The 121,896-nt window shown below is 43.1% G+C and overlaps 2 protein-coding genes and 2 pseudogenes across 6 annotated transcripts; all 4 read right to left on the reverse strand.

Moving 5' to 3' along the window:
- Positions 1-63,307: 63,307 nt before the first annotated feature.
- BCL2L10 (BCL2 like 10) lies at positions 63,308-74,486 on the reverse strand (the record flags this gene model as incomplete). Its single annotated transcript, XM_082385919.1, has 3 exons — positions 63,308-66,321; positions 72,203-72,709; positions 74,354-74,486. 3 exons carry the CDS (start codon positions 74,484-74,486, stop codon positions 66,263-66,265), a joined length of 699 nt encoding a protein of 232 aa, XP_082242045.1. The 3' UTR covers positions 63,308-66,262.
- LOC309625899 (T-complex protein 1 subunit delta pseudogene) lies at positions 66,554-68,315 on the reverse strand (annotated as a pseudogene). The gene has a single exon. The product of its transcript is annotated as a T-complex protein 1 subunit delta pseudogene (transcript).
- Positions 68,310-71,489, reverse strand: LOC309626896 (T-complex protein 1 subunit delta pseudogene; annotated as a pseudogene). Its single transcript has 2 exons — positions 71,463-71,489; positions 68,310-68,945 (listed from the first exon to the last, which is right to left on the reverse strand). The product of its transcript is annotated as a T-complex protein 1 subunit delta pseudogene (transcript).
- A 4,983-nt stretch (positions 74,487-79,469) lies between the features above and the next one.
- On the reverse strand, positions 79,470-121,294 carry GNB5 (G protein subunit beta 5). Of its 3 annotated transcripts, none has more exons than XM_082388174.1 (11): positions 121,053-121,294; positions 107,730-107,866; positions 104,196-104,237; positions 102,091-102,167; positions 95,966-96,098; positions 89,544-89,687; positions 87,671-87,762; positions 84,397-84,445; positions 82,809-82,905; positions 81,330-81,496; positions 79,470-80,123 (listed from the first exon to the last, which is right to left on the reverse strand). In XM_082388174.1, the coding sequence occupies exons 1-11, from the start codon at positions 121,162-121,164 to the stop codon at positions 80,112-80,114; spliced, it is 1,062 nt and encodes a 353-aa protein (XP_082244300.1). In that variant the 5' UTR covers positions 121,165-121,294; the 3' UTR covers positions 79,470-80,111. The 3 variants fall into 3 exon arrangements, with proteins under 3 accessions (XP_082244300.1, XP_082244302.1, XP_082244301.1); XM_082388176.1 differs by lacking the exon at positions 121,053-121,294 and adding an exon at positions 120,550-120,843; XM_082388175.1 differs by lacking the exon at positions 89,544-89,687.
- Between the last annotated feature and the right edge of the window lie 602 nt (positions 121,295-121,896).

The following is a 121,896-nucleotide window of genomic DNA, read 5'->3' on the forward strand; positions in this document are numbered from 1 at the left end:
TTAGGTGATTTTGGGGGTCTCTGGAATTCTACCTTAGGTGAGGTGATGGTGGGGGCTCAGAAAAATCCTTGTGGATGTGACTGTGGCACCCTGGAAACTCTAGCTTAGGTGATTCGGGGGGCCCAGGAGTCTCTATGTTCGGTGCTTTCGGTCTCAGGCAAGTCTAGCTTTGGTGATTGTGGAAGCAAAGGTAGTAGCTTATGTGCTTGTGGGGGCCCAGGAAAGTCTACCTTAAGTGATTTTGATGGCCTGGGAACTTCTACCATAAGTGATTGTGGGCCGAGAAGTCTCTCCCTTAGGTAATTGTGGGTCCCAAAAGTATTAGTTAGGTGACTGTGGGCCCAGGAAAGACGGCTTTAGGTGAGTGTGGGGCTCCAGGGTGTGGTACCTTAGGTGAGTGTAGTCCAAGCAAACTATACCATAATTGATGGTGGGGACCCAGGAAACTCCACCTTAGGTGATTTTGAGGGTCCAGATAAAACCTAACTTAAGTGATGCTTAACTTCTTTGATTGTGGGGGCCCAGGAACTCTCGGCTGGCGGGGGCACCAGGAAATTCTAGTTTAGGTGATTGTGGGTACTCCGGAAAATCTATTTGAGTTCATTGTGGGGGTCCCAAAGTTCTACCTTAGAATTGATGGTAGGGAGTGCAGAACATTCTGCCGTAGGGGATTGTGGGAGCCCAGGAAAGTCTAAAGTAGGTGATTGTGGCCCAAACTTTACCGAGGTGGACGTGGTGGGCCAGAACGTCTAGCTTAGGTGCCTGTGAGCCTAGGAATGTCTAACTGAAAGGAATCTCTAGCTAGGCAATTGGGCCAGGTAACTACCACAGGTGATAGTGAGGGCCCAGGAAACTCTCCCTTAGGTGTTGCGGGCCCGGAAAACTCTACCTCGGGTGGAAGTGATCCCAGGAAACTACCTTAGGTGATTGTGGGCTCCGGAGACTCTTACCTTAGGTGATTTTGGTGGGACTAGGACTATTTACCTTCAGTGAGTGTGGGCCGAAGAAACTCTAGTTCCGGTGATCGGTGGTTGTGGACCAAGGAAATTCTACCTTGGGTGATCGTTTGGCCAAAGGTAATTGTACCTTAGGTGACTGTGGGGACCCTGGAAAATCTACTGTGATTGTGGTGCCCAGGAAGCTCTAGTGTACGTGACTATGTGGGCCCTAAAATCTCGACCATAGGTGATCATGGTGGTTTGGGTAACTCTAACTTAGGTTATTTTGGTGGCCCAGGAACCCTTTCTGAGTCGCTTGAGGGGCACAGGGAATTTACCTTAGTTGATTGGGGGGGTGTACCAAGAAAGGTCTAACTTAGGTGATTGTAGGGCCAGAAAACTCTAGCTCAGGTGATTGTTGGTGCCCAAGAAACTCTACCCTATGGGAGTGCGGAGGGCCAGGAAATTCTGTGTTAAGTGATTGTGGGGGACCAGGATAGTCTCCCTTAAGTAATTCTGTGGGGTTGAAAGCTTATTACGTTAGGTGATTGTGACCTCAGGAAAAGCTAGCTATGGTGATGGTGGGGGCCCAGGAAACTCTACCTAGGTGATGTGGGTGCCTGGAAGTTCTGTGCAAGCAATGGTGGGGGCCTAATCAAATCTACCTTTAAGGCATTATGAGGCCCTGGAAACTCGACCTAGGTGTTGGGGCGTTCAGGAAACTATACCTTACGTGATGACGGTAGCTGAGGCAATTCGGTGTAGGTGACTGTGGGTGCACAAGGGAAGTCGAGCTGCGTTGATTATGGGGCCAGGATACTCCACCTTAGGTGATGGCGGGGGCTTGGAAAACTCTACCTGAGGTGTTGTGGGCTTCAGAAGTTCTCTAGTGGGTGAACATGGCCTAAAGTCTACCTGAGGTGATTGTGGGGTTTCAGGAAACCCAGCCTTAGGGGATTGTGTGGTCCCAAGGAACTCTACATTAGGTAATGGTGGGAGCACAGGAAACTCTAACTTAGGTGATCTGGGGAGTCAGAAGCTCGATCTGAGGTCACTGAGGGGAGCCGGGAAATAATACCTTAGGTGATTGTCGGAGCCCAGGAAACTAGTATGTGTTTTTGGGGGGCCAGGAAACTCTCCAGTAGGTGATTTTTCGAGACCCCTATCTCTAACTTAGGGGATTTTGGAGGCCCAGGAAACAAATCCTAGGTGATTGTGGGTGCCCGAGAAACTATACCTTAGGTAATTATGAGGGGGCCTGGACATTCTACCGTATGTGTTTGTAGAGGCTCAGGAAATGATCTTAGTTGATTTGGGGGGCCTAGGAGCCTCCAGTTTAGATGATTGTGGGGTCGCAGAACACTCGGCCTTAGGGGATTTGGGGACCCATGAAATGCTGGCTTAGGTGATTGTGGGGGCCTAGAAACCTCTAGCTTAGGTGATCGTGGGGCCAGTACACTCTACCTTAGGCGAATGTTGGGTCCCGGGATGCTCTGGCTTCGGTGATTGTAGGGCGTCAGGAATCTCCCCTCAGGTGATTATGGGGTCCCAGAAAACTCTAGGTGAGTTGTTTGTGAAGGTCCATGAAACTACCTTAGGTGATTACGGGGGCCAGGGAACGCTAGCTTGCATGAGTGTGGGTGCCCAAGGAACTATACCTTACTGCTTCTAGGGGCAGAGGGAACTAGCTTAGGTGATTGTGAGGCCAGGATCCACTATGTCAGTGATTGTGGTTGCCCCGTAAACTCTACCTTAGGTGGTTGTGGGGTCCCAGGAAACTGTACGTTAGTTGATTGTGGGCCAGGGACCTCTGCCTATTAGTTGACTGTGGGGCCCCAGGAAACTAGACCTTAGGTGATTGAGGTGGCCCAGGAAACTGGACTGTAGGTGACTGTGAGAGCCAAGAAACTTGACCTTACTTGACTGTGGGGGCCCAGATTATTGAACCTTAGGTATTTTGGGACCTGAGGTGTTCTAGCTCAGGTGATCCCAGGGGACTTGGGAAAGTCCATGTTAGGGGATTGTGAGGGCTCAGGAAACTGTACCTTAGGTGTTTGTGGGGAGCCATGCATATGGACCTTAGGTGACTGTGTGAGGCCAGGACGTCCGCCTCAGTTAATTTTGAGGGGGCCAGGAAAATCTACCATAGGTGATTACGGGGGCCCAGCAATCTCTACCTTATGTGGATGTGGAGTACAGGAAGTTCACCCTTAGTTAATCACCTCATCCTGAAGTGACTGAGGGAGCCACGATAATCTACGATAGTCGGTCGTGCGGGGCCTGGATTGTCTACCTTAGTTGACGAGGACCCCCAGGAAACTTGCCTTAGGTGATTGTGGGGCATTAGGGAACTCCCCCTTAGGAGACTGTAAGGCCCTATGAATATCAACCTTACGTGATGGGTCCCAACTCACCTGGAAAGTCAGCCTTAGGTGATCTTGGGGGGTGGTGGTGGTGAGGTTAGGAATCTCTACCTTTGGTGATTGTGTGGGCCCAGAACACTCAACCTTAGGTGACGGTGGGGGGCCAGAATGGTTTACCTTAGTTGACTGGCTCATGGAGGGGCTAGGAACTTCTACCCTGTTGTTTGTGAGGACACTAGCTTAAGTGATTGTGGGGGTCCATGAAATCACCCTTAGAAGATAGTGGGGGCCTGGGAAAATCTACCTTATTTGATGATGGGGGCCTAGGAAACTATACCTTAGGTGATTGTGGGCACCTGGGAGATTCAACCTTAAGTGATTGTGGGACCCATAAAGTCAACCTGAGGTGGCAGTGGGGTCCCAGGAGACTCTTCCATGGTGGTTGTGGAGACGCTGAAAATTGGACCTTAGGTGATTGTGGGAATCCAGGAATCTCTACTGAGGAGATTGTTGGCCAGAGAAAGTCTATCTTATGTGTTTGTGGGGTCCCCCAAAACTTGACCTCAGGTGATTATGAGCCTGGGAAACTCTACCTTAGGAGACGATGGTGGACCAAGAACCTCGGCACTAGGAGATTGTGGAGGCCCAGGAAACTCCTTCTTGGTGACTGTGGGGACCCTGGAAGCTCGAGCTCTGGAGCTCGTGGAGCTCGTGGAGGTGCTGGAAACTTGACTTCGGTGATAGTGGGGCCCCCAGAGACTCGACCTTAGGTGATTGTAGGGGAATATATATCTATCTTAGGTTATTGTGGCAGGACAGGAAACTTGACCTTAGTTGATTGTGGGGCCAAAGGACAGGAAAATTCTGCCAAAGGTGATACTGGGATCCATGAATTTTGACCTTAGACATTGTTGGGGCCCAGGACACTCGAACTGAGATGATTGGGGGGACCGGGAGGGTGTAACATAATTGATTTTGGGAGGGCATCAAGTTCTACCTTAGTCGACTTTGGGGACCCAGGAGACTCTAGGTGATTGGGAGCCCAGAAAACTCTTAAGTTATTGTGGGGGCCCAAGAAACACTAGCTCAGGTGATTGTGCTTCTTAGCTTGCCCTGTCTTCATGCATTGTGGGGTGCCTTGAAATTCTTCCCTATGGGATTGTGGGGGCGAAAACCAATTATGTAGGTGATTGTAAACCCAAGAACACCCATCTTAGGTGATTGTGGCCTCTTGAAACTCTGCCTTATGTGACTGTGTGGGCCCAGGAAGGCTACCTTAGATGATTGTTACAAGAAATTCTACCCAGGAAAGGCTATACTAGTGGTCCCAAACTGTCCGTTATGTGATTGTAGTGGGCCATAAATCTCTTCCTTAGGTGATTGTATCCCTAGGATACCCTACCTTAGGTGATTTGGGGTTCTTAAACACTTGAGCTGAGCAGAGTGTGGACACCCAGTAAAATATCTTAGGTTATTGTGGGCCCAGGAAATTCGAGCTCAGGTGATTATAGGAGCAGGACATTCTGCCTTAATTCCCCGTGGGGGCCATGGAAGTATAAGAGTGATTTTGTGCCCTAGGAAATCTTACTTTACGTTATTTAGGAGGCCCAGAAACCTAGCTTATGTGATTCTTGGGGGCTCGTGATACCCTACGTTAGGTGATTTTGGGGGTCTCTGGAATTCTACCTTAGGTGAGGTGATGGTGGGGGCTCAGAAATATCCTTGTGGATGTGACTGTGGCACCCTGGAAACTCTAGCTTAGGTGATTCGGGGGGCCCAGGAGTCTCTATGTTCGGTGCTTTCGGTCTCAGGCAAGTCTAGCTTTGGTGATTGTGGAAGCAAAGGTAGTAGCTTATGTGCTTGTGGGGGCCCAGGAAAGTCTACCTTAAGTGATTTTGATGGCCTGGGAACTTCTACCATAAGTGATTGTGGGCCGAGAAGTCTCTCCCTTAGGTAATTGTGGGTCCCAAAAGTATTAGTTAGGTGACTGTGGGCCCAGGAAAGACGGCTTTAGGTGAGTGTGGGGCTCCCGGGTGTGGTACCTTAGGTGAGTGTAGTCCAAGCAAACTATACCATAATTGATGGTGGGGACCCAGGAAACTCCACCTTAGGTGATTTTGAGGGTCCAGATAAAACCTAACTTAAGTGATGCTTAACTTCTTTGATTGTGGGGGCCCAGGAACTCTCGGCTGGCGGGGGCACCAGGAAATTCTAGTTTAGGTGATTGTGGGTACTCCGGAAAATCTATTTGAGTTCATTGTGGGGGTCCCAAAGTTCTACCTTAGAATTGATGGTAGGGAGTGCAGAACATTCTGCCGTAGGGGATTGTGGGAGCCCAGGAAAGTCTAAAGTAGGTGATTGTGGCCCAAACTTTACCGAGGTGGACGTGGTGGGCCAGAACGTCTAGCTTAGGTGCCTGTGAGCCTAGGAATGTCTAACTGAAAGGAATCTCTAGCTAGGCAATTGGGCCAGGTAACTACCACAGGTGATAGTGAGGGCCCAGGAAACTCTCCCTTAGGTGTTGCGGGCCCGGAAAACTCTACCTCGGGTGGAAGTGATCCCAGGAAACTACCTTAGGTGATTGTGGGCTCCGGAGACTCTTACCTTAGGTGATTTTGGTGGGACTAGGACTATTTACCTTCAGTGAGTGTGGGCCGAAGAAACTCTAGTTCCGGTGATCGGTGGTTGTGGACCAAGGAAATTCTACCTTGGGTGATCGTTTGGCCAAAGGTAATTGTACCTTAGGTGACTGTGGGGACCCTGGAAAATCTACTGTGATTGTGGTGCCCAGGAAGCTCTAGTGTACGTGACTATGTGGGCCCTAAAATCTCGACCATAGGTGATCATGGTGGTTTGGGTAACTCTAACTTAGGTTATTTTGGTGGCCCAGGAACCCTTTCTGAGTCGCTTGAGGGGCACAGGGAATTTACCTTAGTTGATTGGGGGGGTGTACCAAGAAAGGTCTAACTTAGGTGATTGTAGGGCCAGAAAACTCTAGCTCAGGTGATTGTTGGTGCCCAAGAAACTCTACCCTATGGGAGTGCGGAGGGCCAGGAAATTCTGTGTTAAGTGATTGTGGGGGACCAGGATAGTCTCCCTTAAGTAATTCTGTGGGGTTGAAAGCTTATTACGTTAGGTGATTGTGACCTCAGGAAAAGCTAGCTATGGTGATGGTGGGGGCCCAGGAAACTCTACCTAGGTGATGTGGGTGCCTGGAAGTTCTGTGCAAGCAATGGTGGGGGCCTAATCAAATCTACCTTTAAGGCATTATGAGGCCCTGGAAACTCGACCTAGGTGTTGGGGCGTTCAGGAAACTATACCTTACGTGATGACGGTAGCTGAGGCAATTCGGTGTAGGTGACTGTGGGTGCACAAGGGAAGTCGAGCTGCGTTGATTATGGGGCCAGGATACTCCACCTTAGGTGATGGCGGGGGCTTGGAAAACTCTACCTGAGGTGTTGTGGGCTTCAGAAGTTCTCTAGTGGGTGAACATGGCCTAAAGTCTACCTGAGGTGATTGTGGGGTTTCAGGAAACCCAGCCTTAGGGGATTGTGTGGTCCCAAGGAACTCTACATTAGGTAATGGTGGGAGCACAGGAAACTCTAACTTAGGTGATCTGGGGAGTCAGAAGCTCGATCTGAGGTCACTGAGGGGAGCCGGGAAATAATACCTTAGGTGATTGTCGGAGCCCAGGAAACTAGTATGTGTTTTTGGGGGGCCAGGAAACTCTCCAGTAGGTGATTTTTCGAGACCCCTATCTCTAACTTAGGGGATTTTGGAGGCCCAGGAAACAAATCCTAGGTGATTGTGGGTGCCCGAGAAACTATACCTTAGGTAATTATGAGGGGGCCTGGACATTCTACCGTATGTGTTTGTAGAGGCTCAGGAAATGATCTTAGTTGATTTGGGGGGCCTAGGAGCCTCCAGTTTAGATGATTGTGGGGTCGCAGAACACTCGGCCTTAGGGGATTTGGGGACCCATGAAATGCTGGCTTAGGTGATTGTGGGGGCCTAGAAACCTCTAGCTTAGGTGATCGTGGGGCCAGTACACTCTACCTTAGGCGAATGTTGGGTCCCGGGATGCTCTGGCTTCGGTGATTGTAGGGCGTCAGGAATCTCCCCTCAGGTGATTATGGGGTCCCAGAAAACTCTAGGTGAGTTGTTTGTGAAGGTCCATGAAACTACCTTAGGTGATTACGGGGGCCAGGGAACGCTAGCTTGCATGAGTGTGGGTGCCCAAGGAACTATACCTTACTGCTTCTAGGGGCAGAGGGAACTAGCTTAGGTGATTGTGAGGCCAGGATCCACTATGTCAGTGATTGTGGTTGCCCCGTAAACTCTACCTTAGGTGGTTGTGGGGTCCCAGGAAACTGTACGTTAGTTGATTGTGGGCCAGGGACCTCTGCCTATTAGTTGACTGTGGGGCCCCAGGAAACTAGACCTTAGGTGATTGAGGTGGCCCAGGAAACTGGACTGTAGGTGACCGTGAGAGCCAAGAAACTTGACCTTACTTGACTGTGGGGGCCCAGATTATTGAACCTTAGGTATTTTGGGACCTGAGGTGTTCTAGCTCAGGTGATCCCAGGGGACTTGGGAAAGTCCATGTTAGGGGATTGTGAGGGCTCAGGAAACTGTACCTTAGGTGTTTGTGGGGAGCCATGCATATGGACCTTAGGTGACTGTGTGAGGCCAGGACGTCCGCCTCAGTTAATTTTGAGGGGGCCAGGAAAATCTACCATAGGTGATTACGGGGGCCCAGCAATCTCTACCTTATGTGGATGTGGAGTACAGGAAGTTCACCCTTAGTTAATCACCTCATCCTGAAGTGACTGAGGGAGCCACGATAATCTACGATAGTCGGTCGTGCGGGGCCTGGATTGTCTACCTTAGTTGACGAGGACCCCCAGGAAACTTGCCTTAGGTGATTGTGGGGCATTAGGGAACTCCCCCTTAGGAGACTGTAAGGCCCTATGAATATCAACCTTACGTGATGGGTCCCAACTCACCTGGAAAGTCAGCCTTAGGTGATCTTGGGGGGTGGTGGTGGTGAGGTTAGGAATCTCTACCTTTGGTGATTGTGTGGGCCCAGAACACTCAACCTTAGGTGACGGTGGGGGGCCAGAATGGTTTACCTTAGTTGACTGGCTCATGGAGGGGCTAGGAACTTCTACCCTGTTGTTTGTGAGGACACTAGCTTAAGTGATTGTGGGGGTCCATGAAATCACCCTTAGAAGATAGTGGGGGCCTGGGAAAATCTACCTTATTTGATGATGGGGGCCTAGGAAACTATACCTTAGGTGATTGTGGGCACCTGGGAGATTCAACCTTAAGTGATTGTGGGACCCATAAAGTCAACCTGAGGTGGCAGTGGGGTCCCAGGAGACTCTTCCATGGTGGTTGTGGAGACGCTGAAAATTGGACCTTAGGTGATTGTGGGAATCCAGGAATCTCTACTGAGGAGATTGTTGGCCAGAGAAAGTCTATCTTATGTGTTTGTGGGGTCCCCCAAAACTTGACCTCAGGTGATTATGAGCCTGGGAAACTCTACCTTAGGAGACGATGGTGGACCAAGAACCTCGGCACTAGGAGATTGTGGAGGCCCAGGAAACTCCTTCTTGGTGACTGTGGGGACCCTGGAAGCTCGAGCTCTGGAGCTCGTGGAGCTCGTGGAGGTGCTGGAAACTTGACTTCGGTGATAGTGGGGCCCCCAGAGACTCGACCTTAGGTGATTGTAGGGGAATATATATCTATCTTAGGTTATTGTGGCAGGACAGGAAACTTGACCTTAGTTGATTGTGGGGCCAAAGGACAGGAAAATTCTGCCAAAGGTGATACTGGGATCCATGAATTTTGACCTTAGACATTGTTGGGGCCCAGGACACTCGAACTGAGATGATTGGGGGGACCGGGAGGGTGTAACATAATTGATTTTGGGAGGGCATCAAGTTCTACCTTAGTCGACTTTGGGGACCCAGGAGACTCTAGGTGATTGGGAGCCCAGAAAACTCTTAAGTTATTGTGGGGGCCCAAGAAACACTAGCTCAGGTGATTGTGCTTCTTAGCTTGCCCTGTCTTCATGCATTGTGGGGTGCCTTGAAATTCTTCCCTATGGGATTGTGGGGGCGAAAACCAATTATGTAGGTGATTGTAAACCCAAGAACACCCATCTTAGGTGATTGTGGCCTCTTGAAACTCTGCCTTATGTGACTGTGTGGGCCCAGGAAGGCTACCTTAGATGATTGTTACAAGAAATTCTACCCAGGAAAGGCTATACTAGTGGTCCCAAACTGTCCGTTATGTGATTGTAGTGGGCCATAAATCTCTTCCTTAGGTGATTGTATCCCTAGGATACCCTACCTTAGGTGATTTGGGGTTCTTAAACACTTGAGCTGAGCAGAGTGTGGACACCCAGTAAAATATCTTAGGTTATTGTGGGCCCAGGAAATTCGAGCTCAGGTGATTATAGGAGCAGGACATTCTGCCTTAATTCCCCGTGGGGGCCATGGAAGTATAAGAGTGATTTTGTGCCCTAGGAAATCTTACTTTACGTTATTTAGGAGGCCCAGAAACCTAGCTTATGTGATTCTTGGGGGCTCGTGATACCCTACGTTAGGTGATTTTGGGGGTCTCTGGCATTCTACCTTAGGTGAGGTGATGGTGGGGGCTCAGAAAAATCCTTGTGGATGTGACTGTGGCACCCTGGAAACTCTAGCTTAGGTGATTCGGGGGGCCCAGGAGTCTCTATGTTCGGTGCTTTCGGTCTCAGGCAAGTCTAGCTTTGGTGATTGTGGAAGCAAAGGTAGTAGCTTATGTGCTTGTGGGGGCCCAGGAAAGTCTACCTTAAGTGATTTTGATGGCCTGGGAACTTCTACCATAAGTGATTGTGGGCCGAGAAGTCTCTCCCTTAGGTAATTGTGGGTCCCAAAAGTATTAGTTAGGTGACTGTGGGCCCAGGAAAGACGGCTTTAGGTGAGTGTGGGGCTCCCGGGTGTGGTACCTTAGGTGAGTGTAGTCCAAGCAAACTATACCATAATTGATGGTGGGGACCCAGGAAACTTCACCTTAGGTGATTTTGAGCATCAAGATAAAATGTAAGTTAAGTGATGCTGTGTCCCAGGAACTCTCCCTTGGCGGGGGTTGGGGGGGGGCGTGGGGGAGCAGGGAACTCTGCCTTAGGTGATTGTGGTTTTAGGAAACTTGCTTAGGGGAACGTGTGTCCCAATGCAGTCTGTCAGAATTAATTTGATTCTTCCTTATTTGATTTTTGTGGTCAAAAACTATTACTTTAAAAAGAAAAAACAAACGATTAGTTTAGGTGATGTAATCCCAGGAGATTTATTTCACATGATTGTGGCCTCATGCAACACTACCTTAGGTGACTGGGCAACCCTTAAAACATCGGCTTCGGTGTTTCTAGGGCCCCAGGGGACTCTCCTTTGGTGAATGTTGGGGGCCCATGAAACTGTACCTCAGATGTTTATGGGGGTGGATAAGAACTCTAAATTAGGTGATTGTGGAGGCCTGGGACACTCTGGCTTTGGGGATTGTGGGTGGACAGGAAATTCTACCTTAGTTGCTGGTTGGGGGATAGGGAAACTCTAGCTTAGGTGATACAGGAGGCTAGGAAATTCTAAGTTGATTGAGGGGCCAGGAAAGTCTACCTTAGATAATCGTGGGAGCCCAGGAAATTCTACCTTAGAAGATTGTGGAGATGCTGTAAACTGTAACTTAGGTGATTGTGGGGACCCAATAAACTGTAACTTATGTGATTGTAGGGACCCAGGAAACTCTAGCTTGGGTGATTGAAGGGGGGGGGCAGTGAATCGTCCTTATGAGACTGTGGGGGACCTAAAATTATTACTTTAAGCTATTGTGGGCCAAGGAAATCTATATTTGGTGATTGTGGACCCAGGAAATTCACCTTTAGGTGATTGTGGGCCTCAGGAAACTCTGCTTTAGGTAGTTATTGCTGCCCAGGCAATACTACCTTTAGGTAACTGTTGGGTACCAGAAAACTTGGTTAGGTGACTGTAGGTGCCCAGAACTCTACCTCATTTCATTGTAGGGCCCAGGAAACTCTACCTTAGTAAATTTGGGGCCCTAGGAGACTCTACTTCAGGTGACTGAGGGGCCCATGGAACTGTACCTTATGTGATTTTTGATGCCTACGAAACTCTACCTTAGGATATTTTGGGGATCCAGCAAATTCTGTGTTAGGGGATTGTGGGAATTGAAGAAACTCTACCTTTGGTAGCTGTGGGAGCCTGGAAGTTTTTCCTTATGTGATTCTGGGGGGCCCAAAATTATTACTTTAGGTGACATGAGCCCAGGAAAATCTACCTAAGGTTATTGTTGGGTAAACTCTAGCTTAGGTCATTGTGGGGGTCCTGGAGACTCTAGCTCAGGTGATGGTGGAAGGCTGGAAACTCTTCCTTAGGTGATTGTGGGGGGCCAGGAAGCCTACCTTAAAATATTTTGGGAGCCCAAGAAACTTTATGTAAGGGGATTATGAGGGCTTAGGAAACTCTTACTTCATTGATTTTAAGTCCCAGGAACTCTACCATAGGTGATTGTGGGGGCACTTGAAACTTACAGAAGTTGGGGGCCCAGGAAACTCTAGCTTCTGTGAATGTTGGGGGCCCGTGAAACTCTACCTTAGGTAATTTGGGGGGACCGTGGAAACTCTAGCTTAGTGACTATGGATGCCCAGGAAACTAGCTTAGACGATTGTGTGGGCCCAGGAAAATCTACTTTATGTGATTGTGGGAGCCAGTAAACTCTAGTTTATGTGATTTTGGGGGCCCAGGAAACTACCTTAGGGAAATGTGGTATCTCAGCAAAATCTAATTTAGGTGATTGTGGAAGACCAAGAAACCTATCTTAGGTGTTAGTGGGGTTCCAGCAAACTCTTTCTTAGGTGATTGTGAGTTCTCAGGAATCTCTACCTCAGTTATTTGCAGGTTCCCAGAAAACTGTCATTTCATCATGGGGGCCAAGAAACTATACTGAATTTAGGGCCCAAGGAAGTTCTACTTTAGGTGACTTAGGGGGCCAAGGACTGTACACTTTGTGGGTTTTGAGGCCTGGGAAACTCTACTTATGGTTGTTTTGGGGCCCAGGAAACTGTTAGGTGATTGTGGGGGGGAGAGTGTCAAAGAAACTCTACCTTAGGTGATTGTGGGGGACCAGGAAAATCTTCCTTATGTGATTCTCAGGAGCCCAAATCACCTACTACTTTAGGTCATGTGAGCCCAGGAAGTTTACCTAAGGTGACTGTGGAGGCCCTAGAAATTACCTTAGTGGATTGTGAAGGCCAAGGAAACGCCACCCTACATGACTGTGGGTCCAGGAAACTATCTTAGTTCATTGTGGGGGCCAAGGAACTCTATCTTAGGTTATGGTAGGTGCCCAGGACACACTACAATACGTGACTGTGGCCCAAGCTCTACTTTAGGTGATTTTGGGGGCCTGGAAACTATATCTTAATGATTTTAGGTCCCCAGAAAATTCCATCTTAAGGTTTTCTGTGGCCAGGAAAGTCCACCTTAGGTGATTTGGGGGGCCTAGTAAACTAATTCTACCTTAGATGATTGTGGGGGCCCAGGAAACTCTATCTTAGGTGAATTTGGGGGGTCCAGGAAAATAAAGCTTAGGTGATTTGGGGTCTAAGAAACTCTAGCTCAGGTGATTGTGGGGTCCCAGGAAGCTTAGATGACTGTTTTGGCCCAGGAAATCATCAAGCTTAGGTAATCACGGCGTGGCAGGAAATTCATCCTTAAATGGTTGTGGGGAAATTCTACCTTAGTAACTGTTGGTGCCTAGGAAAATATATCTTAGGTGATCAATTGTAAGGGGTCTTAAGAACTGTATGTTAGGTGATTTGGGTCTAGGAAACTACCATAGTTCATTGTGGGGGATAGGAATCTAACCCTTAGTGATTTGGGGTCCCAGGAAAATCTACCTTAGGTGATACTGGGGGCCCTGGAAACTCTATAGTAGATGACTTTTGGGGCATAGGAAACTTTACCTTATGAGAGTGAGGGTGAAGAAAATCTACATTAGGTTAGTGTCAGGGCGGGGCAGGAAATTTTTCCATATGTGATTCTGAGGGACTAAAAACTTACTTTAGATGAATTTGTTTCCAGGAAAATCTACCTTAGTGATTGTGGGGGCCCAGGAAACTCTACCTAACGTGACTGGAGGGCCAGAACACTCTATATGGTAATTGTGCGGGCCCAGGAAATCTGGCTTATTGTGAGGGGACTAGGAAATTCCACCTTAGTGATTGTAGGGGGCTCATGAAATTCCACTCTAGGTTATTGTGGGGGTCCACAAACTACCTTTTGGTGATGTTGAACTAAAATAGACTGTCAGTTATTTCTTCAGCAAAAGAATAGGTTTATTCGGAATCTGCAGAAAATTAAAATTCAGGGTGTGCAACTATGTGGAGCTACTTGCATGTCCCCACACAGCAAGGCAAGGCAAACTCTTACAGAGGAGAAAAGCAAGTTGGGAGGACTAGAGTAAACAGAGTCCATGGCTTTTCATTGGCTGAGTCCTTGCCAGGAAAGAAGTCTGTCTTCTTCCTGTTGGGCTCTGTTATCATCACAGGACATGAGAGTTCCCCCTTCTGGTTTCCTGACTCTATCTGAGGTTTCTCTATTTTTTTCAGTGTTGATGGAGTCAGGATACTCTCCACCTTAGGTGATGTGAGAGCCCAGTAAACTGTAGTTAAGATGATTGTGTGGGCCCAGGAAAGTCAAAGTTAGGAGAGTGCGGGGCCCCAGGAAATTCCTTCTTGGTGAATGAAGGGGCTCTGGAAACTCCACCTTAGGAGATTGTGGGGGCCAGGAAACTCTACCTTATGTCAGCCTTAGGTTTTTTGGAGGGTGGGGTTGAGAAAAGCAACCACGCAAGGGGTCCAGTTAGCCTGCCTACACATCTAGGCTCCCAGGTGTATTGTGACCTCAGCTCTGCTGCTTCGCTGGCTTCAGTTCTCACTTGGTGGCTCCCTTGCCAGAACTCTAATTTCAAGAAACTGTAATTGTGCTTTTATCCACTGGAGAATAAGCTAGAGTCAGATGTTTGGGGGTTTGAAACTGGCCCTCGTGCTTCACTCCTTATTTAATGCCCAGCCAACTTCCAGGCCCTACTCCCTCTTTTTTTTTTTTTTAAGAATCTTCTTTCTTTCTTTCTTTTTGGCTGCATTGGGTCTTCATTGCTGCGTGCGGGCTTTCTCTAGTTGCGGTGAGTGGAGGCTACTCTTCGTTGCGGAGCACAGGCTTCTCATTGCGGTGGCTTCTCTTGTTGTGGTGCACAGGCTTAGTTGCTCTGCGGCATGTGGGATCTTCCCAGGCCAGGTCTGGAACCCGGGTCCCTTGCATTGGCAGGCAGATTCTTAACCACTGGGCCACCAGAGAAGCCCACTACTCCCTCTTTTGATGTCTTTGCTGCTTCTGATCTTGGCATTATTCCATAGTTTTGTTTTTTATTTTTTTCTGCAGTTTTCATTTTATTTTATATTTAGGTATTGGAAAATACATAATGAAATCAGTGGTCTTAATGATGTACATATATTTATTTATTTTTTAATGTTTATTTACTTATTTATTTTCTTATTAGTCATCCATTTTATACACATCAGTGTATACATGTCAATCCCAGTCTCCCAATTCATCACACCATCCCCCCACCCCACCCCTCCCACTGCTTTCCCCCCTTGGTGTCCATACATTTGTTCTCTACATCTGTGTCTCAATTTCTGCTCTGCAAACCAGTTCATCTGTACCATTTTCTAGGTTCCACATATATGCGTTAATATACGATATTTGTTTTTCTGACTTACTTCACTCTGTATGACAGTATCTAGATCCATCCACGTCACTACAAATGACCAAATTTTGTTCTTTTTCATGGATGAGTAATATTCCATTGTATATATGTACCACAACTTCTTTAGCCATTCGTCTGTCAATGGGCATTTAGGTTGCTTCCATGACCTGGCTATTGTAAATAGTGCTGCAATGAACATTCGGGTGCATGTGTCTTTTTGAATTACGGTTTTCTCTGGGTATATGCCCAGTAGTGGGATTGCTGGGTCATATGGTAATTCTATTTTTAGTTTTTTAAGGAACCTCCATGCTGTTCTCCATAGTGGCTGTATCAATTTACATTCCCACCAACAGTGCAAGAGGGTTCCCTTTTCTCCACACCCTCTCCAGCATTTGTTGTTTGTAGATTTTCTGATGATTCCCATTCTAACAGGAGTGAGGTGATACCTCATTGTAGTTTTGATTTGCATTTCTCTAATAATTAGTGATGTTGAGCATCTTTTCATGTGCTTCGTGGCCGTCTGTATGTCTTCTTTGGAGAAATGTCTATTTAGGTCTTCTGCCCATTTTTGGATTGGGGTGTTTGTTTCTTTAATATTGAGCTGAATGAGCTGTTTATATATTTTGGAGATTAATCCTTTGTCCGTTGATTCCTTTGCAAATATTTTCTCCCATTCTGAGGGTTGTCTTTTCGTCTTGTTTATGGTTTCCTTTGCTGTGCAAAAGCTTTGAAGTTTCATTAGGTCCCATTTGTTTATTTTTGTTTTTATTTCCATTACTCTAGGAGGTGGATCAAAAAAGATCTTGCTGTGATTTATGTCAAAGAGTGTTCTTCCTATGTTTTCCTCTAAGAGTTTTATAGTGTCCAGTCTGTTTGTATTCCTTTTATTTCTTTTTCTTCTCTGATTGCCGTGGCTAGGACTTCCAAAACTATGTTGAATAATAGTGGTGAGAGTGGACATCCTTGTCTAGTTCCTGATCTTAGAGGAAATGCTTTCAGTTTTTCAACATTGAGAATGATGTTTGCTGTGGGTTTGTCATATATGGTCTTTATTATGTTGAGGTAGGTTCCCTCTATGCCCATTTTCTGGAGAGTTTTTATCAGAAATGGGTGTTGAATTTTGTCAAAAGCTTTTTCTGCATCTATTGAAATGATCATATGGTTTTTATTCTTCAATTTGTTAATATGGTGTATCACATTGATTGATTTGTATACATTGAAGAATCCTTGCATCCCTGGGATAAATCCCACTTGATCATGGTGTATGATCCTTTTAATGTGTTGTTGGATTCTGTTTGCTAGTATTTTGTTGAGGATTTTTGCATCTATATTCATCAGTGGTATTGGTCTGTAATTTTCTTTCTTTGTAGTATCTTTGCTTTTGGTATCAGGGTGATGGTGGTCTCATAGAATGAGTTTGGGAGTGTTCCTTCCTCTGCAATTTTTTGGAAGAGTTTGAGAAGAATGGCTGTTAGCTCTTCTCTAAATGTTTGATAAAATTCACCTGTGAAGCCATCTGGTCCTGGACTTTTGTTTGTTGGAAGATTTTTCATCACAGTTTCAATTTCATTACTTGTGATTGGTCTGTTCATATTTTCTATTTCTTCCTGGTTCAGTCTTGGAAGGTTATACCTTTCTAAGAATTTGTCCATTTCTTCCAGGTTGTCCATTTTATTGGCATAGAGTTGCTTGTAGTAGTCTCTTAGCATGCTTTGTATTTCTGCTGTGTCTGTTGTAACGTCTCCTTTTTCATTTCTAATTTTATTGATTTGAGTCCTCTCCCTCTTTTTCTTGATGAGTCTGGCTAATGGTTTATCAATTTTGTTTATCTTCTCAAAGAACCAGCTTTTAGTTTTTTTGATCTTTGCTATTATTTTCTTTGTTTCTGTTTCATTTATTTCTGCTCTGATCTTTATGATTTCTTTCCTTCTGCTAACTTTGGGTTTTGTTTGTTCTTCTTTCTCTAGTTCCTTTAGGTGTAAGTTTAGATTGTTTACTTGAGATTTTTCTTGTTTCTTGAGGTAGGCTTGTATAGCTATAAACTTCTCTCTTAGAATTGCTTTTGCTGCATCCCATATGTTTTGGATCGTCGTGTTTTCATTGTCATTTGTCTCTAGGTATTTTTTGATTTCTTCTTTGATTTATTCAGTGATCTGTTGGTTATTTAGTAATGTGTTGTTTAGCCTCCATGTGTTTGTGTTTTTTACGTTTTTTTCCCTGTAATTGATTCCTAATCTCATAGCATTGTGGTCAGAAAAGATGCTTGATATGATTTCAGTTTTCTTAAATTTACTGAGTCTTCATTTGTGACCCAAGATGTGATCCATCCTGGAGAATGTTCCGTGCACACTTGAGAAGAAAGTGTAATCTGCTGTTTTCGGATGGAATGTCCTATAAATATCAATTAAATCTATCTGGTCTATTGTGTCATTTAAAGCTTCTTTTTCCTTATTTTCATTTTGGATGATCTGTCCATTGGTGTAAGTGAGGTGTTAAAGTCCCCCAGTATTATTGTGTTACTGTCAATTTCCTCTTTTATACCTGTTAGCAGTTGCCTTATGTATTGAGGTGCTCCTATGTTGGGTACATAAATATTTATAATTGTTATATCTTCTTCTTGGATTGATCCCTTGATCATTATGTAGTGTCCTTCTTTGTCTCTTGTAACATTCTTTATTTTAAAGTCTATTTTATCTGATATGAGTATTGCTACTCCAGCTTTCTTTTGATTTCCATTTGCATGGAATATCTTTTTCCATCCCCTCACTTTCAGTCTGTATGTGTCCCTAGGTCTGAAGTGGGTCTCTTGTAGACAGCATATATATGGGTGTTGTTTTTGTATCCATTCAGCAAGCCTGTGTCTTTTGGTTGGAGCATTTAGTCCATTCACGTTTAAGGTAATTATAGATATGTATGTCCCTATGACCATTTTCTTAATTGTTTTTCATTTGTTTTTGTAGATCCTTTTCTTCTCTTGTGTTTCCCACTTAGAGAAGTTCCTTTAGCATTTGTTGTAGAGCTGGTTTGGTGGTGCTGAATTCTCTTAGCTTTTGCTTGTCTGTAAAGCTTTTGATTTCTCTATCAAATCTAAATGAGATCCTTGCCAGGTAGAGTAATCTTGGTTATAGGTTCTTCCCTTTCATCACTTTAAGTATATCATGCCCCTCCCTTCTGGCTTGTAGAGTTTCTGCTGAGAAATCAGCTGTTAACCTTATGGGATTTCCCTTGTATGTTATCTGTCATTTTTCCCTTGTTGCTTTCAATAATTTTTCTTTGTCTTTAATTTTTGCCAATTTGATTACTATGTGTCTTGGCGTGAGTCTATTTCCATTTTGTAGATAAGTTCATTTGTGTCGTATTTGAGATTCCACATATAAGTGATATCACATGGTATTTCTCTTTCTGACTTACTTCACTTAGTATGATAATCTCTAGGTCCACCCTTGTTGCTGCAAATGACATTTTTTTTTATGGCTGAGTAATATTCCATTGTTTCTATGTACTACATCTTCTTTATCCATTCCTCTGTCAGTGGATATTTAGGTTGCTTCCATGTCTTCGCTATTATAAATAGTGCTGCAATGAACACAGGGTTGCATGTATCTTTTTGAATTAGAGTTTCCTTTGGACATATGCCGAGGAGTGAGATTGCAGGATCATATGGCAAGTCTATTTTTAGTTTTCTCGGGAACCTGCATACTGTTCTCCATAGTGGCTTTACCAATTTACTTTCACACCAACAGTGTAGGAGGGTTCCCTTTCTCCACATCTTCTCCAGCATTTGCTGTTTGTAGACTTTTTAATGATGGCCATTCTGACTGGTATGAGGTGATATCTCATTGTAGAAGAACAACTGATTTTAGACAAATCCTCTCACCCCTGAACCCAAAATCCTTCTACTCCCTGCTTCTCTGACTACTGGGCAGAACTGTATGCTAATCAACTTGTCTTTTAGGTTTTCAATCTCTGGAGAACTAAATATTATTTACTTCTCACCCTAAAAACACAATTTTTTTTGTTTTTATCATTTTTGTGTGGCCTATTTTTACAGTTTTTCTGTGGGAAATTAGCAGTAACAAAAATGTAAGAAGTCTCTGTACTGTTGTCCCAAATAAATAAAAGGCAGATAGCATGTAACAGCTTCCCAGAACAAATCCAGTCACTACAAGAAAAGGAGAAAGGAGTTTTGTGGGATGGTCAGAGAAAGAATGATAAATTATAAGAACACCCAATTTTCCCTAATAGGGCAAAACCAGGAAGATCATCCCCCAAGGTATACCTTACATGGTTCAGTGATTCCCAGAGCTCTATCAAAGCAAATCAGGGAAGTGGAACATGATATTTAGAGATGTGAAGTCACTTGGCCAAAGCTGATGAGTGGTAAGAACAATATTTTTTAGGTAACATTTAGTTAGTACTTGTTATGTGGCAGGCTCTAAGTACCTTATATGTTTCATGTAATTCAATCTTCAAAACAACCTTATGTTGTAAATCTATTAATAGGTATTTTTCTGTACTAATGAGGTAACAGATGTTACAAAAGGCTAAATAATTTGTCCAATGTCATTCAATTAAAAAGTGGCAGAGCTGAGATTAGACCAGGCAGGGTCAGGGGGCCAGCCAGTCGTCTTAGTTTGCTTTTCAGCATGTCATTGTGCTAATGGCTGTGGGGGAAACTTTCTGAGTGATAACCAGGTGGATGCAGTATTGTGGCTAGGATAGAGGTCTTGGAAGTCATATGACCTTGGTTCAAGAACTGGCCCCTTACCTATAATGTGTCTTTGGGCAAGTCACTCAACCTCTCAAAGTCTGTTTCCTCAAATGAGTACAAAGCATAGAGTGAATAATGAATAAATGTTAATTAACTAGTATAAATGGCTGTGAAAGCAGGCAGGAGTGAATATACAGAGAGGAGAGCTTAGATAAAGGTAAAGAAGAGGAAACATCATACTATACTTTGAATAATTTTTAAATTCCCAATTAGCCCTGAAAAAGTTGAGAAAAATTCCCAATTGATAATGCAAAGTTTCAAATCAGAAAGCAGAAGTTCAGGGATAAGACAGAAGGTAGGGACAACAGCAGTTTCTCTTTCTGGCTCAGAATTCTTTCACTTCTACAGTGACTACCACATTGGGCCTTGAAATGGACCACGCATTAACACTGAGTCTTCAGAACTAGAATGTCCAGTGACCTGGCATTCAGATTGCTTTGGATATAAAGATAAATTCCTGAACCTGGAAACGATGAAGTTTTGATTCTGTACCAGTTACTTCAGATGCTTCCTTTGTATTTTTTAATGGTGGCCAAGCAAAGTGACTTGCCTTCCTTCTCCTGCGAAGAAAGAAGGATTATCTTAAGGATCCCATTCTGGATAAGTAGTGCTCAGCTCCTGCTATCACACACTTTCTCCTCCTGAAACCTCCAACGCCTTCTCTTCCATCCTTACTCCGGATGAGGATCTTGCTTCTTATTTCACTGAGACAATGGAAGCATCTGAATAGAACCACCACATGCTCTCTCCACTACATCTCCCCCATGCTGTGCATCTGTGTGCACACTCGGCCTTCTCTCCTCTAACCAGGGAGACCACTCTGCATCTTTGTAAGGTCACTCCTCCATCTGGGCATAAGGGCCCATCTCCTCTTGTTCCTGCATCTCATTCCTTCCAACTCTTGGACCAGTCCCATCAGTATACACACATGCTGTTATTTTTCCCTTAAAAAAATTCTCTTTTCTATTGGAAAAAGATAAACACAGATGAGTTATGACATTAAGGCACTATTGTTAATACTGTCAATGTGATTATAATTTTTAAGTTCTCATCTAAAAACAATATATACTAAAGTTATCAGAGGTGAAACAATGATTCTTTAAAATACTCCAATCAGAAAGTTGTAGATGAAACAAGATTGTCAAAATATCAATAGCTATTGAAACTGGGAAACGAGTACATGTATCAATAGGTCCATTGTACTTTTCCCTCTGTTCTTGTGTATGCTTGAAAATATACATGGAAAAGTTTAAAAAAATCATCTTAATTCCACTTTCTCTCCAGCTATTACATTCTTTGCTTCCCTTTATGGTGATACTCCTTGAACTAGTATATTCACTGACTCGGATTTTTTTTCCTCCTATTCTCTCTTGAACCTCTCCTTTATTCAGGCTTTTTTTTTCCCTTACCATTTCAGCAAACTTGCTTAAGACCACTAATGACCTCCACATTGTTAAATCCAGTGGTCATTTCTCAGTCTTCATCCTACATGACCCATCAAGCATGATCTGACAGCTGATCTCTCCTTCCTCCTTGAAATACTTTCTCCACCTGACTTCCAGGACTGCAGCCTGTGGGGGACTTGCAGTTGTCAACAGTACTGATATTATTCTTTTAGCTCATTAACTCCAATGAGTAAAAATTGTTTCTGAATAGATTTGATTTCCATCTGGTGTTAATTACATACAAGGAAAGGATGTGCTCAAGGGCACAATGCAATGTTGGCAGCTGGTCACAAGAGTGAGGCTGGGAGTGAGGGCAGTATCATGGTGGCATGAGTTGTTCCTTTTTTCTCTCCCCTTCAACCTACAACTATTAGACATCTGTAACAAGAAAGTGCCTCTGCACACACACCAAGACAGCCAAGAGATGCATCCACCTGTGCATCTGAAAGTGGGTGGGTTGGATCTTGGAGAAGACCACAGAGCCAAGGGAGTTGCAGTGGTGGTGGCAACAGTCTCTCTGGCAGAGGGGGCGGAAAGTGAAAGGGGTGACAGTCTGCCTGGCAATGTGGGTGGCAGCTGGAGGGCCCTATTGTTCTTTAGCAACACCTGAGTCCTGAAGAGAGACCTCTGTAACCAGGAGGATGGAAAGGAAAGAAGGCAGCCAAAGACAACCGAAGGTATGGGTTTCCTGCCATCTGTCCTGGAATTCCATCAAGAAGTCCCCCTACGCACTGCTGGAACTCCCCCAGTGGAAGATCCCCCTACCAGGCCATGGGCATACCCAAAGCTCCAAGTGCTTATTATATACCCCCCCATCCCCCAGTCTGTCACCAGCCTTTGTTCTTTTTTTAACACCAGCTTTTTTATGCACATGCTCCCAACTTCGCTCCAGTAAGTCAAAAACTTGTGCTATATTGCCACCTTCTGGAAAGCAAAAGAAAAGCTTCTTATTGCCAACCTGTTTATTAGAATCAAAGCAAACAAAGCCTTACCTAAGTAAGAAAGGTATTTGTTATTTCAAATGAAAATGTGCAGAGGCACATTTCATCAAACAAACACTATGAAAAAATCGTCGTAGTATGGCAAAAGTAAAAATAAAATGAGTTTTTCAGCAACTGAACCCAAAGACACAGAATACTGTGATCTACCTTATAAAGAATTCAAAAGAGTTGTCATGAAGAAATTCAACGAACTTTCAGTGAACTGAGGAATGAAATTAATGAACAGAAGGAATACTTTAGCAAGAGAATGACATTCTATTCTAAAGAACCAAACAGAAATTCTGGACCTGAGGAACTCACTCAGGAAATGAGATGAAGGCTGCATTAAAAACATTGGAAATAGAGCAGATCGCATGGAAGAGACAATTAGCAAGCCAGAGGATAGGACTTTGGAAATGATTCAGGTGAGGGAAGCAGTCAAGATGGTGGAGTTAAAAAACCCTGAGCTCACCTCCTCTCACAGGCATACCAAAATCATAGCTATCTGCAGAACAACCATCAGTGAAAAAGAAGAACCGACCAAAAAAGGTCTTCTATAACTAAAGATATAAAGAAGGAACCACAACAGTTAGGAGGCGGCAGAGTCGCAATATAGTCAAGTCCCCTACATATGGGTTGGCAACCCACAAATGGGAGAATAATTACAATTTTTTTTTAATATCTTCGAGTACAGTTGCTTTACAATGGTGTTAGTTTCTGCTGTATAACAAAGTGAATCAGCTATATGTGTACATATATCCTCATATCTCCTCCCTCTTGCATCTCCCTCCCACCCTTCCTATCCCACCCCTCTAGGTGGTCACAAACCACCGAGCTAAGGGCGAATAATTACAATTGCAGAGGTTCTCCCAAAGGAGTGAGAGGTCCGAGCTCCATGTTGGACTCTCTAGCCCAGGGGTTCTACACCAAGAAGATGAGCACCTAGAGCATGTGGGTTTGAAGGGCAGCAGTGCTTACTTTCAGGAGTCCCAGAGTCTGTAGGAAATAGAGACTTCACTCTTAAAGGATGTGCACAAAATATCACACACTCCAGGACCCAGGGAGAAGCAGTAATTTGATAGGAGCCTGCTGATCTTGGAAAGTCTCCTTGAGGCAAGAAACAACTGCAGCTCATCCTGGAAACATAGACACTGATGGTAGCCATCTTTGGGAGCTCCTTCTACCATGTGGACACTGGTGCTGGCAAGTGCCATTTTGGAATCCTCCCTCTAGCTTATTGGCCCCAGGACTCAGCAACTAACTGGGTGTGACCATAGTCCCACCCACCAGTGGACAGGCTGCCTTAAGACCCTCTGAGCCCACAGCTGCCTCTGGACGCAGCCCTGTCCATGAGAGGGCCCAGGACCCAGCCCCACATGCCAGTGTGCAGGCAGTAGCTGAGGCACCCCAGGACCCTCCAGCCAAAGACCCCAGGACCCACTCTCACCCACTAGGGCGCAGACACCAGCTGCAAGAAAACTGTAGCCCTGCAGCTTGCAGACCCAAGAGGCCAGACTTTGCCCAGGGACCAGCTGGGCCCTGGCCACCAGCAGGCCAAGACAAGCTTCAAAACACCCCAGGTCCCACAGCCAACTGTGTCAGGAACTGGCCCCACTCACCAGCTATCTGACCCCAGTTCTGGGACCTGCAACCAGACCCCAAGACCCACCTCTATCAGCCAGGAGGCTGGCACTAGCCCCAGGACCCAGCTTCATATAGCAGTGGGTGGACAACAGCCCTGGGGTCTCCTGGACCCTGACTCTGCCCACCAGTAACCCTGCATTAGCCTAGAGAACCTGTGGGGTTCCACAGTCAGCCGCCTCATGACCCAGTCCTGCCAGCTGGCAGCCTCCACAAAAGGTAGGACCTGGCAACCAACCAGGCTAGGGGCCAACCAAGCCTACCAGACTGACCACACAGTCAGCCTACCAAGACAGAAAGCCCCACACAGCTCTCTAGGAACCCCTAGCACATATAGCTCTGGTGGCAAGAGGGGAGTGCACTGCTCAGATGCATAGGACGTCTCTTACGAAAGGCCACTTCTCCTAGGCTAGGAAGTGTAAAGAACAAATTAGGCAAAATGAGGCAACAGATGAATATGTTGCGAACAAAGGAACAAGATAAAACCCCAGGAGAACTAAGTGAAGTAGAGATAGGCAATTTACCCAAGAAAGAGTTCAGGGTCATGACTGTAAAGATGATCAAAGAACTTGGGAGAAGAATGGATGCACAGAGAGAGAGATGTTTCTAACAAAGAGCATATACAAAGAAAAACCAAACAAACAGATGAAGAATACAATAACTGAAATGAAAAACACACTAGAAGAAATCAACAGTAGACCAAATGATACAAAGGAATGGATCAGTGAGCTGGAAGACAGGTGGAAATCACTGAAACTGAACAGAATAAAGAATGAAAAGATATGAAGATGGTTTGAGCCCTCTGGGACAACTTAAGTGCACTAATATTCGCATTATAGGGGGTCCAGAAGGAGAAGAGAAAGAGACTGAGCACATACTTAAAGACATAATGGCTGGAAACTTCCCTAATTTGGGAAAGGAAATAGATATCCAAGTCCACGAAGCTCAGAGAGTATCTCATACAGGATTAACCCAAAGAGGAACACAGCAAGATCTTTAATATTCTCTCTTTTTAATTACAATGGCAAAAATTAAAGGCAGCAAGGGAGAAGCAGCAAGTTACACACAAGGGCACTCCCATAAGGCTATCAGCTAACTCTTCAGCAGAAACTCTGAAGGCCAGAAGGGAGTGACATATAATATATTTAAAGTAGTGAGAGAGAAAAACCTAAAACAAGAATAATCTACCCAGCAAGGCCCTTGTTCAGATTTGTTGGAGAGATCAAAAGCTTTAATGACAAGCAAAAGCTAAAGGAGTTCAGGATGACCGAAGCAGCTTTACACAAAATGTTAAAGGAACCTCTAAGTGAAAAAGAAAAGACCACAACAAGAAAACATGAAAATTACAAATGGAAAAAGCTCACTGGTAAAGGCAAACATATAGTAAACGTAGGAAATCATTCACTCATAAAGCTAGTAGGAAGGTTAAAAGATAAAAGTAGTAAAATAATCTATATCCACATTAAGCAGTTAAGGGAAAGACAAAACAATCAGATGTAAAATATTATATCAAAAACAGTAATGGTGAGGGGAGGAGAGTACAAATGCAGGGTTGTTAAATGCATGTGAAATTAAGAAATCAGCAACTTAAAACAGTCATTCATATCTATCTATCTATCTGCTAGCTAGCTGTATGTGAACCTCATTGTAACCATAAATCAAAAATATACATATACATATACATCCAATTTTTAATTGGGAAGATGGCAGAAGAATAAGACACAGAGATCACCTTCCTTCCCACAGATACATTAGAAATACATCTACATGTGGAACTGCTCCTACAAAACACCCACTGAACGCTGGCAGAAGACGTCAGACCTCCCAAAAGGCAAGAAACTCCCCACGTACTTGGGTAGGGCAAAAGAAAAAAGAAATAACAGAGACAAAAGAATAGGGACGGGACCTGCACCAGTGGGAGGGAGCTGTGAAGGAGGAAAGGTTTCCACACACTAGGAAGCCCCTTCGTGGGTGGAGACTGCAGATGGCAGAGGGGGGAAGCTTTGGAGCCACGGAGGAGAACACAGCCACAGGGGTGCTGAGGGCAAAGCGGAGAGATTCCCGCACGGAGGATCGGTACTGAGTAGCACTCACCGGCCCGAGAGGCTTGTCTGCTCACCCGCCGGGGCGGGCGGGGCTGGGAGCTGAGGCTCGGGCTTTGGTCGGATCGCAGGGAGAGGACTGGGGTTGGCTGCGTGAACACAGCCTGAAGGGTTAGCGCACCACAGCTAGCCGGGAGGGAGTCCGGGAAAAAGTCTGGACCTGCTGAAGAGGCAAGAGACTTTTCCTTGCCTCTTTGTTTCGCAGCGAGCAAGGAGAGGGGATTCAGAGCACCGCCTAAACGAGTTCCAGAGACGGGCGCGAGCCGCGGCTATCAGCACGGACCCCAGAAACGGGCATGAGATGCTAAGGCTGCTGCTGCCGCCACCAAGGAGCCTGTGTGCGAGCACAGGTCACTCTCCACACCGCCCCTCCCGGGAGCCTGTGCAGCCCGCCAGGGCCAGGCTCCTGTGATCTGGGGACAACTTCCCTGGGAGAACGCACGGCGCGCCTCAGGCTGGTGCAACGTCACGCTGGCCTCTGCCGCCGCAGGCTCACCTCGCATCCGTACCCTTCCCTCCCCCCAGCCTGAGTGAGCCAGAGCCCCCGAAAGAAGCTGCTCCTTTAACCCCATCCTGTGTGAGCAAAAAACAGACACCCTCAGGAGACCTACACGCAGAGGCAGGTCCAAATCCAAAGCTGAACCCTGGGAGCTGTATGAACAAAGAAGAGAAAGGGAAATTTCTCCCAGCAGCCTCAGAAGCAGCGGATTAAAGCTCCACAGACAACTTGATGTACCTGCATCTGTTGAATACCCGAATAGACAACAAATCATCCCAAATTCAGGAGGTGGACTTTAGGAGCAGGATATATTAATTCTTTCTCTTTTCCTTTTTTTGTGAGTGTATATGTGTATGCTTCTGGGTGAGATTTTGTCTGTATAGCTCTGCTTTCACCATTTGAGCTAGGGTTCGGTCCATCCGTTTTTTTTGTTTTTTTTTTTTAAATTTTTTTCTTAACAGAAGTTTTCTTAATAATTTTTTCCTTATTTTCTATTTTTAAAAATTAAAAAAATTTTATTTTAAAAAATTAAAAAATTTTTTCTTAAATTTTTTTCTATTTTTCTTATTTTTTATTATAAAAAATTAATATATTTAAAAAAATAAAACAAAATATTTTTTCTTAATAAATTTTTTTATTTTTTATTATAATACCTTTATTTTATTTTATTATATCCTCTTTCTTTCTTTCTTTCTATTTTTTCTCCCTTTTATCCTGAGCCGTGTGGATGAAAGGCTCTTGGTGCTCCAGCCAGGCATCAGGGCTGTGCCTCTGAGGTGGGAGAGCCAACTTCAGGACACTGGTCCACAAGAGAACTCCCAGCTCCACGTAATAACAAACGGCGAAAATCTCTCAGAGATCTCCATCTCAACATCAAGACCCAGCTTCACTCAACGACCAGCAAGCTACAGAGCTGGACACCCTATGCCAAACAACTAGCAAGACAGGAACACAGCCCCATCCATTAGCAGAGAGGCTGCCTAAAAACATAATAAGGCCACAGACACCCCAAAACACACCACCAGATGTGGACGTGCCCACCAGAAAGACAAGATCCAACCTCATCCACCAGAACACAGGCACTAGTCCCCTCCACCAGGAAGCCTACACAACCCACTGAACCAACCTTAGCCACTGGGGACAGATACCAAAAACAACGGGAACTACGAACCTGCAGCCTGTGAAAAGGAGACCCCAAACACAGTAAGATAAGCAAAATGAGACGACAGAAAAACACACAGCAGATGAAGGAGCAGGGTCAAAACACACCAGACCTAACAATTGAAGAGGAAATAGGCAGTCTACCTGAAAAAGAATTCAGAATAATGATAGTAAGGATGATCCAAAATCTTGGAAATAGAATAGACAAAATGCAAGAAACATTTAACAAGGACGTAGAAGAACTAAAGAGGAACCAAGCAATGATGAAAAACACAATAAATGAAATTAAAAATACTCTAGATGGGATCAATAGCAGCATAACTGAGGCAGAAGAAAGGATAAGTGACCTGAAAGATAGAATGGTGGAAATAACTACTGCAGAGCAGAATAAAGAAAAAAGAATGAAAAGAACTGAGGACAGTCTCAGAGGCCTCTGGGAAAACATTAAATGCACCAACATTCGAATTATAGGGGTCCCAGAAGAAGAAGAGAAAAAGAAAGGGACTGAGAAAATATTTGAAGAGATTATAGTTGAAAACTTCCCCAATATGGGAAAGGAAATAGTTAATCAAGTCCAGGAAGCACAGAGAGTCCCATACAGGATAAATCCAAGGAGAAACATGCCAAGACACATATTAATCAAACGATCAAAAATTAAATATAAAAAGAAATATTAAAAGCAGCAAGGGAAAAACAACAAATAACACACAAGGGAATCCCCATAAGGTTAACAGCTGAGCTTTCAGCAGAAACTCTGCAAGCCAGAAGGGGGTGGCAGGATATACTTAAAGTGATGAAGGAGAAAAATCTACAACCAAGATTACTCTACCCAGCAAGGATCTCATTCAGATTTGATGGAGAAAGTAAAACCTTTACAGACAAGCAAAAGCTGAGAGTTCAGCACCACCAAACCAGCTTTACAAGAAATGCTAAAGGAACTTCTCTAGGCAAGAAACACAAGAGAAGGAAAACACCTACAATAAAAAACCCAAAACATTTAAGAAAATGGGAATACGAACATACATATCGATAATTACCTTAAATGTAAATGGATTAAATGCTCCCACCAAAAGACATAGATTGGCTGAATGGATACAAAAACAAGACCCATATATATGCTGTCTACAAGAGACCCACTTCAGACCTAGGGACACCTACAGACTGAAAGTGAGGGGATGGAAAAAGATATTCCATGCAAATGGAAATCAAAAGAAAGCTGGAGCAGCAATTCTCATATCAGACAAAATAGACTTTAAAATAAAGACTATTACAAGAGACAAGGAAGGACACTACATAATGATCAAGGGATCAATCCAAGAAGAAGATATAACAGTTATAAATATATATGTACCCAACATAGGAGCACCTCAATACATAAGGCAACTGCTAACAGCTATAAAAGAGGAAATCGACAGTAACACAGTTAAGAGTGGGGGACTTTAACACCCCACTTTCACCAATGGACAGATCATCCAAAATGAAAATAAATAAGGAAACACAAGTTTTAAATGATACATTAAACAAGATGGACTTAATTGATATTTATAGGACATTCCACCCCAAAACAACAGAATACACATTTTTCTCAAGTGCTCATGGAACATTCTCCAGGATAGATCGTATCTTGGGTCACATATCAAGCCTTGGTAAATTTAAGAAAATTGAAATCGTATCAAGTATCTTTTCCGACCACAACGCTATGAGACTAGATATCAATTACAGGAAAAGATCTGTAAAAAATACAAACACATGGAGGCTACACAATACACTACTTAATAAGGAAGTGATCACTGAAGAAATCAAAGGGGAAATCAAAAAATACCTAGAAACAAATGACAATGGAGACACGACGACCCAAAACCTATGGGATGCAGCAAAACCAGTTCTAAGAGGGAACTTTATAGCAATACAAGCCTACATCAAGAAACAGGAAACATCTCGAATAAACAACCTAACCTTGCACCTAAAGCAATTAGAGAAAGAAGAACAAAAAAACCCCAAAGCTAGCAGAAGGAAAGAAGTCATAAAGATCAGATCAGAAATAAATGAAAAAGAAATGAAGGAAACTATAGCAAAGATCAATAAAACTAAAAGCTGGTTCTTTGAGAAGATAAACAAAATTGATAAACCATTAGCCAGACTCATCAAGAGAAAAAGGGAGAAGACTCAAATCAACAGAATTAGAAATGATAAAGGAGAAGTAACCACTGACACTGCAGAAATACAAACGATCATGAGAGATTACTACAAGCAACTCTATGCCAATAAAATGGACAACTTGGAAGAAATGGACAGATTCTTAGAAATGCACAACCTACCGAGACTGAACCAGGAAGAAATAGAAAATATGAACAGACCAATCACAAGCACTGAAATTGAAACTGTGATTAAAAATTTTCCAACAAACAAAAGCCCAGGACCAGATGGCTTCACAGGCGAATTCCATCAAACATTTAGAGAAGAGCTAACACCTATCCTTCTCAAACTCTTCCAAAATATTGCAGAGGGAGGAACACTCCCCAACTCATTCTACGAGGCCACCATCACCCTGATACCAAAACCAGACAAAGATGTCACAAAGAAAGAAAACTACAGGCCAATATCACTGATGAACATAGATGCAAAAATCCTCAACAAAATACTAGCAAACACAATCCAACAGCACATTAAAAGAATCATACACCATGATCAAGTGGGGTTTATCCCAGGAATGCAAGGATTCTTCAATATACGCAAATCAATCAACGTGATACATCATATTAACAAACTGAAGGAGAAAAACCATATGATCATCTCAATAGATGCAGAGAAAGCTTTTGACAAAATTCAACACCCATTTATGATAAAAGCCCTGCAGAAAGTAGGCATAGGATGTAATGCAATCTGTATCAAAATACCAAGGGCATTTATCATAGAACTAAAACAAAAAAAATTTTAGTTTTTAAAATTTTTATTTATTTAATTTATTTATTTGGCTGCGCTGGGTCTTAGTTGTGGCACACAGGATCTTTAGTTGCAGCATGCAGGCTCTTTTAGTTGCAGCATGCAGGATCTAGTTCCCTGACCAGGGATTGAACCCAGGCCCCCTGCATTGGGAGTGCAGAGTCTTAACCACTGGACCACCAGGGAAGTCCAAAAAATTTTTAAATTTGTATGGAAACACAAAAGACCTCAAATAGACAAAACAACCTTAAAAAAGAAGAGAGCTGAAGGAATCAGGCTCCCTGACTTCAGACTATACTACAAAGCTACAGACATCAAAACAGCATGGTACCAGCATAAAAACAGAAACCTCCATCAATCAAATAGAGAGCCCCCAAATAAACCCACACACTTATGGTCAACTAATCCTGAACAAAGGAGGCAAGAATATACAATGGGAAAAAGACAGTCTCTTCAGCAAATGGTGTTGGGAAAATTGGACAGCTGCATGTAAATTCATGAAGTTAGAACACACTCTCTCACCATATACAAAAATAAACTCAAAATGCCTGAAAGACTTAAGGACATGACAGACACTGTAAAACTCCTAGAAGAGATCATAGGCAAAACATTCTCTAACATAAGTCATACCAATGTTTTCTTAGGTCAGTCTCCCAAGGCAATAAAAACAAAAATACACAAATGGGACCTGATCAAACTTACAAGCTTTTGCACAGCAAATGAAACCATAAAAAATAAACGAAAAGACAACCTACAGAACGGGAGAAAATATTTGCCACCGATGCGACCAACAAGGGCTTAATTTCCAAAATATACAAACAGCTCATACAACTCAACAACAGACAAACAAATAACCCAATCGAAAAATGGGCGGAAGACCTAAAGAGACATTTCCCCAAAGAAGAAACACAGATGGTCAATAGGCACATGAAAAGATGCTCAACATTGCTAATTACTAGAGAAATGCAAACCAAAGTACAATAAGGTACCACCTCACACTGGTCAGAATGGCCATCATGAAAGAATCTACAAATAACAAATGCTGGAGAGGTTGTGGAGAAAAGGGAACCCTCCTACACTGTTGGTGGGAATGTAAGTTGGTGCAGCCACTGTGAAAAACAGTGTGGAGGTCCCTCAAAACTAAAAATAGGGACTTCCCTGGTGGCGCAGTGGTTAAGAATCCACCTGCCAATGCAGGAGACACGGGTTCAAGCCCTGGTCTGGGAAGATCCCACATGCCGCAAAGCAACTAAGCCTGTGTCCACAACAACTGAGCCTGCGCTCTAGAGCCCACGTGCCACAACTACTGAAGCCTGCGCACCACAATGAAGAGTAGCCCCTGCTCGCCGCAACTAGAGAAAGCCTGCACACAGCAACGAAGACCCAATGCAGCCAAAAATAAATAAATTAATTAATTAATTAAAAAAAAACTAAAAATAGAATTACCATATGATCCAGCAATCTCACTCCTGGGCATATATCCAGATGAAACTCTAATCCAAAAAGATACATGCACCCCTATGTTCACAGCAGCACAATTCACAATAGCCAAGACATGGAAACAACCTTAATGTCCATCAATAGATGAATGGATAAAGACAACGTAGTACATATAAACAATGGAGTACTACTCAGCCATAAAAAGAATGAAATAATGCCATTTGTAGCAACACAGATGAACCTAGAGATTATCATACTAAATTAAGTAAGTCAGAAAGAAAGACAAATACCATATAATATCACTTACATGTGGAATCAAAAATAGGACATGAACCTATCTATGAAACAGAAACAGAATCGTGGACATAAAGAACAGGCTGGTGGTTGCCAAGAAGGAGTGGGGGTGAGAGAGGGATGGATTGGGAGTTTGGGATTAGCAGATGCCAACTGGTATATACAGAAAGGATAAACAACAAGGTGCTACTGTATAGGACAGGGAACTATATTCAGTATCCTATGATAATCCATAATGGAAAAGAATATGAAAAAGTGTGTGTCTGTGTATATAACATGTGTGTGTGTATATATATATATATATAGTGTGTGTGTGTGTGTGTGTGTATATATATATATAACTGAGTCAATTTGCTATACAGCAGTAATTAACACAAAACTGGAAATCAACTATACTTTGACTAAAAATAAATAAATAAATACAGAGACAGTTTCAAGAAAATGAAAATAAAAGATATGGAAGCAACCGAAGCATCCATCAATAGATGAATAAAGATGTATATGTATATACACACAATGGAGTAGTATTCCACCATAAAAAAGAATGAAATCTTGCCCTTTGCAACAACGTGAATGGACCTAGAGGGTATTATGATAAGTGAAATAAGCCAGAAAGAGAAAGGCAAACATTGTATGATTTCACTTGTATGTGAAATCTGTAAAAACAAAACAAATCAACAAATATAATCAAACAAAACAGTTATAGATATGGAGAACAAACAGGTGTTCACTGCATGGGAGGGGGAGGAAAGAAATAGGTGAGGGATATCAAGAGGTACAAACTTCCAGCTGCAAAATAAATGAGTCACAGGTATGAAATGTACAGTGTAGGGAATACAGTCAATCTCTATGTAATACCTATGTATGGTGACATATTGTAATTATTGTGGTGATCATTTTGAAATGTATAGAGATACTAAATCACTATGTTGTGGAACATGAACTAACACAGTGTTGTAGGTCAATTATACTTCAAAAACAAACTCATAGAAAAAGAGGTCAGATTTGTGTTTACCAGTTGCAGGAGATGGAGGAGGGGGAATTAGATGAAGGCAGTCAAAAGGTACAGAGTTCCAGTTATAAGATCAATAAGTACTAGGGATGTAATGTACAACATGATAAATATAATTAACGCTGCTCTATGATATATATGAACTTTGTAAGAGTAAAACCTAAGATTCTAATCACAAGAAAAGTTTTTTTCTACTTTTAAGTTTGTATCTATGTGAGATGATGGATGTTAACTAAACTTACTGTGATAGTCATTTTATTATATATATGTAAGTCAAATCATTATGCTATATACCTTAAACTTATAGTGCCTTATGTAAATTATATCTCAATAAAACAAAGATAGAAAAAATTTGGAAATAATAGCCCAGAACTTCCTAAACCTGGAGAAGAAACTGGATACACATGTCCACAACACTAAGAGAACACCTTATCTTAATGCAAAGAGACCCTATAAGATATATTATAGTAAAAGTGTCAAAAGTCAATGACAAAGAATTTTAAATGCAATCGGGGGAAAAAAGACAGTAATCTACCAACAAACAAACAAACAAACACACACCCATTAGGCTCTCAACAGATTTCTCAACAGAAACTCTACAGGCCAGGAGAGAGGGCAATGGCATATTCAAATACTGAAAGATAAAAATTGCCAGCCAGGAATACTCTATCTGGCAAAGTTATCCTTCAGACATGATGAAACCAAGGCTTTCCCAGACAAAAGCTAAAGCAGTTTCACCACCGCTAGACCTGCCTTAAAGAAATATTGAAAGGAGCTTTTCAAGATGAAACAAAAAACTGAAAGTACAAAAAACTCTGATTAAAGTGATAAGTAGAAAGCTGTAACTCTAGTTTAAAATACTAAATAATTATAGCAGATATGTCAGGACAAGAACACTGAAAATAACTATAGTTACTATAATTTGGAAATAAATTCACAGCATAAACAGATAAACTGTAATGCCAAAACTATAATAGGGGAGGCATAAAAGAATGAAACCTTTATAAGCCAATTAAGATAAAATAGTCCTTCAATACTAAAAATCTACGGTAATCAAAACAGTGTGGTATTGGCATAAAAACAGACATATGGATCAATGGAACAGAACAGACAGCCCAGAAATAAACCCACACACATATGGTCAATTAATCTTCAACCAAAGAGGCAAGAATATACAAGGGGAAAAAGTCAGTCTCTTCAGCAAGTGGTGTTGGGAAAATTGGGCAGCTGCATGTAAATTCATGAAGTTAGAACACACTCTCTCACCATATACAAAAATAAACTCAAAATGCCTGAAAGACTTAAGGACATGACAGACACTGTAAAACTCCTAGAAGAGATCATAGGCAAAACATTCTCTAACATAAGTCATACCAATGTTTTCTTAGGTCAGTCTCCCAAGGCAATAAAAACAAAAATACACAAATGGGACCTGATCAAACTTACAAGCTTTTGCACAGCAAATGAAACCATAAAAAATAAACGAAAAGACAACCTACAGAACGGGAGAAAATATTTGCCACCGATGCGACCAACAAGGGCTTAATTTCCAAAATATACAAACAGCTTGTACAACTCAACAACAGACAAACAAATAACCCAATCGAAAAATGGGCAGAAGACCTAAAGAGACATTTCCCCAAAGAAGAAATACAGATGGCCAATAGGCACATGAAAAGATGTTCAACATCATTAATTACTAGAGAAATGCAAACCAAAGTAAAACAAAGTACCACCTCACACTGGTCAGAATGGTCATCATGAAAAAATCTAAAAAGAACAAATGCTGGAGAGGTTGTGGAGAAAAGGGAACCCTCCTACACTGTTGGTGGGAATGTAAGTTGGTGCAGCCACTGTGGAAAACAGTACGGAGGTCCCTCAGAAAACTAAAAATAGAATTACCATGTGATCCAGCAATCTCTCTCCTGGGCATATATCCAGACAAAACTCTAATCCAAAAAGATAACATGCACCCCTATGTTCAGAGCAGCACTATTCACAATAGCCAAGACATGGAAACAGCCTAAATGTCCATTAATAGATGAATGGATAAAGACGATATAGTACATATAAACTATGGAGTACTACTCAGCCATAAAAAGAATGAAAATAATGCCATTTGCTGCAACATGGGTGGACTGAGAGATTATCATACTAACTGAAGTAAGCCAGAAAGAGAAATACAAATACCATATGATATCACTTATACATGGAATCAAAATTTTACACAAATGAACCTATCTACAAAACAGTAAGAGACCTACGGACATAGAGAACAGACTTTTGGTTGCCAAAGTGTAGGGGTTTGGGGGAGTGATGGATTGGGAGTTTGGGGTTAACAGAGGTAAGCAATTATATATGGAACAGATAAACAACAAGGTCCTGTGGTATAGCACACAGAACTGTATTCAGTATCCTGTGATAAAGCATAATGGAAATGAATATAAAACAAGAATGTATATATATGTATAACTGAGTCACTCTGTTGTACAGCAGAAATTAACAGCATTGTAAATCAACTATACTTTCATAAAAATAAATAAATGTTAAAAAAGAAAAGATAAAATTGTCCTTTTTCTGCTGATAGCAATTTATCTATGAGATGATGTCTGTAAACTTCATGGTAACCCCAAAGTAAAAATCTATACCAGAGACACAAAATATTAAAAAAGTGGATAATGAGCAAATCACCATGAAAACCAACAACTTACAAAGGTAGAAACAGAAGAATAAAACCAATGGAGCAGGGGAGGAACCAAGATAGCGGAGTAGAAGGACATGCTCTCACTCCCTCTTGCAAGAACACCAGAATCACAACTAGCTGCTGGACAATCATTGACAGGAAGACACTGGAACTCACCAAAAAAGATACCCCACATCCAAAGACAAAGGAGAAGCCACAATGAGACAGTAGGAGGGGCACAATCACAGTAAAATCAAATCTCATAACTGCTGGGTGGGTGACTCACAGACTGGAGAACACTTATACCACAGAAGTCCACCGACTGGAGTGAAGGTTATGAGCCCCATGTCAGGCTTCCCAACCTGGGGGACCGGCAACGGGAGGAGGAATTCCTAGAGAATCAGACTTTGAAGTCTAGTGGGAATTGATTGCAGGACTTCGACAGGACTGGGGGAAACAGAGACTCCACTCTTGGAGGGCACACACAAAGTAGTGTGTGCATCGGGACCTAGGGGAAGGAGCAGTGACCCCAGGAGAGACTGAACCAGACCTACCTACTAGTGTTGGAAGGTCTCCTGCAGAGGCGGGGTGGGGGGGATGCTGTGGCTCACCATGGGGACAAGGACACTGGCAGCAGAAGTTCCGGGAAGTACTCCTTGGCAAGACCCCTCCCAGAGTCTGTCACTACCCACCAAAGAGCCCAGGTAGGCTCCAGTGTTGGGTTGCCTCAGGCAAAACAACCAACAGGGAGGGAACCCAGCCCCACCCATCAACAGTCAAGTGGATTAAAGTTTTACTGAGCTCTGCCCACCAGAGCAACAGCCAGCTCTAGCCACCACCAGTCACTCCCATCAGGAAACTTACACAAGCCTCTTAGATAGCCTCGTCCACCAGAGGGCAGACAGCAGAAGCAAGAACAACTATAATCCTGCAGCCTGTGGAACAAAAACCACATTCACAGAAAGATAGGAAAGATGAAAAGGCAGAGGGCTATGTACCAGATGAAGGAACAAGATAAAACTCCAGAAAAACAACTAAATGAAGTGGAGATAGGCAACCTTCCAGAAAAAGAATTCAGAATAATGATAGTGAAGATGATCCAGGACCTCGGAAAAAGAATGGAGGCAAAGATCGAGAAGATGAAGAAATGTTTAACAAATATCTAGAAGAAATAAAGAACAAACAGAGATGAACAATACAATAACTGAAATGAAAAATACACTAGGAGGAATCAATAGCAGAATAACTGAGGCAAAAGAACGGATAAGTGACCTAGAAGACAGAATGGTGGAATTCACTGCTGTGGAGCAGAATAAAGAAAAACGAATGAAAAGAAATGAAGACAGCCTAAGAAACCTCTGGGACAACATTAAATGCAACAACATTCACATTATAGGGGTCCCAGAAGGAGAAGAGAGAGAGAATGGACCAGAGAAAATATTTGAAGAGATTATAGTCAAAAATTTCCCTAACATGGGAAAGGAAAGAGCCACCCAAGTCCAGGAGGCGCAGTGAGTCCCATACAGAATAAAGCCAAGGAGAAACACGCCAAGACACATAGTAATCAAATTGGCAAAAATTAAAGACAAAGAAAATTTATTGAAAGCAGCAAGGGAAAAATGACAAATAATATACAAGGGAACTCCCATAAGGTTAACAGCTGATTTCTCAGCAGAAACTCTACAAGCCAGAAGAGAGTGGCATGATATACTTAAAGTGATGAAAGGGAAGAACCTACAACCAAGATTACTCTACACAGCAAGGATCTCATTCAGATTCAATGGAGAAATCAAAAGCTTTACAGACAAACAAAAGCTAAGAGAATTCAGCACCACCAAACCAGCTCTACAACAAATGCTAAAGGAATTTCTCTAAGTGGGAAACACAAGAGAAGAAAAGGATCTACAAAAACAAATGAAAAACAATTAAGAAAATGGTCATAGGGACATACATATCTATAATTACCTTAAACGTGAATGGATTAAATGCTCCAACCAAAAGACACAGGCTTGCTGGATGGATACAAAAACAAGACCCAAATATATGCTGTCTACAAGAGACCCACTTCAGACCTAGGGACACATACAGACTGAAAGTGAGGGGACGGAAAAAGATATTCCATGCAAACAGAAATCAAAAGAAAGCTGTAGTAGCAATACTCATATCAGATAAAATAGACTTTAAAATAAAGAATGTTACAAGAGACAAGGAAGGACACTATATAATGATCAAGGGATCAATCCAAGAAGAAGATATAACAATTATAAATATATATGCACCCAACATAGGAGCACCTCAATACATAAGGCAACTGCTAACAGCTGTAAAAGAGGAAATCAACAGTAACACAGTAATACTGCGGGGCATTAACACCTCACTTAAACCAATGGACAGATCATCCAAAATGAAAATAAATAAGGAAACAGAAGCTTTAAATGACACAATAGACCAGATAGATTTAATTGATATTTATAGGACATTCCATCCAAAAACAGCAGATTACACTTCTCAAGTGCACATGGAACATTCTCCAGGATAGATCTCATCTTGGGTCACAAATCAAGACTCAGTAAATTTAAGAATATTGAAATCATATCAAGCATCTTTTCTGACCACAACGTTATGAGATTAGAAATGAATTACAGGGAAAAAAACGTAAAAAACACAAACACATGGAGGCTAAACAATACGTTACTAAACAACCAAGAGATTACTGAAGAAATCAAAGAAGAAATCGAAAAATACCTAGAGACAAGTGACAATGAAAACACGACGACCCAAAACCTATGGGATGCAGCAAAAGCAGTTCTAACAGGGAAGTTTATACCTATACAACCCTACCTCAAGAAACAAGAAAAATCTCAAACAATCTAACCTTACACCTAAAGAAACTAGAGAAAGAAGAACAAACAAAACCCAAAGTTAGCAGAAGGAAAGAAATCATAAAGATCAGAGCAGAAATAAATGAAATAGAAACAAAAAAAAACAATAGCAAAGATCAATAAAACTAAAAGCTGGTTCTTTGAGAAGATAAACAAAATTGATAAACCATTAGCCAGACTTATCAAGAAAGAGAGGGAGAGGACTCAAATCAATAAAATTAGAAATGAAAAAGGAGAAGTTACAACAGATACCACAGAAATACAAAGCATCCTAAGAGACTACTACAAGCAACTCTATGCCAATAAAATGGACAACCTGGAAGAAATGGACAAATTCTTAGAAAGGTATAACCTTCCAAGACTGAACCAGGAAGAAACAGAAAATATGAACAGACCAATCACAAGCACTGAAATTGAAACTGATAAAAATCTTCCAAAAAACAGAAGTCCAGGACCAGATGGCTTCACAGCCATCTATCAAACATTCTATCAAACATTCAGAGAAGAGCTAACAGCCATTCTTCTCAAACTCTTCCAAAAAATTGCAGGGGAAGGAACACTCCCAAACTCATTCTATGAGACCACCATCACCCTGATACCAAAACCAGACAAAGATACTACAAAAAAAGGAAATTACAGACCAATATCACTGATGAATATAGATGCAAAAATCCTCAACAAAATACTAGCAAACAGAATCCAACAACACATTAAAAGGATCATACACCATGATCAAGTGGGATTTATCCCAGGGATGCAAGGATTCTTCAATGTAAGCAAATCAATCAATGTGATACACCATATTAACAAATTGAAGAATAAAAACCATATGATCATTTCAATAGATGCAGAAAAAGCTTTTGACAAAATTCAACACCCATTTATGATAAAAACTCTACAGAAAGTGGGCATAGAGGGAACCTACGTCAACATAATAAAGGCCATATATGACAAACCCACAGCAAACATCATTCTCAATGGTGAAAAACTGAAAGCATTTCCTCTAAGATTAGGAACGAGACAAGGATGTCCACTCACACTATCATTCAACATAGTTTTGGAAGTGCTAGCCACGGCAATCAGAGAAGACAAAGAAATAAAAGGAATACAAATTGGAAAAGAAGAAGTAAAACTGTCACTGTTTGCTGATGACGTGATACTATACATAGAGGATCCTAAAAATGCCACCAGAAAACTACTAGAGCTAATTAATGAATTCGGTAAAGTTGCAGGATACAAAATGAATGCACAGAAATCTCTTGCATTCCTATGCACTAATGATGAAAAATCTGAAACAGAAATTATGGAAACACTTCCATTTACCATTGCAACAAAAAGAATAAAATACCTAGGAATAAACCTACCTAGGGAAACAAAAGACCTGTATGCAGAAAACTATAAGACACTGATGAAAGAAATTAAAGATGACACCAACAGATGGAGAGATATACCATGTTCCTGGATTGGAAGAATCAATATTGTGAAAATGACTATACTACCCAAAGCAATCTACAGATTCAATGCAATCCCTATCAAATTACCAATGACATTTTTTACGGAACTAGAACAAATCATCTTAAAGTTTGTATGGAGACACAAAAGACCCCGAATAGCCAAAGCAGTCTTGAGGGAAAGAAACGGAGCTGGAGGAATCAGACTCCCTGACTTCATACTATATTACAAAGCTACAGCAATCAAGACAATACAGTACTGGCACAAAAACAGAAACATAGATCAATGGAACAAGATAGAAAGCCCAGAGATAAACCCACACACCTATGGTCAACTATCTATGACAAAGGAGGCAAAGATATACAATGGAGAAAAGACAGTCTCTTCAATAAGTGGTGCTGGGAAAACTGGACAGCTACATGTAAAAGAATGAAATTAGAACACTCCCTAACACCATACACAAAAATAAACTCAAAATGGATTTGAGACCTAAATGTAAGATCTGACATTATAAAATTCTTAGAGGAAAACATAGGAAGAACACTATTTGACATAAATCACAGCAAGATCTTTTTTGATCCACCTCCTAGAGAAATGGAAATAAAAACAAAAATAAACAAATGGGACCTAATGAAACTTCAAAGCTTTTGCACAGCAAAGGAAACCATAAACAAGACGAAAAGACAACCCTCAGAATGGGAGAAAATATTTGCAAAGGAATCAATGGACAAAGGAGTAATATCCAAAATATATAAACAGCTCATGCAGTTCAATATTAAAGAAACAAACACCCCAATCCAAAAATGGGCAGAAGACCTAAATAGACATTTCTCCAAAGAAGCCATACATATGGCCAAGAAGCACATGAAAAGCTGCTCAACATCACTAATTATTAGACAAATGCAAATCAAAACTACCATGAGGTATCACCTCACACCAGTTAGAATGGGCATCATCAGAAAATGTACAAACAACAAATGCTGGAGAGGGTGTGGAGAAAAGGGAACCCTCTTGCACTGTTGGTGGGAATGTAAATTGATACAGCCACTATGGAGAACAGTATGGAGGTTCCTTAAAAAACTAAAAATAGAATTACCATATGATCCAGCAATCCCACTGCTGGGCATATACCCAGAGAAAATCATAATTCAAAAAGACACATGAACCCCAATGTTCATTGCAGCACTATTTAGAATAGCCGGGTCATGGAAGCAACCTAAATGCCCATTGACAGACGAATGGATAAAGAAGTTGTGGTACATATATACAATGGAATATTACTCAGCCATAAAAAGGAACGAAATAGAGTCATTTGTTGAGACGTGGTTGGATCTAGAGGCTGTCATACAGAGTGAAGTCAGAAAGAGAAAAACAAATATCGTATATTAACGCATGTATGTGGAACCTAGAAAAATGGTACAGATGAACTGGTTTACAGGGCAGAAGTTGAGACACAGATGTAGAGAACAAACGTATGGACACCAAGGGGGTAAAACCGCGGTGGGCTGGGGATGGTGGTGTGCTGAATTGGGCAATTGGGATTGACATGTATACACTGATGTGTATACAATTGATGACTAATAAGAACCTGCAGTATAAAAAAACAAACAAACACACAAACAAAACAACTAATACTAAACTTTCTTTGGGTTATTTGTATGGAAAGATGTTAATATAAATGTTTCAGACATTACATGAAATTTCTAAAAATCTTATATGTTCTGGTATAATGTTATATCATAATTCTGGTTATTACTTTAAAATGTATATCTCAGAAATAACTAAATTTCCTTGTCAATTGCATTATTATGAACTTTCATCAAATCTTTAACTGTGGTCATTTTTAAGTCTTTTGTCATTTACAGGCAGTTCTGGGTGTACTCTGATGCTTTTGCATAAATGTTCCTATAAAAGGGTTTCATCTTCAAGGAATTGATGGAAAAGACTCTGACAAGTACAGGTTTCTGGTAACTGACTATACTGCTGAACTGAATGAATAAGCATTTTCAGAACTCTAATGGAAAACTGATGAATTCATAAAAGTGCTAACAAGAGATCAAGATGAAAAAAAAATTAATTACATGGGACTGAGTGAACTGATGAGGATGATTATAATTTTTGTGACTTTCTGTTTGAATAATAAAAAAAAAATCCCACAAGGACTCAGAGGCAAAAAATATACAAATCAATTTTCACTGCAAGGTAAAGGAGCTGTTACAGTGGAGGATTACTGGACTGAATGTCAATATTATGACATAGTATGAGTGTGTTTCATGTTTGGTAATTGCAATCATTGTTGCTTTTGTTGTGGTCATCCATTTACAATGCTTGGTGTCAGTTTATTTATCTCTTGTAAAAATAAAATACAGTGTGTGTGTGTGAAAAAAAAATGGCTGGAAGATCTAAACAGACATTTCTCCAAAGGAGACATACAGACGGCTGAGAGGCACATGCCAAGATGCTTAACACCACTAATCATTAGAGAAATGCAAATCAAAACCATAATGAGGTATCACCTTACACTGGTCAGAATGTCCAGCATCAAAGAATCTCCAAACTATAAATGCTTGAGAGGGTGTGAAGAAAAGGGAACCCTCCTACACTGTTGGTGGGAAGGTAAATTGGTATGACCATTATGCAGAATAGTTTGGAGGTTCCTTAAAGAATCAGAAATAGAGATACCATGTGATCCAGCAGTTCCATTCCTGGGCATATATCCTGAGAAAACCATAAATCGAAAAGATACATGCAATGTTCACTGCAGCACTACTCACAATAGCCAGGACATGGAAGCAACCTAAGTGTCTATCGACAGAGGAATGGATAAGAGGATGTGGTACGTACATACAATGGAATATTACTCAGCCATAATAAGAATGAAATAATGCCATTTGCAGCAACATGGACGAAACTGGAGATTATCATACTAAGTGAAGTAAGTGAGACAGAGAAAGACAAATATCATATGATATCATTTATATGTGGAATCTAAAAAATGGTACAAATGAACTTATTTACAAAACAGAAATAGAGTGACAGATGTAAAAAACAAACTTATGGTTACCAGTGGGGAAACGGAGGGAGGGATAAATTGGGAGGTTGGGATTGACATACACACACTACTATATATAAAATTAGAAAACTAATAAGGAGCTACTGTATAGCACAGAGAACTCTACTCAGTACTCTGTAATGACCTATATGGGAAAAGAATCTAAAAATGATTGTATATATGTGTATGTATAACTGATTCACTTTGCTGTACACCAGAAACTATCACAATATTGTAAATCAACTATATTCCAATAAAAATTAAAAAAAAAACCCAATGGAGCAACAAAATAACCAGAAGGCAAAAGACTAAATGGCAGTAGTAAGTTCTTACATATCAACATCACCCTAAATATAAAGGGATTGAACTCAGCAATCAAAAAGTACAGAGTGGCTGGATGGATTTAAAAAAATGACCGAACTATATGCTGCCTAAGGAGACTCATCTCGGCTCTAAAGACATATTAATACAGAGGCTCAAAATGTAGGGCCAGAAAATGATATTCCAAGCAACTGGAAACAAAAAGAAAGTGGGTGTAGCAATATTTATATCAGACAAAATAGACTTGAAATAATAAATGGTAAGAAGTGACAAATAATGACAAAAGGGTCAATACACCAAGGACATATAAAAATTATAAACATAAATACACCCAACATAGGGGCACCAAATACATAAAGGAAATATTAACAGACATAAAAGGAGAAGCTGACAGTAACACAATAATAGTAGGGGACTTTAACACCCCACTTACATCAATGGTAGATCATCCAGACAGAAAATCAATAAGGAAACACTGGCCTTAAAGGACACATTAGACCAGATGAACTTAATAAATTACATAGAACAGTCCATCCAAAAGCAGAATACACATTCTTTTCAAGTGCACAAGAAACATTCTACAGCATAGAGCATATGATAGGACACAGAACAAATCCTAGCAAATCTAAGATGACTGAAATCATACCAGCTACCTTTTCTGTCCCCAATGGCATAAAAGTAGAAATCTACATCAAGAGGAAATTGAGATCTACAAACATGTGAAAATGAAACAATACACTTTTAAACAACCAATGGGTCAAAGAAGAAATTGCAATTGAAATAAAAAGTTATTTAACAAAAGAAAATGTAAATACAACATATCAGATCTTGTGGGATGCAGCCAAAGAGGTTCTGAGAGGAAAGTTTTAGCAATCAACACATATATAGTCTAGCTATCTTTTCAAAGAATTAGTTTTTAGTTTTGTTGATTCTTCCTATTTTTATCTGGTTTCCATTTCTTTCACTCTGATCTTTATTTCCTTCCTTCTACTAATTATGGGCTTAATTTGTTCTTTTTCTAGTTCTTTGTGGGGACCGTTAGCAAAACAGCTTACAAGCCTGGGCCAGCTAGTAATATGTCAGCATAATCAGTTAAGAAAGGATGCCCCCATGATCATCTGAACGGGAATCCACAACAGCCTCAAACAGAGCTATTTGCTTAGGAGATGGAATGACAGTATCTGATTTGCATCACTATTCAAATAGTTCCATAGATTTCTTCCTCTGTGTCATTCCAGGAACTGTGTGAAGTGCTGGGAGTACAAATGGAATAAGTAGGACACAGTCCCTGCCCTCAAAGAGGTTATGGTTCAGATGAGGTGAGACAAGCCAAGAGCCACAGTTTGAGCTATAAATATGCACACAAGATAGGATTTTGTAGAGGAGAGTGTTCTGTAAAGAGGTTTCTAGAAGAGGAGACACTTGAGCTGAGTCTTGAACAACAAATAAGATTCAGCTGCATAAAGGATACAGATAGGAGAGCAGATGGAAGCCCACAGGATAAAACCTGAAGGTAGCAAGTTATAATCACTTCCATAAAGAAGGAACACGGTGGAGAGGGATAGGAAAAGGCAGAGCATTGGGTGGGTGGCTTGTACATAGCAGGATATAAGGTCAGAGAGCTGAGCAAGATGCCAATGGCTTAGACACTTACGGGTTAATTTAGATAGTCTAAACTGTATCTGAAAGCTGGGAAGCAGGACACCATTAGGCTGGCTTTTAAAGAAAGAGCTTTCTGGCTGCCACATGGAAGACTATTAGGAGGGTTGAGCTTCTTGGGTCCCGTTTCAAAGGGGATGAAGAACTGACAGTTGTTACGGACTAAACTGGCCCCCACAAATTTGTATATTGAAATCCTACCCCCCACTCCTGATGTGATTGTATTTGGAGATAGGAACTTTAAAGAGGTAATTAGTGGTAAATAAGGTTATAAGGGTGGGGCTTTAATCCAGTAAGACTGGTGTCATTATAAGAAGGGAGAAACCAAGGATGGCTGTGCAGAGAAGTCCATGTGAGGACATGAGAAGATGGCCATCTGCAAGCCGAGGAGAGGGGCCTCAGGAGAAACCAATGCTGCCAACACCTTGATCTTGGATTTACAGCCTCCAGAACTGTGAGAAATCAATTTCTGTTGTTTAAGACATCTAGTCTATGGCATTTTGTTACAGTAGCCCATGCGGACTAATACAAGTGTTTACTCTAAGCTTTAGATGTTGTAAATAATAATCATGGACATAGGCCTTAATCCATGAAGGCTGAGCACACTAATCAGGTGAGTGTTAGATAACTGACACATTGCAAAATACATACAATCAATTATATGTGCGGGGGATCAATCACGGTGTGGAGTAAGAGGATGTGGAGCTCACCTCCCCCCATGAACACATCAAAAATACATCTACATGTGGAACAATTCTCACTGAAAACTAACTGGAAACTGGCAGGAGGACTCCTATACAACCAAGGACATAAGAGAAATACACGTGTAATCAGGTAGGAAGGGAAGAATAGAAATTGGGTAGGGACCTATGCCCCTGGGAGGGAACTCAGAGGAAAAGGGAGGTTACATGGGTGGACACCCACCCTAGGGAGTGAGTGGTGAGAGACACAGATTGAATATCCCAGTCCTGGGGTCCTACACCAGAAGGAAGAGAAGAGCCTCCTTTGCTGGTTGGAGGACTGCTGGGACTAATAGAAGGGCTATGGGAAGCCTGGACTCCACTTGAGGGGAGCACACATGTGCTGGCTTGCCCCTGAGGCAGGGCAGAGAGAGGTCTGCTCTAGCAACTGCTGGGTTTCCTGAAACCATGGTGCTGTGCACCCCAGCCTGAACCAAGTGAATGGTCAGCCCCCTGTTCATTCCATGTCACAGTGCAGCACTGGATCTGGGGTGGCCATCACCAGGGAGAAGACTTGACTGTGGGATATAGAGGTGACCTGGTCCTGGGGTGGAGCCTGGGTAGGGCAGCGGTGGCCACTGTTGGTGCTTAACTCAAGCGGCACACCAGAAGCAGCCCAGATTCTGATGGTGCTGCTCCTCCACAGCTTACCCCCCAATACATGCCCCTCCTGCCCTGCAGTGTGGCTCCACATGGGCCCCATTTGCTTCAGCACTCCCTTGCTCTGGGGCAAGTATCCCCGTCTGGGAAGAAGGGAAAACACACACTTAAAGGGAACACAGCCAGGTCAGCCCAACCCTCAGGGCTTCTGCTCCAGCACCTTGGGATCAGACCCTGCCCATGATAGGGTGGTGACAGCCACTGAGCAGAGGGGAAATCCTGCCTTATACTAAGCTCCAGCTCCAGGCCCTTCATCTCCAGCCCCACCCCCTACCAAGTGATAGCTGTCAGCACACCCTGAGGAAAGAGGTAGCATGCATCCATGTCTAATCCAGCTCTCCCATCAAAGGCATTGGGCACACACAGTCTGTACAGGGACACTCCCACTTAATAACACCCCTTCAAGATGCAATAGGTAACTGTTTCACCTAAATTTATAGAGGCAGAGAAAGTTAAGCAAAATGGAAAGGCAGAGGAATTGCTCTCAATTGAAAGAGCAAGAGAAAACCCCTGAAAAAAATAATGAAACAGAAATAAGCAATTTACCAGATAAAGAATTCAAAGCATTGGTAATAAAAATGTTAACTGAATTAGAGAGAAGAATAGATGTATACAGTGAAAAATTTAACAAGAAACTGGAAAATATAAAAAAGACCCAATCAGAAATGAAGAATTCAATAGCTGAAATAAAAAACACACTAGAAGGAATGAATAGCAGACTAAGTGATACAGAAATATGCACAAATCCTCTGGAAGATAGAATAATGGAAATCATCCAATCAGAACAACAAAAAGAAAATTAAAAAAATGAAAACAATTTAAGAGATCTCTGGGAAACATTGAGCATACCAACATTTGCATTATAGGGGTCCCAGAGGGAGAAGAGAGACAGAGGGGATTGAAAATGTATTTGAGGAAATTATGGCTGACAACTTCCCAAACCTGAAGAAGGAAATAGATATCCAGGTACAGGAAGCACAGAGGGTCCCAAAAAGATGAACCCAAACAGACCCACACCAAGGCATATCATAATTAAAATGGCAAAAGTTAAAGCTAAAAAGAGAATTCTAAAGTCAGCAAGAGAAAAACAAAGAGTCATATACAAGAGAACCGTCCCCCCAGAAGGCTATCAGTTGACTTATCTGCAGAAACACTGCAGTCCAGAAGGGAGGGGCATGATATATTCAAGTGCAGAAAGGGAAAAATCTGCAACCTAGGATACTCTACCCAGCAAAATTATCATTTAGAATAGGAGAGATAACGAACTTCTCAGACAAGCAAAAACTAAAGGAGTTTATCAATTCTAAACCTACTGTAAAAGAAGTGTTAAAGGGCCCTCCTACATGAAAAGAAGTAAAATCCAGAGGAAAGGGAAAATACCAATAGGAAAGGCAAATACAGAGCAAGGACTGAGGATCAACCACTTAAAGAAGCCAGCCTGAAGACTAAAAGACAAAAAATTGTAAAAGCAATTATAACTCCAATAAACAGTTAAGGGGTAAACATGGTGTAAAATATGACATCAAAAACAAAAAATGTGGTGGAGGGGAGTAAAAAAAATGTACATCTCTCAGGTGTGTTTGGACTTAAATGAGTACCAGTTTAAAACAAATAGATATAGTTATAGGTCAACATATATTATCCACATGGTAACCACAAATCAAAAACCTAAAAAGAACATAACACAAGCATATTCTAAAGAAAATCATCAAACCACAAGGGAACAAAATAAGAAGAAATAAACAGACAATAACTACAAAAATAATTGGAAAACAAGTAATAAAATGCCAATAAGTACATACTTATCAACATTTACTTTACATGTCAATGGACTAAATGCTCTAATCAAAAGATAGAGTGGCTTATCAGATGAAAAAACAACACCCTTCTATATGCTGCCTATAAGAGACTTACTTCAGAGCTAAAAATACACACAGACTGAAAGTGAGGGGATAGAAAAAGATATTTCTTGCAAATGGAAACAACAAGAAAGCAGGGGTAGCAATACTCACATCAGACAAATAGACTTTAAAACAAAAGCCATAAAGAAAGACAAAGAAGGGCATTATATAATGATAAAGTGATCAACACAAGAAGAGATTATTACACTCATTAACATATGTGCACCCAATACAGGAGCACCTAAATATATACAGCAAATACTAACAGTCGTAAAAGGAGAAATTGACAATAATAATAGTAGAAGACTTTAACACCCCACTGACATCAATGGACAGATCATCCAGACAGAAAATCACTAAGGCAACAGTGGTCTTAAATGACACAACAGACGAGTTGGACTTAATAGATATCTATAGGACAGTACATCCCAAAACAACAGAATACACATTCTTTTCAAATACACATGGAATGCTCTCCAGGACAGATCACACACTAGGCCAGAAAACAATTCTCAACAAATTTAAGAGGACAGAAATTATATCAAGCATTTTTTTAAACACAACAGTATGAAACTAGAAATCAATTACAGAAAGAAAAATGGGGAAAGAACAAACACGTGGAGACTAAACATCATGCTACTAAAAAACCAATAGGTTAATGAAGAAATCAAAGAGGAAATCAGAAAATGCCTCAAGACAAGTGAAAATGGAAACACAACACTCCAAAATCTGTGGGATACAGCAAAAGCAGTTCTAAGAGAGGTTTATAGTGATACATGCCTTCCTCAAGAAACAAACAAAAACCTCAAATGAACAACCTAACCTACCACCTAAAGGAATTAGAAAAAGAACAATCAAAACCCAAAATTAGCAGAAGGGAGGAAATAAGATCAGAGAGGAAACACAGACCAAAAAAAAAAAAAATCAATAGAAAAAACTGTGAAACCAAGAGTTGGTTTTTTGAAAAGATAAACAAAATTGATAAACCTTTAGCCAAACTTACCAAGAAGAAAAGAGAGAGGACCCAAATAAATAAGAAATGAAAAAGGAGAAATAACCGATACCACAGAGATACAAAAAAAATCATAAGCAAATACTATGAACAATTATATGCCAAAAAATTAGACAACCTAGGAGAAACAGACAAGTTTCTAGAAACATACAACCTTCCAAGACTGAATCAAGAAGAAACAGACAATTGGAACTGACCAATCACTAATTGAAATTGAATGTGTAATTGAAAACAAACTCCCAGTAAACAAAAGTCCAGTACCAGACAGCTTTGCAGGGGAATTCTACCAAACATATAAGAAGAATTAATATCTACCCTTCTCAAACTAGTCCAAAAAAATTCAAGAGGACAGAACACTCCCAAGTTTGTTCTATGAGGACACCATTACCCTGATGCCGAAACCAGACAAAGACACTACAAAAAACAAAATTACAGGCCAGTATTTTTGATGAATATAGATGCAAAAATCCTCAAAATATTAGCAAACTGAATCCAACAATATATAAAAAAGATCATACACCATCGAAGTTGGATTTATTCCAGGGATGAAAGGATAGTTCAATATTCAAAAATCAATCAATGTGATACACCATATTAACAAAAGGATAAAAACCACATGATCATCTCAATAGATGCAGAAAAAGCATCTGACGAAAATTCAACATCCATTTGTGATTAAAAACTCTCATTAAAGTGGGTAGAGAGGGAACAAATCTCAACATAATAAAGGCCACTTATGGCAAACCCACAGCTAACATCATATTCAACAGTGAAAAGCTGAAAGCCTTTGCTCTAAATTCAGGAACAAGACAAGGATGCCCACTCTCATCACTTTTATTTAACACAGTATTAAAGTCCTAGCCACAGCAATCAGACAAGAAAAAGAAATTAATAGTATCCATATCTCAAGGGAAGAAGTTGAAGTGTCACTATTTGCAGAGACATGATACTTTATATAGAAAACCCTGAAGTCTCCACCCAAAACTACACTAATAAATGAATTCAGCAAAGGTGCAGGATACAAGATTAATATACAGAAATCTGTTGTTTTTCTATACACTAATAATGAACTAACAGAAAGAGAAAGTAAAAAAAAATCCCATTTAAAATTGCATCAAAAATAATAATATACTTAGGAATAAACAATCAAGGAAGTGAAAGACCTATACTCTGAAAACTATAAAACACTGATGAAGGAAATGGAAGATGATACAAAGAAATGGAAAGTTATCCTATGCTCTCTGATTGAAGAATTAATATTATTAAAATGGCCATACTACCCAAAGCAAGCTACAGATTTAATGCAACCCCTATTAAAATACCCATGACATTCTTCACAGAACTAAAACAAATAATCCTAAAATTCATATGGAAACACAAAAGATCCCAAATTGCAAACGCAATCTTGAGAAAAAAGAACAAAGCTGGAGGTGTCACCCTCTCAGACTTCAGACTATACTACAAAGGTATAGTAATAAAAACAGCATGGTACTGGCACAAAAACAGACACATAGATCAATGGAACAGAATAGAAAGCCCAGAAACAAACCCACACACTTACGGTCAATTAATTTACAGCAAAGCAAGCAAGAATATACAATGGAGAAAGACAGTTTCTTCAATAAATGGTGCTGGAAAAACTGACAGTCACATGTAAAACAATGAGATTAGAACATTTCCTCACACCATATAAAAAAATGGTCATCAAAAAGATAAGAGATGACAAAAAAGAGGATGTGGAGAAAAGGAACCCCTTGTGCACTGTTGGTACAGCTGCTGTGGCAAACAGTATGGAGAAACCTTAAAAATTAAAAATGCAACTACCATATGATTTAGCAATTTGACTTCTGGGAATATATCCAAAAGAAATGAAAACATTAACTCAAAGAGATATGTGTACTCTCATGTTCATAGCAGCATTATTTACAATACCCAAGACATGGAAAAAACTTCAGTGTCTGTCAATGGATGAATAGGAAAAGAAGTTGTGGTGTATGTATGTTAGTTCAATATTAGTGTATAGAAAAGCAACAGACTTCTGTATATTAATCTTGTATCCTACAACTTTGCTGAATTCATTTATCAGTTCTAATAATTTTTAGGTGGAGACTTCAGGGTTTTCTACACACACACACACGCACACACGCACAGGAGTATTATTCAGCCATAAAAGAACAATAAGGAAATCCTGCCATTTGCAACATGGATGGACCTTGAAGACATTATGTGAAGTAAAATAAGTCAGAGAAAGACATGCTCTATGATCTCACATATACGTGGAATCTAAAACAAAACAAAACAAAAAAACTCATAAAAAAGAGATCAGATCTGTGGTTACCAAAGGTAGGGGTTGGGGGGAGGGAGAACTGAATGAAGGTGGTCAAAAGGTACTAACTTCCAATTATAAGATAAATAAGTACCAGGGATGTAATGTACAACATGATGACTATAGTTAACACTGCTGTATGATATATAGGAAAGTTGTTAAGAGTGTAGATCCTGAGTTCTCATCACAGAAAAAAAATTTTCTTTTTATTGTAGTAATAATTTCATAATATATGTAAGTTAAGCCATTATGTTGTATACCTTAAACTTATACAGTCATGTATGTCAATTATATCTCAATAAAACTGAAAAAAAATACTGTGACGTTCTCCCCCACCCCCCCAAAAAAACATCCAGAGGGAGGAAAATGAAGACTCCCATGCCAGGCAGGAGCCACGTGAGTCAATCAGAAAGCAATTCAGCCCTAAATTACTGCTGCAGTTTCTATCACGTGAGGTTAAGGAGTCCTGACTTCTTCAAGCGCCACCTCCTCTTGGTTTCCATCACACCCATAGTTTCCTCCTTTTCTCTGCTCTCTTCTCTCCCCTTCCCCCAGGGCTCTCCACTCCTCCTGCGACTCAAACATCACCTCTACAGGAAGGCCCTCCTTGAATCCTCATTCTAAATTAGCCCTCCAAAAAAAAAAAAAAAGCTGAAAAAAGGAAATTCCCTGGCGGTCCAGTGGTTAGGACTCTGTGCTTTCACTACCGAGGGCCCGGGTTCAATCCCTGGTCAGGGAACTAAGATCCCACATACATACATACATACATAAATATTAGCCCTGACTGCCCCCACTTTCATAGCACTGCATTTCCGTAGTTGTAAGTGCTTGCAGAAGGAAACCTTTGGGAAAGACCACAGAACCAGGTATGTTTTGGTTAAGGTCCTAGCTTTTATACTGTGTGGTGTATTCATGGTTATTTCATTAAAAATAAGCAGTCTGTGCAGGCATGGATTAATGATGTGTATGTCCTGAACTAATAATTATGATTGATGTGATTCTGTGCACCTGAGAGCCATTGTGAAGCTAATGAAGAGCCATTATTAAGTATTCTGAACACTTTATGTGTTTGGCTTTCTGTTGATAATGAGTTGAGGGTAGTAGAAGTCAGGGATTTGTGCTTATCTTAATAATTTAGCCCATTTGATGGAGGTGAGAGAAGGGAAGGGGAGTAGTAAGTAAAGTAAGAACTAAAATAAAAAGTGGCAGTTTAAGCCAAAGAGAACTTAGCAGTAAGAGGGAGATGTTTTCTTGAAATTTCACTGAAGAGACAAATTGTAATATGGGTATTGAAGAATTTCAGCGACTGATGGATGGGAAAGAGTGTTGTTGCTGAGGAAATGGCATGAACACAAAACTGGTTCAGAGACAGGACAGACAACATGAATCTAGGGGACAGTGGGACAGACTGGCAGGAATATGAGGTCGGAATGAGGGAAAGCTGGTCTCGGGATCTGGACTGTTTCCACTGCAGGCCATGAGAAACCAATAAAGATTGTTAAACAAGGATGCATCCCTGAGAAGCATTTTACTAGTTATTCCAGGTAGCACAGTTGCAGATGGATTTGGCATATATAAGGATGAAAAGCCATCAAAGAGAGCTGGAAAGGAGGTTTTAAGGTCATAAATGTGGGGCATGTGGGGCAGAGAAGGGCTTCTAGAGGAAGATTAGAGAACATTTTGATTAAAAGAGGGAAAGAATACACCCTCAAAATGACAGTAGAGTGGGCTGGGAAAAGCAGTAGGGAGATGAAGGGGAGTGGGGTCCAAAAGAACTAAAAGTTTACGGGAAAAGGACAACTGGAAAAAATGGATGAGTTTGAAGCAACAGCATTTACCTAGAAGTGCCCAGCTAGAAGCTAGAAATGCAGGATAAACTTATAATAATAAATATATTATCCTTCCAAGTAGACAAGGGATAGGGTATCAGACAAAATTTTGAGGGACCCAGTGCTTACAGGCTGATGGGTAAGAATATTACTAGAAAATGCACTCCAAGAGTGTCCTGAACTGTCACATTACTCAGTGCGACATCATGCTACTCATCTTCTTCTCATGAGCCCACAATACTTAGCTTGTGGAACAAGCATACACATGCTAAGAACAATGACAAAATTACCACATGGGAAAAATATTTCATCCTCTTGTGGCTAGATAGTCCAGTCAAAAACATATCTGAAACCTGGAATGCTTCATCACTCAGCACTTTTTGTTAAGGTACTGTTTTTTTCTTACCACAGAGGATTAACATAGGTGTGTCTAATCCTTAATTTACTCAAAGAACCTGAGAGATCCTAGGTTAAATTATGGTCTGAGCAATGACACCACAACTCCTCCCTCCTAAAATGCTAAAATGAAAAAAATTGCTGGAAGAAAAGAAGGCCATCAACAGACCAGAAATCAAGGGAATTCCTGGTAGATAGAAAACAACTATCCCCATCATTCACTAATTTATACAATTATCCAAGAAAAAGAAAGTGAGGTGTAAATTTTGAGAAAGAAACATTAGTGCCAACTAGAGTTCAAAATAGCCAGATTTAAAACCCACATTACGTTTCTTCTTATGACAGCCATTACTAACTAACAAATGTAACAGGGAAAAATTGATTCTGTGACTCAATAATGAATTGAGTTTCACTTGTAAAAAAAAATGAGTTTAGAGATTAGCTTAAGATGGTGGAGTAGAAGGACATGAGCTCACCCCCTTCTTACAAAAACACCAAAATCACAACTAACTGCTAAACAACCATTGACAAAAAAAATGCTGGAACCTACCAAAAAAGATACCCTACATCCAAAGACAAAGAAGTGGCCACAAGATGGTAGGAGGGGTGCAATCATGATAAAATCAAATCATATACCTGCCAGGTGGGCAACTCACAAACTGTAAAACAATTATACCACAAAAGTTATCCCACAGGAGTGAAAGTTCTGAGCACCATGTCAGGCTTCCCAGCCTGGTGGTCAAGCAACGGAAGGAGGAGTCCCCAGAGAATCTGGCTTTGAAGGCCAGTGGGGTTTGATTACAGGACTTCAACAGGACTGGAGGAAACAGAAACTCCACTCCTGGCAGGCACTCAAAGTCTCATGTGCACAAGGACCCAGGGGGAAAAAAGCAGTGACCCCATAAGAGACTGGGCCAGACCTACCTGCTAGTATTGGAGGGTCTCTTGCAGAGGCGAGGGTGGCTGTGGCTCACTGTGGGGACAAGGACACTGGCAGCAGCAGTTCTGAGAAGTACTCACTGGCGTGAGCCCTCCCAGACACCGCCATTAGCCCCACAAAACAGCCTGTAGGTTCCAGTGCTGGGTCATCTCAGGCCAAACAACCAACAGGGCGGGAACACAGCCCCACCCATCAGGAGACAAGTTGCTTAAAGTCTCCCTGAGCATTGCCCTGACCACCAGAGGGATAAGACCCAGCTCTATCTACCCATGGGCAGGAACCAGCCCCTCCCATCAGAAAGCCTGCACAACCCTCTTAGACAGCCTCAACCACAATAGGGCAGACAGCAGAAGCAAGAAAAACTACAATCCTGCAGCCTGTGGAACAAAAACCACATTTACAGAAAGATAGACAAGATGAAAAGGCAGAGGGCTATATACCAGATGGGGGAACAAGAAAAAACCCCAGAAAAACAACTAAATGAAGTGGAGATAGGCAACCTTCCAGAAAAAGAATTCAGAATAATGATAGTGAAGATGATCCACGACCTCGGAATAAGAATGGAGGCAAAGATTGAGAAGATGCAAGAAATGATTAATAAAGACCTAGAAGAATTAAAGAACAAACAAACAGAGATGAACAATACAATAACTGAAAAGAAAACTACACTAGAAGGAATCAATATTAGAATAACTGAGGCAGAAGAACGGATAAGTGACCTGGAGGACAGAATGGTGGAATTCACTGCTGTGGAACAGACTAAATAAAAAAGAATGAAAAGAAATGAAGATAGCCTAAGAGACCTCTGGGACAACATTAAATGCAACAACATTCACATTATAGGGGTCCCAGAAGGAGAAGAGAGAGAGAAAGGACCAGAGGAAATATTTGAAGAGATTATAGTCGAAAATTTCCCTAACATGGGAAAGGAAATAGCCACCCAAGTCCAGGAAGTGCAGAGAGTCCCATACAGGATAAACCCAATGAGAAACACGCCGAGACACATAGTAATCAAAGTGGCAAAAATTAAAGACAAAGAAAAATTATTGAAAGCAGCAAGGGAAAAACGACAAATAACATACAAGGGAACTCCCATAAGGTTAACAGCTGATTTCTCAGCAGAAACTCTACAAGCCAGAAGGGAGTGGCATGATATACTTAAAGTGATGAAAGGGAAGAAACTACAACCAAGATTACTCTACCCAGCAAGGATCTCATTTAGATTTAATGGATAAATCAAAAGCTTTACAGACAAGCAAAAGCTAAGAGAATTCAGCGCAACCAAACCAGCTCTACAACAATTGCTAAAGGAACTTCTCTAAGTGGGAAACACAAGAGAAGAAAAGGACCTACAATAACAAACTCAAAACAATTAAGAAAATGGTCATAGGGACATACATATCTATAATTACCTTAAACGTGAATGGATTAAATGCTCCAACCAAAAGACACAGGCTTGCTGGATGGATACAAAAACAAGACCCAAATATATGCTGTCTACAAGAGACCCACTTCAGACCTAGGGACACATACAGACTGAAAGTGAGGGGACGGAAAAAGATATTCCATGCAAATGGAAATCAAAAGAAAGCTGGAGTAGCTATACTCATATCAGATAAAATAGACTTTAAAATAAAGAATGTTACAAGAGACAAGGAAGGACACTACATAATGATCAAGGGATCAATCCAAGAAGAAGATATAACAATTATAAATATATATGCACCCAACATAGGAGGACCTCAATACATAAGGCAACTGCTAACAGCTATAAAAGAGGAAATCAACAGTAACACAGTAATACTGGGGGGCATTAACACCTCACTTAAACCAATGGACATATCATCCAAAATGAAAATAAATAAGGAAACAGAAGCTTTAAATGACACAATAGATCAGATAGATTTAATTGATATTTATAGGACATTCCATCCAAAAAGAGCAGATTACACGTTCTTCTCAAGTGCGCACGGAACATTCTCCAGGATAGTTCACATCTTGGGTCACAAATCGAGCCTCAGTAAATTTAAGAAAATTGAAATCATATCAAGCATCTTTTCTGACCACAACGCTATGAGATTAGAAATGAATTACAGGGAAAAAAACGTAAAAAACACAAACACATGGAGGCTAAACAATATGTTACTAAATAACCAAGAGATCACTGAAGAAATCAAAGAGGAAATCAAAAAATACCTAGAGACAAATGACAATGAAAACACGACGACCCAAAACCTATGGGATGCAGCAAAAGCAGTGCTAAGAGGGAAGTTTACAGCTATACAAGCCTACCTCAAGAAACAAGAAAAATCTCAAGTAAACAATCTAACCTTACACCTAAAGAAACTAGAGAAAGAAGAACAAACAAAACCCAAAGTTAGCAGAAGGAAAGAAATCATAAAGGTCAGAGGAGAAATAAATGAAATAGAAACAAAGAAAACAATAGCAAGGATCAATAAAACTAAAAGTTGGTTCTTTGAGAAGATAAACAAAATTGATAAGCCATTAGCCAGACTCATCAAGAAAAAAAGGGAGAGAACTCAAATCAATAAAATCAAAAATGAAAAGGAGAAGTTACAACAGACACCGCAGAAATACAAAGCATCCTAAGAGACTACTACAAGCAACTTTATGCCAATAAAATGGACAACCTGGAAGAAATGGACAAATTCTTAGAAAGGTATAACCTTCCAAGACTGAACCAGGAAGAAACAGAAAATATGAATAGACCAATCACAAGTAATGAAATTGAAACTGTGATTAGAAATCTTCCAACAAACAAAAGTCCAGGACCAGATGGCTTCACAGGTGAATTCTATCAAACATTTAGAGAAGAGCTAACACCCATCCTTCTCAAACTCTTCCAAAAAATTGCAGAGGAAGGAACACTCCCAAACTCATTCTATAAGGCCACCATCACCCTAATACCAAAACCAGACAAAGACACTACAAAAAAAGAAAATTGCAGACCAATATCACTGATGAATATAGATGCAAAAATCCTCAACAAAATACTAGCAAACGAATCCAACAACACATTAAAAGGATCATACACCACGATCAAGTGGGATTTATCCCAGGGATGCAAGGATTCTTCAATATATGCAAATCAATCAATGTGATACATCATATTAACAAAATGAAGAATAAAAAGCATATGATCATCTCAATAGATTCAGAAAAAACTTTTGACAAAATTCAACACCCATTTATGATAAAAACTCTACAGAAAGTGGGCATACAGGGAACCTACCTTAACATAATAAAGGCCATATATGACAAACCCACAGCAAACATCATTCTCAATGGTGAAAAACTGAAAGCATTTCCTCTAAGATCAGGAACGAGACAAGGATGTCCACTCTCACCACTATTATTCAGCATAGTTCTGGAAGTCCTAGCCATGGCAAACAGAGAAGAAAAAGAAATAAAAGGAATACAAATTGGAAAAGAAGAAGTAAAACTGTCACTGTTTGCAGATGACGTGATACTATACATAGAGGATCCTAAAATTGCCACCAGAAAACTGCTAGAGCTAATTAATGAATATGGTAACGTTGCAGGATACAAAATTACTGCACAGAAATCTCTTGCATTCCTATACACTAATGATGAAAAATCTGAAAGAGAAATTATGGAAACACTCCCATTTACCATTACAACAAAAAGAATAAAATACCTAGGAATAAACCTACCTAGGGAGACAAAAGACCTGTATGCAGAAAACTATAAGACACTGGTGAAAGAAATTAAAGATGATACCAACAGATGGAGAGATATACCATGTTCTTGGATTGGAAGAATCAACATTGTGAAAATGACTATACTACCCAAAGCAATCTACAGATTCAATACAATCCCTATCAAATTACCAATGGTATTTTTTACAGAGCTAGAACAAATCATCTTAAAATTTGTATGGAGACACAAAAGACCCCGAATAGCCAAAGCAGTCTTGAGGGAAAAAAACAGAGCTGGAGGAATCAGACTCCCTGACTTCAGACTCTACTACAAAGCTACAGTAATCAAGACAATATGGTACTGGCACAAAAACAGAAGCATAGATCGATGGAACATGATAGAAAGCCCAGAGATAAACCCACACACCTATGGTCAACTATCTATGACAAAGGAGGCAAGGATATACAATGGAGAAAAGACAGTCTCTTCAATAAGTGGTGCTGGGAAAACTGGACAGCTACATGTAACAGAATGAAATTAGAACACTCCCTAACACCATACACAAAAATAAACTCAAAATGGATTTGAGACCTGAATGTAAGATCTGACATTATAAAATTCTTAGAGGAAAACATAGGAAGAACACTATTTGACATAAATCACAGCAAGATCTTTTTTGATCCACCTCCTAGAGTAATGGAAATAAAAACAAAAATAAACAAATGGGACCTAATGAAACTTCAAAGCTTTTGCACAGCAAAGGAAACCATAAACAAGACGAAAAGACAACCCTCAGAATGGGAGAAAATATTTGCAAATGAATCAATGGACAAAGGATTAATCTCCAAAATATATAAACAGCTCATTCAGCTCAATATTAAAGAAACAAACACCCCAATCCAAAAATGGGCAGAAGACCTAAATAGACATTTCTCCAAAGAAGACATACAGACGGCCACGAAGCACATGAAAAGATGCTCAACATCACTAATTATTAGAGAAATGCAAATCAAAACTACAATGAGGTATCACCTCACTCCTGTTAGAATGGGAATCATCAGAAAATCTACAAACAACAAATGCTGGAGAGGGTGTGGAGAAAAGGGAACCCTCTTGCACTGTTGGTGGGAATGTAAATTGATACAGCCACTATGGAGAACAGCATGGAGGTTCCTTAAAAAACTAAAAATAGAATTACCATATGACCCAGCAATCCCACTACTGGGCATATACCCAGAGAAAACCGTAATTCAAAAAGACACATGCACCCGAATGTTCATTTCAGCACTATTTACAATAGCCAGGTCATGGAAGCAACCTAAATGCCCATCAACAGAGGAATGGATAAGGAAGTTGTGGTACATATATACAATGGAATATTACTCAGCCATAAAAGGAACGAAATTGAGTCATTTGTTGAGACGTGGATGGATCTAGAGACTGTCATACAGAGTGAAGTCAGAAAGAGAAAAACAAATATCGTATATTAACGCATGTATGTGGAACCTAGAAAAATGGTACAGATGAACCGGTTTGCAGGACAGAAGTTGAGCCACAGATGTAGAGAACAAACGTATGGACACCAAGGGGGGAAAACCACGGTGGGCTGGGGATGGTGGTGTGCTGAATTGGGCGATTGGGATTGACATGTATACACTGATGTGTATGAAATTGATGACTAATAAGGACCTGCAGTATAAAAAAACACACAAACAAAACAACTAATACTAAACTTTCATTGGGTTATTTGTATGGAAATATATTAATATAAATGTTTCAGACATTACATGAAATTTCTAAAAATCTTATATGTTCTGGTATAATGTTATAAGTCATAATCCTAGTTATTACTTTAAAATGTATATCTCAGAAATAACTAATTATCTGTCAACTGCATTATTATGAACTTTCATCAAATCATTAACTGTGGTCATTTTTAAGTCTTTTGTCATTTACAGACAGTTCTGGGTGTACTCTGATGCTTTTGCAAATATGTTCCTATGAAAGGGTTTCATCTTCAAGAAATTCATGGAAAAGACTCTGACAAGTACAGGTTTCTGGTAACTGACTGTACTGCTGAACTGAATGAATAAGCATTTTCAGAACTCTAATGAAAAACTGATGAACTCATAAAAGTGCTAACAAAAGATCAAGATGAAAAAAAATTAATTACATGGGACTGAGTGAACTGATGAGGATGAGTATAATTTTTGTGACTTTCTGTTTGAATTAAAAAAAAAATCCCACAAGGACTCAGAGGCAAAGAATATACAAATCAATTTTCACTGCAAAGTAAAGGAGCTGTTACAGTGGAGGATTACTGGACAGAATGTCAATATTATGACATAGTATGAGTGTGTTTCATGTTTGGTAATTGCAGTCATTGTTGCTTTTGTTGTGGTCATCCAGGTACAAAGCTTGGTGTCAGTCTATTTATCTCTTGTAAAAATAAAAATAAATAAATAAATAAAAAATAAAAACACAATGCTAGATAAAAAAAAAAAAAAAAACAAGACCCATATATATGCTGTCTACAAGAGACCCACTTCAGACCTAGGGACACATACAGACTGAAAGTGAGGGGACGGAAAAAGATATTCCATGCAAATGGAAATCAAAAGAAAGCTGGAGTAGCAATTCTCATATCAGACAAAATAGACTTTAAAATAAAGACTATTACAAGAGACAAAGAAGGACACTACATAATGATCAAGGGATCGATCCAAGAAGAAGATATAACACTTGTAAATATTTATGCACCCAACACAGGAGCACCTCAATACATAAGGCAAATACTGACAGCCATAAAAGGGGAAATCGACAGTAACACAATCATACTAGGGGACTTTAACACCCCACTTTCACCAATGGACAGATCATCCAAAATGAAAATAAATAAGGAAACACAAGCTTTAAATGATATATTAAACAAGATGGACTTAATTGATATTTATAGGACATTCCATCCAAAAACAACAGAATACACGTTCTTCTCAAGTGCTCATGGAACATTCTCCAGGACAGATCATAACTTGGGTCACAAATCAAACCTTGATAAACTTAAGAAAATTGAAATGATATCAAGTATCTTTTCCAACCACAACACTATGAGACTAGATATCAATTACAGGAAAAAATCTGTAAGAAATGCAAACACATGGAGGCTAAACAACACACTACTTAATAACCAAGAGATCACTGAAGAAATCAAAGAGGAAATCAAAAAATACCTAGAAACAAATGACAATGAAAACACAATGACCCATAACCTATGGGATGCAGCAAAAGCAGTTCTAAGAGGGAAGTTTATAGCTATACAAGCCTACCTTAAGAAACAAGAAACACCTCAAATGAACAACCTAACCTTACACCTAAAGCAATTAGAGAAAGAAGAACAAAAAAACCCCAAAGTTAGCAAAAGGAAAGAAATCATAAAGATCAGATCAGAAATAAATGAAAAAGAAATGAAGGAAACGATAGCAAAGATCAATAAAACTAAAAGCTGGTTCTTTAAGAAGATAAACAAAATTGATAAGCCATTAGCCAGACTCATCAAGAAAAAAGACTCAAACAATAGAATTAGAAATGAAAAAGGAGAAGTAACAACTGACACTGCAGAAATACAAAGGATCATGAGAGATTACTACAAGCAACTGTATGCCAATAAAATGGACAACCTGGAAGAAATGGACAAATTCTTAGAAATGCACAACGTTCCAAGACTGAACCAGGAAGAAATAGAAAATATGAACAGACCAATCACAAGCACTGAATTTGAAACTGTAATTAAAAATCTTCCAAAAAACAAAAGCCCAGGACAAGATGGCTTCACAGGCGAGTTCTATCAAACATTTAGAGAAGAGCTAACACCTGTCCTTCTCAAACTCTTCCAAAATATAGCAGAGGGAGGAACACTCCCAGACTCATTCTACGAGGCCACCATCACCCTGATACCAAAACCAGACAAAGATGTCACAAAGAAAGAAAACTACAGGCCAATATCACTGATGAACATAAATGCAAAAATCCTCAACAAAATACCAGCAAACACAATCCAACAGCACATTAAAAGGATCATACACTATGATCAAGTGGGGTTTATCCCAGGAATGCAAGGATTCTTCAATATACGCAAATCAATCAACGTGATACATCATATTAACAAACTGAAGGAGAAAAACCATATGATCATCTCAATAGATGCAGAAAAAGCTTTTGACAAAATTCAACACCCATTTATGATAAAAACTCTCCAGAAAGTGGGCATAGAGGGAACCTACCTCAACATAATAAAGGCCATATATGACAAACCCACAGCCAACATCGTCCTCAATGGTGAAAAACTGAAACCATTTCCACTAAGATCAGGAACAAGACAAGGTTGCCCACTCTCACCACTATCATTCAACAGTTTTGGAAGTTTTAGCCACAGCAATCAGAGAAGAAAAAGAAATAAAAGGAATCCAAATCGGAAAAGAAGAAGTAAAGCTGTCACTGTTTGCAGATGACATGATACTATACATAGAGAATCCTAAAGATGCTACCAGAAAACTACTAGAGCTAATCAATGAATTTGGTAAAGTAGCAGGATACAAAATTAATGCACAGAAATCTCTTGCATTCCTATACACTAATGATGAAAAATCTGAAAGTGAAATTAGGAAAACACTCCCATTTACCATTGCAACAAAAAGAATAAAATATCTAGGAATAAACCTACCTAAGAAGACAAAAGACCTGTATGCAGAAAACTATAAGACACTGATGAAAGAAATTAAAGATGATACAAACAGATGGAGAGCTATACCATGTTCTTGGATTGGAAGAATCAACATTGTGAAAATGACTCTACTACCCAAAGCAATCTACAGATTCAGTGCAATCCCTATCAAACTACCACTGGCATTTTTCACAGAACTAGAACAAAAAACTTCACAATTTGTATGGAAACACAAAAGACCCCGAATAGCCAAAGCAATCTTGAGAAAGAAAAACGGAGCTGGAGAAATCAGGCTCTCTGAGTTCAGACTATACTACATAGCTACAGTAATCAAGACAGTATGGTACTGGCGCAAAATCAGAAATATAGATCAATGGAACAGGATAGAAAGCCCAGAGATAAACCCACACACATATGGTCACCTTATCTTTGATAAAGGAGGCAAGAATATACAGTGGAGAAAAGACAGCCTCTTCAATAAGCAGTGCTGGGAAAACTGGACAGGTACATGTAAAAGTATGAAATTAGAACACTCCCTAACACCATACACAAAAATAAACTCAAAATGGATTAAAGACCTAAATGTAAGGCCAGACACTATCAAACTCTTAGAGGAAAACATAGGCAGAACACTCTATGGCATAAATCACAGCAAGATCCTTTTTGACCCACCTCCTAGAGAAATGGAAATAAAAACAAATATAAACAAATGGGACCTAATGAAACTTAAAAGCTTTTGCACAGCAAAGGAAACCATAAACAAGACCAAAAGACAACCCTCAGAATGGGAGAAAATATTTGCAAATGAAGCAACTGACAAAGGATTAATCTCCAAAATTTACAAGCAGCTCATGCAGCTCAGTAACAAAAAAAGAAACAACCCAATCCAAAAATGGGCAGAAGACCTAAATAGACATTTCTCCAAAGAAGATATACAGATTGCCAACAAACACATGAAAGAATGTTCAACATCATTAATCATTAGAGAAATGCCAATCAAAACTACAATGAGATATCATCTCACACCAGTCAGAATGGCCATCATCAAAAAATCTACAAACAATAAATGCTGGAGAGGGTGTGGAGAAAAAGGAACCCTCTTGCACTGTTGGTGGGAATGTAAATTGATACAGCCACTATGGAGAACAGCATGGAGGTTCCTGAAAAATCTAAAAATAAAACTACCATATGACCCAGCAATCCCACTACTGGGCATATACCCTGAGAAAACCATAATTCAAAAAGAGTCATGTACCAAAATGTTCATTGCAGCTCTATTTACGATAGCCAGGACATGGAAGCAACCTAAGTGTCCATCGACAGATGAATGGATAAAGAAGATGTGGCACATATATACAATGCGATATTACTCAGCCATAAAAAGAAACGAAATTGAGTTATTTGTAGTGAGGTGGATGGACCTAGAGTCTGTCATACAGAGTGAAGTAAGTCAGAAAGAGAAAAACAAATACAGTATGCTAACACATATATATGGAATCTAAGGAAAAAAAAAAAAAGGTCATGAAGAACCTAGTGGTAAGACGGGAATAAAGACACAGACCTACTAGAGAATGGACTTGAGGATATGGAGAGGGGGAAGGGTAAGCTGTGACAAAGTGAGAGAGTGGCATGGACATATATACACTACCAAACGTAAAATAGATAGCTAGTGGGAAGCAACCACATAGCACAGGGAGATCAGCTCGGTGCTTTGTGACCACCTAGAGGGATGGGACAGGGAGGGTGCGAGGGAGGGAGATGCAAGAGGGAGGAGATATGGGGACATATGTATATGTATAACTGATTCATTTTGTTATAAAGCAGAAACTAACACACCATTGTAAAGCAATTATACTCCAATAAAGATGTTACAAAAAAAAAGAAGATATGGTACATATAAACAATGGAATATTACTCAGCCATTAACAAGAATGAAATAATGCCATTTGCAGCAACATGGATGGACCTGGAGATTATAGTACTAAGTGAAGTAAGTCAGACAGGGAAAGACAAATATCGTATGATATCACTTATATAAGGAATCTTAAAAAAAATGATACAAATGAACTTATTTACAAAACAGAAGCAGACTCACAGACTTAGAGAACAAATTTATAGTTACCAGAGGGGAAGGGTGGAGGGAGGGGAGGAATAATTAGGAGTTTGGGATTGACATGTATACACTGCTATATATAAAATAGATACCCAAAAAGGACCTACTGTATAGCACAGGGAACTCTGCTCAATATTATGTAACAATGTAAATGGGAAAATAATTTGAAAAAGAGTCGATACATGTATATGTATATAACTGAATCACTTTGCTGTACACCTGAGACTAACAGAGCATTGTTAATCAACTATACTCCAATATAAAATAAAAGTTTTTTAAAAATCAGTTTAAGCAGAAAAGGAAATTTATTGAGCCCCAACTAGCTTTAGGCACAGCCGAATTGTGAGATTTCAGTCATGTCATCAAAACTGTTTCTCCACGCTCCATCCCACCCCCAATCTCTGACCTCTGTCGGGTGAGCTTTTCTCTTCAAGGCAGGCTCCCTCTGCGAAGGCAAAACATCCTCTCCAGATTCTATTCCCAGTGGCAAAAGAACTCAAAGAGTTGGAATACTCCTGGCAAAAACACAGGACCTGTATGAAGAAAACCGTAAGAGACCTAAATAAGTGGAACAGGAGTTATGTTCTTAGAAGGGAAGACACAATATTGTAAAGTTACTACTTATTTCCAGATTGATTTATAATCCAATCGCATTCTATTCAAAATCCTAAAGCAATGTCTTAATGGATTCTTTATAAACTGGTTTTTAGAATTCAACTTAAACAATTCACAGAAATGGCCAAGGATACTTTTTATTTTTTGAAAAAGAAGAATGGTGGGGTAGGAGATTAGACTATAACACCAGATGTTTAAACATGTCATAAACATATAGTAATTGAGACAGAGTGCTATTAGTAGAGGAAAAGATAAGTCAACAAACTAGAGAAAACATTCAAATTAGCTGGGAAAAAATGGACCATCTATAAACACTGCTGAAATACCCACCCCAACTCTTCTTTTATAAGAAGTGAGTCCTGGGCTTCCCTGGTGGTGCAGTGGTTGAGAGTCTGCCTGCCAATGTAGGGGACACGGGTTCGAGCCCTGGTCTGGGAAGATCCCACATGCCGTGGAGCAACTAAGCCCGTGTGCCACAACTACTGAGCCTGCGCGTCTGGAGCCTGTGCTCCGCAACAAGAGAGGCCGCGATAGTGAGAGGCCCGCGCACCGCGATGAAGAGTGGCCTCCACTTGCCGCAACTAGAGAAAGCCCTCACACAGAAACGAAGACCCAACACGGCCAAAAATAAATAAATAAATAAGTGAAATTCTAAAAAAAAAGAAGTGAGTCCTACTTCATATTGTTAGCAAATGCAAGTTCATGTGCCCCACATACAGTGAAGACAAACAAACTGAAACATCAGAGTTTGGAGCAGAGAAAGGTTTATTGCAGGGCCACACAGTTTCAGTTGCTAGAGTCAGTACACTGACTGAAACCAACAAAGGCTGAATAACCAGTTCCTCCAAAACGTTGGAAATACCATCCTTTTGGACATTAATGCCTATAGTTTTTCTCCTCAGCATGCCGGTTTTCTTAGTTCTGTGACTGTAGACATGGGATTCAGTCCAGCAGTTTCAGCTAGTGTAGATGGAATGAGCTCCGTAACATCTGCAAAGGCATGAATGCAGTAGGATTTCATACCACTCAATGTTCGTGAATATCCAGTTAACCACAGGGCCCACTCTATCTCTGGAGCACTACCTCCTGCAGTAAGAGCTCTCTGCTTTACTAAACAATGAATAACACATAGGGCATCATGAACTGAGGGCCCGGCTTCTTCCATCACCAATGTGTTAGAACCAGGAACAACAGCTGTAACTTTTTCCTGGGATAATATAGCCTGTAATCTTGAGCAGTGTGCCAGAACCATGTAAATTGACCCCCTCAGCTCATTCAGCCAAACCCAGCATGTCAGCAGTTAAGTTGGTCAGTATGAGCAATTGGCTTGGTTCCAATATTTTCTCTTTCAATGTCCTTAACTACCACAATCTTCATTTTGATCAGGAAATTTAATACAAGATCACTAAGAGCATGTCTTAAGAATAGACTTCTGTATGAGAAAGAAAATACATCCGTTTTTAAAATTTGCTTCATTAAATTTAGAATATAGTCTGTCTTTCCTCAGGGCTCCATCCATGTGGGCATATCAGAAACTGTTTGATTATCATGATCTGTTTTTAAGCCCAATCTTAATCTTTTCAACTCTGGATATGTCAGAATTGGCCACCTTTCGGGTGAGAACCAGCCCTTCCACCAACACAAAATCATCAATTGTCCCACCAAGTTTCCTTTTTAAAAAAAAAAAAAAAAGACAGTTTATTTAAACTAAAAACAAGCAAAAAAACAAGAACAGTTTACCCACCCATTTCTCTCACCCCTCTACCCCCACCTCTGGAAACCACCAACCTGTTCTATCTATGAGCTTGTTTTTTGTTTTTTTTTTAGATTCCACCTGTAAGAGAGATCACACAGTATTTGTCTTTCTGTCTGATTTATTTCACTTAGCATTATACCCTCGAGGGCATTAGCAGGTTTCGTAACTATTCTGACATCCTCTGAGATCTACACCTGTAGCTGTGGCTGGATCAATCACTTTCCTCCCTGCATTTACACTCATGTAAGAGAAAGACTTGAATACTGAGAGACAACTGCTGAGCTCAATGAAGTGGCTGCATTGTTTAACAACACTTCTCTGTCACTCGGTTCCACAGGTCACGGCATGTCAAGATTTCAATACCCTTTCCAAATCCTTCTAAAGTGATTTGGAAATGATGAATCCATTTCTGAAAAAACCTGCTACAGGAATCAAAGAGAGAGCCAGCAACGATGACCGCTGATGTGGTGCCATTTCTTTCTTTCTCTTGAGCCTTAGCTCTACCGGCATTCTGGCTGTTGGATGTAACACCTGTGTTTGTTTCAGAATGGTAGCACCATCTGTAATGGTCACATCACCTCTTCCATCTTGAATCATTTTATCCATTCCTTTTGGTCCAAGTCTTGATCTAATAGCATCGGCAACAGCTTTGGCCACGAAGATGTTGCTGAAACAGATCTGGGCTGGCTTCTTGTCCTCACGGGTGCTTTTCCCCTGGCTGCTAGCAAGCTTGGTTGGGTCTGTGTGGGCTCCGAAAGGACAGATGGACGCAGATTCCAGCAGGCACTAGAATAACTGTGTTCACTGTTAACCACTGAAGGGGATCAGAACATGTTACCCCCAAATATGCCACTTTGGCATACTGATTATTTTAGCTGAAGGCAACTGAGAAATAGCATATATAGGAAGGGCTCTCTGACCCCTTTCTGCCTAAAAGCAGGGCATAAATTTCCTGTGAGAAAGGTGCCTTCTTGTACCAGGAAGGGGAGAACACTCTTATCACTGGCGATGGGAGTTAATACCAAGATTAATCTCCATGAATTTTACTAAAATAATCCTCATCTTCCATTAGCTGCCCCCATATATTTCCTAGTCACTGTCCCACAATATACCGCCCCTGGAAGCCCAAACCCCTTTTCTTTGTTTAGTCCTATCTCCACAATTTATCACCCTTTGTTAAACTGGTATATAAACCCCAAGTCTTACTGCTTCTTTGAGTTTTCACTTCTTTTCTATGAAGTCCCCTGTAAAAAACATTAACATCAAATAAGGTTTGTATGTTTCTCTCCTGTTAATCTGTCTTTCATCTTTGAAATTCATAGGGCTCAGGTACAGGGTAAAGTTTTCTTTCTCCATCTACCTCAAGCGATGGGTTGGGTGCAGAATGGAAGGTGAAAGAGAAGGACTTGTTATGTGCCTGTGTACTGATTAAATGTTTAAAATAATTGTATGTGTTGTATTTAAAGAGACAATAAAAAGGAAATTGTCATCAATCAAGTTACTCCTAAGAATAAAGGTTTATTGAATCCCAAGTAAAACCAACTGTTTTTTTTAAAGATGCATAAATTAAAACTTTAAAGATTTAATAATTTATTGAAGTCAGAAAAATAAAATTTCAATATATTAACTCTAAAAACCTAGAAGTCCCAGAAATTACATTTTAAAGGATTTAGAAAGAATTCCTTATAAAAGGATTTACTATCACATTCTTTGTTAAACTAAACTGTGACTCGGAGGACTTGTAGTATCATTTTACACCCCTGACACAGTGCCTTGATAAATTAGTCAGCAGTAGCACATGACATCATGGGTAGATGAGAGATACATATCCACTCTTATCCAAACGTAGCAAATAGCACCGTATTTCCTATTTAATGGAAAGCAGTTTCTTCTGTAATTCTTTGGAGCAATAAGCCTTTAGACCCCTGTGTCTCCCATTTAAAGAAGAGCCATTTGTGCCTTTGTCCTAATATCTCTGAGTACTTGTCAGGAGTTAAAATGCTGGCTGAATCACTGTAGGATTCCTTATATGAATGCAGGTAAAAATGTCTCAGGAGGTGGTTTACTCTGGTTTGTTCTTTCACATCTCAAATTTGCTTGGCTGGTCACAGTCAGGCAGGTACAAATGAGTTAAGAATTTTAGAACTCACGATAATTTTGAACAGAAGTAGATTAAGATCATTGCTGTACAGTATGAGAGAAAAACCCAGACCAGCTGTCTTTCCCAAGATGGCTGCAATGAGCATTGGAAGAAAAGACAAAATCCATCCTATAAGGGGAGGGAGAAGAGAACTAGATTGCTTCATAACACTCAAAACCTGTACTCAATCAAATACACAGGAGGTTCTAGATTAAACACTAAGACAACTCCTGAATTTAAAATGTAAAAAAAGGAAATCCTGAGCAATAGGTAACTTGTAATTAGGAATCTTTGAGTTAGTATTTGTAAGAAGTAGTCTAACATAGGGGGTAGAAGGACATAGGGGACACAACTTTGTCACTTAGAGCAGGAATACTCTTCTTTTCACTAACTTCTTTCAAAAGCCGAGAGGAAGGTAGAAAACTGTATCATGTTCTTTCCTGAGCAAAGAACTGATGCCATTTTGGGAAACTGACAAATCGCTAAATTGAAAGGTATCCCCTGAGACAATAAAGCAAGCAGTTCCAGTCAGAAAAATAGGGGGGGAGGGAGGGACTTGAAAGCCAGCCTGTGGCATTTTAACTGCAGCTGAGAGAGGTGTGGCCATGTCTAGTTTACTCAATTGGAGAATTTCTGCTTCCTGATGTTAAAAGATTGTTCCTTACTCAATGGTGATTAGCCAAAAGACGAGAACAAAAACAATGCCCCCCCATCAATTTCCTCTTTAGTGCGGAGTGGCCTTGGGGGCCAAATGCCTTGTTAAGACAAATGGCTCAGGTGGGGTTCTGAGAGTTCACAGGCCGGAATAGTTTAAGACCCCGCCTCCCCATCCCTTCCCGTCCCAAAAGAATGGAATTAATGCTAACACCTCAAACTGTTCATGCAAGGTCAAGGTTCTGATTCAAATACTACCTCTCCTCCACAAATGGAACCCAATTCATCAATACAGGTCTACCAGGAAATTGCAAAACAGGAGGCTAAGTTTCCTGCAGTGTCTTCCCTAGATTCTTAGACTTTTTTTTTTTTTAATTGTTGGTTTTAATAGTTTGGCTGTATTTCTTCTATAACCTGGGTCATCACAGTCGCTGATTCAACTCCAGCAAGGAGGAGAAGAAAGAAGCAGGGGTCTCGCTCAGAACCCAGGAGGCATTCTCCCCTCTTACTGAAGGCTGGCCAGACTCGCTTATCATGAGCTCAGTTTAGGAGCTGCAAGGGCCTCCCGCTCTAGCCTAGACCACAAGGATCAATGGCTTACAGCTGCGCGCCAGGGCGCCTGGCTATCTCCCAATTGAGGGCTGGGTGCAGTGAATCGGAAGTTAAGGAACCTCGAGTCTTCAGCACCACGGGGTGCCCGCGCAACCACCGCCCCCCCACCCCCACCCCCCAGACACCCCTGCCTCAGCTCTTCCTGAGCGATGGAGGGGTTGGACAAGGGGCTGCCTTTTCATTCTAACGTTTTAGGCTGCTGTGCTCTGACCTGCAGAGCCGTGGGGTCTATGGAGAAAGGTGCATCTAATAAGTGTTGGAGAAAGAACCCACCTGGCCCAGGCCACCCCGTTGCTGACTTCGCCACTTTGGGAATTTCTACCTAAGCAAAGCATCCAGACCTAACATGAACGCACCCTAAAACCCCGAGGGCGATCAAGGACAAGGCCGAAGTGTGCAAACCCAAGTCGTGCGCTGCTGTTTCAGAATGCGTTAGCATGAGAGCCGTCTAACTAGGCCTGTTTTGGTGTCTGACTCCGCCAGTAGAGGAGAAAGCCGGACTTCACCACGAATGTCCCAGGCCTGCCGAAACGAACGCCCCACGGGGCTGGAGCCGCAGGGTCCCTCCGGGTGCCGGCCGCGTGGGCGCGTCCCGGGATGCCCACCCGCCCCGGGTCCCCGCGCCCGCCGCGCTCACCTTGCCGTCCGGAGAGCTGAGCACACAGCAAGGCCACCAGGAACCGGCAGTCCCTGCTAACGTTTTCATTCTCCGTCTTCTTCCGCCTACGGGCCCCTGGCGGCGGCCTCTCCAGCAGCGTCCCCGCGAAGGTCACGAGCGCTGCCACGCGGCCCCAGCTGGGGCCACCACGGTTGTTGGCGAGTAGCTCCTGCGCCATCCAGGCCACCAGCGCGACGCGGTTCCCGCGGAAGCCGCGGTATTGGGACAAGTAGTGCAGGTTGGTCTCCTGTATCCGGGCGCAGTACTCCAGGTAGTCCATCAGCAGCCTGGCTGTGCGCTCCTTGATCGCGTCTCCCATGGCTCCGCCTCTGCCGGGGCCCGACCCGGCCTGTTTTCTAGGCCCGCCCGCGCCCCACCCCGCCCCGCTCCGCTCCGCTCCGCATTGGCTCGGCTCGGCCCGGTCCGCCCCGGGCAGTTGCTTTCCCAGGTCCGGAGAGGAGCCTTTGATGGGAATCCCATCTACACCTGTTCCGGCCCCAATAGGCGAGGCCCAGCTGTGTGCATGTGTTCACATAGCAATCAAGGGCAGAGTGAGACTCTTTTGGGGCTATTGTTTAGCTCTCGGCTTGGGGGACTAAGAACCCAGTGGGGACAGTCTGGGAAGTTGGGCTAGACTTTTGCCTCCTTTTTAGGAGAGGTTGACAAAGGCTACACACAGCCCTCCACTGGCGGCTCCCTTGAAAGGATTATCAGCATCTTCTCAGATTGGACTGAAGCATCCAGGTGTGTGTTGCAGGTACCTTTCTTTGGGTCTGGTATATGTGGCAGGAAACAGGATAATTCTCCTGCAGGTTGCTAGAGTGCCAATATTGGCTGCATTCACTCATTCATTCACTCATTTACTCCTAGTCTTTGGGGTGGTAGGTCTCCCCCTTAGCACTGGAGATATAATGGAGAACAAGGCATGTGGTTCCTGCTCTCAAGGACCCTAGAGTCTAGTGATGGGACAAAGAAACAGGCAATCACAGTACAGTTAAATTATCACTATAATAGAGGTTGAGGGAGTACCCAGCTTTTGGCTGCTTCTTATAGCTACCATCCCTATATTGCTTAGAATTCTCCACTTTTTACTGGCCAATCCCTCATTACTCCAATCCCCTATTATAGTTAATACTTCTTATACTAATCTTTCTCTGTTCATGTTACTCTATGGCTTCTTTCTCCTGATTGGACCCAGACTGACATAGAATTGTACCAGCAGTGAAATCTGTGAGGGTTCATTGGTCTGGAGCATTTTGAAATATCCCCGTCAGGGTGGAAGATGAATTGCTGCAGTTTGTATCACCGACAAAAAGAAAGAGGCACAACCCTTGGTAGGTCACTTTGGAGGCAACATACGCATTTGAGTATGCAACCTCAGCGCATCTACAGGCGGGTGGATTGGGAAGCAGAACAAGAGAAGGCTCTGCAGCTGTTTAGGCTACAGTACAAGCTACTCTATCACTTGGGTTTTGTGATCCAGCAGGTCCAATGATACTTGAAGTGTCACATAGAGAAGCTGTATGGAGCCTCTGGCAAGCACCGATACAGTTATGGTGCAGACCTCTAGGATTGTGAAGCAAATCTACGTCCTCTTCTGCAGATGACTATCCTTTTGAGAAGCAGGTTCTGGCTTGCTATTAGGTCTTCGTAGAGGCTGAATGAGGTGACCATGCAGCTTGAGCTCTCCTCATAATATGGACGTTGTCTGACCTGCCTTGTTTTAAGGTTGGGTGTGCACAGTAGCAATCTTTCATCAAGTGGAAATGGTATATGAGAGGCTGAACTCAGGCGGGTCCATGAGGTGCAGGTAAATTGTGTGAGTAGGTGGCTCAGACCCCTGCAACACAGCTCCTGTTGTTTGCCTATTCTCTTGTTCCGTGCCTGTGGCCTTCAGGGGATTGCTTATGACCAGCTGACTGAGGGAGAAAACTCAAGCCTGGATTATAGATGGGTCTGTATGATATGCTGGTACTACACGAAAGTGGACAGCTGGAGCATTATAGCCCCACTCGGGGGGGACTGTGAAGACAGTGGTGAAGGAAAATCCTCCCAGTGGGCAGAAATTCAATTAGGACATATGACTGTACACTATGTCTGAAGTGAGAGATGGCCAGAGTACAGATCTACATTGATTCATGGGCAGTTGCTGATGGTTTGGCTGGATGGTCAGGGCCTTGAAGATTGGTGACAAGGAAATCTTGGACAGAGAGATGTGGCTGGACCCCTCTGAAGAGGCAGACTGAAGATACTCGTCTCCCATGTCAACGCCTCCAAAGGGCAGCCACTGCAGAGAAGACTCTTAATAATCAGGTAGACAAACTCCTGTGCTCTGTGGAGGTCGGAGAGCTTCTTTACACAGCTGCCACAGTGCTTGCTCCATGGGACCGTGAAGAGGCCATGCAGCAGGGAGCGAGGATGTGGCAACAACAGAATTCCCCTTAAAAAGGCTGAGCTGCCTAATGCTTCTGCTGAGTGCCTGATCTGCCAGTGCCAGTGATTCCTCTACGGTGAGCCAAATGAATTTTGCCCGAAGGGAATATCAATCTCTGTACTACAAGCTGGTTGAGACATCTTACGAATTCCCTTATTAATTATTAAGTTAAGTAAACATTTTGATATATGTTCATGTTTTATTTTCAAGGGAGTCATGATTTTATCTTTTTGAACATTATATTTTAGAAGCAAGCACACAGTTTTTTCTTAGATTTTGGAGTAGCTTGGGGGTTAGTGGTAGATCCTCTGGCCCTGCCATTGGTTAACTCTAATAACTATCAGTGGAATTAAACAACAAATGAATAAATTAACCTCCACACAGAATTTCCTATGCAGTTTGCAGTCAGATTTGGTTACAATCCCCCCTCTGCCACTTAGAAGCTGGGCGACCATGAGCAAGTTATTCAGCCCTCCCAACTTCAGTTTCCCCACCTATGAAATGGAGGCAATAAACTGCATTATAGGCTGTTACAAGGATTACATGAGGTGGTATGTGCAAAGGCCTTAGCACAGTGCCTGGCACATAGTAAAAGCTCTTTACAGAGGAGCTGGTATTATGAGTATGAGTTGACCAGGGTTACCAGGCTCGCTTGTCCCACTTTTAACCAAAAAATCAAGATGTGACATTTTTGGTGAGCCTTACTTATATGGTTTCTGGTTTTGTTTTTGTTTTTGTTTTTTGTTTTTTTTAATAGTTTGTTTATTTATTTATTTACGGCTGTGTTGGGTCTTCGTTTCTGTGCAAGGGCTTTCTCTAGTTGTGGCACGTAGGGGCCACTCTTCATCGCGGTGCACGGGCCTCTCACTGTCGCGGCCTCTCTTGTTGCGGAGCACAGGCTCCAGACGCGCAGGCTCAGTAGTTGTGGCTCACGGGCCTAGTCGCTCCACGGCATGTGGGATCCTCCCAGACCAGGGCTCGAACCCATGTCCCCTGCATTGGCAGGCAGATTTTCAACCACTGCGCCACCAGGGAGGCCCTGTTTTTGTTTTTAAAATACTGAAAATATCTAGAGATTTTCAGTGATTCACAGCCCCCATTGGGCTCTTGCCTTTCCCACTGCCTCTCTGTGCCCGCAGGGCCCCTCCTATGCCGCATGTGGTTGCCCCAAAGCCTCGGCTTGAGTCCCCCTCTCTCAATTACCTTCCTCCTCCTCTTCCAAACCCCTACAAGGGCCTGAATGGCCCCAGGGAGGTCTCACACAGAGGGGCTAGAAAAGGGCTCATTAGCCCAGATAAGCTGCTTTCAAAGTTGATCTGACCCAGGGAGTCCTTCCAGGGGATCCTCCAAGGTCAAAACTATTTTCATAATAATACTGACTCTTCTTTCTGTATGTGTGGCTTTTAAAACACTCACTTTCTCAGGAGTTTTCCAGAGACTACTGATGTGTGGTGAAGGCATCATCACTGGAATATGTGCTTCTGTATTCTTGGATTTTATGATTTTTCTCAGTTTGAATTTATAATATGATAAATATTGATAGATATAATCCATATAAACAAAAAGCTCTTTGGGGTCCTCAACAATTTTTAAGAGTGTAGACGGATCCTAAGATGGAAAACTTTGAGAACCACTGGCCCAGATGAATCTCTAATTGATGATAATTACCAATTTGATACATGAGTAGGGATCGCTTATGCGGGGTGGGGGGAGAGGAGAGAAAAGAATGAACCAGAGGAAGGGGAATAGGGAGGAGGGGGAGAAGAAGAGGGAGAGAGGGAGGAGGAGGAAGGGGATAAGGAAAGAGGCGAGACAAGAAGAGAGAGGAGGGAGGAGATGGGGCAAGGGAGGGGGGAGAAGGAGGGAGAAGGGAAAGGAGTTGGAAAGGAGAGGAAGGGAACGGAAAGGGAGGAGGGGAAGGTACTTTACATACCTTGGAACTGTCCCATTTCCTAGATGAGGGAACTAAGGCTGAGACAAATTTAGACATTGTATATCCTGTAAAAGTGGTAGAGCTGGGTCTGAAACTAGGTGCACATCCTTTGTCCCCATGCTGTCCCCCTCTTATAGCTGAGTCCTAGTGTCAGCAGGACCACCTTCTAGCCAGATGGCCAAGCAACTATGAGAGGCAAAGATGCCAAGGCCCTTACAACCTGTACTGCCTTTAAGCCACTTATAATCCCGGGAAGGGTATAGAGGAGGTCCAGGGTGGGAAGAGGGAAGTGGATATGGGGTGCCTGCTCTGGCCCTGGGCTCATTCCAGAACAGGACCAGCAGCAGGGCGCTACTTCTGGGAGGCCGGCCGCCCATTCCCTCCAAAGCAGCTGCCTTGGTTTCAGTTCACAGGTATTTCCCACAAACACCTGTCATCACATACCTCCTTGTTTGACCCCCCGCCCCCGTCTGCCTAACCTTTCTCTTCTCTGGCTGGAAAGGGGGCGTCCAAGGCTATGCACACCTCGGGGCACATCTGTTTGGCCCCTTCACCACAATGGTTTGGTAGCTTTGCCTCCAAGTCCTCTAAAAACAAAGAAAGCCTGATTAAAAAACTCCACTCAGCATTATTTTCAATATGCAAAATATAATTTATTACCTGGGGTTTATCCTTCAGTCTCCATGTGGTGTAGGATATTTCCAACCAAGTATTTCATCAATAAATACTAAACAACAGGCACTGTGAGATTAAATACTTACAGGGGAGGTGGCTAACTGCCCATGGGGGTGAGTGTTTGAGGGAATACTTTCTTAGGGCCCTGAAGGTCACTTTTTTAAAAATTATTTTTTATTTATTTTTTAAACATCTTTATTGGAGTATAATTGCTTTACAAGGGTGTGTTAGTTTCTGCTTTATAACAAAGTGAATCAGCTATACATATACATATATGCCCATATCTCCTCCCTCTTGCGTCTCCCTCCCGCCCTCCCTATCCCACCCCTCTAGGTGGTCACAAAGCACGAGCTGATCTCCCTGTGCTATGCGGCTGCTTCCCACTAGCTATCTATTTTACATTTGGTAGTGTATGTATGTCCATGCCACTCTGTCACTTTGTCCCAGCTTACCCTTCCTCCTCCCCATATCCTCAAGTCCATTCTCTAGTAGGTCTGTGTGTTTATTCCTGTCCTGCCCCTAGGTTCTTCAGAACCATTTTTTTTTTTAAGATGCCATATAAATGTGTTAGCATATGGTATTTGTTTTTCTCTTTCTGACTTACTTCACCCTGTATTGACAGTCTCTAGTTCCATCCACCTCACTACAAATAACTCAATTTCGTTTCTTTTTATGGCTGAAATGTGGTCACTATTGTGGTCACATTGTGGTCACTTTTTTGATTGGAAAGTTAGGGGCTACTTTGCATATATACTGAAGATGCTCCCCACCTCTTCAAACATATAACCTTGAATTTGCTTCCCCAGAGTCTGGGTGACTTTTCCTTTGCCCTGCCTTCCTTCACTTCTGGGAGGCCCAGGTCAGAGTGCAGAGACACGAAAAGGTCTGTGGAAGAGAGGGAAGGGGATGCCATAACTAGGAGCCCAGGAACAAGCTCAGGAACATTCTGGGAGCAGAGCTTGAGAATGTCACAGGACACATTCTGGGGCCAGCCCTTCAGCAGTTGGCAGGAGCTTGGTAGACCCTGTGCCCATTTCCCTGAGCCCCTGTCCAGACTGGAATCTACTAGAGGGAGAAGGTGGCTGAAAAGTTGTCCCTCTGGACTATGCTCCCTCCCCCCTTCCCTCTGGGCTCTCAAGGTGGGTAGAGCGGGGTGGAGGTTGGGGGGATGCGGGAGGAGGGGGGAGTGAGGGGGTGGGGGGTGAGCAGGAGCCTTTCATATTTTCTCTCTACTCCAGGGCCTGTTGTGTAGTAAAACCCTTGGTAAATGTTTTCTTGGCAAATGATTGCATATAATCATTATGTTTATTTTAAAAGAGTTGATGGGAAAGCTGGCTTGGGTGATTTTTGACTGACTGGGCCCATCTTGATACCTGAACAAGTTATTTTGCAGGTGGGCCTGGCACGCCCCCTGAGGTTTACAGGGGCTCTGGGTCCAGGCCTGTCGGATGGCTCCAGCCCTGGAAGGGCAACTTCAAGCAGCAGAGCCTGCGGCTGGGCCTACAAAGTCAGAACTACCATTAGGAAAAGGGCCAGGCTGGAGCAGGGCCAAGAGAGGGGACCGAGGATCCAGGGGACTCAGCACACACAGCCCTCGGGCACCACGAGAACCTGGCCTGCCAGACCCCAGACCACCCACAGGGCAAGCCTCACCCAGGAACCATTTTTGGTCTGAGATGACCTTTTATTTCCCTAAGTGATGCATGCCATCTTTATGAATGAGGAGTTTTCTAAAACAAAGAATAAGCCTCTACACCTTAAAACAAAACAGAACAGAAAATAAGGGATCCTGTAACTAAAGCACTTGGTATCTTCCAGAAGGAACTGCTGAATTTCAAATAAAGACAAGATATATTGTATGTTATTTTTCCTCAATATAAGTGAAACAAAGACATTATCATTCGACACCTATCAATTAATTTGTATATGTAATTACACTTGCAATGCAATAAAGATGAGTATAACTGATATGGACAAGATTCATTTTAGCCTGAGTAGATGCTACTAATCCTAATACGTCTAACACTACAAACAGGTTTCTAAATGAGTTTACTGTCTTGTGTTCCCACACAGAAAGGTTTTGGTTGCTCTGAGAAGCATTTGTGTCGCAAACAGCACTCAGCTTTTCCCTCTAATGAAAGAAAACGTCCTGTCCACATGATGCAGTGATATATCCCACCGTCACAAGATTCACACATCAAACCTTCTATTTTATGATATCTCTGCTTCATTTATAACTGTTTACACTTATGAAAATGTTTTATCCGAAAAAATACAATAGGACGCAAGGCTGAAAAGGATACTTTCACCATATAAACACACTTTAAAAAAATTGATTCTGTCTAATTACATTTGGAATTGGCATTTTCTTCTATCAAAGACCAATTAACACTGTCCTTCTCACACAGTCCATTGAAGTCAGCACTTCCAGGGGAAGGTTCCAAAAGTCACAGTGTACACTGAGAAAAATCAGCTTTTAAAGTGCTCCGAAAAATAAATTTGATTCAGGGAAACAATATGGAATATATTATATGCTGAACTGTACAGGGGATAGAATGAGTGGAGACGATAGTTTAGAATAACCTTAAAAACAGATACATTTTAAAAACTGTTTGAAATGAAAAACACTGTACTTGAAGGTGTTCTCATAGTGCTGAAGGCTCATACTGGGATCTTTCCAGGGTGGTGGTTTTAACAGTAATTTTGGAGATGCTTGCTGAACTTTCAGTCATGGAGCTGCTCCCTTAAGCTAAGTTGCAATAAACTCTCAGATCCTCTAGAAGCAAGATCTATTTACATGTGACGATTTCAAATTCTATTCTCAGGTACCTATGTGTGCATTATGATTAAGCCCAGACCTGCAAAGACACAAACAGATAATTTTTAGTCTGTTTTCAGTTAATGACTTGTAAAACCTGAGTTTAAAGAGATAAAATCAAAGTCTACTATATACAAACATACACACTACATCCAAAATAGAGCATTCACATGTCTTAGAAAGATAACACTTTACTCCTAGCAACTCAAAGGTGCTTCTTTGGCCCTGGCTCCCCCTCTCCCTTAGTTAGTCATCTGAACGGCATCTGTGGCCTTCTTGCTAGGGAAGGTAACTCTTAGATTGAAAACCAGAACCCTCTGTACCCATTCAGCTCACTGGGTACATTGACATGGGTTTATTAATTTAGCAAACTCTTGCCCAGGATGATGAAGTCACAGATAACTTTACTGTTTGTTTCAGGAACTTTGCAAAAATCCTTTTATCTATTTACCCTAAGACTAGACTACTCAATTACCCTCTTTAGAAAAGACACACACTTCTCACGACAGTACACAGCATCAAATGACAGGCTACTTTTCAAGACGGTCTTCGAAATTCTCTCCCTCCCCCCACCCTGTGTCCAACAATCTTAAACTACGCCACAAATTTGTCCAATCCTAATTAAGTCCCTCCATCAAAAGACTTGCCTTCAACCAGACTCCCCAAACCTCATAAATACCTGCCCTTGCTCTCCCCTTCTGAAATGCTAATAAGACTGTCAAGTTTGTGATCTTCCACAGTGAGGTAAGCTTTGCTTGATGAACAGGTTATTTTGGTGGCATTTCTAGGGAGCCAATATCTGACAAAGTCATGGAGCTCTTTGAGAATATAATAAAAGCCACGAGGACACTTTTCCTGGAAAAATGCACACGCGCATGCACACACACACACACAATTTAGCATATAATTGCAGGGGCTTCATAGGTCTCCTGAAGCCCCTGTGTGGGCTTCACAGGGGTCTGTGACCAAAGAATAAGAACCCAGCACTACTGGGAGGTGAGAATGGCAATCTGACTTGTCAAAGGCCGGAATCAGACTTTTAGGGTATCTATGCTTGAATAGCTGCATTGATGGGGAACTCACTACCTCCCCAGGCAAATCATTTCTCTGTGGCTATAGAATTGAAAGTAGAGCTCTATTTTGGCTGCCCAGGCCCATCCTAGCTTACTCTGACCTCTCTGCTTTCAGGAAGGCCAATCACTCCTGCTCTCACACACAGAGGAAAGTAGAAAAACTTCTTTCTTACTCTGAGGGTATGATCCCATGATCCTGAGCAAAAGGCAGTCCCATCAGGGGAAACTCGTAGAGTACTAACACGGTTTTCATGTCCAAACAAGATGGAGACTCGGGATCCCTTGAGGACATCCCAGACGTTGATGGTATAATCGTTGTATCCAGCAAACAGCAGGCGACCTTAAAGCAGGAGGATATGATGGTTACTAAACCAGTTCCTTCTTGTTTTTCTTTTCATGACTCTCACTCATGCACTCGCTCATTCATTCATTCATTCAATAAACAGTGATTTAGTGCCCATTATGTGCCAGGCACTGTGCTTTGCCCTGGGGATTCAAAGAGGAGAAAGCACAGCTGCTGGCCCCTGTGGTGGTGGTGGGCAGGCTGACTCAAAAATCATTGCAGCACCCTGTGGTAAGGGCTGTCATGGAAGTGCTCAGCTATGTGTGAAGTGTTATGTGATCACAGAGGAAGGGGGATCAAGAAGGGCACTACAGGGGACTTCCCTGGTGGCGCAGTGGTTAAGAATCCGCCTGCCAATGCAGGGGACACGGGTTCGAGCCCTGGTCTGGGAAGATCCCACATGCCGTGGAGCAACTAAGCCCATGCGCCACAACTACTGTGCCTGCGCTCTAGAGCCCGCGAGCCACAACTACTGAGCCCGTGTGCCACAACTACTGAAGCCCGCGCACCTAGAGCCCGTGCTCCACAACAAGAGAAGCCACCGCAATGAGAGGCCCGCGCACCGCAATGAAGAGTAGCCCCTGCTCGACGCAACTAGAGAAAGCCCGCGCACAGCAACGAAGACCCAACGCAACCATAAATAAATAAATAAATAAACATTAAATTAAATTAAAATTAAAAAAAAATAAAGGGCACTACAGGGAAAGCAACATTTGAGCTGGCCTTTGAGGGCTGAATAGGAGTTTGCAATGCAGAGAAGGAAGAGAAAAGACGTTCCAGTAGCAGCATGCATGCACAAAGGCACAGCTACACAACCGGGGGGTGTCTGGGAAAACTGAATGGTCCAGTGACCCAGCATACGAGTGCTGCCTTAACTTTCACAGGCAGCCTTCCCAGCTGTGAGGGCAGAGGTGCCATGAGCTTCAGGGCATTAAGAAAGGGACTCTTGCTTCACTACCCCCAACCTCTGAAAAAAAAGGTCCCTTTTCAGGTGTGAAGGGAAAATGGAAGGCTGGAGAGGAAATGCCTAAAGGCACTGCAGATGGAGTTTTGATATATCATTGTTTTGAAGAAGAGCATTAGGTGGGCCCAGCCTTCATTTCCCGTGGAGTGAACTGGGCTGGGGAAGCTGCTTCAGGCAGGGCAAAGCGGGCTGTCAAAAATGCAGTGGAGGAAAACTGGTGCAAAAGTAGACTCTTTAGCACATGGGCCCATAGGAAGTTTAGCTAGGAGGGGAAGCTTGGCAGAGCTGGGTTTCACTGAAGTCCTGTTTTACAGTCCCGGGAAAGTTTCTGAAATAAAATCTTACCACTGAGGGAGAAGTCCACGCTGGAAGCTCCAAAGATGATACTCTCTTTGGAATAGATGGCAACCTCCCTGTCTGCCCGGAGGTCGTAGAGGCGACACTGGGGTGACAAAGAAGACAAAGAGGCACTTGCTTCTGGATCCTGTTTGGTGCATCGATGGCCACAGAGCTACAGGCAGGTGCCAGTGGCTTGTGTAGTTTGAGGGATAAGGGAGAAACCTCTTTCGTTTTCTCTCCTAGTATTTTCTCCCTCAATCCCGATTCCTATTAATCTCCATGGATTACTGGAGATTCAGAGAAACAGCAAATACAGATTTCTTTAGGTACAAAAACAAAAATGAAAGCCCTCTTTTTTTTTCTGACAAGGAATATGTGTTCACTGCAGAAAATTCAGGAAAACTCAGAAATGCATAAAGAAGGAAATAAAAGTCACCCCCAATCCTAGAGGTATTTACTAACATCTGGACTATTTCCTTCAGTCTTAATCTATTCTACGTGTGGATTTAAATGGGGTGGATGTTTCATTATTGCTTCTATTAGCATTATGTTATGAGCATTTTCTCATATCATTAACTAATCTTAAAAAAAACAGGAGTAAAATGGTTGTTATATTCCTCATGTGGATATATCAGAATCTACTTAGCCATACCCTGCTAAGTGTTTGATATGTCTGATTTTTCTCTTTTACAAATAAAATTATGGGGAAGCCATGATCCTTCTTCTATAAAAATCTTTATATGCATCTCTGATATTTTCCTTAGAATAGCAAAAAAATAGAATCCTTAGAATAGAATTGTTCCCAAGAAATAGCATGGCTGGATCAAAGGGCAGGGAAGTTTTGAAAACTCTTGAATTTTCCCAAATGTATGCCCTTAAATTTTGTTAAATATTTTTTGAAATACGGAAGTTTTAAATTTTCATTATTATCAAACCCTCAATCTATTCCCCTGTAATTTCTTCCATGATAGCAAATTAGAGTGCAATTCATTATTTAATAAGATATTTGCTATTTTGAGGGCACAGGAAGATATTTTTTTTCTCCTGAAATATAGGTCAACATAATTTGACAATTAGTATCAAAAGCCTTAAAACTAGGCTGATTTTTAACTCAACAAGTTCATGTCTGAGAATTAATTCTAAGGAAATGATAAGAGAGGTACCAAAAATATTTGCTTATAGCAGTGTTTTTAACAGGAAAAAAAAACCTTGGAAAAAATCTAATGACCCAAAACTTGAAGATTGGTTAAGTAAATGATGGCATATCCATAACATGGAAAACTATTCATTAAGAAAATATAATGTGGGAGAAAAATATGTATTGGCATGGGAAAATGTTCACAATCTATTGCTAAGTGAAAAAAGCAAATTATAAAGCATTTTGTTTAAAAACTAAAAAGACAGAAAGGAATTCACCGAACTGTGATTTTTCTTGGGTATAATGATTAACATAATTTAGTGTTTTCCCCCAAGTTTTCTTTATTGAAGTCACATCAGTTCTGTAATCAGGAAAAAAGGTATTTTTGAAAACTAGAACTAGGTCAGCATATCTCTCCTTTGGATAGGAAAAGCTCTCAATAACTTAGAAACATACCGTAGCATCATCTGATCCCGAAGCAAAGGCATCTCCGCTCGGGTAGTATCTGCAGAGAGAAAGTGTGGGGAGAAAGCACTTAGAGTGGTGATTCCCAGTCCTGGGTGCCCATCAGAACCATTTGCGAAGGCTGTCCCGTGCTGGTCCCTCAGACTTCTAGGGATACACGGACCACTCATTACAGAGGCCAGAAAGGGAGGCTCATCTGGAAGGTCCCATTGACCTACCTAATTTTCTTCTCTGTAAACAGGGGACAGTGACACTGGCCTTGCAGAGTATTGGCGAGGAGTAAATGAGATAATATGTATATCTGTACCAGACACCGAACACAGGCAGGTCCCCTGTATCCTTGCTTCCCCTTGATCATATACCCCATGCCCAAGACTTGGCCAGAGCTAAGGGATAAGACAGTGGTTATAAACACAGACACTGCAATCAGATATACAGAGCCATGGGCAGCTGTCTGCACTGACCACTCACTACATGGGATACTTCTGGCAAGTGCCTTCACCTGGCCCAGCTTCAGTTTCTTCATCTGAAAAGTGAGGAAGATAATGCACATATCCTGCTATAAAGACTGAATAAGACAGTATATATAGTATACAAAGAATGTGGCATGGTGCCAAATAAAAAGCATGCAATAAATAATGATTATTACTGTTATAGTCATCCTCTCCTCTAATCGGGCCTTCAGGGACTTCCCTGGTGGTCCAGTGGGTAAGACTCCGCGTTCCCAGTGCAGGGGGCCCGGGTTCGATCCCTGGTCGGGGAACTAGATCCCGCGTGCATGCCGCACGCCGCAACGAAGATCCCGCGTGCTGCAACTAAGACCTGGCACAGCCAAAATCAATAAATATCTAAAAAGAAAAATAATCAGGCCTTCTGGAGAGAGGGCAGCCTAAGTAGAGACCTGGTGGATATTAGAAGAAGAGGGTTCTGGGTAGAGGGAACAGCATGGGTGAGAGAATGTGCATGTTTAAGCTGTTATTTCATGAATATATAGGGATTTAATTTATTTTTGTGGCTTTATATTCTATCCTGTATCTTAAAAATCTCATTTACTATCTGTAGTAATTTCTCAATTGATTTCCTTGGATTTTCTGGGTAATTACTGCACATTTGCAAAAGGTGATAGTTTTTTTCCCCTGTTTTCCTTTCCTACATTTGAGGTCAAAGAGCTAGAAAATTCTCATTAATATTTCTACCACTAAGGTAATTAAGTATTCTTATTGTGTTCTGACTTTTTTAGAATTATTATTATTTTTTTTTTATTTATTTATTTTTGGCTGTGTTGGGTCTTCATTGCTGCACATGGGCTTTTCTTTGGTTGCGGTGTGCAGGCTTCTCATTGCGGTGGCTTCTCTTGTTGCGGAGTATGGGCTCTAGGCGTGCAGGCTTCCGTAGTTGTGGCACACAGGCTCAGTAACTGTGGCTCATGGGCTCTAGAGCGCAGGCTCAGTAGTTGTGGCGCACGGGCTTAGTTGCTCCGCGGCCTGTGGGATCTTCCCGGACCAGGGCTCAAACCCGTGTCCCCTGAATTGGCAGGCGGATTCTTAACCACTGCACCACCAGGGAAGCCCTGTGTTCTGGCTTTTAAGGGGAATAAGTCTAGCGCTATCCTCTAAGGATAAAGATTCTTTAGTGATTATACTTTAAATGCTGTCCTGACAGTGCCAGCTTCTAAATTTATATGTCAAGTCCTGGCCTCTCTCTTGGAATCCGGTTCACAGCTCCTGCTACCTACCTGACATTCCCACTTGGTCGTATAACAGCATCTCAGACTTAGCTAGCCCAAGACAGAGCTCCAGAATCCATGTGCAACCACTGCCTTCTCCCTGCACTGCCTCCAACCCTCCCTGTCTTAGCAAATGGATCAGTGCTTACTGCCCCTTATAAAAGATTCGGGTTCCCTGAGCTCAGGGTTCTTCTCCTATAATGCAGCCCTTTGCATGGGCAGGTGTCGTTTGGCCCTTTTCATGTGACCCTGTAGAATTGGGGCTTAGGTAACCAGCACAAAAATGCTAATACCCCAGCTACTGCCATCACTATGAGTAACCAACTATCCTTCATCTCTAACCCAGGAGTCTCATGCCTTCTAGCAGCATCCATGAATCTGTGGCAGCCTTACTTCATAGCTTGCAGCTAGGGTAAAATCTCAGATCCTTCCCAATTCTAGACATTTCTATCCTCCCTGTGTGTCTTCTTTAGTTTCAGCCACCATCATTTCATTCTAAAACTCACACAACAACCTTCTAACTGGCCGTCATATTTCCATTCTTGTTCCCCTACAATCCATTCTCCATACAGCATCCAGAGTGATCTTTTTTTTTTTTTGAATTTTTTATTTATTTTTGGATGCGTTGGGTCTTCGTTGCTGTGCGCGGGCTTTCTCTAGTTGCGGCGAGCGGGGGCTACTCTTCACTGCGGTGCTCGGGCTTCTCATTGCAGTGGCTTCTCTTGTTGCAGAGCACGGGCTCTAGGTGCACGGGCTCAGTAGTTGTGGCTCACGGGCTCTAGAGCGCAGGCTCAGTAGTTGTGGCGCATGGGCTTAGTTGCTCCGCGGCATGTGAGATCTTCCCAGACCAGGGCTCGAACCCGTGTCCCCTGCATTGGCAGGCAGATTCTTAACCACTGTGCCACCGGGGAAGCCCCCAGAGTGATCTTTTAAAGGCAAAACATGGATCATGTTAGCCACCTCCCCAACTCAGGACTCGCTAGTGGTCACCTGGCCTTTTGTTAGGTCCCTGAACATCTCACCTCCCTGATCTTCCCCCCAGCTCTTTGCAAGCCTGGCTCCTTCATTATCCTGGTCTCAATCTAAACATCAATTTCTCAGAGAGGCCTGACCATTCAAAGAAATAACCCATCTTATCACAGTTCCCTGTTTTACTTTTTCTTAGCACTTAGCAGTACTTAAATAGCACGTTTATCTGTGCTTTGTCTTCTGTAGGACAGTAGAGATGTTGTCTTGTTCAAAACAGTATTCCCAGTTTCTGGAATAATGTCTAGCAGATAAGGACTTAATAAACATTTGTTGAATGAATGAATGAGAAACACTGACTTGACCTAGACAGGATAATCTCCATTGCCCCTAGTGCAATTATATTAAAATTCTCCAGGAAATCTGGAGTGCTGTTCAGTCCCACCACAAATCAGCCATTATTGCTGGAAAAGCCTCTCTCAGCCAAGTAAATTGAGCCTAGAGGTTAAGCACTAGCCCAGGCCGGGGAACACTGGAGGACAGAGGAGCAACGTGCATATTCTACTCACTGACCGGACACTGTTGATGTCAGATTCGTGTGTTTCAAAGGCCTGCACGCACTGTCCAGAGCGCATGTCCCACACCATGGCTTTCTTGTCACATCCCTACAAACAGAAAGTTACCCACAGTTATGTACAATGCAAGGAATGTCTACAGACAGGCATGAGTTCTGGTTATGTCCCAGAGACCTTTTAGTTCCCATTAGTAAATGGCTGACAATATGCTTTTCTGGCACTAGCTTTACCTAAGGCCACTTTCCTCAACGGATAAGCCCTCACACGGCCAGAGCGAGGTCTTGGGGTCAGGGTGACGAGCAAGGGAAGGCACCCAGCCCCCTTTTAAGCATGTTTTCTTCTCTCCCACCTTTCTGAGGGGCTGCAAACTCTCCAGAGCCTCCTTCTCCCCTTCCTCCTGGGCACCTCTCTTCGCTTTTCCCTCTCTTTCCCCCTCCTCTTTATCTCTGCCTCTATAAGCCCAGACGGGAGGAGGGCAGGTGGACAGTGGGTGTGGTGGGACCTCCCAGCTTTGTCTCAGGTGTGTGGGGCAGCCTGAGCGCAGGTGGAGAGCCAGGTGCCCCTGGGCCAGCTGCACCCCAGCAGCCTCGTCAGGGTGTCAGCTGGGTGGCTCAGGCGAGTCACCTCCCTGGGCTTCTGCCTCAACACCTGTAAAGTGAACCTTCTCTGGGTTGCTACCATGACCCAGAGAATCATAAACACCAGGCTTTCTCATACTATCCTGCTTCCGGGAGCGTTTTGATAAATTCCTGCAGAGCTTTCTGTGATCCAGCGTGAGCAGTAATAATTAGACTCTCAAAGGTCAAACACAAGGAGTAATGGGTTAAAATTAGTGTCCAAGTTGTTGGTTTCAACTCAGAGGAAAGGTTGGACGAGGTGCCATAACTGATGTCTCAGAAAGACCTGTTGTGGGAGTTCGGCACTCCAAGCATCTTTACTGAGAATGTGGACAAAGGAATCAGAGTGTCTTCAAATCGTTACAGGACACTAAATCAGACGGAGTTTAATACTCGGAAAGAGACAATACAATCTACGATGATATCAACAATTTGGGAAAACAGTGTAGTTGAGTAGGGATAAATACAGTTATACAAAGACACAAGAATGAAATGTACACAGATAGGGCCAAGTACCCAAGAAGAAAATCAGGGTCCCTGCCAACTAGAGGCCTCACAGCCCTCACCTGAGGCCCAGGACTAAGATGTGGGCAGCTCGGAGCAGACATCATTAGATAGTGTTTGCATCTCTGTCCTCTCTCATCACTGTCTCCTGAGCGAGACAAGACAGGACCCAGGGGTCAGGCCAGCCACCTCAGTTCTCCATCCTTATTCCCAGGTGTCCACAGAAATACTTGCCTCTCTGCATAACACACTGTAAGCTCTTCCCTCCACTGGTCACAATATCCTGCGGAAGGTGGGGGGCAAATGCTATCGTGCCTTATGCCCAATTTACAGAGGATGAAATGTAGAGTCAGGTAGCAAACGTGGGTCCCAGGTGTCCTTGCTCCTCATCCGCTGCTCCTCTGCCATGGGGGCCTGCCTGTCTGACTCTTAGCCTTCAGATACACTGTTCCCTGTGCCTGAGAGTGGGAGGGGCTGCTGACTGGCAGGGGTGGGGAGGGAGAATGTCCCACCAGTGTCAAAGCTCTGATCACACCACAGCGATGCCTCGCCACCACTGCCACCTGAGTCTCCTGGTGCCCAGCGACTGTCTCGAGAGCTCTCAGATGCTAACTCTCTGCTGCTTATTTAAGGAATCTCAGCCCCATCCAGGGAAGTGTGCAGTCTAGTCCCACAGATTAACAGGAAGTGCCACCATGAGCCTCCCTAGCGGACAAAGGACCCCCCCAGAGATCCTCCTTGGGTCTTTACCCCAGACACGAAGGTGTTCCCGGTTTCTGAGGGAGCCAGGTCCAAGCAGAGCACGTCGGCCCCGTGCCCATGGAAGCTCTGCAGCAGCTGCCCGCTCTCCACGTCCCACAGGGCACACGTGCCGTCGCCACTCGCTGTCAGGATCTGCCGCAGGAAAGGACAGGAAGGGTGTGGCTGTCATTAATGTCCCTGTCAGGGGAAGCCAAGCAGATGCTTACAGTTCCACGGGGAAGAGGAGGCTCCTTACACACACACACACACACACCCCTGCTAAATCTGGACTCAAGCACAGAACTCTTTCTCTGGTACTGAGAAAGAAACAGTTCATTTTTGACACCCTCGCTGTCCTTGGGCTGTTTATGCGCCTGTCCTCCCGCAGAGTATGAAATCCGGAGGTCTCCCTGCGGTACCTGCAGGGCTCTGTACCTGCCTGCCACGTAGGAAGTGCTCTGTGAACGTTTGCTTAACGGAACCTCAGGCAGCTCCCACAAGCAGCCAAGCCCAGCGTTGTGCTTCCCAGACATTAATGTGCAACCCCACACTCAGCTGCGAATAGAGAGCCTGGGGTGGGGCCTGAGATTCTGTCTTTCCCACAAACTCCCAGGTGACGCTGACCCGGCTTGCCGGGACCCACCTGGAGCAGGATTTTGCTAAACACATTCTCCTGTAGCTGCATCCCCCAGAGGCTGCCTGGGCCACTGAGTGGTGCTGACAGACACACGGGGCCAACCGGCATCTGCCGTGTGCTGACCACGTCCAGGCCCTCCGCTAGGCGTCAGGGTTTGCAGAAAGACTGTGTCTTGGTCTCTGCTCTCCTGGAGCTTGGTCAACAGGATTGGCAGGAAGGACTGAAACCCACCAAACTCCCTGTCCCCACGTTAATCAATTCCAGGGCCAGGCACACTTCCCGGTGCTGCGTTAGACAATACTGAGAAACCAAGTAAAAATAACCTAGCTGGCCGCTCCAGGAAATACCTGCTCCTGCAAGATAAAACTGTGAACCAACTAAGCTTACTTATCAAGACTAATAGCTTTGTAAAAAATTAATGAAACAGAAACCTCAATTAAATACAGTGGGAGACCGGAAGGGGGAGCTCTCATGTCCTGTGATGATAGAGACCAACAGGAAGAAGACAGACTTCTCTCCTTTCCTGGGAAGGATTCAACCAATGAAAAGCCATGGACTCTGGCTTCCCTGGTGGTGCAGTGGTTAAGAATCCACCTGCCAATGCAGGGGACACGGGTTCGAGCCCTGGTCCAGGAAGATCCCACATGCTGCGGAGCAACTAAGCCCGTGCGCCACAACTACTGAGCCTGTGCTCTAGAGCCTGCAAGTCACAACTACTGAGCCCGCGAGCCTAGAGCCCATGCTCCGCAACAAGAGAAGCCACCGCAATGAGAAGCCCACGCACCACAACGGAGAGTAGCCCCCACTTGCCACAACTAGAGAAAGCCCACATGCAGCAACGGAGACCCAACGCAGCCAAAAATAAATTAATTAATTAAATAAATTAAAAAAAAAAAAAGAAAAGCCATGGACTCTCTTTAATCCTCCCAACTTCCTTTTCCACTCTGTAAAAGGGTTCTCCTTGCCTTGCTGTGTGGGGACTTGCACATGCCTCGCCATGGTCCACCCGCTATGGTTGCAGGCAAAAAAAGGGCAGGTGCAGCAGCTTGCTCCGGAAACCTCGCCGGTTTCCTCCACGACCGCTGCCAAGGTGTGTGTCCTCCCATTTTAAGGTGGGTCTTTTAAGGTGGAAAACTAGTTATGACATAATAGCTTAGGGTTGGTAAGCCCAGCGAGGTAAGGGTCTTAAAGCAAGTCCCGGTGAGCAAGCTGTTGACCTGAAACAAATAGACTGCCAGGTATTTCTCCAGCAAAGATGGGTTTATTCAGGATCAGCAGAGAATTACAATTCAGGGTCTGCAACCATGGCGAGGTTGGACCACTCACCCTGGACCCTGAAACCCTCTAAGGACCCTTCCCCAGTTTCTTCATTTTGAGACGGTATAGCGATTCTGTCAAGTTGGGGTTCTCCCTTGCTGCAGTAGGTCTAATAAACTTAGCATTGCTGGGTGGCAGATGTTTCCGATGGTCTTGGCAGACAAGACAATGATCACTTACGATAGAGTGAGAAGTGCTGAGATACAGGTAGGTGTGTGAGAGGGACACCAAAACCACTTTGGCAACATGTGAGCTGATCTCAGACGAGGAGTGAGAGCTGGCCACTCACTAAGGAAGGGGAGGACAGCAGAGCGAGCTGAGGTGAAGGCGCACCTGGGCAGTGAATGAAAGGTGTGCCTGGGTACAGAGTGAGGACTTTAGCCTGTAGGCAAGAGGGACCTGTGGAAAGCTTCTGAGCAGAATGACCAAATCAAGGGTATATTTTAGGAAAATCTGTCTGAGGTCGGTGCAGCTGTCCCTCAAGCAGACTCTGGATAGTTTCAAGTACAAAGGCAGGCCCATGCATGAAGAAGAACACTGGGGTGCCTGGGGAAAGGCGTGGCGGCCAGAACTAGGGTTTTAAATTTTGTTGCTGCCAGTGTGTGTGAGGCTCGGGCTCTGGTGCAATTGGGAGGAAGGCAGTGGGGATCCAGGGCTCAAGGCCTCAAAGACCCAACTGATGGTATCGCACAGCCCTGGAGCCAGCATGGTTCTGAGCAGCCATGGGGGACCCCCAGGGGTTAAGCCCTGGCAAGCAGAGCCTCCCTACGCCCCACCTTCCTGCTGCTCACAGGGGCTGGACGAGGTGATAAGACAGTGTGGGAACTGGCTCTTGCAGTGTAAGTGCCCACAAGAGAGCCCTCTGTGGGTGGAGATGACTGATGGCTGAGGAAAGAGAACAGGAAGTAGGCCTTAAAGGACTGCCAGCATTCAGTGTACCCACTGACTGTGCTGCACCTCTAGTTTCCACGTGCTGGTGGTCTCCTCTCATCCTCTCCCTCCTTCCCCCTCTCTTCCCTTCCCTCTCGCACGCTAGGCCTAGCACTTGTAAAAGAATCTTCTTTTTCTTGCAGGGAGGGGACATATTACAAGGAAAGAATCCATTCCCACCCTGGCCTTGCACCTGCTGGCCACGCCGTCTTGGAGTGGGTTCCTGCCAGCAGTCTGGGAGGCCTAGGATCTTCCTGCAGCCAGGAGAGGTCCCTCCATGGAGAAAGAGCTGGCTGAGTTCCGGAGTTCTCAGGCTTCTTGGGTGTGGGCTCCAAGGCCCTCCTCAAAGCCCCTACTTGCAGGCAGCTCTCAAATTTGGAGACTCTCCAGGCTGCAAAGCCCATGCAGCTGCCCATGGGACTCCCTCTGGCCTCGACTTCCCTTAAGAGGCCTGTGTACATCTGACAAGAGGACTCAGGCTGGTAAAAGCAGCTTAGGAACACACAAGACTTGGATCGTGTCTTAATCTGAGAACTTGTATTTTGTGATGTGCTACAATTCCCTCCAGTCTCTGCTGGCCACACCCACTAGTGGCTGTTCCACCCCACTCCTGTCCTAACATTTGCAAAGGGGCCAGTAATTGCCAATCTTTTTTGGGACATCAGGTCCAAACAAATGACCGCCTGAAATGATTCCCTCGGTCTAGCGCTTTAATGGGAATTTTCCATACCATACTCTTCAGTCAAAGAAATGAATAGTTTTTAAAACTTAACAGTAAATTCATAATATTAAAAAAATATTTTAAATATTTGTGATCTTCATTACAATGTAAGTAAAAATAAATTTTATAAACCAAACATTCATTATGATAAATGCACTAAACAGATCCTCTAACTCATTGTCATTCATTTACTCTGGAATGTAGAGAATCTGTAGGTCTTATACCAGCTTCTTGAGGTTTTTGTTTTTCATCTTGGATCCCAGAGCTGGAAGGAAGCTTAGTTCATGAGTTCAGTGTTACCCAAACTAGGCTATGCATCTGAATCACCCATGAAGCTTTGTGTTAATATAAATAACCAAACAATAAGAGCTAATGTTTATTGATATTTACTAAGTATTTGAGATGAATCATCTCATTTAATCCTCAGAAAACCGCATGAGGGAGGAATTTACTACCATCCTCACTTGCAAGTGAGAAAAGCAAAACACAGAGAATAATAAAACCTTGTTTAGGATTCACCATCCAGAACAGGAGACTAAACATCCTCTGTTGCTTTGGCTTGCCCCTCAGGCCCAGAGACATCCGATCTGGCCACTGCAGCAGCTAGGGCAACAGCACTCTCTATTGCACAGGCCTGCAAGACTCCTGGTTGCAAATAACAGGTGTAAACGCTGCCCTCTAAGTCCGAACAGCCCTCCAGTCAGCAGTGAGACAATTGCCCATCCCCGGGTCTCCTTGCCACTATCCTTGCCCCCCCCACCCCGCCCCTGCCACTGACATCAGTCAGCTGAAGCCAGAGTGGCCTTTAATCTGACTCAGTCTCCTCCTTCAAACAAACCCAATCTGCCCCGGCCCCAGCAATGGCTCCCTGCCGTTTGTAGGGTCAGCCCCGCCACTCAGGGCACCCTGTGATCGGGCCCTGCCCACCTCTAGGGCCACCTGCCTCCTACAATGCTCCCCTCCACCTCACTGGCAACACACTCGTCCTCCAGGGTGGCCCCTGCAGCACGTTTACGACCCCCCACTCCTGCGCTGAGCTCCCAGCCTCCCATGCTACTCAGTCACCCCTGGTATCTGGCAATGTGGGTGGTGACATCTGTGCAGGTTTTCTGGAGAGATGTGACAGAGACACGACAGGATGCTTTAGGACTTGTGAGAGAAAACGTGGCCAAAGCGTTGAAGTTGGATTGTCTCCACTTTGTGGCTTGTTCAAAGTAGGGCACAGATTTACTCTCTGATGCTTTTTCTTTCCGAATGTGTTAAAACGGGAGTGTAAAATAGGTACGATGAGGTGTGTCACGTGCGCAGCTCTGGAAGTCAGCACCCTGTGAAGTTTTACATACGGAAGCACCTTGGACCCACCTCTCTGACCCAGATAGGAATCTCCACCACCCCAGAAAGTTCCTTGACCCACTCCCACCCCCAGCAAGTCAATGAGAGGAGGAAGTTCAATATGGCATGGAGTTCATCTCATCTCTACCAACAGTCAGCAGCCCTGACTTTCCCCGTTTCTGATTGCATTAAAAATAATAATATAACCAGGAATTCCCTGGTGGTCTAGTGGTTAGGATTCGGCCCTTTCACCGCCGTGGCCTGGGTGCAATCCCTGGTAGGGGAATTGAGATCCCACAAGCTGAGTGGCACGCCCCCCCCCCAAAAAAATATATATATACACATATATACACATACACACAAACACACACACATATACACATAAACATATATACAGGTATACACACATATACACATACACACACATATATACACATATATAAACACATATACACACATATACACATACACACATATATACACATACATACACATATACACATACACACACATATACAAATATATAAACACATATACACACATATACACATACACACACATATATACACATATATAAACAGATATATACACATACACACACATATATACACATATACACACATATACACATACACACATATATACACATATATACACACATATATAAACACATATACACACATATACACATACACACACATATATACACATATATAAACACATATACACACATATACACATACCCACATATATACACATACATACACATACACACACATATATACAAATATATAAACACATATACACATATACACATACACACACATATATACACATCTATAAACACATATATACACATACACACACATATATACACACACATATATACACATATATACACACATATATAAACACATATACACATATACACACATATATACATATATAAACACATATACACATATACACATACCCACATATATACACATACATACACATATACACACATATATACAAATATATAAACACATATACACATATACACATACACACACATATATACACACACATATATACACATATATACACACATATATAAACACATATACACACATATACACATACACACACATATATACACATATACACATACACACATATATACACATATATATACACATATATACACATACACACATATATACACATAAACATATATACACGTATACACACATATACACATACACACACATATATACACATATACACACATATATACACATACACACATATAAACATATATACAAATAAACACATATACACATATATATGAAAAACAACAGGAGCTTCCTCTTAGAGCCAGATGGAGTGCACACACCCTCCTGTGAAGAGGGATACCAGAACAGCTTCCTCGCCTGCACCTCCGCTTTAGTTCTCCACGACCAACCCCGCTCCCCAGCAGGCTGGCCCGTCATCATGCGTCCCCTTATTTACCTGCATGTCAGAGTTGGTAAAGCTGCAGGCCGACAGGTAGTTGGTGTGCATAGCAACAGACTTCTTTTTGGCAGCCATGTTTTCATTTTTGTCAAACGTCAGTGGATACACAGAACACTTATTATCCAAACCACTAGCATGGAAAGACAGAAGTGTCAAATGTTAATATAGGGCAGTAGAATATGTGTATGCTTTCTCATTCACACAAACTTTTCAAATTGTTTTCCTTTGGCAGTATCATATGTTGTAACCTTTCCCGCAGCTTTTACTTTGAAGATTTTCAAATGTACAGTAAAATTGAAAGAGAAAATAGTACAGTGAACACCCAGATCTCTTCACATACGTTCACTAACTTAACATTTTGCCATATTTTTGGGAGCAAATTCTGAACCATTTGAATACAAGTGGCAGACATGACACATTACATCTAAATACTTCAATTTGCAAATTTACATCTCCTAAAAATAAGAACATATTCTATAATCACTAACTCATTATCACATCTGCGAAAACAAAAATTCCATAACACCGTTTAATAAGCCATCCATAGTCAATCTTTCCCAACTGTCTCCAGGATCCAGGGCCCATTTAGAGCCACACATTACATTCTGTTTTTATATCTTTTTTAGAACTTTTAATGGAGAACAGACACATTTTTTTGGTTGTTTATAATGAGAGAACTTAGGTCAGTTGTCCTACAGAATGTCACACAGTCTGGATTTGTCATGCTGTTTCTTAATGGTTATATTTAAGTATAACATTTTTTTATAAATTTATTTTATTTTACTTATTTTTGGTTGCGTTGGGTCTTCATCGCTGCGCGTGGGCTTTCTCCAGTTGTGGCGAGCGGGGGCTACTCTTTGTTGCGGTGCGTGGGCTTCTCATTGCAGTGGCTTCTCTTCGTTGCAGAGCACGGGCTCTAGGTGTATGGGCTTCAGTAGTTGTGGCACACAGGCTTCAGTTGTGGCACACGGGCTTCAGTTGTGGCTCGCAGGCTCTAGAGCACAGGCTCAGTAGTTGTGGCACACGGGCTTAGCTGCTCCGCGGCATGTGGGATCTTCCTGGACCAGGGTTCAAACCCGTGTCCCATGCATTGGTAGGCGGATTCTTAACCACTGCGCCACCAGGGAGGTCCCTCAAGTATAACATTTTTAGCAATAATATAAATGTGATATATAAAGGTGATATTGTGTATTTCTTTCTTACTGCTTCACTTTAGGAGGCTTGCAACGCCTCTTGTCTCAAGATTGGTGATGCCAACTTTGATTACTTGGTCAAAGTGGGGACCACCAGATCTCTCCATGGTAAGGGTGATTTGCTTGTAATTACAAGCATATTTTGTTTTATTGCACTTTGCTTTATTGCATTTTTACAAATTGAACACTTGTGGCAACCTGGCATCAAGCAAGTCTATTGGTGTCATTTTTCCAACAGCATTTGCTCACTCTGTGTCACATTTTGGTAATTCTCACAATATTTCAAACTTTTTCATTATTGTTATATTTGTTATGGTGATCTGTGATCAGTAATCTTTGCTGTTACTATTGTAATGGTTTTGAGGCGCCATGAACCGTGCCCATATAAGATGGTGAACTTAATCGATAAATGCTGTGTGTGTTCTGACTGCTCCAACTGACTGGCCATTCTTCTATCTCGCTCCCTCTCCCCAGGCCTCCCTGTTCCCTAAGGCACAACAATATTGAAATTAGGCCAATTAATAACCCTACAATAGCATCCAAGCGTTCAAGTGAAAGGAAGAGCTGCATGCCTCTCACTTTAAATAAAAAGCCAGAAATGATTAAGCTTAGTGAGGAAGGCATGTTGAAAGCCAAGACAGGCTGAAAGCTAGGCCTCCTGTGCCAAACAGCCAGGCTGTGAAAGCAAAGGAAAAGTTCTTGAAGGAAATTAAAATTGCCGCTCCAGGGAACACATGAATAAGAAAGCAGAACAGCCTCATTGCTGAAAGGAAGAAAGTGTTAGTGGTCTGGATAGATCAAACCAGCCACAACATCCCCTTAAGCCAAAGTCTAATCCAGAGCAAGGCCCTGACTCTTTTCAGTTCTATGAAGGCTGAGAGAGGTGAGGAAGCTGCAGAAGAAAAGTCTGAAGCTAGTAGAGGTGGTTCATGAGGTTTAAGAAAAGAAGCTGTTGTCCATAACATGAGTGCAAGGTGAAGCAGCAAGGGTTGATGTAGAAGCTGCAGCAAGTTATCCTGAAGATCTAGCTAAGATAATTAATGAAGGTGGTACACTAAACAACAGATTTTTAATGTAGACAAATGAGCCTTATATTGGAAGAAAATGCTATCTAGGACTTTCATAGCTAGAGAGGAAAAGTCAACGTCTGGCTTCAAAGCTTCAAAAGGCAGGCTGACTCTCTTGTTAGGGGTCAATGCAGCTGGTGACTTTAAGTTGAAGCCAATGCTCATTTACCATTCCTCAAACCTTAGGACCCTTAAGAATTATGCTAAATCTACTCTGCCTGTGCTTTATAAGTGGAACAATAAATCCTGGGTGACAATACATCTGTTTACAACATGGTTTACTGAGTATTTTAATCCCACTGTTGAGAACTACTGCTCAGAAAAAAAGATTCCTTTCAAAATATTACTGCTCAAGGACAATGCACCCAGTCACCCAAGAGCTCTAATGGAGATGTACACAAGATTCATGCTGTTCTCATGCGTGTTAACACAACATCCATTCTGCAGCCCATGGTTCAAGGAGAAATTCTGATTTTCAAGTCATTCTTTAAGAAATACATTTCGTAAGGCTATAACTGCCATAGATAGGATTCCTCTGATGGATCTGGGCAGAGTAAGTTGAAAACCTTTGGAAAGGATTCCCCATTCTAGATGCCATTAAGACCATTTGTGATTCATGGGAAGAGGTCAAAATATCAACATTAATATGAGTTTAGAAGAAGTTGATTTCAACCCTCGTGGATGACTTTGCAGGGTTTAAGACTTCAGTAAGGGGTTCAAGACTTCAGTGGAGGAAGTAACTGCAGATATGGTGAAAATAGCAAGAGAACTAGAATGAGAAGTGGAGCCTGAAGATGCGATTGAATTGCTGCAATCTCATGATAAAACTTGAACGAATGAGGAGTTGCTTCTTATGGATGAGCAATGAAAGTGGTTTCCTAAGATGGAATCTACTCTGTGAAGGTGGTTGAAATGACAACAAAGAATTTAGAATATTAATAGACTTAGTTGATAAAGCAGTGGCAAGTTTTGCGATGATAGACTCCAATTTTGAAAGAAGTTCTACTGTGGCTATAATGCTATCAAACAGCACTGCATGTGACAGAGAAATTGTTTGTGAAAGGAAGACTCAATCGATACAACAAACTTCACTGCTGTCTTACTTTAAGAAATATCCACAGGCACCCCAGCCTTCAGCAACCACCATCCTGCTCAGTCAGCAGCCATCAACACTGAGGCAAGACCCTCCACCAGCCAAAGATTAAGACTCATTGAAGGCTCAGTTGATGGTTAGTATTTTTTAGCAATAAAGCATTTTTTAATTAAGGTATATACATTTTTTTAAGACATAATGCTATTGCACACTTAGACTATAGTCTAGTGTAAATTTGACTTTTATACGCACTAGGAAACAAAAAAATTCGTGTGACTCACTTCATTGTGATATTTGCTCTATTACAATGGTCTGGAACCAAACCTGCAATATTTCCAAGGTATGCCTGTAATAATAATCTGTGGTGTGACACCTTTAGGTCATGTTAATATCCTGTTCCCAACAACCATCATACAATGGCTTTAGCATGATTATCCTTGATTGAATAAAATATTACTTTATGGTACAAAATGGTGATCCTCTAATTTGATAATTCCTTCTGCATTTATTAGCTGATATTTTTCTGTAAAGACAAATCCAATCCCTCCTCCTCCCAGTATCACTGCACACCCATGGATTCTTTTTTCTCTTCAACTGGGTTATGATCCATTACTACCATTATTCCATGTGATGCTAAAATTATCCCAATTTGGAAAGTTGGTGGGGGGCCCTTCAAGCGGCTCCTGTTTCTGTTTGATAAGATTCCATTAATATGACTTGAGTGTTCCCTTGCTTTCTGGAACAAGAAAATATCCTAGGCTCACTTTACTCTTTTCCTGCCCTAGACCTACGATCAGTCTTACTCCACGGAGCTCTGCTTCCATTTAGTGGGGAATGACATTAAGGAGGGGCACTCCCTTCTGAGGCCCTGGGGAACCTAGGGGACACTTTTGCCTTTCCAACTGCTTGGAGGTGCAGGTGTAGACTTGGGTAGTCTCTTACCAGTAACTAGCTTTGGCAAGCATGTTTATAGATGGTGTGAGTGAGAATGATTTGCACTTGGCTGTGACAATGTATCACCATGCTTCAGACTATGGGCTTCCCTGACTCTCAAGGTGAAACATGTTCTCCTATTCTGAAGCTTCAGAGTAATTTCTGTAGCTCTGTCGGGATACTCACTCACACTTGGGTTTATTTGCATTGCTATGAGAAGCAGAAAGGTTTTGCAATGTGATGCATTTGGTATTGCATCTCTGCTTTAGTACCTAACTCATTTTGTGATCTTCGTTATGTTTTTTAGCCTCTCTAAGCCTCAGTGTTCTTAACTATAAAATGGAGTGGATCCCACCCACCTATCACAAGGGGCTGTTGTGAAGATAATATAGAGTTCAGAATGGCCCTTGACGCATGATAGAGGCTCAGTAAGTGGTCATTATTGTTATTTTTATATTCTTGCTTGGAGGCAGGTACTATGTTTTATTCATCTTTGAATTTCCCTAGGACACCCAGTCCAGTGTCTTGCACACAGGTGCTTATAGCAAGTGTACAATACCTGAATGAAGGCTTCTTGGTGATAATGGCTTCAAATAAAAAATACACATATATGTATATAAAATCAACTGACACATTTTTTTGAGAAGGGAATTGTGTAAATACTGGTGGAGTTTTAGCTTTCAAGTTTGGAACCAACTGAGAGATAGACCCAGTAGTCAGGCAGATGAAGAGAAAAACACCCTGTTGTCACCTATAACGACATTTCGAGAATACGACATGGGTGTGGATCTGTGTGATAATGGAGTTACAGGGATGTCACAAGGCCATAGCTGGGAAACACGATGTTAGATTATCACTGGAAACTCAAAACGAATCGCAGCATGGTCTGAGTAGGGCAGATGGTGCTTTTATCTAAGATGAGGACTCAGTCTTTCTCAGTTTAGTTTTTCTGCTCTCTCCTCATCCATGGGACTCCCGATATTTTAACAAGTGCTTTCCCAAATATTCACACCTTGAACTTCTCCTACTTTGGTTTTTATATCAGCCTGTGAGACAGCCAGTGCAGGCCTTGACCATCCACCACATGCCAGGACCCGGGAAACAGAGATGACAGAGATTACGGCACCAGCCATTCCTCCACTCTGTACTCTCTCTGCACCGGGTGTCACCAAAAAAGCTGTCTACCTGGGCCTTGTAAAATTATTCTCACCCCTGACTGTCCCCCTGTCCTCCTGGAAATCCTTCCACCGGGTTTCATGTAGTGAGGGTTAAAATAAGAAATAGCCTACAGAATCATTTTCTGAACTACTGTTGAAGACATTGTGTGCTATATTATTATATTCATCATATATCACAGAAGGATATACCCAATGTATTCTTTTTGTAATTTGGTGCTAGACATCTGATATCTCAATAGCAAATATTGAGAAATTTACATAACCCATCCAACTCTATGCATTTGCTAGAATTAATGCCCAATTAGAATCATATTACCCGAGGGTTTTTTAAAATGTAGAGTATTTATCATTCTTACTGAGTATTGAAGAATTAACCTTACTTAATGGAAGGTCTGGCCTTTGCCCTTTGCTACTGGGAGGTGATCTCTAAGGCCCTGGAATGTCCTGCCTGTTGGGAGTGTCTTTGCCTGGGGTTTTGGCCACTGGACAGTCTAACACTGTGATTTGTGATGGAGGTTTTGGGACACATCCTGTGAGTTCTCACCTCTGAAGGAAGTAGAGACTAAAGATATTAACCTGACCTCCAGGAGAGAGGTCATAGAACAGTATTTTATGGCCAACAGGACATGTGAAATGCTGCTGTGTCACCCATACTTACCCGCATGCAATGGCACATCCCGATGGGGCATACGCACACGCCATCACCCACGTGCAGGGCATTGTGACCGCGTGCTCCTGCAACACAGCACATACCATGCAAGCAATGAACAAGGGCGCTTCTATATCAACGTCAGTTCTTACCAAGTAAAATCACTGAAGCGTCTACCAAATTACTTTCTAGCTTCAAAGGTCAGTGGTTTGGGCTGAGACTGATGAGGAGACTCAGATCCTCTATAATCAACCAAACTTTATGTCATACATTCTAAAAGTTAAAAATCTCAACTAGCAAAAGAATATCCTTAACGTCTTACTTCTTTCTTACCGAATACTCCCCCTGTTGTTCCAAATGAATATTGGGGCTCATTTTCTTTGAAAGATCTGTCTCAATTTCATTTCACATACGTATATACTTCACCTTATTTACTCAGATTCCCTCTATTTTAAAAACGTGTTCTTGAATGACTTTTTACATGTGTGTTACAAGTTTGTTTGCCTGTGAGTGAGTATACAAGAGCCTCTGTCCTCTGTGGGTCTTAAACCATTCCTGGGCAGGTAGGAATGGGGGTGGGCTTGGGGAGGGGGATTAGAGTTGTGCCCTGGGAGAAAAGGAAACCTGTAAAATGGAAGCATTCAGAGGAGGTGTAAGTCCTCAGCTCCTGGCTGGGGTCTGAGTCACCCGTATTCTCCTGCACGCATATAAGCAACTAAGGCATGATTCAAAAACTTCTGAGTCTGTGGCCCTGTTTCCATGGGAGCCATGGGCCCTGGACCTGGTTCTAACACCAGCGAGATATGCAGCCTCGCACAGGCTGGCCACTGTCTTACCTCATTCTCCTTCTCTGTCTGGGAAGGGAGAAGATGGGACTAAATGGTTTGTAAAGTACATTCAAGTGCTGGTCTTCTTGCCTGTTATGATTCTCTGTGTTTTTGTGGGGAGACATGGGCCCTGATACTGCCTGTCAAAGTTCTTTGTCACTCACGGAGTAGTAGCCCTTCAGACACCATGAATAACCTACTTCCACGAACGAGTGGTCGCTCTCAGCACAGGGTATCCCGGCCCCTTTGCTGACAAGTGATAACCATGGCCCTGCCAGGGACCACAAGTGGCAACCCCATGGCTCCCCAGACATCAGGCGGCGTGTGCTCTATGCCATGCTAAGGCATAGACACAAGCAGCCCCCTACCCCCACCCCTGAAGATGCGGAGGAGTTCTGGAGAGGCAGAGCGATGTATAGGAAAGCCCTCTGCAAATTGTTACATTGCCATTTTTATTATTCCCCAGGGGCCTGACCATTCCGGACTCTGCGCTACAAGATGGTTCTGGGCCCCCTTGAGCAGGTTGTGTAACAACTGCCTATTATGACATTTACTGAACACGTTCAATAATGCGGAATAAGGATGCTGTTCAATTTGAGACAGATACAGGTTCCTTTTTTATACAGTGAAAAGGAAGACTTTCTTTCTAAGTAAACACTGGAGTCCACATTTAATATACAGTACTTGTTACTGCAAATGCCAACACGATGCAGGCATGCAAGCGCACCTACACGTAGATTCTGGCCTTTCTGTTTCATTAGAAGTCTAAACTTAGGTCTCATTTGGAGCAGTACATGCCTACGCCAGACTTGCAAGGGGCTGAGATGCCACAGTATCCCTGTGAAGGGCAGTTTAATCCCACTGAAGTCTCAGCTCCCCACCCACTGTTTGCTCAAGTCCACGTGTTATGGAGTCTAGTCGAAGACAGAGAGGGGAGAGGAAACTGGGGGTTGGGTACCTCTTATCATCAGCCAGAAGAAAAATCCTAAATGCAGTAGTAGCATGCGTGAATGTGACAAGTTTCGGGGCCATGCCCTTTCCTGTTTCCGTACCAGCACCCTCTGTGTTAGCCCTGCATGCTCTTCTCTGGGCGAGGGGTTCGGCTCAAGAGAGGAATGAACGCTACAGTGGGCTGCTGAACCATCCGAACACGGGTGGGCTTTCATGGGGTTTGCACCCCCAAATAGGCTCCTGAAGGGCAGGGCGACCAGGAGTGGGGTGCTTGGAGAGGACGAGGACAGGGCTGGGGTTCCGAAGTGACTCAATCCACCAGGGACAATGCCTTACCTTGTTAGTAGTGAAGGAATCCCACACGATCACCTTCCCATCCTGGAGGGAAATGAGTAAACAGTTGAACAAACTAGAGGTCACCACCGGGGAGATGGAAGCGGGGGAGGAGCAATATAGGGGTAGGGGATGAAGAGGTACAAATTGTTATGTATAACATAAGCTACAAGGATATATTGTACAACACAGGGAATATAGCCAATGTTTTATAATAACTATAAATGGAGTATATAACCTTTAAAACTTGTGAGTCACTATATTGTACACCTGTAACATATAATATTGTATATCAACTACACTTGAAGAAAAACAAAAAAGAGTGAACAGTTCAAAAATTGTCAGCAAGCCCTAACACGTAACTGCTGAGAACCTCATGGAAAGCCAAGTCCAGCTGGGCAGTGCCAAGTGGAAAGCCAGAGCAAGTATCTGGACAATCAAGACCCTCCAACCCATCCTTGAAGAAATGGGAGTAGGTGGCGACAGCACTTTCCAGCCTGATGCAAGCCTCAGTGCTCAACCTTGCATTCCTTGTGTAGATACAATGACAGAAAGCAACACTCAGACACTTCTTTTATGCCAATTATAAACCAAGCACAAACTGTTGGTAAACTGTCATCACCATCGTACCCCAAACGCCAGTAAGTTATACAGGGAAAAGGTAAAGCTGAAATTACCTTCAGATGCCTGACAGTAACTAATGGTCCTTCTCCTCCCCCTCCTCCCACCCCACCTCCCCAGCCTGTCCTCCCTACCGTTCGCCTTTGAGTCCACATTCCCTGCAGGACCGTGTGAGAGCCCCACCCCACTCTTCGCCCACCCCCTCCCTGTGTGGAAGCTGTGGAGGGGGTCTGGGTGGGCCTGACATCAGTCTGACTCCCCCGGGTGCTCACGGACATCACCATGGGACTCGTACCTATGACGGTGGGGACCCCCGTGGGCAGCTGTTCCGGAAACAAAGAGCACTCCCCGTGGAGGGTGAGCTCTGGGCGATGCCACAGACAACACGGCCACTTTCACTGCAATCGCTCTGCAGCCCCAGTAGGGGGTGTGGGGAGGGGCTATGATGCCATCCGTTTGCAACACAAACCCATCAGAGATAAAGCCACGTAAGCCCCGGTCGCTGCAGCGCAGTCATCTACCCAGCACGTGGTGTAAGGGTTGTCTGGGCCCCCAGGCTCCCGCTGGCGGTGGAGGAGGATGGCTGAGCCGACTTCCTTCAGCACGCGGGTCCCCCCCACATCCTCAGGGATGGAGAATCTGCAGCCTCTACCGCAGGCTTGATTTTTTTTAAATCACTCAAGCCATCTGGAGCCAGATCTGGTGAGTGAGGTGGATGCCACTTAGGGGCACCAGCAAGGTCTGAGTAACTAAAGTGACACAGCAGCTTGCTTCACTTGATCTGATGGAAGATTTCCATATTCACGCTGCGTGGGGCTGAGAGGCCGTGATCAAAGGCAAAGTCAACGGTTTGGGGCCTTTTAAGACTCCTGAGCACATCTGTGCTTCTAATTTTTCTGACTAAACGCCCATACATGCTGTGTGGGTGAATTAGATAACAGAGTAGAGGGCTGCGGCGGGGCGGGGGGTAGAGACTCAGTGTATCACCCAAGTCAGCGTTCCCTTCACAGGCTTCCTCCACCGCACAGCCCGCCTGCCTGTCTCCACCGCCCACCTACTGTGTGCTCTGGAGAGAGAAAGGCAACCAAGAAGCTAAAAGCAGTCTCATAACTAAATGTGGTCCCTCCACGAGCACAGACATTTACACCAGGGGCCTACGTACCTGGAGAGACTGTGCCTCCACCCCAAACCCCAGCCCACACAGTCAGGCAGATTGATTTCCTGCCTTTTAAGGGAGAAGGGCTGCTCTGAGTCACTCAAAGTCTGTTCCAGAGCCCTTCTGCTGTTTCCCACCTTCCTCCCTTCCCCCACCCGCCTCTCCCACTCCCTCTGCAGTAGAGGTGGATGGATGGAGTCAGTCAGCAGTGCTAAAGCATCCCTCCTCCCCTCCCACCCTCTCTAGTAAGAGTGGTACACAAGTGACAGAAAGTCCAACATATGGCATCCTTTTAAGGATAAAAAAAAAAGTCTAAAAGGCTAGGCGGCAACACATACATCTCAACAACCACTGTGTAAAAAGGAGCCTTTGGAAAAAAAAGTCTAGAAAGAGGTGCTCTAAGATAATAATGATTGTAACAGGGTGGTAGGGGTAAAAAACTTTTTCTTTCTTTTTTCCAGTTAAATACATAACTGATACATTAAATTTTTTATGAACATAAAAAAAAGCAAGTGCAATGTGATATACTACATTTGTAGGTCATACAGGAGATTAATAACACCTGTCCTATCAAACATAGTACCGACAGAGATACTAGAACTCATGGATTATTTAGAATATGTACAGTTTTGATACTTAAAAGGGTTATAAATAAAAACCAAATTTTCCTTTGAAAAAGCTGGACTAAAGGCAGAGGCAGGGGTCGGCGGGGGGGGTGGGGTGTAAACTGGCCATAAAAATATATGACTTCAGTTTATGGTTTTATGTTCAACGAATGTAACATCAAAATAGACATAAAAAGCACTAAGCAGTGGTAGCTAGCCTCCTGAAAGACATGTCCTTGTCCAGGCCCCTCCCTCATTATATCGGTGTTGGTCTGTGTGACCAGTGGAATGCAGAAGAAGGGAAGGAATGTCACTTCTGAGGCCAGGTCATCAAAGACAGCACGGCTTCTGCCTTTGTCTCCCTCTCCTGCTCTGGGGGAGGCCAGCTACCGTGTCGCGAGCAGCCCGATGGAACGGTCCACACGGTGAGGAGCTAAGGCCTCCAGCCAAGAGCCAAGTGAGTGAGCCATTCTGGAAGTGAGCTTCTGCCTTAGCCAAGCTGTCAAATGACTGCATCCCTGACCAACATCTTGACTGCAACCTTGTGAGACACCCTGAGCCAGAACTATCCTGCTGAGCTGCTCCTGATTCCTCACTCTCAGAAACCATGTAAGATATGAAATAGTCACTGTGTAAGCTGTTCAACTTGGGGGTAATTTGTTATGTAGCAGTTTAATAACTAATACATAAGATGTAAAATAAACCATGTCAACTGTATAAAATGAATGAAAAAATTATACTTCACAAAATACATAGTTTAAATTTGTTCTTTAAGGCATAAAAACTGCTAAACTCTTAAACTGAAAGAAGCCACAGTGGCACTTCAACCACTTAACGCCTTCAACTTGGAGAAAAAAAACCCCTAATTTAAAAATGGTTTCACTTACAAATAAGACCTTGAAATATGCTCAGGAAGAAAATGTTTGAATGGTTTGTCAAATAGAGTTTATAATATTTCAGTTATTACTAATTCCAAATCTACCCAAATTAGTTAAGTTTTCAAGTACGCCAGAGAATTCTTAACGGGGTAACTCGTGTCCTTTGGCGCACAGGCAGAGACATAACATTCGGAGAGGGTCTTTTGAAAAGCACGGCTCTTTCCCTTCAGCTTACAATCAGAAACGTGCCCACCATCACCCAACAAGTGTGACGTACCTGCGAGGAGCTCACGATCCTCCTCTTATCCTTGCACCAGTCCATGCACAGAACCTTGTTCCCATGGCCTTTGAGGGTCCTTCTGGTCTTCATGACAAACTGCCCCAGGGCCTCCACGCGCTCGGCCACCTGGTGCACTGCAAGGACAAGACACGCTCAATCCCGGGACCAAGGACCAGGTCTGAGCCACGAGCTGGCACAGGGGAGCCGTCGGTGCTTCGTTCTCCTGCGCTTTACCCCATTGCCCTCGCGATGCTCTCTCTTTCAAGCTCAGGAGAAGGTAGAGACACGCCGTCATTCTCTCTGTGTTTAAGACCCTACATTTATAACTTATATAATACTGTGCATCAACTATACGTCAATAAAAAATGACCCTGTTTTTCAAAGCACTTCCATATATGCACGCTGAGGGATGAAGGACAGGATTGCCTCATATTTGCAAAGCTCTACATAGAACTCTCCCACTGAAGGGCCACAGCTCTGCAAGGCGAGCAGATAGGCAGTGCAGTGAGATCGCTACTCCCTTTGAATGGGTGAAGAGACTGAGGCTTACAGAGGTTATCCGGCTAATACGAGTTCACACAACTGACCAGGAGCAAAGTGGGGGCTTCTGGTTCTTTCACCTACTACTTTCCAGTCACAAGGACAAGTGACTTTACAGAAACCGTCCTATCAGGTGCCAGGACGTGCACCACCTGCTCAACAGCAGGCCCTGTGTTTCCTCACTGGTCCCCCCCATGCCTGGCACGGGTCTGGGACATGGTAATTGCCCGACCCACGTGCTGCAGGAAAGAGCGAATTGACTGACCCTCCAAACAGTACACTGTGGATTTACTGAAAACTCACAGTGCCGGCAGAGATCAACGCAACATTCCACAAGTCTGAACACATGATCTGCAGAAGGTACGTACATCAGGGAGGCGCTCCAAAAATCAATCTCTCAGGGGCTGGGACCACAGCCTCTTTCCTGAGGCCAAGGGAGAGCTTTTGGGGGGCTTTTGGAGAGGCTGTCAGAGGGAGACGAGTTCACGCGAAGGAGCAGAAAGGGCCCCCGAAACCATTCAGTCCGTGCCGTCATTGTGCAGGGGAGGAAACTGAGGTGGGGGTCATGTGGCTTCTGTCCCCTTGTGCGGCGCCACTCCCTTTCAGGTTAGAGGCTGCGCCGGGCTCCTAACCCCACCTCTGCTTCTCCTTCCTCTAAACCTCTCAGCTGGGCCTTTTTCTGGGCAGGTGGGGAGGAGGGGAGGGGGCATTCTAGGCCAGGGGACAGCCCCAGGAAAGGTGTGGTGTCTTGGTACAAACAGAACATCAGGGGTGGAGGGAGGCAAGGCACCGGCTCTGGCCTTCCCAGGGAGCTGCTGGTACTGGCGGGGGAAGTGCCCACCTCCCTCACTTGACGCCTGGGCTGAGGCGTTGACTCTGTGCTTTAACCCTTGTGACAACAGTGCCCCTTCTCAGGAAATCCTTCCTTCCTTCTTCCCTCCCCTCTTCCCTTCTTTCTCTTTAAACACGTCGGTGTGTATTTCCTAAAAACAAGGAATTCTCTTGCATAACCACAGCGTAACTATCAAAGTCAGAGAACTGAAACACTGAAACAATACGATGTCTAATCTATAGACCTTATTGAGATGCTCTCCATTGACCCAACAATATCTTTAGAGCAAAAGAAAACGTAAGATCACGTGTTGCAGTCACTGGTCACTCTCTTTCATCTCTAGTTACTTTGTTCCCCAACCTGGGCTTGTCTGATGCTTCCTCAAGATTAGCTTTGGGTAATGCACATTTGGCAGGACCACCACAGACTAGCACTGAGGTCCTGCCCCGAACACCTGTCCTGTCAGGAGGCACCTGCTGCCCGCTGGTCCCATCACCAGCAATGTTTACTCGGACCATTTGGTCAAGGTGGCGTCTGCTAGGGTTCTCCACTGTACAGTTACCATTTTGCCTTTTGTCATGAAAAAGTACTTTGTGGGGATGTACTCTGAGAGTATATAAACATCACAACACTCCTCAAACTTGAATACCCTACTTTTAACATCCATTAATGATTCTTGCCTGAACCAATTGTTATGATGGTTGGTAAGGGGTGACTTTTCTAATTCCATCATTCCTTCTGCATTTTTTAGTTGACTTTCTCATATAAAGAGGAGTGTTCCTTCTTCCCCAATGTATTTATTCATTCATTTACATTAGTAGGGACTCATGGATTCTCACTTTATTCAAGAATTTATAATCCTTTACTACTATTTATTTTGATGCCCAACTCGTCCCTGATTTGCTCGGTGGGAGCCCTATCAGGCAGGCTCCCGAGACCTTCCGACATGTCCCCATCATCCTCGGAGCACATCTTCTTGCGGGCTCATGTTCCCTCCCTGCCCTAGCCCTGGAAGCAGGCATTTATTTCTCCAAGAAGTTTTGGTTTCTTTTAGTTGCCCCATTTCTTTGTGACGAAATAAAAATGAGTGAACAGGTTAAAAGTCTCTGTGAAAACCCACGCTGTAAAAAGTACTTGCTAAACTATAAAGTGCTACACGAATGTGCAATTATTATGCCATCGCTTCTGCGAAGACACTGCATTCTTTATTGCCACCAACAGCACGTTAGTCTTTTATGGAAACATTCTTCACAAAAACGTATTGAATGCAATTTAAAAACAGACTGAATTTTTCTAATTTCTTATGGGCCTTTTACACAAGCCTATACCAGCTCAGAGCTGTGAGCATATTCTAGTCAGTATTTTACTTTGAAACTTCATATCAATATTAGTGCTACTTCCCCCAGTTCAGCATTAGGACAATCATAGCCATTTAATGTCACTCTTACCAAAAAAAAAAAAAAGATGACTCACCAACCAAAATAGGGCCTCCTTACAAAGCATGAATTTGAACACATCCCAACTATTAATTATTTTTTCTCACTGCATTTTCTCTTCCCATATATAGATTCACTCCCAACCTACTCTATCCTGTTTCTATCTGCCAAATCTCACATCTGCTGAATTAAAGAGTTTTTAAAAAACTTTAAATACCAGAAAGTAAAAACAAAACCCAAAAAACTGGAAACGAGTGGAATATGCTCTTGTAAATCATTTGTGGGAGCTTGGTTCAGGACAAATGTGGTTTCTCCTTTGCCTTCTGATGAACCACGTCTTCAGGGTTTAACTTTTTCTTTTTTAAAAAAAGAAATGATGGGGGGCTTCCCTGGTGGTGCAGTGGTTGAGAATCTGCCTGCCAATGCAGGGGACACGGGTTCAAGCCCTGGTCTGGGAAGATCCCACATGCCGCGGAGCAACTAGGCCCGTGAGCCACAACTACTGAGCCTGCGCGTCTGGAGCCTGTGCTCCGCAACAAGAGAGGCCGCGATAGTGAGAGGCCCGTGCACCGCTATGAAGAGTGGCCCCCACTCGCCGCAACTAAAGAAAGCCCTCGCACAGAAACGAAGACCCAACACAGCCAAAAATAAATAAATAAATAAATAAAATAAAATAAAATAAAAATCATACAGTGGCTTCCCATTGTATGAAAAAAAAAAAAAGAAATGATGAACACAGCTAGCTGGTTTCTATAATAATAACTTACTACAATAGAATGATAGCCTGTTAAGAAATTCCACTAGAAGGTAAGTGGCAGGAGGATGGGGTGCTGTCTTGTTGGAGCTCCTTGGAGCATTCACTGCAACAGAGCGGTCAGGAGCCCGGGCTCCGGGTCACAGTCTTGCGCAGCCGCACACCAGCTGTGCAACCGTGAGCCTCGGCTCACCTTCCTGCCCCCTCGCTTCCCTCATGGGGTTGTTGGGACAACTATCCCATCCTGGCACAAAGGGAGCACTCAATGAATGTTAGCTATTGCTCTCCAGCTTGGCACACAGTGGGTACCCAGTAAATATTTATTGAAAGGATAAAGGGAATGCTCAGTGATTACTAAATTTCAGTCAACTGCAGCAATTCTAGGCAGCAGGTTTTGGTGGGCTAACCTAACTTTTCAGCCCCTTTCCCTTCTTTTTCTGTACCTCTCTCTACCCCTAAGCCATCATCTCTGCTTCAACTGCCAACCAACTCCTAAATTTATCAGCGCAAACTTGCTAGCACTGGCAGTGGGAGCCTCACTTGTTTCCTGATCCAAGGAGTCCGAGTCCACGGGATGGAGCCAGGATGCTGCATTTCCACATGCTCCCCAGGTGAGTTATACCCACTAAAGGTGGAGGTGGCGCAGCTCTGAGAAGGTTCAGAAAGGCAGCTTCTTGGACGGGAGGGCAGGGCAGGGAAATGGGGCAGATAAGGGGAGGATTCCAGAGTCTGTGGTTGAGAACACAGCAATGCCTCAAACCCCAACGGACAATTCAGAAAGGAGCTGGTTGGGGAGAAAGCCATAATTCAAAAAGATACGTGCACCCCAATGTTCACTGCAGCACTATTTACAGTAGCCAAGACGTGGAAACAACCTAAATGTCCATTGACAGAGGAATGGATAAAGAAGATGTGGTACACATATACAATGGAATACTACTCAGCCACAAAAAAGAATGAAATAATGCCGTTTGCAGCAACATGCATGGACCTAGAGATTATCATACTAAGTGAAGTAAGTCAGACAAAGGCAAATATCATATGCTATCACTCATATGTGGAATCTAATTTTTAAAAATGATACAAATGAACCTATTTACAAAACAGAAACAGACTTACAGATATTGAAAACAAACTTATGGTTACCAAAGGGGAAACGTGGTGGGGAGGGATAAATCAGGAGCTTGGGATAACATATACACACACTACTATATATAAGATAGATAACCAACAAGGACCTACTGTATATCACAGGGAACGCTACTCAATATTCTGTGATAACCTATATGAGAAAAGAATCTGAAAAAGAACGGATATATGTATATGTATAACTGAGTCATTTTGCTGTACACCTGAAAGTAACACAACACTGTACATCAACTATACTCCAATAAAATTTAAAAAAAAAAGAAATAAAGGAGCTGGTTGGGAATTAAGATGGTAAGCACTCTTTCTTATGAATGATGTGCAGGTAGGGTAGTTGCTGGAAACTGAAAGCCATGGTTGGAACTCAAGAAGAGGGATAGAGCTGGAAGTATAGGCTAGTAACTGTCTACTGCTTGAATGATGTTTCCCTCCTATGTGCCAAATGCTTGGGTACAGAAAAGAAGAAGACAGTTCCTGCTCTTACTGGGCTCGCAGTCTGCAGGGCACGGACAGGCCAGCACACAGGTAACCACTGCAGTGTAGTGAGAAGGTAGATAACAGAGGAGTTGGGGAGCCGAGGGCAACATGGCTGAATTTGCTGCAGGTGCAGCCATCGGAGGAGACGTCACAGGAACCTGGTTTTGAAGGATGCATAGGAGTTGGGGTAGGGAAGGGGGAGGCAGGAAATTAGTTTCTTACCATTTACTTTTGTTCGTTATTCAGTAAAATGGAAGACATGACCTAATCCATGGGGTGTGCTGTGGTTTAACAGGGAAAGCAAATTAAACTGCTTAACAATACTTGGCTGGCCAGGAATCAAAAATGTACAGGTGGGTACTAGGGGCTGAGGACCAAAACACTGGAAACAACATGACCTGGAGGAAAGAGGGCTTCTGAAATGGAGGGGCCATGAAATGTCAAATGTAATTATCTGTCATTTTTAATGACGGCAGAACATTCCGCTTATGAATATACCATTAACTAAAAATTCCCAACCAGTGGACACTTACTTTGCTCCAGGGCCACGGTGATACCCTTGCATTGCATTACCTCCTTAGATAAATTCCAATTTGTGGCATTGCTGAGTTAAATGGAAAGCGCATTTTTGAAGGCTTTCAATACCCATCGCCATTATCCATCATTCACTGTGTGTCTCCCACGTGACAGGTGCTGGGCTGAGAGCTTTACACATGGCCTGAGGTCACAGGCTTTATCTCCATTTCTACTGAAAAGGAAAACAGGCTCAGGGAGGCTAAGGACCTTATGCTCACACACACTTGGGCCTCTGAGAACAGATAAATACCTCCCATCGTGGGGTAAACTCTGGGCAGGTGGCTGTGATTCTTTAGAAAAATCAAGGACTAGGTGAGGCAGTGACAAAGGCTTCCTGGTCCAGAAGACACCCCAACCTTGGATCCCTCCCACTTCCTGATGGAGCCAGAGCAATGGGTCATTGAGACCACGAGTCAAGAAACCCGCCCTCACCTGGCTCAGCCACCACCTGGCAGGGCGAGGGGTGCCACGTTAGAGCCAGAAGCGACCTCAGCAACTCGACAAGCAGTGCCAGCATCACCCCCAGGCACCCTGTGCGGGGTGCCCTGTGTGCAGGGCTGAACCCTCCCTGCCCGGGGCCTGGGGTCGGGCAGTCATGTGGAGCAGTTGTTTTCAAACTTCTATTTGAGTTGCACAAGGCTCCCTCCCCCTGCCTTCTTCCACTTTCTCTCATAGATAAAATCTTACTAGAAGCCCAATCTAGAAACTAGACAGAGCAAAGCCAGGCTGGTGAACAGTCGAGGGAGGTGCTGGGCTCAGAGGCGCTTCTGCTCTGCACGCCTCTGGCCCAGGGGCTCCCAAGGTCCAAAGAGCAAGCGTGCAGGCCGACGTGGGGCGCCAGGCCTGTCGCTTCTGAGAAAGGAAAATGAGGCCTGAAGGGAGGGCACACTTATAAATTAGAGGTAAACAAATGTGTCCTCTGAGGCTGTGCCCTCCTCTGTAAAACGAGGGTGTGAAGAGTTTATCTATGGGGCCTTGGAAATGATCTGTCATTCTGGCTTCAGACAAAGGTGAGCTTTTCATCAAGATGTGGCTTCCTCTCAACTTCCAGGGAATACTTTTGCTGTTTGTTTTATAATCAGTGCACACAGGAACCTAAAGTAAAATGTAGAACGTGGAGGTCAACACACAAGAATTCAAGCCATGTAACTTCATGAAGTGAAATTATGCAGCAGCGTCATTCCTGGTGCTCCATAAGGCCGTGAAAAAGTGACCCCAGCGTGAACACGCTCTAAAATCTCCCTGAAAATGAACACTGTGAAATTGACTGTAAATACAGAACACAAGTTCAAAGACATATGAGAGGTCTTAAATACGAAAACAGAACTATTTTAAAAATGATCTTGAATAACTTACTGAATTTTGCACTAACATACAGTCTTGTGATGGCCACAATTTGGTAGAAGATCAAAGGAATCAAGGAAGAAAACGTATCCAAAGCTAATTTTTAAAAACTCATTCTGTCTGATTCTACCCCAAGGTAGAATGGGGTGGGATGTATACAAAACCCTCACACACCTGGATGGAAGGAAAACATTTATAATCACATTACCTCACCTGTGTTAGAGATTTTTTTTTTAACGTTTTTATAGGAGTATAATTGCTTTACAATGGTGTGTTAGTTTCTGCTTTATAACAAAGTGAATCAGTTATACATATACATATACCCTCATATCTCTTCCCTCTTGAGTCTCCCTCCCTCCTACCCTCCCTATCCCACCCCTCTAGCTGGTCACAAAGCACCGAGCTGATCTCCCTGTGCTATGCGGCTGCTTCCCACTAGCTATCTATTTTACGTTTGGTAGTGTCTATATGTCCATGCCACTTTCTCACTTTGTCCCAGCTTACCCTTCCCCCTCCCCGTGTCCTCAAGTCCATTCTCTAGTAGGTCTGCATCTTTATCTTTATTCCCGTCTTGCCCCTAGGTTCTTCATGATCTTTTTCTTTTCTTTTTTTTTAGATTCCATATATATGTGTTAGCATACGGTATTTGTTTTTCTCTTTCTGACTTACTTCACTCTGTCAGAGATTTTTGAATTGCCCCAAAACCATAAATTAGCCACAGACAAAAAACCCTGAATTCCTGAATTAAATGTTGGAAGGGTTAAGTTATGGTACAGCCTTTATGATGGAATACTATATGGTTCCAAATCATAATTTTTAAATACTGACATTAAAAACAACTGTAAAATGACATGAGGAGCTATTCCATCCATTGGGTTAAATTAAAACTAGACTCATACAAAAAACAAACTAAACTCAAACTATACCTACTACAATCCCAAGTATGCTTATAAATACATACACAGACATGAAAACGTAAGCTATAAAGTCCCAAGTAAGCTTATAAATACACACACAAACATGAAAACATCAAAATATTAAAAGTGGCTACCTCGGGGTGGTGGGGTTATGGATGACTTGTTTTCCTGTATTTCTGAATCTGCTACAGCGGCCTTAGCTTATTATGACAGTTTTCTAGCAAGAGGAAGGCGCGAGGAAATGAAAGGCAAGTTTGCTTTCTGCTCCTTCTGACACCACAGGCCACACATGGAAGAGCAGCTGGAAACAGATTACTCTGCTGGGAAACTCACTTTTATAAGCCTCAGTACACGCAGCATATTTCCTTAGAACGTGGAAAAAGTGGATCAACATATTTGCTTCAGACTAATCCAGAAATATGGTTTTCCTAAATTTCTCCTTACACTGTAAAGTCAGAATAGTCCAAGGCTCTAGCCATAAAGCCTTTGAGAATAAGACCTTTCACAAAGTTACACTTAGAACACATAGAAAAGGGAATAGCATCGGACGATAAATCCTGTGGTTTCCCATATTTCGTCTGGAGTTTTAACCTACAGACATTACACAAATCTTTTTTGAGCTGCTCTGCTCCTAGATAATAATAGAATCTTCCCCAAAGGAGCTGGGAACCGGAATGAAGTCATCCCCGCACAGGCCCACAAGGCTGCCATGTATGTTGGCCAAAATGAACACGGCCTCCCTCCTGCTGTCTGCTTTCAGTCTGTCTTCCAGATCATTTGTCCCTTTAATTTCAAGTTAAGAACTTTTAAAAACTGAACTCTCTCCTTTTTCTCTGGATCTTGACTCCCATTTCAGTATTCATTTTTTATTATAAAAGCAATAAATGCACACATGTGTATAAAGTAAAAGGTACCTCTACATCCCCCCACTCCCCTCTCTAGAGATAACAAGCTTCCTGTGTCTCCTGCCACGAATCTAATGCGTATACAAGCAGCTTTTGTTTAAGCTAATGAGACCATATCATACACACTGTTGGGCACTTTTTTTTTCTTACTCAATACTGACACCTCTTCACACACACGCACACAGATTTAGCTTTTTGTTTCTGTTTTTTTCCATTTTAATGTGAATCTCAGCCTTCGGCGAGACGGTCTAGCATGGTGAGAAGGACAGCTGTACTCCCCATTTGCCCTTAGAGTAGCTGCATAACCTCTGGGAAATTCCTTAACCCTTCCCTGGATCTCTGCTGCTACTTCATCCCCAAGGAAAGGGGAGAGGGTTGTTGGGAGGGGAAGAAAACTTTTTGTGCCCGAAAACTGAGGCTGAAGCTGGTGACCTTTCTAGTTTCAAGAGCTGTGTGATAGGCCCCCCCACCAAAGATGTCCACATCCTAATTCTCAGAACCTGTGAATATGTTACCTTAAGTGACAAACGGTGCTTTGAAGATGTGATGAAGTTAGGGATCTAGAGATGGGAAGAGTATTCTGAATTATACAGGTGGGCCCAATGTAAGTAATTACAAGGGTCCTTATAAGAGGGAGGCAGGGGGATCAAAGTCAAAGAAAGAGATGCGATGACAGAAACGAGGTTGGAGTGAGGTGGGGTCACAAGCCAAGGCATGCAGGCAACCTCTAGAAGCTGGGAACGGCAAGGAATGGACTCTCCCACAAAGCCTCAGAAGGAATGCAGCCCTTCCAACCCATTTTAGATTTCTCATCTCCAGAATTGTAAGAGAATAAATGTATGTTGTTTTAAGCCACTATGTTTATGGAGATTTGTACAAGAGCAATAGGAAACTAACACAAGCTGCCACCTCACGGTTCTAAAATGCCTGAGAATCAAACGAGCGAGCACCTACCCATGGGAGAAGGTAAGCAGAAGGCGATGACGGAAAACATGTGGAGAGAAGCAGGAAATGCTGGAGGAGTGAGGGGAAAGGCAGGGCAGGGGCCCGAGGTCTGGGGCTGTGGAGTTTGATGTAGGCTGGCTTCCCCTTAGGCCGCCCATAAAGGCCACTTCCTGTAGTTAAAGTTGGCCCAGGGTCTGACTTGGGAATGAAGGCCCAACAAAATGGATGCTGGTTTGAGGGTCAAAGGGATGGGAGCTGAAGAACTGAGAGTCTGACGTTCGGTTAAGTTCTCTTTCCTCCAAGTTTATGCTCTGTAGTTTTGTTGTGTTGAGCTTTTTATGGCAAGAATTTGGGCGGGCTTCCCTGGTGGCGCAGTGGTTGAGAATCTGCCTGCCAATGCAGGGGGCACGGGTTCGAGCCCTGGTCTGGGAAGACCCCACATGCCGCGGAGCAACTAGGCCCGTGAGCCACAACTACTGAGCCTGCACGTCTGGAGCCTGTGCTCTGCAACAAGAGAGGTTGCGACAGTGAGAGGCCCGCGCACCGCGATGAAGAGTGGCCCCCGCTTGCCGCAACTAGAGAAAGCCCTCGCACAGAAACGAAGACCCAACACAGCCAAAAATTAATTAAAAAAAAAAAAAAAAAAAAGAATTTGGGCAAGTCAGAGCTAACAGAAGGCTGAACAACTGTCCTGGTTTGCCCAGGACTGAAGGGCTTCCCAGTATGCAAGGCTTTCCTTTCTTGCATTTAAAAACCAAGAGTCCCAGGTGCACCAGGATGACTTGGTCACCTTGGCTATGGCCTAAAGACCTTTCCCTGACCAGGGTAGGGGCTACAGGGCAACCTATGATTTCACATCACCAAAATGCAAAAACGCACATGCTCAGGAAGAGGCTGAGAGACTGGAAGAGAGAAGAGCCCAGGGATCATGGAGATCTCTGTGGGAGAGACTGCGGTCACAAGAGGAGGAGCAGTGCTGAGTGTTCACAAGATCCCGGGGGGCTGTGACGGAGTGAGGGGCCAGTGTCTTACGAGGGTCACCCCTGTGGATCCTGAAGACACCAGGGATAGGACAGGGCTTAGGGTCAAGAGGAAGGCTTGAGCCGTGTGCCATAGTCCTCAAAAAAGGAGGGAGCCTGGCTGGGGGGTCAGGAGACAGCAGCATGGAGAGGGAGATCGGTTGAATGCTCGGAGCCTCAAAGGAACAAGGGTTTGACATGAGAGTGGAAGAGAAGTGGTCCGGAAGATACAGAGGGAATAAAGGGGACCCTGACTGCATGGCTTCTGGTCTTTTCTACTCAAAAATTCTAACATATGCAGGTGGGGATAAATCCTTCCACTGTGGGTCCAAAATTTGGCCCCGACCTCTGAGAGCACTGCATTCTTGGCAGGACAGAGGTTCCCTGTTGAAAAGCTGCATCTTGACCATCTCTCCGCCTTAGGCAATTTACCAGATTCACAGAAAAGGCTGAAAAATATCCCAGTGGGCAGCCTTTACTCTCCAGAGCGTTTCTGGAGAATGCCCTCTGCACTGAGCACTAAGACGTTCGGCAAAAAAGCTGAAGTGAGGCTGGGCTGGAGCTCTGACTGGCTGGGCTGGAATCCTGGGTCCACTACTTACTGGCTGGGATCTTTCAGCAAGTCCTTTCACCTCTCTGTGCCTCAGTTTCCTCATCTGTAAAATGGAGAAATCAGACGACCTACCTCAGAGGCACTAACACCATGCTTGCAGCATCGTCACTATCATCTGCAGAGTGTAGGAATTTGCAAAGGGAAATGGGGCAGACCCATTATCCATTCCCTACTTCTCTGATAACAGAACCCAACTTTGTTCGGGGATGGCAGCGTACCCAGCTCACGTCTCCCTTTCTCAGCCTCCCTTGCTGTAGCCATGTGACCTAGTTCTGGCCAATGAAGTGCAAACAGAAATCTGTTAAGGAGAAAGGAGGTTTTTGAAAAAACTTTTGCCTTCCTGAAAAGAAGGAGAAACAGAAGCTGGTGCCCACATTCCCCCTTCTTCCAGCCCTGGATACGGAGGTGATGCTGGGCGCTGTGGCAGTTATAATCATGGGGCAAACGCCAGTGCTCTGAGGTAGTGGAGAAAAAAGAAGCATGGGTTCCTGATAGCACACCAGGCAGCTGAACCAAAGCTGACAATCGCCTACCCTTGTTCTTGTTAAGAAAAATAACTCCCAATTTGCTTAATTACTTTACTTGGGGTTTACAGCTAATTGTAGCTGAATACATTTCTAAATGATATAGGGGCTTAGCCTGCCTCCTATTTAAAGGAGGCCCCTATGAAAGCACAGCACATTTGAAATTCAGGTCACCTGCTTCTATCAAGTGATTTTTTTTTCAAAGAAAGGAATCAGGTGCTAAAGGACCTAGCATAAACCCCATCTTTCTTTTCCAAAGTGAATGTAGAGGGGTGGTACCAAAATGGCAGGAGCACAATGTATAGGTGTGCCTGAGAACACCATGCATGCGGAGGCCCTGTTCAGCAAAGGGGAGCTGCCACCCTCAGGGCTGAAAAGGAAGCAGATGAAGCCACTTCCCCAAGCCTGGCCTGAGCCCAAGCACTACTGAGGACAAAGCATCCCACAGCGTAAAGGGAAGCTGATCCCACTAAGTCATGTAAACTGGCTATTTAATTGTTCACTCATAAAAGTCACAAACCGGTTCTGAATTACGGTCGTGGTCAATAATGTAAGTTTATTTAAGATTGCTACTGCTGTTTTATGCTAACCGCACCTCATGCACCCAAAAGCTTCTTAAACAGCCTTAAAGGAACTAAATGTTTGGATTTGGTAAGCTCCTCTGCTTCCCTTCCCCCATCTGGCTCTCCACTCTCGGACTGGAAAAGTGAGCGTTTATATCAGAGTCTGGTTCCTTGCAAAAGCAAAACTGAGAAAAGAAAACAGTGATGGAGAAAGTAAAATGCTTACCAAAAAACCCAGGAGTTTACCCTAGGCCGCGTCCACAAGAGCTCGCTGCGCTTGCCTCCACTGACAACCAACCCCCCGACCCGCCCACCCCGCTCCGCTGGGGAAGGGCAAGAATGAGATCAGCTTGCATCTTCCAGGAAGGCAGGTGATGACGGTAACTGGTCCCACGATCCAACGTCAGGAGGACAGCGGCCAGGGGCTGCCCCCGCCCAGAGGCGGGCTGGCTTCCACTAGCCAGCAGGGGCTCTGCGAGGTGCCGGGAGCCCGCGAGCGTCCGGCTCGGGTCCCCCACCCGCGCGTCCGGGGGCTTGGGTCGCTACCCGCGTCTCATGTGGCGCCCGGGCACCGGGGCCCTCATCCAGGGCGGTGGCGCGGGCCTGGCTCCGGGCCCGGGCCGCCCCCTCCATCCTCTCCCCCTATCCCCCCGGGAGACGGAGCCGGTCTCCTTTCCCCGGCCCGCCTCCCGGCGCGCAGCCCCCGGCCCCGCCCCGGCCCGCACTCACGCTCCACGTCGTGCAGCTTGGCCCGCTCCTCCTCCAGTTTGCCCTTGAGGCTCTCGGCCTCGCTCTTGAGCGACGCGAGCGTCTCGTTCTCGTGCAGCCCGTCGGTTGCCATCTTCGAGCGGGGACGCGGCGGGAGGGAAGCGGGGATGCGAGTCAGCGGGCGGCGGAGGCCGGGCCGGCGAGCTTGCGCCGAGCCGCCACCGGCGCAGCTCCAGCCGTCTCCCCGAGCGCGCCCCGCCCCCCGGCGCTGACGCCGGCTGCTGAGAGCCGGGCTGCTGCGGCCGATCCCCCTCCCCCCTCTCCCCTCCCCCGGATGTGTCCGCGGGCGCAGAGCCCTTGCGCAGTGCCCCAGGCGAGGCCTGAGTTAGCGCTGCAGCGCACACCACCCGGGGACGCAGGGAGTGTTGTGCCCATTTTGCGGGTGGGAAAACCGAGGTTAGGAGGAGATAACGTGACTTGCTGAAGGACGCGCACTTAGGGCCAAGCTGGGATTCCAACCCAGGACTGCCCGGCTCCTGGGAGTTTGGTGAAGTCCCAGTGACACAGCCCTTGCAACACCCCTTTCCCCCAGTCCCCCGCACACATCTCCCCTCCTTGGTGGCTTCTGCCTGCCGAAAGAGGAGAGGGGAAGGTGGCCTGGCTCGCGCCACTGGTACCCGGTCTGACCCCCGGTAGCTCTGATGCTCCCCCTACAACGAAATGAAAACTCTCCTCGTTTATTGACTTAAATATACAAAGCTAGTTCTGGCTTCTGAGAAGCTGTGGGGTCTTTGCCCGTTCTTGGTTTTGCCTTTCTTTTATTCACTCGGGAATTAAGTCCCTGGCCCAGAGAATTAAGTCCCTG

Source organism: Balaenoptera borealis (assembly GCF_965194805.1).
Source record: "Balaenoptera borealis genome assembly, chromosome: 3".
Taxonomy (NCBI): Eukaryota; Metazoa; Chordata; class Mammalia; order Artiodactyla; family Balaenopteridae; genus Balaenoptera; species Balaenoptera borealis.

Bases quoted from the DNA above. Each gene is read 5' to 3' on its own strand.
- GNB5 (XM_082388174.1), bottom strand. From the start codon at position 121,164: ATGGCAACCGACGGGCTGCACGAGAACGAGACGCTCGCGTCGCTCAAG. The intron at 89,688-95,965 runs GTAAATAAGGGG...TTCCTGCGGCAG, and splicing joins TTACCAACTCTGACATGCAG to ATCCTGACAGCGAGTGGCGA. The intron at 84,446-87,670 runs GTCAGTGAGTAG...TTCTCTCTGCAG, and splicing joins TCTGACATCAACAGTGTCCG to ATACTACCCGAGCGGAGATG.